The sequence below is a fragment of the Polypterus senegalus genome, chromosome 11 (assembly GCF_016835505.1).
Source record: "Polypterus senegalus isolate Bchr_013 chromosome 11, ASM1683550v1, whole genome shotgun sequence".
NCBI classification, from domain to species: Eukaryota; Metazoa; Chordata; class Cladistia; order Polypteriformes; family Polypteridae; genus Polypterus; species Polypterus senegalus.
The window spans coordinates 114641883-114786061 of NC_053164.1; the positions used below are offsets into that span (position 1 = coordinate 114641883).

Consider the following 144179-nt stretch of genomic DNA (forward strand, 5'->3'; position numbering starts at 1 on the left):
TTCTTGGGCCTTTGTGCTCTCACCACGAGGCCCTCACTTAAACCAAAATAACCAAATACCCAAAAACCTCTGGCAGCGCCCAATGTCCCCTGTGCTCAAATGCTCAGTTCTCACAAGTCCCGATTCTCCAATGCTAAACACCTTCCCTATAATCCACAACGGTGTCCAGTTGCAGCAATCCAGTAATGGTATCCTTCCAACCAGCCAATCACTGTTGCTGCTCCACACCGCCGTCGTCTCTCCTCCGTCACATGACGGACCCTATGGCAAAGAGCCAAAAGAAAAACCCTCAGACCCGGTTTTCCCCCCTCCTCAACCATAAGGCCAGTGCACACACTCTCAACTAGCTATTAGCCACTTCCCTTTAGGCTGACTGGGGATATGAGTCGCTCTCTTTCCATTCTGGTCCACCCTCCGTCCATTCCGTCAGCCTGGTTCCACTCCCAATCTCTATCGGCGTCACCCAATCAGCCTCCGTGTTCTCAATCAGGTACCTGGACACAAAGAGAAAAAGGGACAAACATTCCATGGCCACTGCCCCTGCCAGCGATGCTGCTTTTCCCTCCGGACTTGGACCACCACACCATAGTCCACGCTCTTCGGGTCCTGACGACATCGCCCTTGCAGCCAGCAGCAAACCACTTCACAAAAAGTCCAAACGGTTAGTCCCTTCTCAGCAGTTCAGGACACCTTTCTCCCAAGCAAGCACCCCAAACAAACAGCAGCGGCCATCTTAAATCCTGTCTCAACCCCGCCCCAACTACCTTGTTAGTGATTGTCCAGCGAATCAATCGCATTAGGGGCGGGTTCACACAAGACCTGCATTGCTGTCCAAGGCGCTGCCAGGGTAAAATAAATTAAAGCAACATACACAAAATAAAGAAAAAGAAAAAAAAAAAAATGATGCTCCTCACAACGGGACACAATACTAATAGCTGAAAGTTGGGACAGTAAAATGTTATGGTTAACTGTATCAAACGCTGAGCTTAAGTCACGAAGAACTAGAATAGCAGCCATCCCAGAATCTGTTGTTATAAGTAAGTCATTGGCTACCTTAAGTAAAGCAGTTTCAGTGCTTTGTAGGGCTCTGAATCCTGATTGAAAAGGCTCAAGCAGGTTATGCATATTTAAATAATCATTGAGATGAGCAGCAACAACCTTTTCTAAGATCTTAGTCATAAACGGAAGATTAGAAATTGGGTGATGAAATTTTAGCTGTAAGGGATCTAAGCCGTTTTTTTTAAAACAGGGGTTACAGCAGCAGTTTTTAAATCACTTGGAGCAACACAGGTGCGGAAACTACAATTGATAAAGTGAGAAATGGGGTCAGAAAGTTTGTCAGTGCAAGCCTTAATCTGTAAAATAGGAGCAGGATCTAGGTGGCAGGTAGATTGATTAAGATATTACTTCAGCAATATAAGTTGGTGTAGTGAGGTTAAATTTAGATAAATAAACTACAGATTTAGAAGTATAATCAGTTGATAGAGATGAGGAATGGTTAGTAGAGAAACTTTGATATATGGTCATCATTTCTGACTGAAAATAGTCCAAAAATAGATTACAGTGCTCAACAGAGAAATAAGGATTTTTAACAGCAGGTTGACAAAAGTCTGTTAACTGTATTAAAAAGAGATCTGGGGCGACAAGTACCAAGTCAATAAGAGTGGAATAGTACTTTGAATGTGCCGCCGATAAGGCACATCTGTATTCCTTCAGGTGTTCAGTGTAAGCCAGGGCGTAAACAACCAGACAGGTCTTCTTCCAGAGTCTTTCCAAGTGGTACCCAGATTGTTTCATGGTACCCAATTCTGCTGTAAACCATGGAGATGACCGTGTAGTAGGAACAGCCAAGGATTTAATAGGTGCATGATCCAAATTTGTGACAATGTGGAATTATATAGAGATAAAATCTGTATAGGGCAAGACAACCCAGAAACATCATGGAGACAGGAAGCACCAACAGACATAGAGAAGGATAACTGATCAATGTTCTTGATATTAAGATAGGTTATTTTTGATTTTATATAGCTTTAGATAGGAGATACCAATAACAATACCGGATGTACAGACATTCTGCAGACCAGTGGAACATACAAAATCCAGAATATGGCCCTTAGCATGGGTTGAAAAACCAACATGCTGCACAAAACTGAAACAATCCACAAACAACAACAACTGAAACAATCCATCTGCTCACAAGCAGATGGACAGTCAGAATCCACATGAATATTAAGGTCACCAAGTAAAATAACATCAGTAGACATGTCACAGACAAGAGAGAGTATTTCATAAAGTTCAGAGAAAAAATCCAGCTGAAGCTTAGGAGGTCTGTAGATTAATATAAAGTGCAGCAAACCCTTTCCAGTGATTTTAACAACCAGGTATTCAAAAGACGTAATGTTTTGAAAATCCACAGTGGTTGCTTTAAGAAAATCACGCTGAACCACTACCAATCCACCACCTCGGCCCGTCAGATGGGGTTTATTCAGGTAACTGTAACGCGGGGGTAAGCAGATTTAGTTTTAAGTAATCACCTGGATTTATCCACGTTTCTACAAGGAACATGTCCAGGTTTTTAGAAGTTGATAAGTCGTTAAGGAAAGTAGTTTTATTACTTACTGATCTGCAGTTCAGGAGCGCACAGTGGAGAGTTACGTCAGATTGTAATCTTTGGTTACTCCAGTCCGGCATTTGCGGCAGGTGTCTCAGCCAGTTCGTCTGCCTAGTCCATCGTCTTGTGGATTGTCTTTTTGAGATAACAGGTCTAACAGAGCAAATCATGGAAATAGTGTCAGTGGATGCAGAGGTGCTATTAAAATGATACGAGAGGAGCAGTGTAAATACCGCAGATGAGCAATGCCAAGTTCCATGCATAAGCCGTAAGTCACCGTATCTAGTCCGGAGTGCATACGGTAACTGCATAATTGTGTTGTAGAGTAGGTAATCATCTTCAACAAAAGCAGTAACAGCTACCACCACATTAGCCAGGACCCATAAACTAACTCCAATTAAGCAGTAAATAAAGTCAGCTAAGAAAGTCTTAATCCTAGTCAACTAAGAAAGTAAAGACTTACTCACCAACCATGCTGGCTCAGGGAGAGTACAGGGCTTTTGGAATAAAATTTTACAAAAGGACCAGTGTGAATCCAGTGATTATCCGTCCAAAAAAACATAAAAAGCATGAGTAAGGCAGAGGATGTAGTAACAGTAACAAAAGCAAAACAGAGCAAAAAGATATTGGTGAGAAGCGGCAGCCAGATTGCGCACAGTGTACTTTCATCCAGAACCGGAGTGTAAGGTGAAAGGCATTCCAAGATAAAGGATGGAGCAAGATTACTTAAGGCTTTGTAAACCATAAGCAGTATTTTAACCCTTTAACCGGCAACTCCCTAAATATTCCCCATGCCGGGCGAAATCTACTTTTTTACATTTATTCAAGCAGTATTTACCACTAAATGTTGTGCAAGTTCTAGAAATGGGCAAATGCGTAATAAAACACAAAAATGTACATTTTCTCAGGATTCTGGATTTAGTGTCTACTCCAAAACGGAACAGTCAAAAGCTATCGAAGTATTTCGGTCAATCACAGTTTCATTCCCAGTATTTGAGTTTGCTGTGCCACTGGCCAAAGCAGGGAACTGCACAAAGTCCTGGATTGCTGGGACACTTTGAGCAGAAGGTCTTGACGTCTCTACGCTGACCCTTCTTTGAACATACACGACAGCGTGCCTGTGGCTTGGTCCAAGTTGTTGTTGGTTTGAGTTTGTCTGGAAAGTGACGTTCTGTGAGCCTCACCACTGCTCCTACTCTATCTGCATGTTGTTCCTCACCAGAGAAAATGAAGTCTGCAATGACGTCATGTTCAACCTGCAGAAATGTATTTGTGCCTCCATTTTTATGGTACAGAATGTGAGCATTCAGCATTGCCATTTGGAGCAGATGAACTGATAACTTTTTATACCACTTCATAGTTTTTCTTGCAGCCGAATAGGGTTCCAATACTTGGTCCTGCTTGTCAACAGCACCCATGTTGCTGTTATATTCAATGATGCATTGTGGCTTGTAACGGACATCAGTAGGTGATGGGCATCCTCTTCTGCGGGGAGCCTCCTGCACAGACTCATTGTGCTGAGTTGTTAGCATGTGAACATCTTTCTTGTCTCGAAATTTCAGGCACAGCAATGGGCCACTGCGGTATGCAATGTGCTGACCCGGTGCTGGCGCTGAATTGCGAACTTCTGGAGGGACTCTGTTAGAACGAATTGTGCCACATGCTGTAGTTTTACGATGATGAAGGTAATGGAACAGCCTACAACTGGAGTACCAGTTATCCATCCAAATGGTGTACCCATTGTCCAATAGTGGTAGGGCAAAGTACACGACAATTTTCTCTGAAAGTCCAAAGCCCTTACATTCGTCTGGCAACACTGCTGAAATACTACTCATAGGATCCTCTTTGCCAGTGTATACACAAAATCTATAAATGTAACCTGAATTCTCAGCTAAGCAAAATATCTTGATACCAAACTGTGCCCTTTTCAATGGTAGATACTGTCGAAACTGTAAGCGGCCCTTCCACAACAATAAACTTTCATCAACTGCAACTGACAGGCCTGGTACGTAGGGCAACTGAAATGTTTCAAATAAATGGTCAATCAAAGGACGTAGCTTGAACAAGCGGTCACGGTTTGGATCTTTCTTATCTGGCTCATTGCTATTGTCATTCAAATGAAAGAATTTCAGTAGCAAAGAGAATCGGTTACGTTTCATGATAGCTGCAAAAATAGGTGTTGCATACATAGGATCTGTAGACCAGTACATCTCAATATCTGGTTTTCTGATTATTCCCATCAACATCAAAATCCCAATGAATTTTTTCATTTCGTTTTCGTCAATGTCTACCCAAGCATGAACACGGGAATGTGGAGGTAAATTGGGATTTTTCTCAATAAACTGTGTTGCATACAGATTTGTTTGATGAACAAAATGTCTTATCAAGTCAGGTGACACAAACAGCTCATAAAACTGCTTAACAGTGTAATTGTTTACATCAACAGTAAACCCACACGTTGCCTCAAACGGATACAGAAATGGGAGTTCACCACGGGCAGCAGTCCAGTTGAGATGTTGCGGATACACCCACTCATCGCTATCATCTGATGCGTCGTTATTCACAGTATCATGTAGCGCACGTTGCTGATCATCATTGTCTCTAAAATTTTCTTCAGAACTGCTAAAATCGTGATCACTATTGTCCAAAATCGCCTGCAAAACCTCACTTGAAGTCAGGTTACATTTTACCATATTCACAACTTTCACTTCCGACTCACAAAGTAAAGAATGGTTATTTCCGGCCAATACAACCATAGAGTTGTCGAAATACTGTACAATGTAGTAATAATACCCACGCCAAACCGTTAGTTATACTACGCGCCAGGCATTCACATAACCATAAGCAAATGTGCCGGAGTAAGGCATCAGCAATAATACTACGATGCCGGATATATCCGGCAGAGTGTGGTTAAGAGGTTAAAGTCACTGTAGTTGTGATAGTGTTGCATGCTTTGTGTTTCAGTGGAAGAAGAAATGACTTCTGAGACTACATTAAAGAGTGCCTGTCTCCTGAAATAGAAATTGAATTTGTGTTTCATAGTATTCAGTAAAGATACATATAAATTTTAAGAAAGCTGACAGGTTCACCATTATATCAGGGATTGCAAAATTAGGATCATCTTTATTCAGTTTTTTTCATGCCTCACACTAGAGCACACATTATAGTTGGCATAGGATCCCTTACACAGCTTCTTCTTCCAGCTCTCGCAGGAAGATCATTACTTAATTATCAGTTGAGATCTATGTATTAAAGTAATTGTTTATTTTAAAAAATAATAATTTAGTGTTTTATAAAACATGGTGATTGCACTTTTGGAAGGTTACATTTGTTTTTATTTAATAATCTTTAATATAATAGAATATATTAAGAAATGTTATAGGTAAAATGTTTATAATTTTAATTACATTTTTGATATATTAAATTGATAACTAAAAGTTTACTGAATGTCCATTGTGAGCGCTGAAAACAATGGAAGAGCTTAAACCCAATTAAAAAAAATAATTTCTTTATTCTTAATTCTTGGTGAGTAGAGAGAATGTGAGACTACCTCTTCCCAACTCAGTCAACTGATTTGGGTTTTAGCAGAATCTCCAAAGTAAACGTTCTCTCTTTTATATCCTAGAAAAGAAAAAAACCCTAGCAGTTCATTCTGAGGTTATACATAGCTTAAGGTTAAATCTTAATTTATGACATACTAGAATGTCCTAAAACATGAAACAAACAGCCATTTGCATTCCTAAGGAATACACCCTTTAATTATACACACTTAGAATCAATTTAAACAATCTTATAGTACATAAAGATCTTATATTCTTCACAGGGTCTTCTGATAGTATCAGAGGTCAGCCTTTCCTCATAAAGGCATGCAAGTAATAATGTTTAATTTTTTCTTTCTCAGTTCCCCCCTTTTGCACAAAAAATGTGCACATGTGAATGATCAGACCCAATCATCGGGAACAATATCATCATATTCAGAAGAGGGAGAAAGTTCCGAAGCAAAGGGTTGTAATCAGGGTTTTGGGAATTGTCAGCATGAAGAAAATAGGCTTTTGTGAGAGAGGTGTCAATAAGCCTCTGAAGAAGGCCACAAATACAGGGGATGAGGCAGCAACCACAAATAACCATGATTGCAAGGGAAATGAGGACAGTGGTGAAAATAGTTTTACACCATCCGGCCCAAATTCCGAACCACCGTTCAAATAGTTCATCAAGGGGATTGGAGATACCAGAATTTTCTGCAAGTTCTACAGAAAGGGCAGTAAGACCAGCAAGTGCACGAGATACTGAGCCATCAGGAGCAGTGTTATTAGGGATGAAGGTACAGCAATTGTCCCCAAACATGGCACATACACGCCTTTCTCAGCTAAAAGCATATCAAGTGCTATCCGGTTTTGCCAGGTCATGAGAGAAGTTTTGTCTAGTTGTTCATGGATGCCCTCGATGGATTCATGAGTAAAATTTAGAAATCGCTGTTGATTATAATAAAGATAATTTATCCAATCGACATTTGTATTTATTGTTGACCACCAGAATATAATTGATTCAAATCCAGCGGCCACTTGATCACGTGCTTTGTATTGGTTTGGAACTCCTCTGGGGATTCCAATACCATCTATATATACATTAGAATCAAACATTTCAAGGGTAGAACGATGTTTCCGGGATTTACCTGGACGAACTGACTCAGAAGAGTGAAGAGGTAAGAGGTAGAAAGGCATAAGTAATTGGATTAAGGGCAACGGCCACTCCAGTCAGGGGAAGGATTGAGAGTAACATGTTCTTTTACACATCCACCATATATCGCACGTGGGGAATTATGGGAGGAAAACCAGGAATGAGAAAGATTTTCATGAGTGCTTGAGCCGAGGGACACATTATAGGTCTGATGACACCATTCAGGTGGTAGTTTACCAACGAAGTTCAAGGAATCAGGGCGTTTCAAAAACAAGTATAATTGGCCTTGTATGAACGGTACATTGGCGGGTCATAGGGGAAAAGGAGGAATAGATGGTGTAGAGATGTACATAAGGGGTCCTTAGGGGGAGTCGGGGAGGAAAATAGCTGCAACACACAACAGAGACCTGCAGGGTGCAATAGGTCTGTTAAGGGAAAGGGGTAGTGGCCAGATATGGTCGGGCCATAGCACAGGCATAACAATTTGATTGGTTCACCTGTTTAGCAGAGTAAATTACCCACTGAAGCCATCGGTTCTGGTCCCCATATCCAGTCTCAACTGCGAAAGTAGAGGACAAGGAGGTAATATTTAAATACTGCACAGGGTGCGATGGAGAGTCATCAGGAAGGACAGTGGTAGGGAAAGTTAGGAGTGACAGAATCGGTGTTGGTGCTGTGACTCGAATAATAAATTTCCAAGAGGATCTTTTCCAGAGACATCTGCCCCTAATATGTAAATACCCCATCATAAGGTGACGGATCTTTTAAAGTGATAATTAACGGTTACAATTATCATGTAAACATGTTCTGCTAGTATGTCCCTTAATGATAGAGAACCTTGTCTTGAGATCATGTTGCTGAGCCTTCCAGGGCTGATAACCCCAGTCATAGGTACCTGTATTGGCAAATACCCACTGCCATTTTCACAATTACTGCCATAATGAGTGGAGTCAGTAGTCACACACACATATTTTTCAGCCCTAGTCCATTGTTCATGGCTGCCGGTTCCACAAGGAGCAACAGTACAAAAGTCAATCTGGAGTGAGGTAGTCTTCCCTACTTGGAAAGTTAGTGTGGGAAGGTCCCCATAAGTTCGCTGTCCCATGTTCAAGGGGACAAGAAGTTATTAATAATAGAACTAAGAATGCCATTCTTTGCAATGTGAGATGTGGATCCAGGCAGGAAGTCCTTCGACTTTAACAGCGTGAGGTGTAGATAATAGCACCTGGAATGGTCCCCTCCAGCGAGGTTGATGCCAATGTTTCCTTCGGGTGTCTCTGACCAGTATCCAGGTTCCAAGGGGGATCTTGAACTCCGTTGGTGGGGGACCAGTCCGCCAAGCCTTGTTAACTTGTTCGTGGACTTCCTTCAGGGAGGCTCGGAGACCTGCAAGACTAGAGAGAAGATCATTGTCCACAGTATGCAGAGTAACATTTCCGATAACCTTAAAATTTCAAATGGTGATAGTCCCAACAGCCGATGTGTTCTTCCTCTCAACCCCATCAAGGCCAGGGGTAGAGCATCTGGCCAGGTTAAGTTTGTCTGCTCACAGATTTTTGCCAATTTTGATTTTAGGGTACCATTGCATCTTTCTACAATACCTCCACTTTGGGGATGGTATTTGCAGTAATGATGCACATTTATCTGGAGCCAAGTAGTCAGCTCATTTATTACAGAATTCACAAAATGGGTTCCATTATCGGTCTGCAGTTTCTGTGGTATTCCCCATCTTGGAATAATTTCTTTTATTAGAGCTTTAGCCACAGTTTTGGCATCTGCATGTTTAGAAGGGAAAGCTTCCACCCATTGGGAGAACACATCGACAATTACCAAGCAATAACGGTAGCCTTTAGACGGTGTTAACTCAATGAAATCCATTTGGAGGTGTTCAAAGGGACCCATTGGGTTAGAAGTGACGGCGGGGCTTACCTGAGTACCTTTACCTACATTAAACCTTTGGCATAGTGCACATCGTCGGCAGAATTGTTCAGCATATGTAGAAAACCCTGTGGTTTCCCAATGCCGCTGACATCCTGAGTCATAGCACCTTTCCTGCATGATCCAGGCCATGTGCGATTTTTGCCATTCCTGGAAAAGAAGCTTTTGGGAGGAAAGGTTTGTTAGTTTGCTTATGGATCCAGACCCCAGCAGAGAGGATCCTTCGGGACCACTTTATCCTTTCTCGGTCAGTGGCAGCTCTGTAAAGAAATAATTTGATTATCAGGGTCTTTGTCATCTTCCTGTTGGAATAAAGAGACTGGTGTAATATTATAAGCGGCCTGTTTAGCAAAATGGTCAGCCAGTTCATTTCCTTGGCTGACTGGGTTTTGTTTCCCAGTATGGGCTTGGCATTTAACTATTGCAGTTTTGATGGTTCTGTTATAGCTTGAGAAGGGATTCCACTAATTTCTGGTGTTGTATGGGCTTACCAGTACTGGTTTTGAATCCCTTAATTTCCATAATGCCCCATGATCATGGCAAACTCCAAAGGCATATCTGGAATCTGTGTAAATGGTTATGACCTTCCCTTTGGACAACTGACAAGCTCGGGTGAGAGCTATTAACTCAGCTGCTTGTGCACTTAAGTTTGAAGAGATTCGATTTGCTTCAAGTAAGTGATCTCCTTTGACCACTGCATAACTGGTGGAGAGTGTCCCATCGTCCAATCTCAAGGAACAACCGTCCACATAAAGTACTTCTCCTGTTTCTAGTGGAGTTTCCTGGAGATCTGGCCTGGGTTTCAGGACCTTTGTGATTTCTTTATGGCAGTTGTGTGGTTCCCCCTCTCCCTCAGTGGGAAGTAGGGTAGCGGATTCAGAGTTGAGCATCTTTCAATAGTAACATTTGACAGGGTACAGAGTACATTTTGATAATGGATTGCCCTTGCAGTAGTGAGGTGTGAGGTTTTGGCCTGGACTAAAATGGAGTGAACAGCGTGAGGCACTTTCACTGTCAGGGGACTCATGAGCACAATATCCGTGCTTGCCAGCACAGCCTCCGTTGTTGCTGCAACTGCTCTAAGACAAGTCGGAAGTCCTGTAGCCACTGGATCTAGTTTTTTTGAAAAATAAGCTACTGGCCTCTGTTTTTCTCCATGGAGCTGTGTTAATACTGCATTCATATATCCCCCCTTTTCGTCCACGAAGAGAGTGAATGGACGAGAATAGTCAGGGAGTCCTAAAGCAGGCAGAAAATAATGCACTTTTAAATCACACAGAGCCTTCTCAGCCTGCTCATTCCACTGTACACGACCTGTAAGAGGAAGGTCGACAGTGTTAGCTAGAATTTGTAAGGGCTGTGCTCTTTCGGAAAAATTTAGGATCCAATGTCAACATAACCAAGAATGCCCAATATAGACATTACCTGTTGCTTTGTGACCGGTCTGGGAAGATTTTGGATGGTGGTTATGCGGTCTTTTGACAGAGCTCTGGTACCACAAGTGATGTCATGCCCCAAGTACTTGACAGTGGTTTTAATTAGCTGCAGCTTTGCTTTAGAGACTTTGTGGCCATTTTCCAAGATATCTTAATAATAATTCCGTATCTTGCACGCATGCTTCCTCTGTTTCACTACAGAGCAATAAGTCAATCAACGTACTGTATTAATACACTTCCCCTGTTAGGCCAGAAGCCTTCCAGGTTTTGAGCAAGCGCCTGTCCGTATATACAAGGAGCTTCCGTATAACCTTGTGGCATAACGGTCCAGGTCCAGCGGCGATTTTGAAAAGTAAAAGCAAACCAGAATTGAATCAGCGTGCACAGGAATAGAAAAGAAAGCATCTGCAAGGTCAATAACGGAGAAATAACATGCAGAAGGAGGGATAGTAGACAGAATAGTGGAAGGATTAGGTACGATCGGTGCTCTAGGAAAGATAGCAGAATTGACTTGTCTGAGGTCTTGGACGAAGCGCCAAGATCCATCCGCTTTCTTTATTGGCAGAATGGGAGAGTTAACAGGAGAATACTGAATAGGAATTATAGCTCCCCGTTCAACTAAGTCTTTGTGTACAGCAGCAATTCCGAGTTCAGCCTCGGGAGAAAGAGGATATTGTGCATGACGAGGCTGGCAGGATGACTTTGGGAAGACCACTAAAGGTTCACAATTTGCGATCCTGCCAAAATCGTTTTTTCCCTGAGACCACAGAATGTCAGGAATTGTAGATAGCCAAGGGAAAGAGTCTCTTTGCAAGGAATACAGAGAAGGAGACGGGTGACAGAGGGAACGAACAACTGGCAGGTCGATTTGGATTATCACCTTAGTAACCAGGTGATCAAGGGTGACAAAAATTCCTGGTGCAATGTATGTCCAATCAGTCCTATTTTGACATTGTTCAACCCAGTCCCCAATTTCTACCCAACGAGCAGTGTTAGATTTTGCCAGGGAAACATGGGGGACTGCACCTTCTAAATAGAAAGTGTTTTGTAAGTGTGTAAGGTGAACTGAAGCAGCAGCTTTAGTGGGAGAGATGAAAATACAAGGGATGTGAAGACTCTCTGGACAAGGGGCTGAGGAGAGAAAAGATTCAAACCAAGGGATATCAACTTCAGTGTGGAAATATTGGGCAGTACAGTGAAGAGTGTCAGGGACTTGGAGGTGGGGAAAATTACAGGACGGGAAAGCATGGAGGGCATTAAGAAGGAGTATTTGTGGGGAAATGTTTAGGGTCCAGGCAGCAAAAGAAGGTCGAGGGGGTTGGAGAGTTTGGCACAGGAGCTTAGGAATGGAGCAATAGAATCCTTGTTCAGATAAGGAGATTGAAACAGACAGTTTAGTCATGAGATCTCTTCCCAATAAGTTAACTGGACACAGATGATTTAACAGGAATCGATGTGTCAAAATTGAACTATCAGTGGACAGTTGAACTTGAAGAGGCTTGGATACTGATAAAGTATGAGGTTGTCCTGAGGCAGTGAGGACCTTCACAGTGTCTTTCGAGGCAGGGACCTCCAACAACGATAAAGTTGAGCGGTAGCTCCAGTGTCCCAAGGAAAACAGTTTCCTTACCATTTACTATCAAAGTTAGTAAAGGGTCTGCATCAGCATGATGGTGAGCAAGGGAAACTGGAAAAATGGCTGGGGTCCCTGCTAATTCCTATGACCAGGGAATATCACTGGGTTCCTGGAGTGGAAGTGGTGGAGGTGAACGCTTGTTTGGGCAATTACGTCTGAAATGGCCAGCTTCAACGCAGTTGTAGCAGGTGTAAGGTGTGTGAAACTGTTCTGATGATTTAGGTATCTGGGTGAACTAGTCAGTAGGCATGGAGGGTTGGAGTCTTCTTCCTTTCCACTTCCTCTCCATCTGAAGGAGTTGCCACGACCACGACCTTGAAATCCTCTGCCCCTACCCGTTCCCCCGTGTAATATTGAAGCTGTGCCGCTATCAATTTAGTTTTGTATCATATTCTTTTTGTTTAGATTGTCTCTCAGCATGCTCAGCATGGCGTTTCACTTCCTCAAAAGTAGCACTTTCCCAGCCTATGCAAGACGTTCTGACTTTATTCTGTATGTCGCCTCTTAAACCCGAGATGAAAGGGGGAACGTCAGTGCGGCTTCGATCTTCTTTCTCTCGCAAACCAGAATGATTAGCCATCAGGTCTTGAATTCTATGGGCCCATTCATCAACCGTCTCATCTTTCCACTGCTTGGCAGCTGATATAAGTGACCAATCTGTTCCCTTTTTGTATTTTCCTGCAATTGCGGTCTTTAATAATTCCCATTGTTCTAAAAATTGGGGCTCCTGATTATCACGATTCAAGGACTCATCCCATCTCCAAGCATTTCCATCCCTCTGGTTCCATGATTCACTGTTGCCCAGGTGGTGCCTAGCTTTCGGCACAGCACCTGCGTCCACTCCGCAGCATTTGGTTTATACATGTCATCAAGCTGCTGACGTGATTCAACAAATTTTAAGCCGCCGACTCCCTTTGGATCTGGCAGTTCTGACACCACATCTTTTAATTCTTTGATGTCCCAATTTCAATGTATCATAACAGTGGTGGGATTATTAGCTCCCGCGTTGATTGGGGTTGTGCCTGGGGTTTGGGACTTGTATTAAGGACATGAAAATTGGCTCCAGAATTCTGCGGCTTTAGGGAAATAAAGCTGCATCCCAATTGGGGTTTTGGTGTGATTGTAATGTTGGCTTCTTGTATGGCTAGAAATAGGGTATTGGAGTGAAGCATGTGGCTGGGATTTAGTATTGTCTCCAAGCCGGGCGCCTCGGTCTTCGTCATCCGGGTCTGAATGAGAAGACGAGTCATAGTGAAGCTGTGAATCTGCTCCGGGTAAATCATCGGCTACTAGGAGGAAGAGGTGGTAGGGGTTGATAAGGAGGTGGGGTGTGAATGAATAGGTAAAGGGGATTCTTTTTATACAATTTCTTTCACCTATTGTCTGGCTCTGTCTCTGTCTTATTCTTTTGTAATGCTAGCAACATCTCTTCTTTTTCTTTTGGTCTTAATTTCAGCAGAAAGCGTCTCATTTCGCTTCGCATGCCTCAATTGCTCGATCTTTAATTACTAGTTCCCATCTATCAAACATATCCATCCTATAGGGACCCATTTTCCAGCAGCTTTGCATGTTTCTACAGAGGATTTTTCTAATTTCTTGTATTTCGAAAATATCCCCAGTTCCCTCAACTGGCCATCTACCACTGCTTTGTTTATTCCATTTTTTACACGCTTTTTAAAGTCTAGCCCTGTTGTCTTTTCCACTAATTTTCTAGGTGATCCTCCCTTCGGACCCGTACTGGGGTTTGGTAAGTCTTCCGAAAACAATCCTTCCAACAAAGACTTTTGAGTTCCTAAAGGGATCTTGACTGGTTTACTATTTGTTTTTCCCATTTTGGATAGCACTAATACCACAAAGTATAAGGTTACAGCCCCTGCGTTTTCTGCCTCCAGTCCCTTCCGTTTCCCGGATCACTATCTGCTGCTTCGTGGTTTTAGCGGACTAACAGTTTTATTGACCACTGAGTCTGGGGTTTTGACAGTTCAGTGCCAACCCCTTTTCAGTCGTCTAACAGCTAGTTATCGCTTATGGTGTCCATAACTGATTAACCCGTTGGAGAAGGAATATGACCAGACTATAGAGGCAAAAGAGTCTCGCCCTCCCGCAACAGTGCTTTGTTGTCCCGCCCGTGAGGTGTTTTCCCTTTTATCTATTCTTCCCACTCCCTGCCTTTTATTTATTTTTCGGAGTCGGTATAAGACTCCGTCCCATTTCAGAAAGCGTGCTAACTAAGCCTTCTCAACACCTCACTTATTCGGCGCCCAGATCAAAAAGTGCTCCTTTTCTAGTTTTCTGTTCTTCCACCCTCCTTTCCTTTAATATTTCTTTCAATTCCAAGGGGCGTACTCACTAACTATTCTGGCACTTTTTATTTCCGTCCGGAAGCGCCTTAATCGGCTAAGTCTATCTTTCCCAGTTAAGAAAATCCCAGGTACTCACCAAGAATTTTCCTCCCATCTGGAAGTTCCCAGTTCACTCGACTTCAGCAAAAATCAGAGGAGGACAAGGGCTCTTCAAGCGGAACACGGCAGAGGCAGGCCAGTCCTAACTTTTTGCGGATCTGGTCCTACCGATGTGCCGGAATCGGTCCTTTCACTGGTCCTCTGGACGATCGCGCTCAAGGAGTCACTTGGCCGTCTCTGCCCCACGTTGGGGCCAAAAACTGTGAGGCTGAAGTCGGAAAACAACGGAAGAACTTAAACCCAATTAAAAAAATAATTTCTTTATTCTTAATTCTTGGTGAGTAGAGAGAATGTGAGACTACCTCTTCCCAACTCAGTGAACTGATTTGAGTTTTAGCAGAATCTCTAAAGTAAACCCGTTCTCTCTTTTATATCCTAGAAAAGAAAAAAAAAAAACCCTAGCAGTTCATTCTGAGGTTATACATAGGTTATACATAAGTTTTAATCTTAATTTATGACATACTGGAATGTCCTAAAACATGAAACAAACTGAATTTTGCATTCCTAAGGAATACACCCTTCTAATTATACACACTTAGAATCAATTTAAACATTCTTATAGTCCATAAAGATTTTACATTCTTCACAGGGTCTTCTGATAGTATCAGAGGTCAGCCTTTCCTCATAAAGAAATGCAAGCTAATAATGTTTTAATTTTTTTCTTTCTCACCATCCATCCATCCATTATCCAACCCACTATATCCTAACTACAAGGTCATGGGGGTCTGCTGGAGCTAATCCCAACCCACACAGGGCACAAGGCAGGAAACAAACCCTGGGCAGGGCGCCAACCCACCACATTTACTGAATGTTTTATTTCTATTTTTTTAATGTTCCTTTTTTGCTTTTGTCCTTCATTCTTGTTTTTGTGATTTTTATCTGACTGCTTCATTTATAAGATCATGTATCTGCTGTTGACGTTTAGTTTTGTGGGCCAAAGAAGCAGCAAGCTATGGAGGAGAGATACTAAGGTAGACATCAGGCAATAGTAGGGAGATCCTCACTAACTACCTCAGTGAGTCTACCTTTTGAGACAGTGGTCCTTGTGTTTAGGGCTTAGAGGGTACTAAAATGACGGTGAATGGTGAATGGTGCATTGAATTGATAAGAACTTAAGATATTTGACAAACAAGAAGAGACCATTCAGTCCTTCAAGCTTCTATGTTTAGTTAAGCTTTCCCAATATCCAATTCTGATAGTTCTTAAAATTTACAGAGTGAATATTTAAAGTAAATCGTACATTTCATTTTTTGCTATGACTTCTGTTCTGTTGGTTCATCTAGGTCTGCACTTCAGCCTTAGTTTACTGCCAGTCATGTTTAACACAGCTGTGCACCACATTGCCATCCAGCCTTTGTCTTGGCATTGCTTGCAGGAAAGGCGACTTGAAGGGCATGCACTGTGCATGCTCCTACTTCTGTGGGCATTTCTGGTCTGGCTGTGCCCAACACATATCCAAAACATGAGACCAGACTGATGAAAATGTTTCCTGTCAAGAGATGATTTTCATTAATTTTGTGAAAGTTTAAACATATCTCAGACAGTGGTATTCAGATTGTAGCTGTGAAAGAAAAAATGATTAACTGTTTGCAAGTTACTAAGGGTTAAAAGCTGTTTTTGCTATAACGGCATGTTATTCATACAGGTATCTGTCATAAGACAGGTTGCAGTAAGCTGACCTAGGACAACTTCTTTATTTAGAATGCGTCTGTTAGACACAGGAAAGATGATTATTCCTTCTTTAGGGCCCCTTTTGCAATGTACACAAAATAGAAATGGTTAGCTGATGCACGCAATGTAAAATGAAATGATTAGATAAACATATTGTGCTTATTTATAAGTGGGGGGGGGAGAGGAGGAAAAGTATTAAAAGTCAAGTGAAACAGGGGAACTTTGCTCTTCAGCCTTGCAACGTGTAATTCATGTACTCATCTGTGACTAAATAAAGACTGATTGATTGAACTATTCCAGTCTTCCTTGGAGATCTCCTTCCACATAGCTCATCTGTGGCTGTTTGAGTTCAGAATGTTTTTTCCCATATCTAATTCTAATTTAGTAAATAATTGAAGTAAGGTACTCCTTAATTATTGGCTGCGTTGCTGGTTACAACATCAGATATAGTATTCTGTTATTGTAATGTGAAATTTTGCATACATGTTGATAAATATTTTGTATGTCTATATTTGTAATTTAGACAAAGCAATGTAATATTAGTGTTACATTATTGATAATAACAGCAATGGTTTGATGGTTTAGGAACCCCTTCCCCCCTTTTAGGGTAATTTTACAACAGGGTTGGGGGGAAGTGCCTCAAACAAGTTTGGTAAATGTTTCTCAGCTAAAGTCTCTCAGTCAACCTCTACAGGAAAGTCAGGCTGCTTAACTGCCAAGCTTTACCTTAACGCATGGTTTGGAGGGCAGGTGTGAAAGTGTTTTATTCCCCCATTGGTCTGAAGTATGGCTGTTTGGAATTGGCTTGTATCAGAACCCTTTAAGTACCACAATGCCTTATTGGCTCTAGGGGTTGGACAGAAAACCTATACATTTCTTTGCTTTACCTCACCCTCTCTCTCTCTTACCAAACTGATGAAAGACCATCTCACACCATGAACTGAAAAGGAAAACACAATGAAGAGCACAGCTCGGCCAGCCATATTGAGACAGGCATGCAGCCTGTTCTGAAGAGAGCTGACCACAAATGAACTTGAGACATTTTTAAGTAACTAACAAGTCTGTGTGCCACCTGAAAACTACACATCACCATTTATCAGATTGTATGGCTGTCAATATTCAAATGTACTTTGCATATTGTTATTATTTATGAATATTATCAGTAATACATTGTTTAAATTGTAACTTAACTCCTGCTTGTCTTTTACTACACTTAATTGCTTGAGGTTATACATGTAGAAGGGAAGGTGGGGAGAAGTTATAAAGTACAATTCCTTATAAACAGTGGTAAGTCTATGAGATTTAAGGCATTCTGACAAAGGCTACACATTAATAATACAAAAGGGGAAGGTAGGACAAATGCTGTCTAGCAAATTATGGAAAGAAATGCCTCTTTGACTTCAACCCTCTGTTTTACAATTTTTTCTATTTAGCTGAAAGCAAAAACAAATATGTATAGGAAAAGGAGCATCTGGTTTTCAGGGAGGAGTGTGAAGAAGAGTTTTTATTGATACCTAGTGGAAGTAGTAAATCTATCACTACAACGTGACAGTTCTGTGCCTCAGTGCAATAGATCCAGTTTGACAAGACATTTAACCATCCCTCATAGCAATTTTGCTGGCAACTTTCCTATTGATTGGAAACTTAGAAACGGCAAATTTAGGAGGCAGAACAAGAAAAAGAAATGTGTTGGAATAAGTGAGGAAAACTACAACTACCTCATATCAAATTTTGCATGAATTTTTAAAATGGATGAAACTATAGTACACAGAGGTTGCAAGAGGGCAAAGGGTTGCTTAGTTGTGGTGTGCTGCTTTTTCCCTCACAAAAGGGACTGGTAACAGAAATGAAAAAACCCTGCAAGTGTCGATTTTCAGTGTAGGTGGAGGGGTATTAAATGAACCTAGACTTATAATAGCAGAGAGTATTAAACAGAGGAGCTTGTCACTGCTGAGTTTATTAGCCTGGTAATGTACAAATGCCAGCATAAAAATACTTGTCCTAAAGTTTTTTAGAACAAGTGTATCAGTATCTGATCAGGTAGATCGCGTTGCATTAAAAAAAAAAAGTTTTTTTTAAACATTAATCTATCATATATCCTCCCTATGGCATTTGCCACTTGATTGACATACAGGGCGGCCAGTCTGAGATCTCTTTTCTTCTAACACACAGGTCATCCCACATGCACCCATACAATCAGATTGTGATTCAGACTATGAATGCCATCAATGTAATTACACCGATCTACATGCTTTTAAATAAACAAACCACACGCCGTGGCTTCGCCTCTGACACTGACGTGCAGGGAGTGTGTATGCCTGATGAGCCCAGAATTAGGGCAAAACACGTGTTGCGTACTCTTTGCATTATTTGACAGTAAAACTTTGCAACATTCTATGGTCTGCCTCTTACAACTGAACAGGGCACCGTGGCAGAAGTTTGCCGACACAAGCGTTACCTGGTAGGTAACCACCCATACAATCAGATTGGGATTCAGACTACGAATGCCATGAATGTAATTACCCCGTTCTACATGCTGTCAAATAAACGAACCACACGCTGTGGCGCAACGTAAAGGATGAAACACGTGTCGCGTACTCTTTGCATTATTTGACAGTAAAACTATGCAATATACAGTATATACACACATATATATATATACAATTTTTAATGTAGGCAGATTATTTCGACCTGATCATTTTAAAAGTAGCTCACAAGCCGAAAAAGTGTGGGCACCCCTGATCTGGATACATGTATTTATATGACAGCATGAACTGCTTGTAGATAAGGTTAGTCTTTTATTGGTGTCAACATATTACAGTAGTTTTATTAAAAATAAGTGTTGGTCGTTCTAAAACCATTCACATGTGAGATGCCCGTGCACTGTGTCATCAACCGGGAGCCTGGGATTCCCGGGAATGACATGCAGGATTCCCAAATTCCGGGGAATGGATTCCCTAGTAAGAAGTAAAGATACATTGAGCAGTACAGGAGTGATTTCGGGTAAAGTATATTTTAAAGGCAGTTTCCGCGACAGTCACGTGGACAAATAAATAAAACTTCTCTGTCAGTCTGTAAGCCTGGCGGTGAATGGCTTAGCGCTGGAGTCCAGAGAGGAGGGCTGGGAGAGGGCGACGCAGGGCGCACTTCTATGGGATAGATCGGCGTGTTTGTGTTTACTTCTTTTCAATATCAGTAAAGTAACTCACACAAATAATAACAATTCATAAAGACGATATAAAAATGGCGTCCACAAACTAAGTGATTAGTTCCTGTATTATAATATGTTCTGTGGTCATACGTAATTTCCGTTTCAAATGCGAAAAAAATTTAATATATATAGATCATAAAGCCAATGCTAAGCCTCCACAAGACCATCTAAATTAAACCCGCCTACTCAGAAATTATCCTAAAAAAAAGATTAAATCAATAAAAGTGGATTAATTAATTATTGCACACAAACCACCAAGTTCAAAAAAATATATGCCCGAAATAGTTAAGGGTAAAGTAAAGTTTCTCAGAGAAAAAGTCAGAAGTCAGGGAAAGGCAGTGCTTCACCTTAGGTAATGCAGTTGGGGAAAATGCAACAAGGTATAGTTATTTTGGCTTGTCACTTTACAAATATGATTATTGGACAATTGAATGTGGTAATTATTGAGTTAACAAATAAAACATGTGAGCTTTTAACTCAGTTAAAAACACAAACATGTCTGACTGTATTATAATATCATTTTGACACTCTCCATGTCTGGCAGTGAAAATCTTGAATTTTGTGCTGTAGGTGCAAAGGTGTACACTGAGCAGCCTTTAAAGATCATACTCAAATAATTTCCCTTCCTTTAATGAGTACACTGAGGAAAAGATTTCTGAACCACAGCAATTGTTTCAGCAGAAAGATGTTGAGTGCTGTCCTTATAATGTCTGACAGAACTCTTCAATTTCTTCATCCTAGACACATTTGTCCTGAAGCGACTACTGTATTCCCTTGGATGTGTGCATCAAGTCATTGTCATTTGAAAGGTAAACCTTTCCCCCTGTTGTGATGTGGGATTTTGCATATAACTTCATAAATGTTTTGTATGTCTTTATTTATAATTTAGGCAAACCAATGTAATTTAGTTATACTTTGGTGAGAGGCATTCTTGTTTATATGTTTTACGACTTTTCTTTGTAATTTTACGACAGGATTTGGGGGATGTATCTTAAACCAGTTTGATGAGGATTTCTTTGCTAAAGTCTTTTCCCCCATCCCCCACACAAAGCCAGGTTAGTGTAATATATGGCCTTGGGGGGGGCAGGAGATAAGATGTTCTATTTCACCCATTGGTCTGAGGTATGGCTGTTTGGAATTGTCTTGTCTCAGAGGCCTTCAAGTACCATGATATCCTATTCGCTGTAGGGAGTTGGACAGAAAACCTATAAATTTGCTTGCTCAACCACATTCTCTCTGACTGACCCACATATGATGAAGAAGCATTTCTATCTTGGTAGAGTAGTACTAGGTTGTTGTACCGTGTTAGCCATTACAAATGTAGAGAAAAGCCAAGCAAAATGACACCTTCTATTGGCTAACTAAAAAGATTACAATATGCAAGCTTTCGAGGCAACTCAGGCCCCTTCTTCAGGCAAGATGTAATCAATTGAAGTCTTAAACAATCAGGTCTCAATGACTATACAAACATGATATTTCAGTTTTTTATTTTTAACACACTTTGTAATTTGTAAAAACCTGTTTTTCCGTGGGTGGCGCAGTGGTAGCGCTGCTGCCTCGCAGTAAGGAGACCTGGGTTTGCTTCCCGGCTCCTCCCTGTGTGGAGTTTGCATGTTCTCCCTGTGTCTGTGTGGGTTTCCTCCAGGTGCTCTGGTTTCCTCCTGCAGTCCAAAGACATGCAGGTTAGGTGGATTGGCGATTCTAAATTGTCCCTAGTGTGTGCTTGGTGTATTGGGCTGGCACCCTGCCTGGGGTTTGTTCCTGCCTTGTTGGCTGGGATTGGCTCCAGCAGACCCCTATGACCCTGTTTTAGGATGTAGCGGGTTGGATAATGACTGACTGTTTTTCCCTTTTGAAACTTTAATGTAGTGTGCCGACAAATAATTAAAAAATGTGTTCGATCAATTTTAGAATACAGCATGTGGAAAGAGTAAATCTGTGTGAATACCTTCTGAATGCAGTGTATGTTTTATGTTTAAATGGACCAGAGGTGTTTCTTGTCAACTTCTATATTTCATAACATGTATGAGAAGACTCTTTTTTACAAGAATAGATATCAAAACACATCATCACATTCTGAGACAGGATGAAACCAAACCACGGTTAATCTCTGAAGCAGGGGGTGCAAGTCAGGGAAAAACTCTGGAGAAGTGGCCACTCAGTCATAGGCATCAAAAGATGCCTTAAAAATTACAATAACAGATAAAAATATTGTACTATCAATAGGTGTTTGGAACACACATAAAAACAGAACCCTTCACACTTAAAGTCTTAATGCTCCATTAAAAAGTTGCTAATTTTCTTTACACACATCACAGTGAAGCACAACCATCCTCTATTAAGTTTTGCTGTTTCTCAGTCACACTTTATGCTGAAGATTCTGACTAAATATGAAGACGCTGGTAGAAGTCTATAGTGAATATGGTAAATGAATACCATCGATTCACTGGAACTGCTTAATCCCATTCAGGGCATTAGCAACTTGAGAAAACCTTACAGCACTGGACAAATGGCAGCAATAAGCCATGAATGGTTCATCCATACAAGCAAGCAAGTGAAAAGATAAAAGGAAGGACTGGACATCTTTCTTATGCTATAGCAGTGACACCTGACAACATTTGGAACCAGTTGAGGAGATCAGAGGCACTTACCAGATAGTTAATGAAAGTGCAGCTCCTAAGTGACATGTAACACATTAAACACTCTAAAACTGTGGTTGCAAGTTGGATGTTGGAGCAGTAGCATAACAAAAGGAGATGTCAAAACTTCTAATAACATAATTAGCAGGACTGGCTTTGTTCTAGCTTGGACTGTCTGGAGGCAGTAGCAGACAGAAGGATGTTGTTGACTAAGCTGCTGGGTATTGTCAACAATGGGTCACACCTGCTATATGACATGCTGGTAAACCTGTGAAGTACCTTCATCACAAAGTGAATTTTAATTTAGATACTTTTTAACACATTATCTAGTTAGCATTTGCATTTTCTGCCATTTTACTAGGTACATATTTGCTTTATTTATTCACAGCACTGTTTGGCTTGAATGCATTTTGGCTGCTCTAATATTGCAGCTTCCTTTAGGGATCAATAAAGTATCTAGTTATCCATATATGAATGGCTTGAAGTGATGAGTAAAACAAGTTACTAAAATGTATTTTGGCTCTGCATTCATTATTTGAAGAAGCGGTATAGGACATGCACAAAAGGCATGAAATAAAAACAGAATAAAGTGGAAAGATATGAAACTAAACTTAGAAAGCACAACATAAAGCATAATGAATTGATAAGCTTCAATATTACCTAAGCCAAAAAAGAAATCTGAATTGACCCAAAAACAAAATATAAAAAATCAACACACTGTGAGACCACAGACACTGGAACTGGCCACCAGGAAGTCTTGAACATCCATAGTCGAGAGGTTTTAAGGTCATTGTGAGCTGAGTGAGAGGTGGAAGTAAATATATAATTCCTCCTATGCTCTCCCAAGTAATAAGAAATTAAGAAGTAATTCAACAAAAGTATAAATTTAGATAACACAGACAGCTTAAAAATACTATTTCTGAAAAATATTCCGGTTGTTAACGTAGTGGCCTAATATGTGTCTGCCTGCAACCGGTAGCTTCAACTGATAACTTCTTTATCACTCCTTTTCCTTGTCTATGAATTGTAATCTTTATGGGTTTGCCAATAAAAAAAGCAATTGCCATGCTAATAAAGCAATTTTAATATGTGAATCAAAAATGTCTAATATGCTTAATATGGTGGCGCAGTGCTTATCTCTTCTTCCATACAGATGTAGGAGTTTGGCACATTTTACCTTTATGTAGATGTTTTATCAGGTGTTCTGTTAATCCTTCCCCATTTCAACTATAATTTTTTTAGTCTTAATTGGTCTGGTTTGAGTAGGTTTACGCGCTCAAGGTTTGTGTTTGCCGCTGTCTGGGTAGACTGTGGATTCTTGTCATCTTGTAATAGACAAGGAAGGGAGAAAAAAATGGATGGAAGAATTGATTGTATTGTGTGAAAGTTAAGACTTTGAATCAGCAGTATATCTGAGGGAAGATGCCCTGTCTAATTCAATTCAGTTCTTTTAATTTCACATTTTCTGGGTCATTGTTATTTGGTTGATATGATTGTTTAATTGTAATTCATATCACTAAAAGAAACTGAAATGTTTTCAAAGGACTGTTCAGTCTCAGTGAGTGACAGGCTTTACAGAGGCATCCAGTTTTACAACTTTATTAATTTTTTTCCAGCATTTTTCTCATTTACTTTGTAAATCATATGTAGATGAGGGGAGTTTTTATTTAACACCTTGCACAGCATTACACAGAGAGAGACAGGAGAGAGAGAAGGGCGAGAAAGTTCCCAAAAGCACTCTTAACACAGACAGTAGCTTCTATTCAGAAATGGCACGTATAGAAACTGTTTACTTGAGGAAAAACGTCAACCTTCTCGGATCATTGTGCATTATTGTAGGCTCAATAGTAGGAAGTGGGATTTTCATTGCTCCAAAAGGTATCCTGAGAAACTCCGGTAATGTGGGCCTGTCTCTTATCATCTGGTTGGCCACAGGAATTCTTTCTACTTTTGGTAAGTAAAGGAACACTCTTCTCTGGAAAGCTTGGGTTAAGTTTCATCAGCAGACAGAAAATACAGCAAATCTGTATGATTTAAAAAACTATTTTCAAAATTATTAGAAATGAGCTATAGATTTTACTTTGTATTCAGTCAATGAAAACAGCAACCTAGATGAAAGAAACCAATAAGGATTTTTTTAAGCTTACAAAACATTATTGCTAGTGCCACCATTTTCCATTTTATTTTGATAGGGATATTGATGTTGGCAACAATGTACATAACTAGTCATGTGAATTGTTGATGATGGAACACGGGACATCATCACATCGCCATTATGAAAGGTGACAGTATGCTCAGACTGGCATTTAAACTTTGGATCATCTAAACTAAAATCTATTTTTATGAGAGAAGAGAGGGAAAGAATGACAGATGAACTTAGGAATTTGGGCTTTGCTTTTTGAAAGTGAGTTTTGGCTTTTGTTTTGTACTTTTACACTTAGTTTATTGTGTTTTCTTTGGCACTTTATCCCCTGGCCCATTTCTGACAACTGTTATTCGTTTTCCATAGGGAAAGCCCTTCTTTTTCTAGTTGATATTATAAAAAAATTCTCAGCAATGTCAGGAAAGGTCTAGGCCCTTAAGCCCTTCCTTCCTTTCACGTGTTTTTTGTCCCTGTCCCTCATGTCTAAGGCTGTTAAATGGCAAGGTTTTCCATCTAGCGGTTGCATGATGGAGAAGTTGGGAATATAAACAGAAGAGATGTGGATAATGGCTTAACCTGAGCACTTGCAGCCAAGCCTTTACAATGGCCCCTCTTGAGAGGAGCAGTTGATTTTGTATATTTGTTTAGAGTTAAAGTGTGTTTTTTCAGATTTTTGGCTTTGTTCTTCTGAATTTTGAGTTTTGCTTTTCTATTTCCTTTCTGTATTGATTTCTGTTTTAGAAATTTTGATCCATATTTTGACTATTGTTTATAAATTTATCTTTGGATATATTTAAATAAATATTCTGAAGTCATTCTGCAAGGTGAAAGCTAACAAGTAGTAAATCATCCTATAGCCTATGAAAAGTTAAATGGAAAAAATAATAACAATAAAATAATAATAATAATAGTAAAAAACTAAACATTTTTGTTCCAATTCAAGAAAATTTCTCACATGAATATTACTAAAAGAGAAAAGTTTACATTTACTTATTTGAGTTGCTATTCCTAGATAACAAAATCTAACAACTATTATCAGTTAGACAGAAGTTTGGCAAACAAAAGACTCTTCAAATGCTTCTTAAACACATTGAGGGAGTCAGAATTTAGAATAGAATTGGGTTGCTCTTTCCACCAGCCAGGAGTAAAACATTAAACGAGTTTGGACTGAGATTTGATACCATGCAGAGGTTGCACCCTTAGACTCCGTTCAACTGCAGACCAGTATGCTTGAGAAGAAGCACAGGACTTCAGAAGAGTCATCATATATTTAGGTACACAACCACAGAATACTCTGTAATAATAATAATAATAATAATAATAATAATAATAATAATAATAATAATAATAATACATTTTATTTATATAGCGCCTTTCCCATGCTCAAGGCACTTCACAGAGTCTTAGAAAAAAAACCAAAACACAGCGTATATGTAACATTGAATACAAATATTTTAGGCAAGTCACCTTTATCCAAGGCAGCTTATTTATGATACAATTGGTCAAGTGACTTGGTCATGGTCACATGGTATCAATAGCAGGATTTGGACCCACACCCTCAGGGGTGGAAGACCAGAACGTTAACCACTACACCACACTGCCTCAAAACAAACATATTGCTAATAGAAAATATAATTATCATTCTAAACAGGGAATAGATCCCTTAGGTATATCACTGCCAGTGTAAATCCTTAGTTTAGGCTTTAGGAAAGAAATAAATTCTTTATAACGGGTGTGGCATTAGGTTGTGATCAATTTTGAAAAACAGTGTGAATGATTACTTTACTTAGTTCATGGCAACAGATAAGGAATAGTGTCGTCTTGAAAGTTTAATTAATGCAGTTTATTTACTTTGTCTTACATAAAATTATGTTTTAATGGTATTTTTCAAATGAGCTTATATAAAAACAATATATTTTTCTCAATAAGTTCTCAAATAGTTCAACATCCCAAATTTCATTTGTAAACTGAGTAAAAGAATCACATAGCTATTGCAAAAAAATGTATGCAGTATTTGTATATTTATATTGGTGACAGGGTAAATCTTAATAAATAAATTAGCAAAAAAGTTTGAAATGCTACTGATTGACTTCATACTGAATTGTCAAGGGCTCCACCCTACAGCCTGTCTCACCCTTTTGACATTTTCTGATGTTCTTACAGTTCTAAATCAGTTCAACAAACACATCCTACACACTACAAATAGGTTGAGACTCATGGAACCAATTTAAAACTGGGTTATGAGAAGCAATTCTTTGTAGGCTTGACACAATAGATCTAACGAAAAATTGTCCTTGCTCCTCTGTTACAGATTTGAATTTGTAATGTTGAACACACGATAAGGCACTGACTAGTTGTTCATGGTTACTGAAACTGCATCTAACATTTTGCCACAGAAGTATACTCTATTGTCCCCTCCCTCACCCTCAACACCCTGATAACGACTACATCCTTGGGCGTGCCCACAATTTTAGTTTCGACATTTCAATCAATCACTTAACACATGTCTGTGTCATTCTTTTCTTTCCCCGCTTCTATATAAGAGGCATTCACGTCAGTAAATGTGTAACTGGTAATGAGAGGAGAGGTGATATCATGAGGAATATTTATTGTATTTTCATGCCGTAGAAACTAAGGCACTCTGTCACGCATCAATGACATTGTTTTCCATACTACTGTAATATATAGTATGCTAAACAGATCGTTGTAAATCACCTATTGACAATATTTTCTTCATGTTCACCATCCCACAGTTCTTTTGGTGGGTGTTGTTGATCACCAGCTTCTACCAACTGCCAAAGTATAAAAAGCTAAGAATGCATCTTTATACAGCCTGTGGAGGATATCATCTGTGAATTTCCTTATACAGAATTTATTAGTTCTTCCTATTAATGATATGATTGATATTAGTCTGATCTTTGAGGGATGAAATGACACACAGACACAAGCATCTGTTTAATGGTACTATAAAGTACTGTTTATTATCTCTTTAAGAAAGGATACTAATCAACTCCCCCTGTTTGGCCACAGGAGACACTGCTATACATCTTCAAGGGGATCACTGTCTGACATGTTCATTGCACCTCCTTTAAGCTCCCTTCAGTGTACATGGCTGTGTCCTTCCCCAGTGAGTCTCATCTGACCCTGTGGAGTCCCACACAGGGGCAGGTCTAGTATGAAACTAATGAAGTTTAAGCTTCAGGGCCCCTAATCCAGTGGGGTACCAGAAGACTTTTGTTGCTGGTTGCAAAGGGGCCCCCATAACAATTTAAGCTTCAGGGCACCAAAAATGTAGATGCACCACAAGTTCCATCTGCCTGTTCTCTTACAAGTTAGATCACTATAAAATTTTAATTTTAGAGTGTCCTTACATTTTCACTTATTTTCTCAGAAGATGCTTTTTTCCTATGTGACTGACAAAAGAGGTCAACATAATCGAGTAAACATCAGTCTGGGGGAATACTTGGAAGCAAGTGTTACATAACAAGGTTCCAAAATTGATCATCACAGGCAAAGATCTCAGAACAAAAAATAACTGAGTTACAATTCTAGATTATAAAATCTTACAGCTATTATCAGTTAGACAGATGTTTGGCAAACAAAAGACTATTCAAATTTTTCTTAAACACATTGAGGGAGTCAGAATTTAGAATTGAGTTGGGCTGCTCGTTTCACCAGCCAGGAGCAAAACATCAAATGTTTGGACTGAGATTTAATACCATGCAGAGGTTGCACCATTAGATGTCGTTCAACAGCAGATCAGTGTGGTTGAGAAGAAGCACAGGACCTCAGAAGAGTCATCATATATTTAGGTACACACCCATTGAATACTCTGTAGGCAAGCTTAAAGGTGTTGGACTTAATATGTTCTGATACAGGAAGCCAGAGGAGTGACATATCCTGAGTATATCAAGCACTCTGTTCTATAGAAGGAGGGAAGAAGTCTTGGTTCAAGAGAGCACATTCTAGTGTTTTGAAAAGACTTAAGATAGATCGAGAATTGGTATCCTGAGATGAAGAGGTCATCTCTACAGCCTGTCTCACCCTTTTGACATTTTCTGTTTGAGCAATGTAGGAAAAGTGCCTGTGCAGAGTGAGGTTTTGATAACGTGTGTAATTGCAGAAATGAGTAAGAGAGAGATATCCTGGAGGACATGTGAGAAGATGGGCTTAGGTGGACAGGTAGTGTGGTGACTAAAGAGGAGATTGTAAACATCAGTGGTGGAGAGAGGAGAAAAAGAGAAGGTTGTGGTGTGTTCAGGAGCAGGCTGGTTGGAGGTAGTGATGAGAATTGACTTCCTATGACAGGTTCCTTTTCCTGAAAAAATTCATCAACAGTGAAAAAGGTTGAGGGTCAAGGTGGTGGAGGGTTGTGGAGAAAAGTGAAAGCAAAGACTAAGCCACAATGTTTTAAAGGGTCATTATTGTCCTTGTTGGATTTCAGTTTTGATAACTTTAAGCAGAGTGCAGCTTCTTTCTGTTCCTGTATTTAATTTATAAAGGAAGGATGGAGGTTACCAAACATTGGCAACTGTGTTTTAGTATTAAAAATTGTTAAAAATTCACCTTTGTTCCTCATTGCATATTTTTCTGCCTTAGTCTGCCAGTTTCTAACACTGTTTAAAACGAATTTACGTAAAACAAGTTAATCAAAACTAAAAATCTTATACCGTTGGAGGACTGGACCTGAGAGAGAGAGAGAGACGCTGTGTAGGCTCTTGTCGGTGGAATGGGTGAAAAAGACAGCTCTCAGTCCTGGTATGTGGGTATGGAACAGTCTCAATCTTAGCATGGATCTGCTCAAAGAGGTGTTTAGGTGAGAGTGAGTTGTTCCCTTGGAGTAAAAATGAGCAGTGGAAGAGACACTGAAGAGGAGAACAGAGGTGGGAAAGACAGGAGAGCAAGTGATGAAACATGGCTAAGCATGGTGAGCTGGGTTCGGCCACTGTGTAACCAAGTGTTAATTTAAGTCCCACTTTTTACACATTTTTTTGCTTTTTTGTTACTTTACATACCACCTGACAGCTGTTTGTGTAGTACACAGATTGAGGACTGTTGCTCTTGTGTATAGCTACATTGATATTCAACTACTTTTAAACAACAACTGAAGCAGATTTCAGTTACCTATATGTTTATTTAAAAATAAGTCAATTTAAATACAATCTTTAAAACTGGAATAGAATTTTTCTCTAATGTTAACCTCACTAGGGTCATGGTCCTCAATTTAATAAACGCTCTACCTTTGAAAATGAATCACGTAAGTTAACTTTGACCGTCTTACTTTAAGTACTGTGGCAGTAGGGGGCGCTAGTGCTCCCTTGAACCCTCAGGGATGACTCCAAACCCTTTTATTGTTTTTCACCGTGCACAAAGCACCTTCCACACTACTCATAAACTACTTTAAACAAACTCCAACACAATAAACACTCCTCCTCGCCCAGACACTTGCTCCTCTACCTCCCAGCTCAGCTCAGTGTGTGGACTGAGGCACCGTCCTTTTATAGCCCCTGACCCGGAGGTGTTTCTGTCCCATCAGTCCATAGTTCCTAATTCCTTCCGGGTCAGGGCAATCAGTCCTTTTATTCAACCCGGGAGCACGACATTTCTTCCCGTCATGTGACCGTGACGTACTCTCGGGTCATACGGCATCACAGGGCACATAAGCCCCCCAACAGCGACTCCTGGTGGTCCCCAAGGTATCCAGCAAGGCTGTGTATAAACACTACAAAGTCCATAAGGCCCTGCTGGACCTCGGGGCACGATCCACCTGTCGGGAGAGCTCCTCCTGACGGCCTGGGGATGCGGACCGGCATGGGAAGCCGGCAGTCCTCCACAGTACATATCAGGAAATGACAGCATTTACAGATGTACTTATGTATGCTTGTACTCTATAGGCTTTTGTAAGTAAATCAAATTTAGGCCAGATGGAAGTAGCTGGGTAGATTTGGAAGACAGAATGAATAAAATGTTCTAAAACAGCAGAGTGACTGCAGTAGGAAGGAAAGTACTGACTTCATAAGTTGTTGTTTTTGGTGACCTGTATGATATCATATCACACTGTTCTGAGTACAGTTTAAATTAATCAAACTTAAATACTCTCAAGAGCATTTTCAGGAATGTTTATTATATAAAAAATCAATCTATGCTTGTAGCTGTCAATTAAAATAAATCTTATAATAAGGTACTCTATATTCCAGCTTTAGGAGTAAAGGAATATTTGAACTAGTTAAATTTTTATTGTTGTAATCTGAGATTTTGACCAGATTGGCTAATGCTTGTATTCTGAGTGTGGTGGATTTGTGTTTTTCTGCATACACTCTGCTTTTCCATATTTATTCTTTCACAATTTTATTCATTGTATTTTTATTAATAATTTAAGATTTACAAGCCATGCTCTACATAAAATTGACTCAATACATCTACTATAGAAACATCTCATAAATAACATCAAAAATAGCTCATAAGACAGAAGCCACACTGGTGCAAAGTGCTTCTGTGTTCTCACAAAAGTTAGTTTGAGTCTATTATTGTCACAAGACAATTTATAGTTTTGGCAAGTTCTGCTACCTGCTGTTTCATGACTCATCTCTCAAGAGTAAACAATTGATAATATTTTGTTTAGTTTAAAAGATGATTGTAAAAATTGCCATATTTAGATCATTTAAAATAAACCACTGTTGAAAATTCCAAGAAGTAATAAAATCATGAATCCTTTAAAATAATTAGATTTTTGCAGTAAAATTATATTGTATTTTTTTTATTCTAGAATCTCAGAAGACAGATATTGGCCATTATTAACCCATCTGTTTTACTAACCTGCTAATCACCCATTTAAGTATTGTGGGGGCTTTGGTATTGATTTTTTGTTAAATGTTGTCACAAATGTAAAAACATTACAATGTAAAAAATGTTAATATAATTGACAGAGAAAATTAGAAGAAACCAGTCAATAAAGCACATTTGCTTGGTTAATAGTTTATATGCCCCAAAATGATACAGCAATTTCTTTTTTGAAAATGATTAGCGTATGTGCTTCAACAACATGACCTATTAGTTTGTTTTATATTTGTGAATATTTTTACCTTTCATTTACAGTTATGTCCTATGCTTGGTTTCTAGGAGCGCTCTGCTTTGCTGAGTTAGGCACATGCATTAAGAAGTCTGGTGCACATTACATTTATATTCTGGAAACCTTGGGACCCATGCCAGCATTTCTTCGTCTCTGGGCACAATTTATTCTTATTCGGTAAGTTTTTTGTGAGTTGAGCATGAAGATAATATATTCTTTATTGTTTATTCCTAATGATTAAGATTTGGCAAGTTCTAATTTCAAGAAAGACCAATAAACTGATATCTTCATCAACACAAAGGATTAGATTGTATCTGTGGAGAAAGGGTGCTGGTACTCCATCTATGGAGAGGAATGATCGATGCTTACCACCTGATTTATATCTGGGGTACGAAATGAATAAATAATACTCCGTACTCTCATTAACATTTAGAAAACGAGCTCTTTATGTTGTATTTTTACTGTACATGAGAAAACTAGTGTGAGTGATTGTTGACATTGGCAAAGTGATTAGTAAAATAAAATTTGTAATTTGGTGTAATCACACCTTGTATTTTTTCTTTTAGAAGATTGCTTGTGAGGATTCCTCAGACATATTTTTTTTCATGTGGATATATGCTGACATATACTACAAAGCAAAACAGAACACTTGTAATTTGTTCTGTAACTATTACTCAACGATAAAGAGTTTTTCACCATTAGAATCTCATCTATAAAAAAAAATTATAATGCTCACTGGAACAGATACTTTGAACCTCTCAGTCATTCTTCAGAATTGTCTTTGAAATACAGTGGAACCTTGGGTCACGACCGTAATTCATTCCAAAACTCTGGTCGTAACCCGATTTGGTCGTGACCCATAGTAATTTCCCCCATAGGATTGTATGTAAATACAATTAAAACTAGAATTACCAGAGCCAACGAAAACAATTGTAGATCCGTCCCACCTTAAAACACTTCGCACCTCTCCGTCAGTGTCTTTTGTCCTCTAAATGTGTGGATAAGCAGCAAACAGTCTACTATCACATCCCCCACAGGCGCACAGTTTTCTCTGCTCAAGTCTGTTTACCTGCGTGTCAGCTGCTTGGAGTTGTATAGAGTGAGAAGTCAAGCAAAATGACACCTTTTATAAATATTATATCGTTATTTGGAACACTTGAATTTCATTTGTGTTCCATGTCTACATATATCTATGTGCACACATCATTAAAAAAGAAATGTTTTTCATGTTTTAGTCATAATTGACAAAATGTAGACATGAAGCATATAATGTGTGAAGCCTGAAGTCCAAATATCAAAGAAACACTTTCACAAAAGTTACAAATATAACAGAACAAATGTGCTTTTATTCAAAAATATAACTGCAGAAAAACAACCCGTGTTAGAGTGCAATATTGACACGCATTTGCTAGGAGCGCTTCGCTGGTGCAATGTTATCAGTTCTTGACTGGTAATTTAAACTTTACGGGTTTGATCCCAGACAAGTCTGTTTTAAGAAGTGAGCTACACGTATTCTTACTATTTTAGAATAAAAACATACATTTGATTCCAGTCTGTAACAGCCGGTGTAATTTATGATACTTTCAAAGGTTATCTTTTTTTTTTATTCTCTCATCATTAAAGTGTTGGTGACAAAATCATTTCCATTGCTGAGTCTCTGTTTGCAGTAGGAGGAACATAAACATGAAATAACTCATTTCCCTGGGCAAATAACGTGGATTAATTCCAACTGCCAGAATTCTAATGTCTGAATGAAATACTGTAGTTGTATTCCCCTTTTACACCGTTGCTCATTTACATTTACATAGATCCATAAAGCACTGGGTCTCTTTCTGCTTGAATATTGTGAAATCAGTCCTGCATCAAAATAGTGCTGAATTCTTTAATATAAAGTGTCAATCACATATTTCTAATGAGAACAATGTTACTTCTGTAGCAGTCTGGGATTTAGCTACTGTAAATAAATGCATTGCAGCTTGTTAGTCTAAGGGGAATGCAGTCACTTTGTGTAATAATGCAGCAGTTTTGTTTCTTATCTCCCAGTTGCTGTATGAACTTTGAACACTTTATGAATAGTTACTGTGCAAAGAAGAGGAATTAAGAAAAGAGATTTAGAAGAAAAGCTGCATTGTCTTCCTTCCTAACATTAAATCATTTGTTGTCCTTTGAACAATCTAGGCCTGCTTCCACATCCGTGGTGGCTTTGGCATTTGGCCGGTACATTGTTGAACCTTTCTACAGCCCCTGCTCAGCACCCAAATTACTTGTTAAAATTGTCAGCATAATTGGAGTCTGTAAGTAGTCATTTGCATCTTTATAAAAAATTAATACTAAAAAATATCTGTTATAATATCTTATTATTTTTATGTACAATTATGTTGTAAAAACACAAATGACAAAAGAGAAGGAGTTTGTGCTCTATTTGCACACTTCATTTATTGCCCTGAACTCAACAGAAATGTAAGAAAATTATTAAAGCAGTCTTTGTGGTTATAGTTGCTCCAGAGAGCTGTTAGTCCTGAAAAAGTACTACATCAGAGTCAGATCTCTGTCCTTGTCCACAGTAGGTCTCAGAAGACAACTCATTAGTATTCGACCCATCATGCTCTTAACCTAACACCTTAATGACCTTCTTAATAGCTTTTGCACACCATGTAGATGTGGACAATGACAAGTGAACAACAACTCTAAAATCCTTCTTATAATATGTAGTAATTTGCTCCAACATTTTTGCTTCCTACTTGCAACACTTTACATTTATTTATATTAAATTTCATCTGAGTAAATCTCTCCAAATCTGAAATTTGTCCAGATCCTTCTGAGAAGATTTTGTTGACTCTCGGGTATCTTACTGTACATTTCACATACCAGTAGTTTAGTGTCATTGGCAAACCTAAGCATCTCATTAGTTACCTTTTTATGTAGATAAATTATATAATTTAAAAGAATATTGGCTCTTTGCAGTAGCACCCTTCTTCTACTGTATTAGATAAGTTATCCATTAAAGTACACACACACAAAAACATCACTTCTCCTGAAATTAATGGAAGATGAAAGCAGTTATATAAAAATAAGACTGAATTGACTGAACTAATGTTATCTGTATATTATTATTTTGAAAGAACAATGTTATCAACCAAGTTTTTTTTTTTTGATAATTATTGGGTACAATTCTATTGGGTATACGTTATAAATGTTTAAGAAAATTACAGTTAGTCAATGGCCCTGTAACACTAACATACATCAATCAATGCAGTTTTTTTCATAATTAAACTGGTATCTGCTGTGCCTCAAAACTATCAAGCCACCATAAGCTTATTTAGACTATATTTTTAACTACATGGCATTACAAAGTACTGTTAAAATGCACATATTTATCGTAGTCTAGTAACACATATAATTACATTCTCTTATCACTGTCATTTTTGAATAAGTCTCATTGTTACAAAAATATTTAGTAAATAAAAACCTCTTAACTGATTATTGGTTGAAGCAAGTAAAAACATTTTAAAATGTTCCAGCTTTCATATCAGGTAACTTAATCAGTGTATGCAACAAAATGTTAAGCCATGTGCACCTTTTCAAACTTTTTTAGTTTTGTGGTGCCCAGCAGTATTAATTTCTTAAAGTGAGTACATAGTGACATCCTTTATGTCACCCATCACGCCAACATGATTGACAAAAGATTAGGTAACTAAGAACTGTATTTGTTGCCCACGAAAATAATAGAGAAAATGATCGCACACCTGAGGCAAAATTAAATTCAAAATGGAGATTCACTGACATTACCCCAAACTGCAAGAAATAAATCCACACAATATCAACATTCTGATGGAAAAACACAGAGAAAAAGAATTCAGAATGTTTTGACATTCTATCCTGTCAATGTTTGGTTTGCTTCTGTAGTAGCTTGATGGTGAGAGAAAGTGTTTTAATGAGTAACCACTAGAAGACAAGACATAGTCAAATTCATTACCACCTGTTGGATATAGGATCTTTGCCCCTGCCATTTTATTTCTCACATTTACTTAATCATTTCTTCCTTTCTTCATTTTTACCTAGCATTTGCTGTGGCTGTGAATTGCTGGAGTGTCACCTGCACCACACGATTACAGATAGTACTTACCACTGTGAAGATGGGGGCCTTGGTTTTAATTATCGTGCCAGGAATGATCAAGCTTGCCTCAGGTAAAATAAACATGTTCTTTGCTGTTTTTAGCTCCTGTGATATAAAGTTTTTGCATAGCTGGCAGCAAGCATTGACTGTCCATGCCAAGATTCACAAATGTGTGACTCCAAATGACTCCATAAGCTTCCATGAGAATTGTCTTGGCAGAGGCTTTGACTAAGAGCTTAGCTTGCTTGCTGTGAGCGCTGCCATATGTACTAAGGAAGGGAGAATGAGAAGGTGTAGTTAGCTGTACTAAATACATTTTTATTGGAAAATGAACAAGCAGATAGTCAGAACATGTATGCAGTCCAACCTTGGCCATAGACTTGGAGAGAAAATGGAATCAGATGATATATGGATGTATCAAATATCAAGGCATAACCAAGAATAAAGCATTTTAGTAAACAAAGCCCAAGAGATGTATCCAGAACCATTGTCAAAATATGGAGTGAAGTAGCTACATGTAACCAGAGACAAAATGTTAGGAGAAAATAGTACTTTAGAGTCAGAAAAAAAATGTAACCAGAAAACTCAGAACTAAATATCAGAATAACACTGTCTTTTTCTTTTAAATCCAAGCTTGGTCAATAAAGATCTTTAAATTGTCATTGTAGTGATATAACACGTCACACATTTCCAGTTGTTCAACCAAGTAATGGCACAGCAACCATCAACAAAAATTATGCAACCAAAAGGAAAATAAGAAAGTGCTATGGGAGAAGGTGATTCATCAAAAACACCTAGAAACACAATTTAATATTACCACTAGATGTGCTGGCCTCAGAATCCCTAAAAACAATATTGAAATAATATTTAGAGACCAAAGAGCAGTTGAAAAACATTTAAATCATAAGCCAGATCATGCCATGCCTAATTTCCATCTATGAAATTTACTAAAAGGGGAGCATGAACGTGATCTTCATGAACCCAAAAATGGTCTTCAGGGCTGTAGCCCCACCAATAAAGCAAATATCCAGTTCACATGCCATGGTTATCAGTCCAAATATCCTTTGGATCATATATTCCTTTTTTCCCTCAAGATGAAATCAAAGAGTGATACTGTAGGTCAAGGCTTGTAGTAAGAAATACAATAAACAATTCTTAATTGTAAAATGTGAAACGTTGTTGAAATGTCTTAAGGACCAGTTTAACTTGGCATCAAAACCTAACAATCATCTTTAAATAAATATCCGTAATTCCTATTTGCTGTCCACATCAGCATACTTTGAATTAAACCAGTCTTTAACAATGGCAATGTAGTCAAAGACTGGAGTTAGAGTCATGTTGTTATATTGATCGTTTAACGCTGCTTGCTTTGTCTTAGTGTCCTACTACAAAAGCTTCTTAACACCACTCAAAAAAAAAAACAACACAGACATTATTATGCAAAGGATATTGCCTACAGTGGTCTGTATCCTCATGCATGCACATGCTTTGGACATCCTTCAATGTCTGTTCAGTTGTTGTCAGTTTATTGCACATTATGCACATCCTTAATCTGGCCATCATAGAACATCCGGAGAACACATATACATGAACGATGATACCAACCACTCCAGGTAATACCTCTTGCAAAATAACACAGTAATTACTGTGAAATAATACATTACTTTTGTGAAATAACACAATATATTTTTATTAGAGGTGGGAATAAGCTTCCATATCCAACACTGCTAGAGTTGAAGTTTCAAACAAAGAATTTATTTTGATCTTGTTGCTATTAAAAATGGCATAATTCTCTATAAACTGAAAAAAAAAACTCCTCTACCTTCTCTCATATGATAGACCGGATCAAATATGTTTGTGTTTTTAATGCTTCTCTTAAATATAAGAATTTCTGCGGTCCTCTGTTGCTGAATCTTTCAATACTAATGATCAGTGTCTGAACTCACGCAATACATGTTGTCAATGATAGACTTTTAAATGAAACAAAACAGAATTATTTTTAATTATTGTAGTGTATTGCGAGACATGGACGCTATCCATTGACCTGAGATGAAGACTGGACTCCTGTGTGTCTCTCCGGAAAATCCTTGAGTACCATTGGTTTGACTCTGTGTCGAATAAGCAGTTGCTCATGGAGTCCCCAATGAGGCACATTACCTGCATTGTGAGTAAGCGTCAGTTATGGCATTACGGCCATGTGGTGTTTTTCCCTGAGGGTGATCCAGCTTGTAAGATCCTCATTGTTGGGGACCCGAGTGGCTGGCCCAGGCCAAGAGGACGCCCACGTAACACCAGGCTGCAGCAGATAGAGGGTCATTTCCGGAGGGTGGGACTGAACTGTGTGTCTGCCTGCTTGGAGGGTTGCCAACCGGGATCGTGAGTTGTTTTGTCGTGTAGTGGGTGCGGCAATGCACTGTACCAGTGCATTCTCCCCAACTTGACTTGTCTTGTAGCGTATATTTTTTTTTTGCCCTCATCAATGTTTATAAGAACTCTGTGCCCATGGATCCCAATGCTAAAAGCTTTGCTTCGTTATGCTGCTGGTTAGTGGACTGTTTTATAGGAAAGTTTGAGTTCTGGGTCAATGCCCATATGGCCTCTACTGTAAGAACCCAAAACATTTCCCCATTTGCCTCCCCTATTAAGTCACCATGTCCTAAATTCCTAAGAGATTTCTCAGCTTTAGAAAAATGTGTGCTTTAAGTAATCATGTAATAACAATTGTTCAGCCTCCATATGAAAAGGATAAAATATACATGTATGTATGCAACTATGTTATTTCACTGATCTCTCCACCTTCCAGTCTGTTGCTAGAATATTTACTCATGTCTGCATTTTTATCATTGCAGGGCAAACCGAAAATTTTCACGGTGCTTTTGACACCAGTTCCTTGACACTGGACAGGCTGCCATTGGCTTTTTATGCAGGATTATATGCCTATGCAGGATCGTAGGTGTCTTTTTACACTTTCTTTTCTCACTCTCTCTCTCTCTGTTACTTTTTCCTGCATAATTCATGCTGCTACATTTTTTCTTGTCCCATTTTCTTAATTAATTTGATGCATAATAGAACTAAACTAAAGATGAAACACATTTCCAATTCATAGAAAAAATAAATAGAGTAAAAGTCAAAATTCAGGATTTGGTGAACCCAAAAACTGTTGCAGCCTAATTTTTATAAGTACTGTAGTATGAAAAATGGTAATATATTTTAAATCCAGGAATTTACATGAGTTGTTACAATGTTTGTGAGAAGTTTAATGCTGTCCTTGTGTCTCGGTGGCTTTTCTACTGGTTGTCCACATTCTTCTCGTATTCCAGACATGTTCTACAATTTATAAAAACTATATACACAAAGCACAAACTAATAAGAAACAGTCCCAAAACACAAGGAAAGACATTCCTAACAGTGAAAAACACTACACACTGTGGCCAAAAGTGAAAATTCCAAAATCACACACTAACATAGCAAAATTGTAAACCCCAATAAGCACTTCATACACACTGTGCACCAATGAAGAAAACTTTTGCTTCAAATAGAAATACGTTGCACAAAATAATGAGAGCCGCAAGAAAAAGATAAGTCATGTCATTTAAGTACAGATAAGTTTTATTTTGCAAAGCGTCGCCATAAATTAATCTTTTACTGGAAGAAAAATGCCTTTGCTCACACCACATAAAATGAGTTTTGAGAAAAAAAAAATAATGATAATCGTACTTGGATATTCTTTTGAAAAACAAAATCCAGAGCACACTGCAACCAGAACTCAGCCGTTATCCTGGCGATCATTAGAGTTCGACCAACAGTTTTCATTTACATCACACTAGATGTGTTCCCTGGCCAAACAGTGGGGATAGTAATGCTTGGAGTGGAGGATCCATCCTTAACAAGCCTTAGGTGTGATGTCATCACAGAATGCCCGTGTGGCTTTAAAGAAGACAAGCTTATTCATAAGGGATTTGGTCATATATCTTCCATCTCCAACTTGAGAAATATTCTTCAGTAGGGTTGAGGAATGATACCTTTTTGTCACATTGAATTCAGCCTCGTCAACATAAATATATTCTACTGGCTCAGCACTGGCATCAAGTTCCTGGATTCTCTGAAAGGAGATAAAAACATGTCACTGTGGAACAGCACATATACAACAAGTTGAACATACACATTGAATGGAATATTCACTTGTCAATAGGCATGCCGCAAATCTTTCACACGATCAGCATTTCTCCTAAATGGCACACTATATATTTGCTTCATTCTCTCTCTACCTTTATTTTGAATATGATCAGTAGTTTATATGGAAACACTCCCGGTAATGTTGAATATGGAATTGTCTTCCATGATGTGTGTTTGAATTTCCCAGAGTCTGAAGACCTTACTTGCCAGTACCATATTTATGATTTTATACTATAATCGCATTGTGCATGGAAAATGTGCTATATAAATAAAATGTATTACAGTTTTTGCCCGTTGCTTGAACACGTTCTGCAAAACTTGGCTCTTCATGTCAACACACAAGTAAATAAGAAACAACACTGGGAAATAAACCATTCACATCTACATTGAAACTCTGCTATCAAAACCTAACAATCCTTTGTCCTCTGGCCATTGGACCTTACTCTTATTCTATGTTAATTAATGTTGACTTATTTTCTTTTCTTACTGTGTCTTATTTTTCTATTCTTCATTATGTAAAGCACTTTGAACTACTGTTTGTATGAAAATGTGCTATAGAAATAAATGTTGTTGTTATTGTTGTTGTCAAAATGTCATTCTAATGACATAATGATACCCACTTGCATCATATGAATACACTTTCAAATCAGCAGCAACACACTAGTCTAATTTATATAAAACACTGCAGGCTTTTGTTTGCACTGTTTTTATTCAGTTCCACAGAAGGCACGTTTTCACAACACCCAAAAAAAGAAATACTAAATACTGTACATTACAGTTGTGTACTTTACAGTACAGTAAATTCAGTTAAAGCAAAAATAAAACAAACAATACACTACTGTAAACACAGAAAAACATAATTGTGCGTAAGTGGGCTTATGGATCCTGCCATCTGTTGGGGTCTGGCCACAGGATCGCATCAACATCACAAGCAATGTCTTCTCTCGCTAAGCATCGGGGAAAATATCCCCTTGTGTGCAGAATCCATCCATGGATTGACCTTACCTCAATGTCTCCGCAGGCCTGTGCCAAGGCCTGGAGAAGGGGCATGCGGGCATGTGGCTGGCGGTCATATACGTGAGAACCTCACACCAAACATAAACGAACCTGTGCCAAAAAGATGCCAGGCGTCCAGCTCTAAAATGACATATGAGCAAAGACAACTGAATGATTTGATTTGTTATTGCTGAAAGGAACACATTTTATTTATATTTCCAGGTTTTGTTATGCAGCATGTTCATATTTGAATTTGTATAATTTTGACAGGATATATTTTTATGGAGAGCAAAATCTTTTGGGATATTTAAAATCTAAGTTTATTTTTATATAAAATTACATAAGAGTAAAGAAATTTGAATGTTTGTTCTTTTAATGTTTACTTTATTTCTAACTTGTATAATTTAGACAGGATATATTTTTATGGAGAGCAAAATATTATAAGTTGTTTAAGGTTTGAGTTGATTTATTCAGGAATAATATTCCTGTCTGTTTTACCATTCCTACCAAAGATATTTCTGTCGACTAAATAAAAATTCCTTCTATTTAAAATTTAAATAGAACTTGAACAAATACGATAGTTCATAATATCCACGCAGACTTGCACGTAAGAGCGGAGTTATCCATTTTAACAAGCAGCGTATTGCACTGATCTGAAATAGCTGTGTGTGTATATATGTAGATATGTATGTATATGTATATATATGTTTATATATGTGTGTGTGCATGTATATATATATATGTATTTGTGTGTATATATGTGTGTGTGTATATATATTTGTGTATATGTATAGATATGTATATATATATGTTTGTGTGTGTGTAAATATATATATATATATATATATATATATGACAACAACACTCATCACTCACAACAGTGACAAAACAATTACATTGACAATCATGTTACGTTATTTTCAAAATGTTTGCTTTTCTTTTTCATTGCTTCTTTAACACACTACTTCTCCGCTGCGAAGCGCGGGTATTTTGCTAGTTCTCTATAAACTGAAAAAAAACTTCTCTACCTTCTCTCATATGATAGACCGGATCAAATATGTTTGTTTTTTTAATACTTCTCTTAACACTAGAATTACCAGAGCCTACGAAAAAACTTGTAGATCCGTCCCACCTTAAATCGCTTCTTAAATCCGTTCGCACCTATCCGCCAACGTCTTTTGGCCTCTAAATGTGCCGATAAATACAAGCTGCAAGCAGCAGGCTATTCCATTCCCCCACCGACTTAGAATGTGCACGAACTTCTCCCAGCTCATGTCTTGATTGATTATCTGCGATTGAAGTGGAGTTTTTGAGTGAAAATAATAGATTGTTATTTGGAACACACGCATTTCATGTGTGTTCCATTTGTACAGTAATCTGTGTAAACACATTTTAAAAACAGAAACGTTTTCACATTCTAGTAGTAAATGACAAAATGTAAGCATAAACTATATAATGTATGAAGCCTGAAGTCCAAATATCAAAGAAACACTTTCACAAAAGGTACAAATATAACAGAACAAGTGTGCTTTTTTCAAAACTATAACTGCAGAAATGAAAGTCGTCTTAGCATGCTACGTCGACACATATTTACTGTGGCACAGCAGTATCAGCTGCTAATTGGGAATCTAAAGGTCACGAGTTCAATCCTGCACGACTCCGGTTTGAGAAGTGAACTGCTCTTATTCTTACTATTTTAGAATAAAAACATACATTTGATTTCAGTCTGTAACAACAGGTGTAATTTATGATACTTGTAAAGGTTAGTTTTTTTTTTTTTTTTATTAGATTTATTATCTCACATTCATGAGCCCAAACGCCCCCCCGCATTTGAGACTGCTGTTTTCACATAGACGCGCTATAACAGAGGTAAACTCAGATCATGATGACCCTTCTACATAGGAGCAAAAATTTACATCGCACTTTTGCCATCACTGTACTTTATATATATATATAGGAAGCTCTGCATTTTATTTGTGACTTTACGCTGTAGGAAGTAAGTAAATAAATAAAGGTAAATAGGTAAATAACATTCAAAAGTAATGCTCCGATCTAGAACACAAGTGACTTTACACGCTAGTGTTTAGATCTGGACGGTGTATGTGCCCCATAAAAAAGTCTAACTGCTTTCTCGTACCATTGCTTGTGTACTAAAGTGTCAGCAGGCATTTTTCGTGGCATTACATGTATTTTTTGAGCATGCCCTCTGTACACTACTTGTGACTTTAAGCTGTAGAAAGTAAGTAAATAAATAAATGTTAATAGTGTCTTAAAATGATTTCTTCAACATATCACATATATTTGTCTCTTTCTTTTTTTAAAATGTGCGTTGATCACCGCCGGCATGTTGTAGCACACAGCAACTGGCCACCTGCATGAAATCAAATGTATGTTTTTATTCTAAGATAGTAAGAATAAGAGCATTTCAATTCTCAAAACGGAATTGTGTGAGACAGTTTACTGTAGAAACAGAACACACATGAAATGCGTGTGTTCCAAATAACAATTATTTCCACTCTAAAACTCCACTTCACTCCCAGATAATCAAACAAGGCATGAGCTGGGAGAAGTTTGTGCACATTCTAAGTCGATGGGGGGATGGAATAGCCTGCTGCTTGCAGATTGTCTTTATTGGCACATTTAGAGGACAAAAGACGCTGGCGAATAGGTGCGAACGGATTTAAGAAGCGATTTAAGGTGTGACGGATCTACGAGTTTTTTCGTAGGCTCTGGTATTTCTAGTGTTAAACATATGAATTGCTGCGGTCCTCTGTTGCTGAATCTTTCAATACTACTGATCAGTGTCTGAACTCACGCAATACATGTTGTCAATGATAGACTTTTAAATAAGATAAAACAAACTTTTTTTTAATCATATTGTATTGTATTGTATTGCGATACATGGACTCTATCCAGTGACCTGAGATGAAGACTGGACTCCTTTGGTACTGTGTCTCTCCAGAAAATCCTTGGGTACCGTTGGTTTGACTTTGTGGCGAATGAGCGGTTGCCCATGGAGTCCCAAACGAGGCACATTACCTGCATTGTGAGGGAGTGTCAGTTATGGCATTACGGCCATGTGGTGCGTTTCCCCAAGGGTGATCCAGCTCGTAAGATCTTCATTGTTGGGGACCCGAGTGGCTGGACCAGGCCAAGGGGACGCCCACGTAACACCTGGCAGCAGCAGATAGAGGGTCATTTAAAGAGGGTGGGACTGGACTGCGTGTCTGCCTGGGCGATTGCCAACCGGGATCCTGAGTTGTTTCATTGTGTATTGGGTGCAGCAACATACTGTACCAGTGCATGCTCCCCAACTTGACTTGACTTGTAGCGTATGATTTTTTTGCCCTCATCAATGTTTATAAGAACTCTGTGCCCAGGGTACCCAATGCTAAAAGCTTTGCTTCGTTATGCTGCTGGTTAGTAGATTGTTTTGTAGGAAAGTTCAAGTTCTGGGTCAATGCTCATATGGCCTCTACTGTAAGAACCCAAAACATTTCCCCATTTGCCTCCCCTATTAAGTCACCATGTCTTAAACTCCTGAGATATTTCTCTGCTTTAGATAAAAGTGTGCTTTAAGTAATCATGTAATAACAATTGTTCAGCCTCCATATGAAAAGGATAAAAAAATACATGTATGTATGCAAAAATGTTATTTCACTGATCTCTCCACCTTCCAGTCTGTTGCTAGAATATTTAATCATGTCTGCATTTTTATCTTTGCAGGGCAAACAGAAAATTTTCACGGTGCTTTTGACACCAGTTCCTTGACACTGGACAGGCTGCCATTGGCTTTTTATGCAGGATTATATGCCTATGCAGGATCGTAGGTGTCTTTTTACACTTTCTTTTTTTCACTCTTTTTCTCTGTTTCTTTTTCCTGCATAATCCATGCTGCTAAATTTTTTCTTGACCCATTTTCTTAATTAATTTGATGCTTAGATCAAACTAAAGATGAAACACATTTCCAATTCATAGAAAAAATAAATACAGTAAAAGTCAAAATTTAGGATTTGTTGAACCCAAAAACTGTTCCAGCCTAATTTTTATAAGTAGTATGAAAAATGGTAATACATTTTAAATCCAGGAATTTACATGAGTTGTTACAATGTTTGTGAGAAGTTTAATGCTGTTCTTGTGTCTCAGTGGCTTTTCTACTGGTAGTCCACATTCTTCTTGTATTCCAAACATGTTCTTGTTAGATCTCTTGATTAAACTGAAAATGTTCTTGTTTTGCATTAGATGCTGCCATGTTAGACTCTTACTAACCTGGACACTGCAATTAAAAAATAAGTTCAAGTGATCTTAGGTTTGTGAACAAATGTGAAAAAGTGTGGTTCCTGGGAGGCACACACCTTTTTTCACTTTTATCAACATATACTCTCCCAAAATTACTGTTGTTGTTATTTGATTTAACATTCAGAATATGGCTATAATTAAAAGAACCAACAGTGTAACTTCTAGCTTGGCAGAAAAATCCCTGCATAAAGGCAATCTAGACACTACTCTGAATTCTGCACAAGAGAGGCAGCTGCAGTTTTTTTATTATATGATGGTAAAAAAAGAGGCTGATAAGGCTGCAATGGATGTTGATAATTTCACAATTTCAGGGGTTTCCCTTTGTACTGCCAAACAGTTTTCTCCTCTCCCCATAAGGCAATCTTTCTCCTATCAAAACTATGGCAGTCCACAATAGTATCAACTTTAAAGAATAAGTGCCTGTGCGTCTTTCTGTGTGTTCATCCAGTTGCTGTGTGTCTGTCATTCCAAAACATGGCACATGACAAACATGTAATGTCAATAGTAGGCACATCACTAACATTTGTAAAGATGCATTTTACTACTACAAATATTTGTGATGCACCATCTGTTGAAATGACAACTTTGATGCATTTTATTACTACATGCATTATAAAATATTATAAAACATTAACATATATATCAAGACACACACACACACATATTACCAGTTAAAAGTCTGGAAATACTCATACACCAGGATGGAGGCATTACAGGTAGAGTTACAAAGAAACTGGGCAAAAGAACACCGACATTGGACTGAAGGTGCATGGAAAAGCATAATATGGTCAACATTGTGGAGTTATCTTTTCTCTGTTGCACATGACACTGGTTTTTGGAGTGCATGTAAGGAAAAAGCCAACTAAGGACCTGTAAGGGCTTTTATTTCTCAAACTACAGACTCTGATGTTCTTGTCCTCTTGTGTAATTGTGCATATGGGCCTCCCAATTCTTTTTGTTCCAGTTTGCCCTTTTCTCTTGAAGTAATAGATAAATTTATGTGCAATCTCCAGTTTCTTGGCAATCATTCACATGGAATATCCATTATTCTGCAGAAGCAAATCAACAGACTGACGTTTCTTGGGAAAGGTGTTTTATTGGCCAGTGTTATAATCCAGCTAAGTAGTTGTGAAGATCCCACTAAGTTATAACTCAAATGCTGGTGATAGAGAATGAAGGGATACAGTTGAGATGTAGATCTCACAAAAGGAGTTCAACTTTGTGTTCAGCTAAGGCAGTTAGCTGAAATCCATGCATTTATGATTGGCAATGAGCTTATTTAGGCATTTCAACAGTGTTAGCAGCTGCACTGAGCTCTAAGTTAAGGGAGAAGAAGAATCAAATATCAGCAGTAAGTTGTTGAAATTCACAGAATTTTTTTTTTATTTTATTAATTGTATTTCAATCCATACACTGCAATCAAGTTTTTACAAAAAAAAATTGAGTTAAGAACAGATCGATCCCCACCCCTGAGAGAGAGAGCAAGCCAAACGGCGTGAAATTTAAGGCTTGTAAAAGGCTTTTGGATGTTAATTATTTTTATCCTTATGGCTGTGATGTTTTGCTTTGCATGGTTGTGACCACGCCTGGGGTTTGTTCCTGCCTTGCACCCTGTGTTGGTTGATTTTGGCTCCAGCAGACCCCCATGACCCTGTGTTAGTATATTACAGGTTGTGAACGGCACCCGGGCACAGACAGGCGGACATGTTGTTATCAAACCACCACACGTTTATTATACAAATTATTTACAATTAATTGGTCACTCAGACCCCCAAATAATGGTCACAAAGACCCAGTCACGTGCACAAACCCCAAAACAGTCACTCAGTCCTGGCCACAATGCCTTCTTCTCGGGCCGCCTCCACAACTCCTCTTGCCTCGTCCTTCTTCCACCCGACTCTAGCCCCGAATGAATGGAGACGGCCCCTTTTATGGAGGACCCGGATGAGCCCCAGGTGTTCCCGGCAATCGTCTGGCCACGCCCAAGTGTGGCGGAAGTGCCGGCTGTCCTCCCGGCTGCTCTCCGGGCGCCGTCATAAATCTTCCCCCCAGCACTTCCTGGTGTGGCGGGAGGGCTGGGGAAACAAGTCCCAAGGCATTGGGGCCTCCTGGCGGTGACCACGGGCCCCTACAGGGAAGGGCTTCCATGCCCTCGACCCGTGGCCCCAAAGCAACCCGGAAGGCAAACCCACGTGGTCCAGGCAGGGCTCTGACCCTCTTCCGGTCCCTCCTGGCGTCCCGGCCGGGTCATGGCCCCTGGCATCCCTGACAAGGTTGGACAATGACTGACTGACTGACTGGTTGTGACCATGTTATTCTCAGTTACATTATAGTAACCCATTATAGTTTCATAAACTTCTCTATTTTTCTGCATCTCCCTTTAGTGTAGTGGATATTGAAATGCAAGAAATTATTGGTGCTACCTTTGTTTTGCAGTTTTGTATTTTGACAATTATTTTTTCATTTTACATCCAGGTTTTTAACTTCTTTACTGTCTCTGATAACACATTGCTTGTTTGTGTCTTAATTCCATTGCTCTGGTTGCATTCTTCCTATTCTGCCCCTGGGTAATCATAAAACCTGCAAGACGTTCTCCACAGTATCTTACATGGCATGTATCCTAGATCTAAAAGCAAACTTTGATCTTACTATTACATGGTAACATAATTATGCTTTATTTTAACAGTTCGGTCTTGAATTATGTCACAGAAGAAGTCGTCAATTCCAAAAGGTATTGAGATTTTGTTTCTTATATGCAAAACTGATCTTAGAAAGAGGTTGCAATATGGATATGAGTAATAGTACACAACAAATCTCTTTTTCTCAGACAGCACAAAAAATAAGTTAATGGTGGTCTATTTATCAATAATGAATGACCATGCCTAATGTTAGTTGATCAGCATGGCTTGCATGATAATAACAATCATAAAAATGACATGTGACAAAACTGAATATCAGGCAAATTAAAAACCTACAGGGTACCGATTTCATGTAAAATCTTTCTGTTATGGTATGCAGTGGATATTACCCTAGGATTTTATATTTTGTTTATTCAGTTTTTGGTTCTTTTTTCTAACATTTGTTTTATTCCTGTTGATTGTTCTATATTTATTAAATCACCCCATTTAGTTTATTTTGTTAATTTATTTATGTATTTGGTTAATTATGTTGTGAAATGCTTTATTATACTTGATGTGTGCAAAGGCAAGACAGTATCTTCTTTGTGCCTTTCATCCTAACAACACCCAGATTTCAATGCCATTCTATGAAACACCAACCCTGAAAGCCACTGAAAGGCCCTGATTGTAGTTGTGGCTGTAATGTGACATCCTGTTCCAGTCCTTAGTATTAACAGATAACACTACAAAAAATATAATTAATGCCAACAGGCAGAATGCACCCTTACATGACATGACACTTCAATCACTCTAATATGTGAAGCTCTTCTCATACATTATACTTTCATTTTTTCATTATTATTACTGCTATTATTATTATATGTAAAAATAATAATTTCAAAATTAACCTCTTTATTTCCTGTCAGTGTTTTTTCTGTCTTCTGATTTAATCAAAACCCAATAGAGAGAAAATGACTGAAGCCTCGACCTCTTTTTTGCTAGAAAACAGGCGTGCACATTTGACAAAGGTGATGAAATTAATAACTAAACAAAGATCATTATTATTAAATCAAGTAATAAAACATGTCATTAATGCTACATGGGTAACATTTTGTGGAGCTCAAATGGAATGACCCTGCTATGAAGAAGAGACATCCTCACACTCAGAAGCTTAGTGTGTTTCATGTTCTGATGGTGCTATCCTTTTTCTCAACTGACTAAAATGGTTGGTTCACAATCTGTGCAAAGTGTGAACTCAATACACATCCCCAGAAACCTCTAGTGAGAAACTTCAAAAGGATAACCACCTATCCAAAGAGAACTGAATTAAGCAGCATTTATTTGTAACCTAAGTTAAACCTGGTAAAGGTATATCCAAAAGCATTACTATGTTTGCTGGCAGTTTAATATTGTGGAACAGTCACGTATGAGAATTTGTTCTCTGGTGTGGATTTATTTTCTCTTAAAATTCCCATCAAAAGTGCAATGAATAATTTGCAACAGACAGCTTGCATATTTTCAACAATACATCTACTACACTTCTCTTGAGGTCTACACATCCTGCCATATCAGAGGGTATCAGCTGTGATACCCCAGTAGTGGGAATGTGGTGCAAGACTACACTTTAGATATCTTGTGGTTCTTCAACCAAATAGGATCAAAGGGAGAGATGAGACACAGACAAAAATGTTAAGGAAAACAATGCTGCAATTTATTAATATTGCTGTACAAAGAAATTAATCATGTGTAATGAGGGCCTTTTTGCACTGTTCTTCAGCAATGGACACATTTAAAAATAAATGGGAAGGACAAAGACAAAACAGTGAATATTTATAGTATTTAGAATGCATTTAAAAAAGAAACTATAAAGTAGAAAAATTCACACACAAACAACAAAGACAATCTTCCTCAGTTCATCAAGATACTTGAAAAATCGCTCTGGTGGTCAATTGACAAGCCCTGTTGCTAAGAAACTCTGTTTATATTGGCTTCAAGATCAGCCAGCCAATCACTGACCTCGTCTACCCCGGTTTATATAATCGAGGCAGACACAAGCACATTCACGCCATACACTCAGGCAAACCTTCAGTTTAAATAAGCACTCCCTTGTGCATTCACATATGGTTTCCCACGAGCCGAGAGCGGCATGCAGAGCTCCTCATGCATGCTGATACCTTTCCTTACTGTAGGTTGGTGGGGAGCATGCGCTGATTACAGCATGTTGTCGCATACACCACAGAGCGAACCACCCAGATTGAAATCTGAGTGCAGCCGTGCAACAGATGACACCTTAGCACCACACTGGAAAAGTGTGATTTTTTTACAGTGGCTGGAGTGCCAATCCTGCCACCAACCCCGTGTTTTCCCTGTAAATTGGAGGACCTGCTTACAGGGCTGGATGCAGATTAAGGCCATACACAGGATGGAGCAATTGCAGATAAAGGGCCCTTCTCAGGGGCCATTGGAGTAGAGTCACTTCTGGCATTTATGGCATTCGAACCAGCAACCTTCCGATTGCCGGCACAGATCCTGGCCTCAGAGCCACTACTTCACCCTTACCTTTCTTTATATAGCTGTTTGTTACTGTTTTACTGATGACAGCTCTCAGTTTACAGAATCTCCTAAAGTAAGTCAAAGTCGACTCTACTTTTGGAAGAGTTCCACAGTCCATTCCCACAGTGGTGGTCAGCTGCGAAGAAGGAGTTTGTGCAGGTTTTTACTTACTCCCCGCGTTTTCATAAACACCATACCTTGCAAAACGGTTTCATCAAAACAGCACCACACACTAGCAGCAGCCCCATTCCCCCATTAAACACACACTTTAAACAAGTTTAAAAGTAAGTGTTTGTCTTGTCTATTTTCTTTAACAGCTAAAATGTGCACACAAAGTTACTTCTCCTCATAAAACAGGAATATCTGAAGTGCATGTTACCACATAGGCTCACACTAAATTTATTCTAACAATGGCCTGTCTACTCTGCAAAACTCAGGGTTCAAAACTATCTGGCAATCTCAGCCACATTTGATACTGTATGCATACCTGACACAGACATCACCACACCATACACAATTTTTAAACACTGTTTTTTAATTTGTCTTCAGCACTTTCAAACAATTTTACTTCTTGTTTCTCTCAGTAAATATCAGACCCTATTACTTAAATTTAAATCTATTTATCTTTATCAATCAATTTTCCACTGTAGTCAGCTCTGATTGCTTTACTCTAAGTTCAAACTGAACATAGTCAGACTACAACACAGCACTCTCATGAAATTAAAGATGACTGTTTTTTCTTAAGTTACAGTTTTGTCTTAGTGTTGTATAATTTTTTGTATTGTTTTCTGAGATTTTGAATATGAAGATATTCATATTTTTACTTTTGCTTCTGAAATAATAAATATGATTGATTATTATTTTAATTTATGCTGCATTGACTTTATTGGTGTGCAATCTTGTTTCTCAGTTGTCAGGGCATGATGATAGGTTATTAGGGGGCAGTTACAAGAAGATGAACTTCTATAATGTCGTTAGGGTGATGGTAAGCAGTGCAACATCTCATAGAGTTTGTTCAAGTTTCTTAACAAACAAAAGAAAAATTATTGCAGCTCTATTCTTTTGTGATCTTTTTTCCATTGAAGAACTCTGCATGTTTTTTTTTTACTATGATTTTTAGTTTGTGTTCCCAGTTCACGTTTTAATGAATACTGTCTTGCTGATTTTGACCCTTGCCTGTTTTAACTTCACTTTGATCTTTATCTCCTGGTCCATTCATTTTTTTTCCTGCAATCAACAAGACAGTACAAGGTTGTTTCCCACTTTGTTCTCATTGCATCCAATATAGACCAATGTACAAGAGTGTGAAATTACTTTGAAGCTTGGATTAATTATAAATAAGAGAAATATTTAATTTACTCTAGAGTTTGAGCAGATTTGGTACTTAATGTTTTGATGTTGTTAAGTCATTTAGCTTGTTCTCTTCTGTTTGTTGCTTGCTGGCATGGTTCCACCCTTTGTTTTGTTTTTTGTTTCTTTTTCATTTTGGTTTGCTACTTTTTTTTCCTTTTATTGTTTTTTTTTAATTGTTACATGTTTGTGAATCACCTTTTTGTTTTATTATATTTCCCCTGTTTTCAGTCAATTATGTCACTAATTCTTTTTGATCATGGTGGGTCAAGGCTATTTATTATCCAACAGTCCCCAGGTGCTTCACAGCTTTACAGCACCACGGGACTTTAAAAGCTGCACACTTTTCAGCGTGGCTTTAGAGCAGCATTAGCTGGTTAGTATTCTTCTCATTGTGGTTGATGTTTTTGTGGAATTCTGACCCTTTTGTGTTCATTTTATGTCTTTTTCAACTTTTGCTTTCTCTTTCCCCGCTACAGATTGTGAATTTTGGTGCTGTTTAAATCAGGTCCTTGTTGACGGATTTATTTCATTATTTGATAGGCTGTTTCTGATGTGAAAATTGAGTATTTTTTTCTTTTTTGAATTTTTGCACTCTTTATAGATTTGTTTTTTGTGTTTTGGTTTAATTTGACTAATTTCTTGGTTAATTGCTTTTTAATCAAATATTTAAAGAAATACTCCATCCAAAAATAAATACATTTCTAAATATTGCTTACCCCATGTGCTTTACAGTGATGGCCAAGATAAATTTTTTTCTCGTGAAGAATGACAGAGAGTAGTTGGAAGACTTCTCACTACATCCAAGTCCTCAGCTCATATCACCCCTATTTTAGCATCATTACATTGGCTGACAACTAGTTATAGGGTCCAGTTTAAAATCCTACTCTGAATGGTCTGGTTGTGGTATATGTGAATCTGTAGATCTTCTGACCACTGCTTACTTGTTATTCCTCCCACTAGATTAAAAACTAAAGGGGATAAAGCCTCTCCATTATGGCTCCCAAACTCTGGATCTGTCTCCTCCTTGATATCAGAGCATCTAATTCTGTAATTACATTTAACACTCGATTAAAAACATATTATTTTAGACATATTCTTGTTAGGTTGCTTTTAGATCCTTCTATTATGTATTTCATTGATTTATTTATTTTTGATGCAACTTTATATGAAATATTGTATTTTTTATTTTACTTTTATTATTCTTTTTGACATTGTGAAGCACTTAATGTACATCACTTGAAAAGTGCTCTATAAATAAATGAAATGAAAAAAAATCATATAATGTAATTTAACAGCCACCATTACTGGACAACAGCAAATGGCATTAAAAAATGTAAATGGAGAAAGGGGAAAAATTCTCATGTCAAATAATCCATATGTCCTTGATCCATTTGAATGCACAAAATATGCAGAAAGTATGTATTTTTGCTGAAATATTAAAATTTACTTTTGAAAAAAGCAGCATGCTTTGTAAACAGTACAATGCATTTCCACAATTTTGCTTTTGAAATGAAGACAGGACTATTGACCAATGCATGAAGGGTGAGAGGCAATACTTCTGTGAATGTGTATTCCTTCACAAGAGCATTTTCTGGAAGTGGTATATTTAAAAATATTTTAGTAAAAAACTAAAAATACTTGTTTGGGACATTGTGAGCAAATGAATTGATAACCTTGCATGTAGAATTTGCAACACAAGTTCCATGACAATTTTTCATGGACATCTATAAGCCTTTCTACTTTCTTTCTGAATGAAAAATGAGATTACATCATTTCTCAACTGTCACTATAAACCACATGGGTAAGCAACAGTGAAACAAAATGTAATTTTTGTTGGAGTGTTCCTTTAAGTTTTGTATACACATGATCTGGGTTTTAGACAATTTTCTTACTCCTTGTGCTGGTGAATCTTTACACCCTCTGCAATAAGTATTTATTGTAACTGGATTAATATAAGGTAAATATTTGTTTTTATTTTTTGTTTTCTTTAGAAACCTCCCTTTGTCGATCATATTATCCATGGTAACAGTGACAATTGCTTATCTTCTGACAAATATTTCTTATTACATGGTGATGACATCTCAAGAGGTTCTGGAATCCAATGCTGTGGCTGTGGTTTGTGAATTCACTTTTAATAACTATGAACAGATAAATATTAGAATGACTTTAAAGGTCTGCCTGGTGAGACAATGATTAGCACTGCTGCATCACAACCTCAGTAGGCAGGGGTAGTAGTCCTCTCCCATTTAAGATTATGGTTATTCGAAACCAGCCTGGTACAACTAAGTGTGGGTGTGCTCATAAGAGTGCTCTGTGGTGGACTGACCCCATGGCCAGTGTTAGTTGCTGCTTTCCAAACAGCGCTGGCAGAATGAACTCTAGCATCCCCAGCCTAGAAACTGAATGAGACCGGGTCAGTGAACTGATGGATGGATACATTTATAGAATAAACTTACCAAATGACTATAGAAAACATCCCCATAGGTTAAATGTTTGAATGAAGGAAAATTAAAATTAATAAAATCAAAGTACATATATTTAATTAATTAGCAGTAGTTGTAGCCCAATACATTGTGGTGTAGAATGAATACTGATTTTGAGTCTGCATTGCTCCACATATGTTTCTGATAATGGTAATGCTTCCACTGCCCTGCTATTACTTTATGGTCAAGAAACGTGGGAATGTCAAAAGTGGATGAACTATGGTCCTTTGTGAGTGATGAGGTGTATTCCAGGGAGACAATTTTTCAACTGCTTCTAACAAAACAGATTTTCAAAAATAATGGATTTTTTCAGAATGTTTCAAAATGCTCTTTTCAAACTAATAAAATATATGTTATATAGGTTTGTTCACTGGCTTATGTTTGTTTTCCTTTTTTGTGCTTTCATTGTTTATTTTAATTTTTTATGTTATTGTACTTCTTTGTTTGTTGATGATATTGTCCTATTTATTAATTATTTTGTGTATGTATTGCACTATGTTCTTTTGTGCTCCTTTTGTTTTGTGAGTGGAACCTCAAGAGACAGGCCTGATGTCACCACTGAAGGACCATCTTCTGCCTTTATCTTCAAAATTCAGAGCAGGTCCTTCTGTGTTCATTGCTGCTTGTAGTGTGCTTCATTTTCTGTGAGTACTGATTTTTCTGGATCTTGAATTATTGTTTTGTGTTCTTGGATTTTGTTCATGTTTTACAAATCTGGATTTGTTTGCCTTGGATGGCCTTTTAGGCAAATCCTTTTGCCTTATTTAGCCTTTTCTGCCATTTTTGCTCTTCTTTTGTATATAAAAATAAATTCTTATTTTAAAAAGATTCTTTGTGGACTCAATTCTCAACCCAAATGTTTTTTTCTTTCACTTGAGATGTATTTTAATACATTTTGGGACATTTTAAAGTTATTTTAGTAATTTATTTCATTGATTGCATGTCTTCCAAGGTAGTTTCAATACCCGTTTCTTGCACAGAGTCTTCTCCCCTTTTATGAGTGACTGTGTAAGTACTACATGTACAAAATAGTAAATTAGTAAAGGAGAAAGGACTAAACACTAAGGAAAAATAACGGCAAGACCGCGTCAGCTGCGGAGTTCAGCAGAGCTCAGCCCGGAGTGAAATGAAGTGAATTGGAGGGGAGATGATCACGTGACTCCCCCACCCGCCTTAACTCTCAATCCCTCCACAAACACACAAACACAGTCTCTCGGATCCCAACTCTCCTTTATATATAGATTTGTGGACCCCTGGACTGGCCTGAAGCCTGCATGTGGAATTGGATAGATGAGCCTGTCTTAGGTGAAACTTTTTCTAAGCAGGCTAGAAAGGACCCTGGCATGTTATATCAGTGTTTTTTGAAGCCTCACAACATTTTGCTATTTTGGGTATTGCTCAATCACAACAATATTTTTGAATGATACACTACTGGTCAAAAGTTTTAGAACACCTGTTTTTACAGTTTTTTTTTCAAATTTAACACTAGAATTCCTGAAGGCTATGAAAAGGTTGTAATGTTGGGCCACCTTAAATTCCCTCGCACGTCTTCATCAGCGTCTTTGTTTTGCAAATGTGTAGATCAGCACAAGCAGCAAGCAGCCTGCCCACCACCACGCAGTTAAAGTCAGTTGCAAAATTCTCGAAAGCTCAAGTCCGTTTATGTGGGTGTGAATTGTATGCTGACGTGAAGTGTAAATAGTCCAAATATCAAATAAACACTTTCAAAAAAGGTGTAACAAAACAAATAAACACTTTTAAAAAAGGTGTAACAAAACAAGTGCGCTTTTATTCAAGAATATAACCAAAGAAAAAGAAATCATTCAATTTACATGTTGCTGTCAATGAGTAAAAACTCAAGCCCACATATCAATTGACAGAAGGTTGACTGTCTGCCTGGGTGGTGCAGAGGTAAGAGCTGCTGCTTCATAAGCAAAAGGTTATGGATTAGAGCCTGGGTTTTCCCATTTTGAGTAGTTATCTGCTATTATTATTATTATTACTATTATATAATAAAAACATACATTTGATTTGAGTCTGTAACACCTGGTGTAAATTTTTGCTACTTGTAAATGATATTGCTGAAGGGATATAAGCAGACACACAAACACTGGTGAATCATGTCTTCTTGATATCTTATTGTCACCTGAATTTTTTGTTATTCAGTTTTATTCTTAAATAAAAGCACACTTGTTTTGTTATAAAATTACAAAAGTGTTTACCAACCTCCCTTCACCACTGTTGTTCATCACTGGATTCAAGGATTATCATGACAGGCACCAATGATCTTATGTCTACTGCTCTGCACAGCTGCCCCAGCAATGGAATCACAGAACATGGCCCATTTTGGTTCAATGTTCCCACCTGCCTCCCTTAGAATGCAATAAAAATTGTCCAGAGGTGAGAGCTGAAGATCTTTCGAATGGGGGCATCTGCCAAATGTTCTCAGCGCACCCTCTCTATACGTTTGGGTCTGCCTTGTCTGTCCTGCATCTTCAACCGCCATCTGATCCAACTCAGAAACAGCTAATGAGCTGTTGGCAGCTCACCCCCTCTCTTCACCCAGTGTCCAAGACATACTTCATAGGTCTAATGACCTATGCTCGGGTTCAGATCGGGTAGGCCATTTTGCCCTATCACACCCTTCCAGGTTTCACTGTCATTACCCAAATGAGTCTTAAATTCCCCCAGTACACCAATAGAGTCCCCAGTGGCAGCACCTTCCAGCACTTCTCCCAAGGTCTCTAGCCAGTGCTTTTCTCCTGAAGTGACCAGGAGGTGATCCTCTTGTTCACCATGGTAATTTCCAATGTAAGCTGGGGTGCTATAAGTAAGCCCACAGCATCCTGCAGCCTCTCACTCTAGACAATTCCAGAGTGGTATAAACTCTAGCTCCACTCAAGGAATTTGCTTCCAGAACCCATGCTGTGCATTGAGGTGAGACAAATTATGTTTAGACGGCACTACTCTACCACCCACACTAGGTTGGGTTCCTTCCCCATCAGAGAGGTCATATTCCATGTCACTGGAGTCAATTTCGGTAGCAGTTGATTGGTTCACCAAGGCACTTATCTTCGACTGCTGCCTAAATCACAGGATAGCTTATGACCCTCCTGCTTATCAGTATTTTATATTTAATTTTAAAAGTAATGCCTACTAATCCAATGTAAGCATCTTACCCAAATACTGGTCTTTAATTGATATAGTTCAATCTAGGGTAATATTGTAATGGTGATAGAATTTTAGGTGTTTACTGCCTTCATTTTACTTATATAAATAGTAAATTTGGTCTGATTCTGACCATTTTTTAATAATACTAAATGATTAACATGTAACATACATAAATGCTGGATACATTCTAATAAAAAATGACCAAATTTAGGTTAATTATTTTTACATTCACCCAAAACATAAACATTTGCAAATAACAGTTGCTTAGTTAGGCTAGGGGTCCAGTTAAAAAAGACAGAACTTGTTTGGAACCTGAAACCACAAGGGGTCCACAGAGCTATGTTTGAGAACCACTGGACAAGATTAATGTGAATTGTGTATTAAATTTAAAATCTAAAGTAACATAAGCGCAATGTGTCCTTTTTCCAAGCCTGTTAAAATCAGTTCTAATTTCTGATAAGATAATTAGGCCCTAATGAATTCTATGAATAGAACTGCATACCCTTTAAATCCATCACTGATTCCACCCACATTAGGTATGTACAATGTTATTTTTGGTCCTCAATAAGATTGAGTTTAAACTGTTAATTTAGTTGTTTATTGAATTTTATTGTCATTATGTTTCAGAACATGAACCTTTAAATTGTTTGTGTTGTTGCAGGTCACATTAGTGTGAAGAACGACATCACATGAGCAGTACGTATAACATTATCATATTGCAGCTCTTTAACAGTTAGATGTCAGCACTTTGGATCCAAACACTACTACACTGTGTGCTTGGTTTAGGAAAGAAAAATATCAGAAGGTTTCGGAAACTCTCACATGTTTTGTTTATTTGATTTTCCCAATCATTTTGAAACTTTGACAATCATTATTTCGCTTGTCATTTCTTTTGAAATTTGACTGTTTCTGGTCATTTTCTGTTGGAATCTTCCCATGTTTGTACTTTGGTTCCTGGCCAAAAACACTCAGTGTTTTCCTATAGAACACAAATTATCAATGCATTCATAAAAAAAAAACTCTGACACTTAATTTCTTCAAATACTAGAACTATGTTTCTGAAAACAGAGTCAGCAGAATTTTTAGCTGCTTAGACAAAAATACAGGAAAGAATGTAAGAACAGCACAGAAATATGACATTCAGTGCTTTAGTTATGCCCCTTAGGTATTATTTCCTTTTAATTATCTGAACTACTGCTATTTTTAATTGCTTTGATAAATTATCAGCATCTCTAAACCTGGAAAGTAATCAGAGCGAGGTTACTTAGTGTCATTTAAAAGGTCAAAAATGAGTTAAATACACATAATAATACAAAAATCAGACCACAACTGGTGAGGTCATTACTAAAACAGACATAATGGTGGAGGCAAGAATAGGGGAGGGGCCACAGGTGGAGTCCTGGCCAGACCATAATAGTAGCATGCAGTATGTCAGCAATCAGTACTCTGAATGCCACAGACCCTTTTCAGGAATGTGCCTGGACACCCTCCTTCTCCTTCTCTTTCTCTTTCTTCTCCTTTTCCTTCTCCTTACGTAATCCGGGATTTATGCGGAGCACATTAAAACTGAAAGCTTTAGAGCTGGACCAAGCAGAGAATTTGTCTGCCTTAAGTCTTATTACATCAGATTAGATTAAATGTTTTTTCCCTAAGTGCATTTTTCAGTGCAAAATTCTTATAAATGTTTTTTTTTACTTCTATTTGACATTATTTTTAAAGTACACTCAAACAAATGTTTAAATATCTTTTTGTTTTAAATGTGCTCTAACATTTTTACAGTTTTCATTGTAAGCCCTTCTATTACAATTCTTCCAACTTGTTAGCTTTTCATATTTCCAGCTAAGGCAATTAGAACATTTCACCAATGATATCAAATTCAAACAGAAAGTGCCTTTAAGAATATAAACAGTTATACCAACAGGTATGTAGTAAGTAAGTTTTAAATGTGCTCTAACATTTTTACAGTTTTTTCTCATGCTTTTCATATTTTCAATTGTTTTTCTCATAAAAATGTGGTGATTTTTTACAAAAGATTTTCTAATATTACTATGGCAGAAGGAACAGAGAATGAGGTCATAAGTGGTTTGATGATTTTGTCAGAAGTTCACCTTTCTTTATGACTAAGGGCACATTTCTATTCTTCACAAGTCATTTGCACTGGTAATTCATTATAAATCAGAAACAATGCACACTTCAGTTCAGTGTTTCTAGAAGAGAGTATTTCCAACATTTATTTAATTTTCAGGCTTCATATTAATTTTTATCCAATCATTTTCCAAGGGGAAAATATGATAAATATGTTTTACATTACAAAAGAGTTTAAAAAAAATCAGAAAATGGTGCAGATTAGATCAGAAGGTATTGTATTAATTTGCATTGTACACAAATTAGCTCGAAACACAATAGCATCTCTTCTTTCCAAAGGATGTCTTCATGTTAGGGAAGTTGCCTTGTGTCAATTACAATCTTTCTGGTTTCCCCATTTATTAAAACATTAATTTATAGAGTATTATTTGTTTGTGTAATTAAATTAACCTCTTTTAAAGGATGCAGATGGTAAGTTGTTGTTTAGATTTGTTGCATTTCAAAGCTGTGCCATGCTGTCAATAATGAAGAAATCACATCAGACAATGAAAGAAAGAGAAGACAGAGGTAGGCAGTCATAAATAAGGGTGACTGCCAGTTTTGAAGGATGATAGGATGAAGGGATTGCAACTGTTAGCTACGAGGTTAACAAGTGAGTATATAAACTGAAATCTGCTCTCTCACAACTGACATTGGGATCTAGCGGCTATTAATCGTATTCAAATATGACTTTATAATTAAATCCATCCATCAACCAATTATCCACACATTTCTTGTTCAGTTCAAGGTCACATTGGGTTTCTGCTTATCCTGGCAACACTGATTTCAAGACAGAAATCATCCCTTATTATATCAGGCTTTCAAAGGCTCCAAACTGGCTCAGTTTATGACAATTAATCTAAAATTGATCTCACTGAGATGTCTGAAGGAGAACCGAGTACCAGCAGAAGAACCCACTCTAACATTAGTAGAACATGCAAACCTCAAACCGTCAGTGACCAGGCTGGTTTTGAACTCAGGACTCTGGAGATATGGAACAGTTGCACCATAGTATTTTTTTATTGTTTTAGTTCTTTCCTTATGTAATCTTTTTCAGACCTTTGCTGACAGAGCACTCCAAGGGTTCTCCTCTGTCATTCCAGTCCTTGTTGCTGTGTCCTGTTTTGGATCTCTGATCGGAGGCTGCTTTGCTACTCCCAGGTAAAAATATTAGTTTTCAGCCCATTTTTACTAGGAGTGAAGGAAATGTAATTTAAAGACGCCAGTTTGATGTTTAAATCTAAGGTAGCTTTTATGAAATGGCACTGCTAATAAAGAAGCTAAGAACTAAGAATAACTTTGCTTTAAAAGAAGATCTGAGTATGCAAAGGAGTATTTCCAAAATATTTCTATATAACTAAGGTTCAAAGGGGTAAAATAATTCCACAATTTTCAAGTGAAGAAATATTATTTCTATTACTCTGAATAGTATTAACAGGGTTATGAAAAAGATAAATTGATTTTATACTGAAGATGAGTGCAGAGTTCGAAAATTTGCCCTTAGTGGTCCATAAGGTTTAAGAGAAAAATTGAAGTGAAACTGTTTTAGTCTTTTAAAGAAAAATATTTAGCAGACATACATCTTGTTTAAGCAAGAAGTTATCTGCAAATAAGTGAATTGACTCAGTATAGCACCTTGAAGGCAATTTTCTATCCTCTGATTTTTAAATGCTTGTTTAGAGAAGACAATTAAAACTCAACTTGTGGAGAGGAGTCCCTCTTTCACTTTTTTAGGAAAGAGATGCCTTCTCTCCATCATACTTCTTCCCAATAGTAGTCACCTAATTGCTTTATGTGTAATGAAATAATCTGTCACCATTAAACTCTTTTGGTGAAAATATATTCAGCATCTTCCTTAAAGCCATCTTCCTGAGGTAGCTGTTCTTCTATTAACTTTAGCTTTTAGCAAACATTTGTGTTTTTCTAGTTCAGTGATCAGAATTTGTTTAAGTTGGTTTATTCTAAATATAGTGCACAGACTTACATTACTACAAATGTTTGTCACTAAATTTAATTTCAAATAAAGGGAGGGAGCGAGGGAGGTAGGGGGCGTGGGGGGCATTGAGTCCAATTGGGGCATGTTCCGTGCCTCTATTGTTGAGGTGGTTGACCGGGGCTGAGGTCATAAGGTGGTCGGCGCCTGTTGTGGCGGCAATCCCCGAACCCGTAGGTGGACACCGGCAGTGAGGGATTAAGCTGAAGAAGGAGTCCTACAGGACCCTTTTGTCCTGTGGGACTCTGGAGGCAGCTGATAGGTACCAGAAGGCCAAACGGAATGTGGCTTCAGTGGTTGCTGAGGCAAAATTTGGGCATGGGTGGAATTTGGGGAGGCCATGGAGAATGACTTTCGGACGGCTTTGAGGAGATTCTGGTCCACCATCCTGTGTCTCAGGAGGGGGAAGCAGTGCAGTGTCAAGACTGTATTTGGTGGGGATGGTGTTCTGCTGAACTTGACTCGGAACGTTGTGGGTCGGTGGGGGGAGTACTTTGAAGACCTCCTCAATCACACTAACATACCTTCCAATGAGGAATCAGAGCCTGGGGACTCTAAGGTGGGCTCCCCCATCTCTGGCATTGAGGTCACTGAGGTGGTCAAAAAACTCCTTGGTGGCAGGGCCCCGGGGGTGGATGAGATACGCCCGGAGTTCCTCAAGGCTCTGGATGTTGTAGGGCTGTCCTGGATGACACGCCTCTGCAACATCCCATGGACATCGGGGACAGTGCCTCTGGATTGGAAGACTGGGGTGGTGGTCCCTCTCTTTAAGAAGGGTGACCGGAGGGTGTGTTCCAACTACAGATGGATCACACTCTTCAGCCTCCCTGGAAAAGTCTATTCGGGGGTCCTGGAGAGGAGGGTCCATCAGATAGTCGAACCTTGGATTCAGAAGGAATAGTGTTGTTTTGTCCTGGTTGCGGAACAGTGGACCAGCTCTACACCCTTAGCAGGGTCCTGGAGGATGCATGGGAGTTTGCCCAACCAGTCTAAATGCGTTTTGTGGACTTGAAAAAGGCGTTCAACCTTGTCCCTCTGGAAATTGTGTGGGGGGTGTTCCGGGAGTATGGGGTACCGGACCCCCTGATAAGGGCTGTTCGGTCCCTGTACAACCGGTGTCAAAGCTTGGTCCGCATTGCCGGCAGTAAATCAAACCCGTTTCCAGTAAGAGTTGGACTCCGCCAGGGCTGCCCTATTTCACCGATTCTGTTCCTAACTTTTATGGACAGAATTTCTAGGTGCAGCCAGGGCATTAAGGGGGTCCGGTTAGGTGGATTCAGGATTGGGTAACTGCTTTTTGCAGATGATGTTGTCCTGTTTACTTCATCAGACCGTGATTTTCAGCTCTCTCTGGGTCGGTTCGCAGCTGGAATGGGAATCAGCACCTCCAAATCTGAGACCATGGTCCTCGGCCAGAAAAAGGTGGAGTGTGTTCTCAAGGTTTGGAAGCGAGATCTTGCCCCAAGTCTAGGAGTTAAAGTATCTTGAGGTCTTTGTCACGAGTGAGAAAAGAATGGAGCGGGAGATCGACAGGCGGATCGGTACGGCGTCCGCAGTGATGCGGGCTCTGCATTGGTCTGTCGTGGTGAAAAAGGAGCTGAGCCGTAAGGTAAAGCTCTCAGTTTACCAGTCAATCTATGTTCCTACCCTCACCTATGGTCATGAGCTATGGGTAGTGACAGAAAGAACGAGATCGCGAGTACAATCGGCTGAAATGAGTTTCCTCCGCAGGGTGTCTGGGCTTTCCCTTAAAGATAGGGTGAGAAGCTCAGTCATCCGGAAGGGGCTCAGAGTAGAGCCATTGCTCCTCCGCATCAAGAGGAGTCAGATGAGGTGGCTCGGGCATCTGATCAGAATGCCTCCTGGACGCCTCCCTAGTGAGGTGTTCCAGGCACATCTAACCGGGAGGAGGCCCCGGGGAAGACCCAGGACACACTGGAAGGACTATGTCTCCCGGTTGGCCTGGGAATGCCTCGGGTTTCCCCTGGAAGAGCTAGAAGAAGTGGCCGGGGAGAGGGAAGTGTGTGCATCTCTGCGCAAGCTGCTGCCCCTACGACCCGATCTCGGATAAATGGAAGAGGATGGATGGATAGATAAAGTAGAAAATGGTATGCAACATATGCAGTGCAGACAAATATATTGTAGATATATACAGTGGTGTGAAATACTATTTGCCCCCTTCCTGATTTCTTATTCTTTTGCATGTTTGTCACACAAAATGTTTCTGATCGTCAAACACATTTAACCATTAGTCAAATATAACACAAGTAAACACAAAATGCAGTTTTTAAATGATGGTTTTTATTATTTAGGGAGAAAAAAAAATCCAAACCTACATGGCCCTGTGTGAAAAAGTAATTGCCTCCTGAACCTAATAACTGGTTGGGCCACCCTTAGCAGCAATAACTGCAATCAAGCGTTTGCGAAAACTTGCAATGAGTCTTTTACAGCGCTCTGGAGGAATTTTGGCCCACTCATCTTTGCAGAATTGTTGTAATTCAGCTTTATTTGAGGGTTTTCTAACATGAACCGCCTTTTTAAGGTCATGCCATAGCATCTCAATTGGATTCAGGTCAGGACTTTGACTAGGCCACTCCAAAGTCTTCATTTTGTTTTTCTTCAGCCATTCAGAGGTGGATTTGCTGGTGTGTTTTGGGTCATTGTCCTGTTGCAGCACCCAAGATCGCTTCAGCTTGAGTTGACGAACAGATGGCCGGACATTCTCCTTCAGGATTTTTTGGTAGACAGTACAATTCATGGTTCCATCTATCACAGCAAGTCTTCCAGGTCCTGAAGCAGCAAAACAACCCCAGACCATCACACTACCACCACCATATTTTACTGTTGGTATGATGTTCTTTTTCTTAAATGCTGTGTTCCTTTTACGCCAGATGTAACGGGACATTTGCCTTCCAAAAAGTTCAACTTTTGTCTCATCAGTCCACAAGGTATTTTCCCAAAAGTCTTGGCAATCACTGAGATGTTTCTTAGTAAAATTGAGACGAGCCCTAATGTTCTTTTTGCTTAACAGTGGTTTGCGTCTTGGAAATCTGCCATGCAGGCCGTTTTTGCCCAGTCTCTTTCTTATGGTGGAGTCGTGAACAATGACCTTAATTGAGGCAAGTGAGGCCTGCAGTTCTTTAGACGTTGTCCTGTGGTCTTTGTGACCTCTCGGATGAGTTGTCTCTGCGCTCTTGGGGTAATTTTGGTCGGCCGGCCACTCCTGGGAAGGTTCACCACTGTTCCATGTTTTTGCCATTTGTGGATAATGGCTCTCACTGTGGTTTGCTGGAGTCCCAAAGCTTTAGAAATGGCTTTATAACCTTTACCAGACTGATAGATCTCAATTATTTCTGTTCTCATTTGTTCCTGAATTTCTTTGGATCTTGGCATGATGTCTAGCTTTTGAGGTGCTTTTGGTCTACTTCTCTGTGTCAGGCAGCTCCTATTTAAGTGATTTCTTGATTGAAACAGGTGTGGTAGTAATCAGGACTGGGGGTGGCTATGGAAATTGAACTCAGGTGTGATACACCACAGTTAGGTTATTTTTTAACAAGGGGGCAATTACTTTTTCACACAGGTCCATGTAGGTTTGGATTTTTTTTCTCCCTAAGTAATAAAAAACATCATTTAAAAACTGCATTTTGTGTTAAATCAGGCAGCGGGCAAACAGTTTTTCACACCACTGTAAGTATAAACTTTTTATGTTTATGATCCTCAAACTTTTGCTCTCTTTCAATGTATTCATAGATCTGAAAGACTCAGAGTAAACAGTGTCATGTAAGATACATTTATTTGAGGTAAAAAGGCTAAGGCCAGTTGACAACAGAGGAAAGAAATTCAATTCCCATTTACATGAGTTTCAGGAGCTCATTGATGACTGTGAAAAAGCAAAGTCAAATTATATGTGATGTAACTGGGAACAAATAAAGTTTTATCTATCTATCTATCTATGAAGTATTTCTAAATGATGGGACTCCTCCACTACTTTTTTATTTTGCTTTTTCAATATGTAGTAGCAATGTCTCATGAATTTTAAGACCATTTTATTTTAATTTATTATTTTTATCCCTATTGTTCATGTTTCTGATTTATTTTGGCAAACCCCACATGAGTTTTGTTCAAAATTCATAATACCTTTTTCTTGTAAGTTTTACTCAAGTTCTTATTTGATATACTTTATGCAGGATGCTGTTCTCTGGCTCCAGGGAAGGACAGTGGCCTGTTCTCTTTTCTATGATTCACATTCGAAGGCACACCCCTCTGCCAGCAGTGCTTCTGATGGTAACCAATGACTTACTTATAATGTTGATGGCTGTTACCACTGACCAAAGGTTTCATCTTCTCTCTAATTACAGTAAATGTAATATACAGTATATTATCAGCCTGCTTTTTGCTAGAACATATACCTCTCATTGAAAGTAACCTTGCTTTATTTAGTTAACATTTTCCTTTGTGGCAACAAAACTAATTTTAGCTCTAGGTCAAGTGCTAATTTTTTCCTAAAGACCTCATACAAATTCCTATTACATTCATTTTTATTCACGCACTGCTTTATATCATAAGATATATGCTGTATGTAGAATTAATGGTCTTACTCTACCACGCAGTACCCTTTGATGGTCTTCATGATCTTCGCTGGTGAGCTCTTTGGACTGATAAATTTTTATAGCTTTTCTCGATGGATGTTTACAGGTCTGACTACTTTGGGCCTCATAGTCCATCGATACCAACACCCAGATCTTCCACGGCCTTTTAAGGTACTTATTTTATTTTTCTCTCTATACAGTTTTGTTTCCAATGCCTATAATTACAAGCAGAGTAGGAATACATTTAATGTTGAATACTCTTTTCTTTCCCTGAGATCAGGTTAAGGCAATGTATATTCCTTTGATTATAGCTAGAAATGTCATTTTCACCATTTGCATTCTAGTTGATTTTAATCTATTAATGCTCAGGCATAACACAATAGCCTGGCAATTACTCTGACTGAACTCTTGCGGTTATAAAATGATTATTTAAATAGGTGAGAAATATGTTATTTATGTTTATAACATGAAGATTTTTATCCTTAAGCAAAACAATTAAAATAAGTAAACCAATTTTACCACATTTTTTATAACTTAACATTTTGTATTATTATATAATAAAACCAATATTACAAATCTTCAATGTGAAGTTTTCTTTGTAAATGTGTCTTCATCATGGGGCCAAAATATGCTCCTCAAAAAATATTTATTTTAAGGAAAAAAAAATATTTTTTTGCCGAGTAGATGAAAAATCACAAGGTAGAACCTGTAGAAGTGATCAGTGCAAAAAGTTATACCTTGTCAAGTTTATTTTCTAATCATTAATTTTCTACAGAAGCAAATTCCTATTAAAGCAGGAAACAGTTCAATGTGCAAATCCTGAATGAAGCATCAGTCCATTTAAGGCCCCACTCATACACACACCTACTAATAATTGACTACTTTAGGGTTATCAGTTGACTTGTCATATGTTTCTTTTCCCACTCTAGCAAACACTGTTGCACTCTTATTTATAAGTGAGTTATCAAGGTTTTCTCAAACTGGTTCCTATAAATATTAAAGCAGAAGATTGAGCAATAGTTCAGATGAATTCTTTTCAGGATACTGCTAATATTTCTCTCTCTCTTATTGCACAGGTACATCTATTAATCCCTGCTGTTTACACAGTTGTATGTTTTTTCATTGTGGGGATGTCCCTCTACTCTGATCCAGTCAACACAGGAATCGGTTTTGCCCTCACGCTGACTGGTATCCCAGTTTATTTCCTTATGGTTCAGAAGCAGAGACTGCCTTTATGCTTCATCAGAGCTTATCGTAAGTAGCCAACAGGGTTTATTTTTGGACTTCTGTCTTTTGTAATTTCATTTCACCTCCTGGTACAGCCATAAAAATCACAGTCCTTACCAAAACTGTGCATCAGTCCTGCCTGAGGTTGCAACAATTTAATAAGATGTCATAAATAACAGCCACTGTTCTGTAGACAGTGCAGCGTTTCAGAATTACCACTGTTACCATGCTATTTTGGATGAGTTGGTTGAATTCACTGCCCAGATACTGAGTGTGTGGCATTTGCCTGTTCTCCCTATGTTGTCATGAGTTGTCTCTAAGAACTTTTGTTTCTTCCTACATCACCATAACATTTTTAAGCAGCTCTAAATTGACAGAATGTGTGTGATAAACTTGTATCCTGTTCAGGGGTCTGCCAAAAGTGTGAAAATGTGATAAACTGGCATCCCTTCCACAGTTATTTCCTGCCCTGTGCCATATTCTACCAATGTAGACTGTGTCCCACAGTAAGCCTGAAATGAAAAAAATACGGGTTAAGCAAATGAATAGATATTGTCACAGGAGGCTTAGGGACAGACCCAGCCGGGATGCCTGGAAGGACCGGGAGGCGGCTTATATGTCCCCGGGCCATGAAGGGGCAACCGCCCTGGATCTTGAGGGGACCATGGGAGAGGAGCAAGTAAGCTCAAGCCCATTGGGGTCTATAGCCACTGCCAGCCTCAGAGAGCCTGGGAAACATTCACATCCGCCACACCAGGGAAGATGGAGGAAGATCCTTCCAGGGATGCCCGGAGTGCTTCCGGGTGCAAGAGCAGCACTTCCGCCACACCAGGAAGTGCTGCTGGAAGGATATCATCAGGCACCTGGAGTACATCCAGGTGGGAATAAAAGGGGCTGCCTCCCTTCAATCAGTGAGTTAGAGTCAGGAGTGGGAGCAGGACAAAGCTCCCGAGACGAGAGACTCGTGGAAAGGGTGATTGAAGCTGGGGGCACTGTGTGTTGTGTGGGGCTTTATTAAGTACAATAAACGTTTGTTTGGACAAAGTGCTGGTGTTAGCCTGATGGTTTTCAGACCTGAGCTCACAATATGTAGGTGTGTGAAGCTCTATTTTTAATGTGTTTACAAAGATATGATAATTTATCTGTTTTTTTAATATAAACTCAAAAAGTGAGTTCTTTGTGTTAACTTACATTTATTTTCCTTATACTCAGGGGCATTACAGTCCAACAGTTGCAGAAATATTGAACAATACAAGGCATGTTCCAAGTATGTAGTGCAGCATACACAGATCAATAAGCATAACAAGGAAAAAAACAATAAATGTAATAATGACAAGTTAATTCCAAATGTAAACATTAAACAATGTTCATTTTCTAATAAATCAGATTATAATATATGACTGATTTAACTGTAAAATAAGTACTCAGTATTGCTCACCAGTAGTAGCAGCAAAGAACCAAAAAAAAGACGAAAATTATAGTGAGTGTTAGAAAAATAAAGTTGGAGATGCAAGTGAAGTTAGTAGTGTAAACAGTGCAAGTACTTTGCATGATGGGGGTTTAAGTCACATCAGCACAAGTCAAACAGATCAGTGTACACTATGTGTATAAGCAGCATAACTGACTGCAAAATAAAATGTGTGTCAGTTTGGTGTTATCTAAGACACTGTATATGGTGGGGATGGTGCGCTGCTGAACTCGACTCGGAACTCGATTCTTTGATATTGATTTATTGATAGCAATGAAACATAAAGTTCATTGTGGGGGTGTGAGTGGCCTGTAGTGACAAGAGATTTTTTGTACAGTAACTTTGTAGTGTTAGCTAAAATGACTTTATTGTATGTTCCACACTGATATGTAGACAATGGTTAAATGCTGCAAGATTGCTGAAGTATTTTTAAAAGTGTGTAAAAACCTGAAATATGATACTTTTTTATTAAGTTGGTGCTCAGTATGGAATGTTATATATGCTTTTAAAATACATATGTGTTGCTTCAGCAAATTATTTCCATCAATAGTAACTTCTTTTGGCAATACTTTATATTAAGGGGCCCACAGATGTATGTCACACCCCATCATTACTCTTTTTTGCCTCTCCTTACACTTATCAAACTTATTCACCCTGGTATGACTGGCACCATTGCCTTCTTATTGGGAGTGTTCTCTTTCCCTCAGAGCTACCTGAGAAATAACTTGGTTCCCAGCCCCCAGCGGTAGAATAGAGCAAAAATTAATTTTATTCTTAAGCATTATTTAAATTGCAATACCATTAACAAAAGAAAAAATAAAGAATATGTTTAATTCCATGCCATACAACCTGTTAGTGTTAAATGTTCAGTTTTTCTAAAGTTTTTCTTTAGAGGTTAGCAGTAAATCAGAGCATTCTTGAATCCCTCCTCCTTCTTCTTTCTCTTTAATCAGCACTTTTGCTGACCTTATTAAGCTAATGCAGGTGTGATATACTCATCCTGTCCCTAAAACAAGTTTTCCTGTCTCTGAAAAGTCCTCTCAGAACTCATACGCTAGGTGTAGCAGGTTACAACGAGACGTGCTGGTGTAACTTAGAAACACGGGTTATAAGGAGTGGTCTTGTGCCACCATAACTTGCAATTTGTGGCAGATGCATACCTTCATTTCTCACTTCAAATAATTCCCACAGAAGCATTCCTAAAACTGTAGACATACAATGCTAAAGAACGTTTTATACTTTGAAGCCATCAATGGGCGTCCAGCCACCCTAACCCGGACACACAGAGGCAGGACACAGGTTCAACACAACACCTGGTTTATTTACACTAAAGTGTGCACAAAACACCAACACACCAAACACACAATCAAATTTTACTTTTTTAAGGTTACTTCAAAGTTTATATTGTAAAATAAGCTGATATGCAAAAAGCCCCCTGACCTACACTAATTATACAAACTCAAAATCACAAAAAATTGTTAATAAACAACTCACCAACTTCTCGCTTCCACTTCAGATTTTCAGCTGTAGTCTGCACTAAATGTTCATTACAATACTAGCACAAAATTACATAAAACTAGAGCAAAAAAAGTGAAAATATGCGAGCTATTACTACTTGTGATGGTCAGTTCTGCCCAGTGACCAGTCCCAGCAGCCCAGCCAGTAGTGTAGCCCAGTGGTCCACAACCTTTTTGACACCAAGGACCGCTTTACTAGAAGTAAATTTTTCCAGGGACTGGTGGGTTGTTGGAGGTTGGAGGTTGTGGGGTGATTATGGGTGGGTTTGTAGAGCAGTTTTATACACAATTTACATTACATTTCTATTATTATTAAGTTATAATTTAGTAATAGAAATTATACAGCTTACCATAATGCAGAATCAGAGACAGCCCTGAGCTTGTTTTCCTGTAACCAGACGATCCCATCTGGGGACGATGGAAGACAGTGACACGCGAAGTGTGTTGCTTATGTTCAGTCTACTCCGTAATCTCTTTTTGGTTGCTGTCACTGCAAAAAACATGCATCACAAAGATAGGATGTTGGAAATGGAAGCAGCTTCATTAGCTTCTTTTGCATTATTTGAATCTTCTCCTGTCTACAAGTTATGCTGATGAGAATTTTTCTCAGCATTTCCTTGCGATAATACACTTTCAGGATGCGAATGATGCCATATCAAATGGCTGGAGCACTGCCGTGCAATTGGGTGGGAGGAATTCAATGCAAACATTATCTAAATGCGGAAGGATGTTGTGGGCAGCACAGTTATCAATCAGAAGCCAAATCGTCCTTTTCTTCTTCTTTATATTGTGAGATTCTGAAGTCTTTTGGAATCTGGGACCCCCAAATGGGAATGATATGCTGAAGTGCGTCTCGAAGCGCTGTTGCCATGTCTGTGTGAGATTGTTTGTCCGGGTCCCAAGAGAGTTTAAAAACCTTATATTTTCTTGAATGAGTGCTGCATTAATAGGAATGTTTCTTGAACGAGCATCACTGAACCACATAAAAATGGCTTTTTCGGTGTCTTCAAATGCAGCAGTTCGCATACGTTTGCAACTCGAGATTTTTCTTCTTTTTTGCATATAACAAAGTCATATGCATTGCATTTGTCATTCCAACAGATTGCACATCACAAACATTAACACTGTTATTGTTTTTTCATGTCTGCCGTTTCTATAGAAGGATGACAATGAGTTAAATTCAGTTGGATGTTTTTCAAATGTTGACGAGCAATAAGGAAAAGGTATCACTGAAAACCACAGAAAACAAAAACAGCATAAAAACAGTACAAGGAAAGTTCGAAGAAAGAACATTTACAATGTTTGTGATTGGGGATCGTTGTGCAAATGTGCACAACTGAGCTGCGACCACAGAGGATGATTCATTCAAGCATTTCAAGGTCACTTCATTGTAAAAAAAGTATCTGCTGTTGAATGTACTTCGTAGTAATGGGATTTCTATAGACTCGTGTCATATGGGGAAACTGTGAGAAACATAAAAATACTTCATTGTAATACTCTCTGACGGCCGTCTCTCTCCTCTCTCTCTGTGCCTCTGCAAAGCCCCGCCCGCCTAGCGTTCAGTAAAGGGGGCAGCCTTTTCGCTGTAGCCCTTCACTGAGTGAATCTCCGTTGCTGTAAGTTCTCTCGTGGCCCGGTAGTGGGCCGCAAAACGCAGCCTAGCAATTCAGTTGCGACGTCACGGCTGAACTATACTAGCAGATGACGTTTCCGGTACTGTAATGCCATGGGAAAACATGCTTTTGTCAGAAGGCAGAAGTAAGAAAAGTCGGTAAGTAACGCCGAAGATGCAGAATGATTCAATCACAAATGATAGTAATCATTTTGTACAAGTTTAGTGCTAACTAGGATCTGTTATGTGGGCTGCGTGTTTGACATGCCTGCTCTATAGGGCTCTGCAGCTACCCCTGGCAGCCCCCACGGAACCCAATAGAGCTTCACCAAACTCCAGCTCCCAATATGCCCTGCAGGAATCCATGGTGCCATAGCCACCCAGGAGGGCTGACCTCTAGTGTCCCAGGGGAGGTATTGCCTCACCAATGCCCTCTCCCCTGGTCCTTCCACTCTGTTGGCATCCTGGGCAGGTAGTGGCCGTGGCCGCCCATCACAACACTTTTTAGTTAACTAATTACCAGAATTTCTTAATCTAATACAAAAGCATTAACAGATAAGGAACATTTTGTAGTAACTGAGTAACATAATAAGCTGTTTTAAACAGAAAAGGAATAAAGTGTCTTTAAAAAGTTCACTTTCTAGACATTACAGGAAAAGCTCTGCTCCTTCTTCCCACAAGAATTATGCTATAAATAATGTAATAAGAAACATTTAACAGACCTTACTGATTTAATTAAACAAAAAACAAGGCAAATTACCAGTCGTCTTAGAGGTGCATGCGAACATGTATAGGTAAAAGTCTTTGTTTTAACAGTCCCTAATCAGACATGGCAATGAACTCATTTCAAGAGAGCAAACAGAGAAGCAGTAGTTTGTGGGTCAATGGCTTTTCGCCTCTGTTGATGATATGTTTGACATGTTAGTTTTATTATTTTACAGACACCCTCACTAAGAAGCTTCAGATTTTCCTGGAAGTGATGCCACAGGAGGTGCAGACCTACTAAATCTTCGGCTGATTAAAGCTTTACCTTCAGAAATTCATTTGGACTTTAAATAATACTGTATGTGTGCCTAACATACAACAAGATTTTATTTTAGCTGGAAAGCAATGTGTTATGGGTTAAAGACCATCACCATGAAGAAATAAAATAAACAACATTTATCTGATTAAGTTGTTTAAGGAGTGGCTGATGTTCTGTGTTTTATTTATTGAAAAACATCATTGAAAACTTTAGCTCAAAATTATTTTACATGAATATACATTTTTACCATATAATAGGCCAAATGTTCAAATATTTCATTTTTTTAAAATTACTAACTAGAGTATTGAACAATATGGCAAAATGTGGTGTATTTTCTACTTATACAGACTAATGCAATGCAATATAACAAACAAATTAACTCACAATAAATCTATTGATTTATACTGGGTACATTAAAATAGCTTTATTGAATATTTTGGCCAGGTACCTTTGTTATTATTAGGTAGAGGACAGTAAATTAATGACAATCCAATCATTTATTTCCCAGCAAATTGCTAATGTAACAGCAACTTGGGACAAGACATGGGTGTTGGTTCCCTTTTGGTTACAGAATAACCTAGCACACATTTTTAAATAAATTAGACCACTTAAAAAGCACACAATATATTTAAATTATTATACAAAATCAAACAATTATTTTATTAATAAAGCAAACATTTTCATCTGTATTATTTTCAGTTATGTTACAAAGACATTTCCATATTTGGAATCCTAAAATTTTTTTTAAAGTTTTTGAATTTAAAGTGGACTCTGTATTATGTTGAAAACTTAATGTAGTTAAGTCCTTTTTTTTGAAAAATGTACTGTTCTGTATGATTAATTTTTGGTATTCTTTAGCTAAAGTTCTGGTAACAAAAGATTGCTCTACAGTGACAGTGATATTCCGTGTTTATTATTACAAAACATAGAAAATACTATACTATTAAATGGTAAAATTAGAAACACAGATTTTTAAAATGGTCTGCAGTAACTTCTGGATTTATCACAACACTGAGCTGTTTTATTCCATCCATCCATCAATTATCCAACCCGCTATATCCTAACTACAGGGTCACGGGGGTCTGCTGGAGCCAATCCCAGCACAGGGCTCAAGACAGGAAACAAACCCCGGGTAGGGTGTCAGCCCACCGCAGACAGTATAATATATAAAAAAGTATTAAAAGTATAAATACTATTAAAACATTTATTGATCTACAGATATTGCCATTTGATCTGTTCATAAATGTTCAATATTTAATGTAAAATTCCTTTAATAAATGATAAAAATTCTTGTACTGTCAGTCATATTTGTGATGTGATGAATCAGTTAATGACAGTGTGCTGCAAAATTTCCAGTCTTGGGCAGTCTTTGGGTTTTTTTTTTATACAAGTATTATCAAGCTTGGGTCGCAGAGTTGCATGAGAGACAGGAAGGTGTGTCCATGTTTCCAAGGAAAATACAGATATTTTATTTCCATATAAAGAAGACAGGTACAGTCTCAAGACCTCATTCAAAATAGAAGCTGTTACTTTAGCACTCAAGGACACAAGATAGCAGCTGCAACAAAATGTCCTGTTTTACCTACTATCTTCAGATTAGAGGAACACCAGCAACTCAGGCACACCACTGTGGCAGACCAGGGGCCTCATGTATAAACGGTGCGTACGTGCAAAAATGTTGCATATGCCTGTTTCCACGCTCACATCGCGATGTATAAAAACTAAACTTGGCCTAAAGCCACACATATTTTCACTCAATCCTTGGCGTACGCAATTTCTCTGCTTGGTTTTGCAAACTGACGGCACCCAGCGTCAAAGCAGTGCTATTGTTCCAATATGGTTTCCCATTCTTTTTTAGATCCACATCCCTGACGCAGCTTTATGAAATACACTGAAATTAACCGCATTTCGTTTATTAGTTTAAGGCATCCATCTGATTGTAATTAACCTGTAACAATATAATGGTCCACGGAATGGCCAAACTATTCCAAATACCATAGATGCTTTAGCGTTGTTACTCTCACTGCACCATTCAGAGTATTTATCCCACTGTATCTGAGTGTGGAACTCTACAGCAACTGATCGGAAAAAGAATTACCGGTATACAGCGACAAGCACATGCTGCCTCAGCCATGCGCACAGTCTATTTGAACTACGCCCATACAGTATGGCAAACACTTCAGAGCCTTTTCTGTAGGGACCTTGTGGTTCAGAAACAGTTTCATCCCAAGAACTATAAGGGCACTCAATCAGTTCATCAAGTGTTCCTGGTAGAACTGTTTCTACTTATAAGTACAATTACCTCACTGTAAACTTACGATACAGTTATAATATTGCACAACCTGAGCCACTTTATAAAGCGCGTATTTACATATGATGATGACTGGCTTCTAACTAGTTTAGATTTCCAAATTTGGAACTCTAGATATCATTTTTAAGATGAAATACAGCAAAGTATGTTTATTACATTATACAGATACAATTTTAACATAATTTAAATAATCTATATCATTAATAACTAAACATGTGAGGACACGGTGTCAGAGCGCTAGCGACGACAAAAGTAAGGACAGGAATTGGAGGTTTACATAGTACGTTTGAAAGAGACAGTACTGCTGCAATAAATTATTTAATTGAAGGTTGCACACAGCGCAGCAAGCATCTTGCAAGAGACTGGAACAATCTCTGGACAGGGCTCCATTTCATCACCATCATTCCGCCACTGTGTTCCCATGTTTAATACATGCTTTAATTCCTATCATGATGAAAATGATATCAAATATAAGTCTTAGTATTTAAATTGTTCGGCGAGCTGTGATATCATGAATGTAATGTATTCTGTGTCCTGTCAGAGGAAGAGAAAGCCTGTTTAAGAAGCACGTAGTGATTCACACACATTGAGCACATAGAAGAACACATACAAAACAAAGCATTTAATGTGCGACTTCAGTTACGTTTGAATTTGAGAAACTAGTAAATTAAACGATTTTAAGGTAAAGTTTACGACATTCTACTTTAATGACAAAATAAACTATGTGATTTACAGTGGGATGCAAAAGTTTGGGCAACCTTGTTAATAGTCATTATCTTCCTGTATAAATCGTTAGTTGTTACGATAAAAAATGTCAGTTAAATATATCATATAGGTGACACACACAGTGATATTTGAGAAGTGAGGTGCATAAATTTGGGCACCACAAAAAAGAAATGAAACAAATATTTACTGATCCGCCTTTTGCAGAAATTACAGCCTCTAAACGCTTCCTGTAGGTTCCAATGAGAGTCTGGATTGTGATTGAAGGTATTTTGGACCATTCCTCTTTACAAAACATCTCTACTTCATTCAGGTTTGATGGCTTCCGAGCATGGACAGCTCTCTTTAACTCACACCACAGATTTTCAATTATATTCAGGTCTGGGGACTGAGATGGCCATTCCAGAACGTTGTACTTGTTCCTCTGCATGAATGCCTTAGTGGATTTTAAGCAGTGTTTCTGGTCGTTGTCTTGTTGAAAGTTTCAGCCCCGGCGCAGCTTCAGCTTTGTCACCGATTCCTGGACATTGGTCTCCAGAATCTGCTGATACTGAGTGGAATCCATGCGTCCCTCAACTTTGACAAGATTCCCAGTCCCTGCACTGGCCACACAGCCCCACAGCATGATGGAACCACCACCATATTTTACTGTAGGTAGCAGGTGTTTTTCTTGAAATGCTGTGTTCTTTTTCCTCCATGCATAACGCCCCTTGTTATGCCCAAATAACTCAATTTTAGTTTCATCAGTCCACAGCACCTTATTTCAAAATTAAGCTGGCTTGTCTAAATGTGCTTGAGCATACCTCAAGCGGCTCTGTTTGTGCTGTGGGCGGAGAAAAGGCTTCCTCTGCATCACTCTCGCATACAGCATCTCCTCGTGTAAAGTGCGCCGAATGGTTGAACGATGCACAGTGACTCCATCTGCTGCAAGATGATGTTGTAGGTCTTTGGTGCTGGTCTGTGGGTTGACTCTGACTGTTCTCACCATTCGTCGCTTCTGTCTATCCGAAATCTTTCTTGGTTTCCCACCTCGAGCCTTAACTTGAATTGAGCCTGTGGTCTTCCATTTCCTCAATATGTTCCTAACTGTGGAAACAGACAGCTTAAATCTCTGGGACAGCTTTCTGTATCCTTCCCCTAAACCATGATGGTGAACAATCTTTGTCTTCAGGTCATTTGAGAGTTGTTTTGTGACCCCCATATTGCTACTCTTCAGAGAAAATTAAAGGAGGAGCGAAACTTACAATTGACCCCCTTAAATACTCTTTCTCATTATAGGATTCACCTGTGTATGTAGGTCAGGGGTCACTGAGCTTACCAAGCCAATTTGAGTTCCAATAATTAGTTCTAAAAGTTTTGGAATCAATAAAATGACAACGGTGCCCAAATTTATGCACCTGCCTGATTTTTTTTTGAACAATTATTGCACACTTTCTGTAAATCCAATAAACTTAATTTCACTTCTCAAATATCACTGTGTGTCTCTCCTATATGATATATTTAACTGACATTTTTTATCGTAACAACCAACGATTTATACAGGAAAATAATGACTATTAACAAGGTTGTCCAAACTTTTGCATCCCACTGTAAGTGTAAATTTCAAGATTAAAGTTGGCATTTCACTTTTTTCCCCACTGTGTCTGTTTTTTTTTTTTTCTCTGTACCCTAATAAGGCTCATCTAGGATCGAACCTGTGAAGTTTAGATTTCCAGTCAACAGTTGATACCGTTGCACCACCAAAGCAGTTGTAGTAAATGTGTGTCAATGTTGCACCCTAATGCGGGTTGTTTTTCTGCAGTTATATTCTAGAATAGAAGTGCACTTGTTCTGTTATATTTGTACCTTTTGTGAAAGTGTTTCTTTGATATTTAGAATTCAAGCTTCACAGATTATACACTTCATGTGTACATTTTGTCAATTATTACTAAAATATGAAAAACGTTTCTGTTTTAACGATGTGTTTACATAGATCGTTGTATACACAGAACACACATGAAATGCATGTGTTCCTAATAACGATATACTGTAGTATTTATATAAGGTGTCATTTTGCTTGACTTCTCACTCTATACAACTCTAAGCCACTGACACGCAGGTAAACAGACTTGTTTCAACACATTTAAAATTTATATGTTACTTACATCCTGCCTTAAGAAGGGGCCTGAGTTGCCTCGAAAGCTTGCATATTGTAATCTTTTTAGTTAGCCAATAAAAGGGGTCATTTTACTTGACTTTTTACTATGTTACTTACATAAAAGCCAGATTGAATGTTATTTACTACACGGCTGTTTTCAAATAAAGACGCGCTATAACAGAGGTGAACTCAGATCGGAGAAAACAGAAGCCCTCCCCATAAAAAATGAACACTCACATATAACAACAATGCAGCTGCACCAGGCGTAAAGGCGAAAGTCGGCGTCATCCTGCCAATTACCGGTCCTTCAAAGAAACAGCATGGTTTCTGTTTTCTGATCTTTCTAAAAGATCTTCTTGTTGCTTCTAACCTGTGTCTAGAGCGCCTGTGTGTTGGATTTAAAGGGCCAATAGTGCCACCTAGCGTCCACTCTTTGACAACATCTATCAAGGTATGCACTGTATTTATTTTGTTTCAATCTCTTCATTATTACCAGAGTAACATATAATAACTCTAGGACTCGCCCATTAGAATCTCCCTGTACATTATAAGCAGAAGAAACAAAACCACATAAGAGTGAATAATAAAATAAGTACCTTAAAAGGCCGTGGAAAATCTGGATTCTGAAGTCGATGGATCATAAGTAGTCAGGCCAATAAACAGCCAACGAGGAAAACTGTAAAAATGCATCAGTCCGAAGAGTTCACCAACCAAGATCATGAAGACCATGATAGGGTACTGTGAGGAAGTGAATAAGACCATTAATTATACTACATACAGCACATCTTTTATTTTATACAACAGATTTTTGACAGGGTCTTTTGGATAAAATTAGTTCTCGACTAAAATTATCTCTTTAGCCACAAAAGAAAATGTGATCTAAATTGAGCAAAGCTACTTTAACTGAGATACTGCAATTAGTTAAATATAAATATCTGTTCTTTAGGAAAAAGGCTGATCATACTGTATATTACATTTGCTGTAACTAGTGAGCAGTGGAAATGGCCACCAATATCATAAAAAATCAATACAAGTACTGCTGGCAGAGGCATGTGCCTTCGAAAGTGAATCATAGCGATGAGAATAGGTAAGTGTCCTTCTCTGGAGCCAGAAAACAGCGTCCTGCATAATCAAAAGGGCGAAAGGTAGAAATAAGAATATGATTAAGCTATAAAAGAAAAAGACATCAACAAAACTGTAAAAGTAAGTGTGGGGTAAACAAAAAAAAATCAGAATTATAAACAGAAGAGATAAAATTAATTCAGCCGCAAGTCTTAATATATAATGAATATTTTTCCTACTTATTAAAAAACAATAAAGGGGTGCTGGTGTCCCATTATCTTTAGGAATACAATGTTTAATTTGGGCAGAGTCATGAACTCGGTGTTTACTGTGTGTCAATGTCACATGTTAAGGCAGCTTTTTGTTTCTGCAGTTATATTTTTGAATAAAAGCGCAATTGTTGTGTTATATTTGTACCTTTTGTGAAAATTTTTCTTTGCTATTTGGAATTCAGGCTTCATACATTATGTAGTTTATGCCTTCATTTTGTCATCTACTACTAGAATATAAAAAACGTTTCTGTTTTAACAATGTGTTTACACAGATTACTGTAGAAATGGAACAGACATGAAATGCATGTGTTCCAAATAACGATCTATTATTTCCACTTTAAAACTTCACTTCTCTCCCAGATACTCAATCAAGGCATGAGCTGGGAGAAGTTCGTGCACGTTCTAAATTGGTGGGGGGATGGAATAGCCAGCAGCTCCTAGTTACTCTTTATCAGCACATTTAGAGGACAAAGGACGCTGGAGGAGAGGTGTGAAGGGATTTAAAAAGCGATTTAAGGTGGGACGGATTTACGAGTTTTTTCGTAGGCTCTGGTAATTCTAGTGTTAAGTAATGGTTTAATGACTGACACTTTTAGTGCATCAGGTACTGTGCCATGCAATAATTACCTATTGATCATGTTTAGAATAGGCGCTGCAAGAACATCCATTGCACTTTTTATTAGTTTTGTTGGCACTGGATCTAGGGAACAAGTAGTGGACTTCATTTTAGAAATTAAAGTTAAGACTTCCTGCTCAGTTACAGGATTAAAATTACTAAAGTGCTGAACGCAATGTGAGACAGGGGCTGCTAAGCTAGTATTTGGTTTGTACTGCGATGTAGAGATCTGGGATCTTATATTTTTAATTTTCTCATTGAAGACGTTCATAAAGTCTGTACTGCTAATATCAGTTGGTATTTTGCACTGTTGATCTGAATTCCCATTTGTCAATTTAGCCACTGTTCTAAACAGTACCCAAGGATTTTTATTATTGCTATTTATCAATGTAGAATAGTATTCTGAGCGAGCTTTAAAGAGGGCTTTTTTACATTTATTAACACTCTCTGTCCATGCAATGTGAAAGACATGTAGCTTTGTTGTTCTCCATTTGCGCTCCAGTTTTTGACACTCTAATTTAAGAGCTCAAGTGTTTTCATTAAATCAGGGAGAGTTTCTATGTGCTTTGATCACTTTTGTTTTAAGGAGAGCCACTGTGTCCAGAGCACCTCTCAAGCTCACATTATATGTATAATATGTTAGCTGATCTAAATGGTTTTCCAAAATTACATTCGAGTTACTCAAGGTATCTATAAATTTTGAAGCAGAATTACAATCTAGATGTCGCACTGTCTTTGTTTTAATCTGTGAGTGCATTGGCAAGGGCAGGACTAACTCAATTGTAATTAAGTAGTGATCAGAAATAACTTCATTATATGGAGTAAAATTTTAATTTTGAATTTCAACTTTGTAAGTTATAATTAAATCTAATGTGTGGTTATGATTATGAGTTGGACCTTTGACAATCTGACAAAATCCTACTGAATTTAACAAATAAGTAAAACATTTGCTTATAGTGTCAGTTTCCACATCAATTTGTACATTAAAATCCCCCATCAGTATTACGTGATCATATAGCCAAATCAGATCGAAGGTTGCTAAATTCAGTCAAGAACAATGAATATGGCCCTGGTGGTCTGCAGACTAGCACTATAATTGTGTTGGAATCTGTTTTAATATTTAAAATGAATGCCTCACTCTCAAGGGTGGGGATCGATCTGTTCTTAGCATAATTCTTTTTTTTTTGTAAAAACTTGATTGCTATGTATTGATTGTAATAAAATTAATAAATAAATAAATAAATAAAAAAATAAAAAAATAAAATGAATGCCTCAAAGGATGTAAAGTTGCCTAAATTTTTAGAAGTGATTTGCATTTTGTTACAATGAATTACTCCAAGGCCTCCTCCTTGACCAGAATCTCTAGACTTATGAAGGAACGAGGATCCCCTCCAGTTAGGATGAAGACCATCTCTTCTGAAAAATCCAGGCCTTTCCCAAAAATCATCCCAATTATTCACATACACTATGCTTTTATTTGCACACCAGGTTTCTAGCCAGCAGTGAAGGGAATGCAATCTGCTATAAATCACATCACATATAATCTTGGTAAGGGGCCAGATACATTTAAATTCCGCATTTTCTTTTAGCTTTGATGCATAGAGAGACGAAGTTCCGCTTTAATACCCCAGATTGCTGTAAATAAATATCATTAGTGCCGACATGCAGCAATAAGGTAGATACTTCATCGTTGACAACATGGTCCAATGCGGCCTCTATGCCAGAAATCTTGGCCCCTGTGAGGCATTTAACATTAACTGCTGGTTTAATATAGTTTGGAATTCTAACATTCCGCACTATGGAATCGCCAGTTATGAGCAATTTCTTTTTCTCAGTTTCCACAGGCGAGCTGTCGAGTGCTAAGAATCTGTTCTGGATCCGAATTGGTGACCTGGGTGCTGGGGGGCTAAATTTTGGATTCTTAGACCCCCATCTTACTGTTACCCACATACCCTATGGCTGAATTTGTGCTGCTGATTTCGGCCACGCACTGACTACAGTGGGACCAGGAGAGACTGAATCCGAATAATAAGTAGCTGAATTGTCTAAGCAAACTGAGTCGATCCAATTTTCGGTTTGCCTAATTACTATCAGATTCCTAACGCGGTCTTCCAATTCGCATATTTTCCCGACCAACTCTAAATTAACTAAACACTTTTGGCAGGTGAAGCTATCTACACTGTCGGCCAGAAAACTGGGAATTGTACATGCTGCTAGACACACAACATATAAATGTGCCCTCAACGTGCAGAGAGTAGATAGAATTTATGTTAAGTGTTGAAGTCATCTTCTGCGTTTTTATAGGTGCTTCGGTGCTTTCAGCTGAATGACTAAGAGACCGTCGGCTTTAAGTTTCTACCACCCGCTGAGCGATCGACTTTAATTTCTCACTGCTAGTTATTTCTACTGGTCAGCTGCCAGCTTTACCTCAGATGAACTTGCTCGGGTATTTGTGAAGGGCTACGTGCCGGTGGGAAACGCTGCCGCTCTGTGCTGTGCTTCCGCTCGCTGTATGTACAGACATTTAATTTTTTAAATTTTAAAACATATTTACAGAAATATATACAAATCTATACTTTTATTATAGTGTACTAGGTGCAGGTTGGTGATTATACAACACGATTTTTTACATTTTAGGGTAAGGCTGTTATGTCAGAAAATATGGAGAAAGTCTAATGGTCAGAATACTTTATGAATGCACTGTATGCTCATTTCCTAACAAAGATGTGGTCATAAGTGGGTCCTGCAACATCTACTGTTTATATATTCTTTGCCATTGTAATGCAGATGAAATATGGTATTTTCAGTCATTGGTCAACATCTGCATAACTCTTGGCAGTCTTGTTTCCACTATTATCCAGTTTGCAACTTATTTTAATAACAATGGTCATGCAAATTTTGGGAACTGCTTTACTTAAGGACTAAAAAGGCATCCAAATTTCTATCTAGCAAAGTGTGAGATAGAATAACCTTTGTATTACATTAATTCAGGGTCAACCAAACAAGATGAAAATTAAAGGCGAGATCAGACACACAAATTTTAGCATCAGCCAAAAATGAAATCAAAAAGAATGCAGCAAGTTAAAACTCTAAAAATCAGCTCAAGGTAGCTAAAAACTTCCTAGCACATAATCTGTTTAAGCATCTGTGTATTTTACTCTTTTCTGTGTTATTTTTATCTGTGAAATGCTGCTGCACTTTCTTAATAGATTGGGAAGAAACTTGTAACACAGTACCAGAATGTATCCTTCACTAGGTTATTACCTGTTAGTTACATTTACACCAATACCATAGTACATTAGCTGACTTTGTCCTGTCTATTAAATTGTAATTTAATAATTCTCAGACTTTGGACTCATCATTGGAGACTTGTCTTATGATATTGTACAGTATATAAGGACACTACTCTTCTACTAGTTACTGTATATATCAGTTTGCATTGATTTATTAGTTTTTTCTTTGTTACTTATTCATTAATATTCTTACATTCTTTCTTTTATTGTAACTTTCTCATTGAGATCTTGTAAAGCACTTTGAGCTACATTGTTTGTATGAAAATATGCTATATAAGTAAATGCTGTTGTTAACCATCTTTAGAAAGGCAAACCTGTGGTTTACTTGGGTCTCTCTTTTGCTTTTGTCCTTGTTATTCCTCAGCAAAGTTGGACTAATGGCAACCTTGTCTCAACTCCAATACAGATGAGTATTCCATCCTTCCAGTTCTGTACAGTTGCCCTCTGGAGTAAAGGGACTGCTTCAATCTCTGTTGTGGTCACACCATTTCAACTCTCTGTTCTGGCTGTGACCAGCAAAATTATGGCCAGGTTAAGCTGTAGCATGGTAAGAGAAGAACAGTTAGCTCTCAATGAAATTGTGAAATAAAACTTAACACTTGAAATGTCCTTGAATAAAGTTCTGAAACTTTCAGATCATTTTTTTTTATTAAATAACTGAAATTCAAGTTGAGACAACAGACATTATGTAGTTATGTATGAGAGCTGACATTTTCATACATATTTCATACATTCAGTAATATCATTTTTTCAGAAGTTTAATTTTCAGTCACGGTTTATCTGAGGCTCATATATTTGTATACAAATACTTGCAGATAAGTACAGTAACTTGATGATTTACATTTAAACAAATTCCTCAAAATTAAAACAGAACAAATGATTGCACCAACTACAACATTAATATGGTAAAATAAATACCTTTTGATAATTTACAAAAGGTACCACATAAATGTTTCTCAGTTTATATTGTATTTGTAAACCTGTTTACTTTTTACTATTTAAATGTTTCTGATTTTCTAAAACATTAAAGTTGATTGTACAGGTTTGTAATTACAGGTAACTATCATGCCCTGAAGAAACAAAATCTTTGTTTTGTTAGCATCTCTGAGTGGTACAGCTACATACACTTAAGTAAGGTCTTGGCAAAGAACATGTTTTATTTTTTAACAATTGTTGGGGAGTGATATATTTAATAAGAATTAATGTTCACATCCCAGTCCTTCCTGTGTGAAGTTTGCATGTTCTCCCTGTGGCCACATGAGTTTCCACCAGGTGCTCCAGTTTCTTCCCACAGCCCAAAGACGTGCCGGTTAGGGTAATTGGTGATGTTAAATTGGCCTCTGATATGTATGTGTGTGTATGTTCACCCTGTGATGGATTAATGACCCATCTGTGAATTGCTGCACAGCTACCCTGTGACCCTTAGGATGAAGCAGTTTTATAAAATGGATGGATGGATGGATGGATTCTCACAAAAGTAAGATGCAGTAAATCAAAATCTGAACCTGATATACTAACCAATATGAAAAAAATGATATTATAAATTGAGAAAAGGTATTTTTGAATAAATAAGGTATAAATAAATGGAGATTGTTTATATAAATACATTATACAGGCTTATTAACATGTTAGGAGACAATAGGAAGAAAGTCACTTTTGATATAGAAATAGTTAAGGCCGTGATGAACACAATTAATGTAGACTGATGAACATGAGTATTTAGCCAAGAACCCTCACCATAGGTCAGATGTACATATCTTTGTTAGCTGCTTGAGGCAGGGAATTAGAAAGGCTGTAATATCACCAGAGCTTTCAAATCTAACTGATGAGAAACTATGTTAAAGCATTTGGTGAAACTCGTTAAAACACTTCAGATTATGAAACAAAACGAAAGTCATCAAAAATAGCAGATATTAGTAGAGCATTCTAAATCAGCATTAGTCAGGAATCAAACTGGTTCCCAAACATTATGTGGTGGCCATCTTACCTGCTTTACCTCATACCTCAGTGATCTGGTGATCTCAATGCTGTAGCCACCAAAATTAAATCTTTGCTTCTTTTCTTAAGCTGATGAAATTCTTCAGCTGTACAGAATCACCATATTGGATTATCTGCAGTTTGATGTCTGCCAAAATAGCAGCCAGTCGCTTGAATCCTCTCTCTGAAAGTAGAACAATAAGAAAAAAAACGTGTTTCCCCCAACTTGATTGGATCTCACCTTTCATGTAAGATTTTTTTTTTATGGAGTATGCAAAGTAAGAGAATATCTGTGCATTTCAGAGCTTTGATTTTGGATAGAGACATCCTGAAATTACAAGCCAATAAATCTTTGTCATGTAACTATTCAAACAAAGTTTAACATCCATTAGGACTTTGCCAGCAGCACTGTGCACAAACTCAGAAGAAAAAACAAATTCCACAAAACGAATAAGAGAAAGTCAGCGTTGAGTGTCAGTGTGCTTTTCTTTCCAAAATGGTGTGAGGAGTGACTGAAATCAGAGTGTGAAATTCTGCCGATAACAGCACTGGTGCTTCGGCAGGAGATTTGCTTAATTTAGAAAGCAAGGCATGACCATTTAATGAAGCCCCCAAATTGGACTAGATGGAATGGGATTCTTATCTTTTATGGACATCCCTGGCTCTTACGCTAGAATTATCCCATCACAGTTACTCTCACTAACACTCCTTTACAACAGTTTGATTGAAGGCTGCCAGCAAGCCTAACCTAAAATGCATGTGTTTGGGATATGAGAGAAAGCTGAGGACTGTACAAGCAAATAGATGCCAGGCCAGATATTGAACATGGGCTCCAGACAGCTATCCAGGCAACCTCTGCTCTGCTGGCTTATCAATATGTCATCTATCAAAACTTCCTTATTAATCCCACTCTGTCCAACTCAGAGTTATGGGATCCAGGATTTATCCTTGCAGCATGGATTTTGTGCCTCCACCAGGGCGACAGTCCATTGCAAATATATGAGCACATATATGAACACACCCATGTTAAATCAGTTTTGAGTCACCAACCAACCCATGATCTCTGCCTCTGGAGTCATGGAGGAAAGCCAGAGTAAAAAATTAGAACAATCACAGACACACAGCAGACATGCAAATTCCATAAACAAACAATTTCCGGAATGAGATATGAACACATAACTCTAGAGCTGTAAAGCTGCAGTGCAAACCACTGTGATGCTAATATTAATATTTAACATATCACATCAGTGTTTATAATCTGTTCTAAAGTGTGATAAAAACTCCCTTATGACTTTATATGTCTACTAATGCTATGCACGCTGAAGTTGCTAATACTCTTTGTTGACTGTTTTTGTGGAAGGTACACTACTTTACCTGTCTCTAGTTCAATTCAAGTTTATTGTTCTAAGTGGGAAATTTCATTTTTCAAAAGATTTTTACAGAAAGACCAGGAACTTAAGTCATCAAGCATAAACTTTGTACAAATAAATAAAGTAACTCAATAATCATAATACTTAAAAAAAGCACCACAGTAAAAATACTATTATATGAAAATTACACCCAAAATGAAAACTTAACTGATGACTAAGATTTAAGTCGGTAGATATTTATTAAACCAACTTATTTACAATATTATTAGCAGTTGGAATAAGGAAGTATTGAACTTGTTTCTTTTTATCCTCAGGACCTGTGACCTGTGTGGTGTATGGCCGGACGTTCATCCAGGCCAATACCCCCAAGCCACCAGTTGGAGCTCTCCCTGCAGCATGGAGGTGCCCCGAAGACCAGCAGGGCATCATGGACATTGAGGTCTTTATATACAGGCCTGCTGGATACCATGGGGGCCACTAGGAGACGCTGCAGGGAGGAATGACGTTTACTTGCCTTACGCCCCGGAAGTACATCCGAGTCACTTGGACAAGGGGAATGACATGCTTCCGGGGTGATGTAAAGGAATCTTTGATCTGACCCGGAAGTGATAGGAGATCACATGAACTGGGGATAGGAACACTTCTGGGTCAGGGAATATTAAAGGACTGTGGGAGCTCCCAGACGGCGAGCTGAGCTGGGTGGAAGGGTGGCAATGCGGCTGGGAGTGGTGAATTGGTTTATTGTGATTAGTGTGATTTATTTAATGAGTATTGTGGAGAGGAGGGTGCTTTGTGCACTGTGCAAAATTAATAAAATGTACTTTTATCTAGTGTCTGGCATATTGGACAAGGGTCCAAAGGAGCGACAGCACCCCCTATCTGTCACACCTGATGTCAACAACTGGAATTGTGAATATTGTAATATAGTTCTTTCTGACAGGATACACTCTGCAATAGCTGCTTATAAATCAAGTCAATCCGATTTGATTGTTGGAACCTTGTGATTTTACTGCTCTACTTTACAATTGCATTTATGTCATTTTTGTTGCTAACAGTAAGATCTTCAAACCAAGCAAGCAGAACTTAAGTTAAGGCACTCAATTCAAAATGTAGAGAAAATTTACTTCATCTAGAATTCACATTAAAAAAGACTCAAACTTCTTAGACACTATAGCCACTGTTGTCATTTTTTGAAGACCGCATCTGTATTTTGATTAAAAGTCAGTTATGGGCCTTTGATTGTCCCAAGATAAAATGTCTGCTACTTAGACTTTGATGATTGTTTCTTGTGGGCAAATGATTTTTCCTTTAAAATAAACTGTTAGTTCTTTAGTTTTGTAATATCAAGTTGTGTACATCACAGCATTCAACAAAATCTTTTACCACTGGGCCAAGACTTAACCAGGCTTACAATCACTGAGTCATTTACAAATTTTAGGATTAATTTAGTTTTTTGCATCAACTGTTAGTGTAAATAATGTAAAAAAGAGATGAAATAATACACATTTGAATGTAGTCTGTCAATTAGAGCAACAGGCCAAGCCATTAAACCACTAACTTTCAGTCTTTGAAATCTGTCTGTTAAAAAGTTAGTCAGCTACACTGAGGCACCACCACATAGAAAATGTTATGTGTTTACAACTTATCCATCCGGTCTGCTTGTGCAGGCAAAGAAGATAACCGATACATATTGTTTTAGAATAGACCGGTGATTGACAGAAGCACCCTTGATGGCTGGACTTCTGGTTTCAGATTTAATTTGCATAAATCGCTTTCCAAAAGGAGTAGGAGGACAACAATAAGAGGGAAAAGACTGGCAACCTAGCTAAATAGATCAGCAGCTGCATTGGCAATGTACAAGGAAATACACCTAAAAAGACGTGTTTAAATAGGTGAAGAGCAGCATTTGTCTCCAGGGATGTGAATCCTGTGAATCCTGCATTGGTCATAGTTATGACCAGCAGACCCAGGTGAGCTTGTTGAAGTTCTTTTTTTATTATGATGCAATACTGACTGTGGAAACATTTTTACATTTAAACATTTAGATTCTTTCGTTGTTCAGCTTCTACAATTCGTCCATTCAAACATAATAAGACAGGTTGAACTCTGGGCTATTGAGTGAACATTGGGAGGGCAGGGCTGTGTATTTCACTGTATATATTTTTATTCACACTAGTAGGGGTTATTGTGTGTTTAGGACAAAAGAGATCTTTGCTGTTTTCATCTTTGTGTCTTTCTTTTTTAAACATTTTTTTCTGGCTTTGCTAAAATTGCCTTGTGTATGTCTTTTATACCTACACTGTAAATATACATTTGACTGTTTAAAGTCAATTATATCGAAAGGAGATGTATGGCGGGGCTGTTGATTGGGTGATACTGGCCTATCCTTTTATTAGCGACCTTATGCTTTAGGAAGGTGAGCAGTAGTAATCGGTCAAGTCTGAGCATATTGATTCTGATTTGCAACAATCCTACCAACTTGCAGTGGTGACACTCCAACTCTCCAATTTGCTCACATTGTAAGGCACTCCCTGAAGTCACGTGAACACGAAAACCTTAAATACCATCTTTTGCAATACTTTCATAAACGTAATCCTGTACTTTCTGTTTCAGCTTGTTAAAAAGACTGACTGATTTCTCCATAAGTATAAGATAATTTAATGGAACACCACGTTTTGTACATTTGTCTGCAAACTCAAGCAATATACTTTCCATTTTATCCATTACTGGACGCCGAAGAAAAGAGACCACTTTACTACTAGCAGAAAAACAGTAACTTCAGAAGCATTCAAGATTATTTCTCTCTGTGTGTAAATAGTACAAATGGTGATTGCATCTTCACTGCAAGCACAATGTCTTTATTTCACTCACCATAATTGAGATACCTAATTATATCCCATTTTACGCTAAGCATAGCAACAAGCTCTCTTATGCTTTTCTGATACCTTAGAACACATCTTGCTAACAGATGAAGATACTGTAAAGTACAGATGTTCACAAACACAGTTTAACACTATGGCAGGTAGATGATGAGATGCTGAGTGTACTTTGGATTAAGGAGCTTGGCATGCACCCCAGCTTAAATTTACACATCTGTACACCATGTTGTCATCTAGCATTTGGCTCAGGATTTCTTGCAGGAAAAGTGATATGAAGGTTGTGTGCTGTCTAGTCTCTTACCTCTGTGGATGTATCTGGTCTGCCTGTTCCCAGAGCACAACCATAAACAGAGACCAAGATGTATAAGTTTGAACTGAAGTGGACCCTGTCTGGCAAAGACTGAGAAAAAAAAACTGTTCTGTCAAGAAATTACTTTCATTTATTTGTGAAAGTTTAATTATATCTAAGACAGCTGTATTTAGACTGTTGTCTATCTGTGGGTACATGAGGCTGTTTGATTTTAAAATGTAGGTATTCACTTACTGATTTGGTAAATTATAGTGGCAAAGTTTTCCTTACTTGGCAAATTATGAAAACAAGCTCATGTTGGAAGTGTTTATACTACTATTTAGGTGAAAGCAAGGACAAATATATATAGAGAGAGGACCATTGTTTTTTAGGGTGGAGTGGAAAGAAGATCTTTTCTTCATATCTAATAGGGATAGTAAATGTATCACAACAATGTAGCAGTTCTACGCCTCAGTGCAAGAGATCCAGTTTAATAAGATATCTAACATTCCATCATGCCAATTTTGCTGGCATTTTTCTATTGGTTGGATTTTAGAAAAGGAAACAAAGAAACATGTTGGAATAAATTACAATGACCACGTGTTAAGTTTGTAAGGATTTATAAATTGTATGAAACTACTGTATATAGAGGTTGTGCTTATTTTTTTTCCACAAAAATGACTTGGCAATAGAAATTAAAATAACACTTCAAGTGTTAGATTTCATTATAGGTAGAAGGACATTAAAAATACCTAGACATGTAGTGGAGAGTCTAAGATAGAGTAGTTCTCAACTGCTGAATGTATTAGCCTCATAATGGACAAATGCATGTATATGAATAATACTCTTCACTAATTTATATGTATATGAGCCATTAGTAGCTACTTTGACATCCTGAGGGTTTTTTTTTTTTTTTTAATTTTATTAATTTTATTGTAATCATTCCATACAAAAATACATCAATTTAAAAAAAATAGGATGAAAACAAATTGACTCCCCCACAAAGAAAGAAAGTATGGTCAACGGAGTAAAACTTAAAGCTTGTAAATATTGATTAGTTTAAAAGGGCAATAGAGATGAATGGAAAAGAAAAAGAAATGCGGAAAGAATTGCTTCCTCGGTTCCTGAAGAGCTTATTCTAAAATATTATTGATTAAATCCTGCCAGGTTTTGAAAAAATTCTGTACCAATTCTCTAACTGAGAATTTGATTTTTTCCAATTTCAAATAGTATAAAACATTGGTTTCCCACTGACTTAAAAGAGGAGAGTTAGTATTCTTCCAGTTTAGCAAAATAAGTCTGCGTGCCAGAAGTGTAGTGAATGCAATCACAGTTTGTTTGTCCTTCTAAACTTTAAGCCCATCTGGAAGAACACCAAACACAGCTGTTAATGGGTTAGGAGGGATTGATACACCAAGGCTGTCTGAAAGGCACTTAAAAATTTTTGTCCAAAATGATGTTAATTTGGTACAGGCCCAAAACATGTGACCCAGTGAAGCTGGGACTTGATTGCAGCGTTCGCAGGTTGGATCTTGACCTGGGAACATTTTGGACAGTTTTAAGCTAGACCGATGTGCTCTCTATATATAATTTTGAGTTTAATAATTGTATGCTTTGCGCATATGGAGCTTGAGTGAAATCTCTGCATTTCTACCTTCCACTCCTTTTCTGATATATTGATTAAGAGATCTTTTTCCCATTGTCCTCTTTGAAAGGGAGGGACTGTAAAATAATTTTATATAATGCAGAGATAGTGTCTAAGTCCTTGAAATTAAGCAATATTTTTTCCATCATGGAGGAGGATACAAGATGAAGAAAATCGGGCAGGTTCTGTTTAACAAAGTTCCTAATCTGAAGATAGTGAAAGAAATGTGTAGCTGGAAAGTTAAATTTGGATTTTAATTGTTCATAGGATGCAAAGATGTCTATATGAAGATCTCTAAACAATTTAATCCCAGATCTTTTCCAGATATTAAAAACTCCATATGTTTGCGAGGGATGAAAAAGGTGGTTCTGTTGCAGAAGTGCCACAAATAAAAGATTCTACGTCTTAAAATGCTTTCTACATTGGTTCCATATTCTGAGTGAGTGAAGCACAATTAGATTATTAGTATATTCTCCATAATTTACATTTGTTGGGGCACAGACCAGGGAATATAAAGAAGCACTGCAGGATTTTAGTTCTATTGTGGACCAGGGGCCTCATATATAACGGCGTGCGTAGAACTCGCACTATAACATGGCGTAAGCACAAAAGCCGAAATGTGCTTACGCACAGAAAAATCCAGATGCAGGAATCTGTGCGTACTCCAACTTCCACGTTCTTCTGCTACATAAATCCCAATCAGCGTGAAAAGTAACGCTCGTGCATGCGCTTTATGTAACGCCCCAACTCCTCCCAGAATTACGCCTCTTTGAATATGCAAATCAATATTAATCGCCCTTAAGCTCAGCCTTCTGTGAAAAGACAATAGGAAAAGCACAGGGGAAAATATAAGAATTTCAGCAAATACCAAGTGGAGGCAAAGGAAAAACATACTATTTGTTCAAATAAACCATGGTATAATCAACAAAAGGAAGTTGATCGAGTGACATAGTGTGTTGGAGAAACTTGAAAGCTCACATTCACAAAATCGCACAGTGCCGGAAATAAAAAAGAAGTCACATATCAAAGTCGCCGTGAAAAGCCGAGTTGTAAGCCCACTGTCTGAGTGTCATATGAAAGCTTATTAGGGTACAGAGAAAAAAAAGGCACACAGTGGGGAAAAGCACGAAATGTCAACTTTAATCTCGACATTTCCACTTTAATCACGTAGTTTATTTTGTCATTAAAGTAGAACATCATAAACTTCATCTTAAAATCGTTTAATTAACCAGTTTCTCAAATCACATCGTAATTAAAGTAGCACGTTAAATGCTCTGTTTTGTATTTGATCTTCTATGTACCTATGTGTGTGAATCACTACTTGCTTCTTAAACCGGCTCTCTTCCTCCAACTGGACACAGAATCCATTACATTTGTGATATTACAGCTCTCTGAATAATTAAAATACTGAGATGTATATGTGATATCATTTTCATGATGATAGGAGTTAAAGCACGTTATTAAACATGGGTTTCAATTCGATGAAATAATTTATTGCAGCAGTACTCGGGGGCGGCTCTAGGCTTGTGGTGGCACTGGGCAGAGGAAGAATCGGTGGCCCCTTAGCCGCCAATATCAGTAAGGTAGCTTATGCACGGTGGATGGCCACGTCCGTTGCAGACACTGCATAGCCGCTTCGTGCTCATGACACAAGCATTTAACTTTTGACGAAATTTGTTGCTGCGTTTTTAGCTGTGTTATTTTCTCTTTCTGTTTTATATTCAATATATATTGGCGTAGCCGTCACTGCAGTCAGTGCTTTTCTTTCCTCAAGTAACCGATCGCCACACAATCAGCTCTGTAATAGACGTTAAGCCATCTGTAAGCTTAGCGCCGATTCTACAAAACGTTTAAGGAACATTGAAATATCTTCGTAGTACATGTTTAATTATTCTATCCTTAACGACACTCACAGTGAAGAATATAGATTATTTAAATGAAGTTAAAGTTTTATCTGTATAATTTAATAAAAATATTTTGCTGCATTTCACCTTAAAAATGATATTGTCATCATATGTAAATACGCGCTTTATAAAATGGCTCAGGTTGTGCGATATTATAACTATAGTGCAAGTTTACAGTGGGGTGATTGGTGCAATTGATTGAGTGCATTTAAAGTTCTTGGGATGAAACTGTTTCTGAACCGCGAGGTCTGTACAGGAAAGGCTTTAAAACGTTTTGCAGTGGCTGAGACAGCATGTCCATTAAACTGTATACCGATAATTCTCTTTCCGATCAGCTGCTGCTGTGATTCACACTCAGATACAGTGATATAAATACTCCGAGTGGTGCAGTGAGAGTAATATGGAAAAAGATGATCCGCTGTGGCAACTCCTAACGGGAGGAGCTGAAAGAAGAAGAAGAAGAAGAAGGAGAAGTGAGAGTAACAACACTAAAGCAGTTATGGTATTTGGAATACTATGGCTGTTCCCTGGACCATTATATTGTTACAAGTTAATTACAATCAGATGCGTTACACTAATAAACAATATGCGGTTAGTTTCAGTGTATTTATAAAGCCGCGTTAGGAAAATAATGAGTAACCACACAGGAACAGTATCATTGCCTTGACGCTGGGTGCCGCCAGTCTGCAAAACCGAGTGGAGAACTTGCGTACGACAAGGCATGAGGTACCGTGGAAAAGTGCATGGCTTTACGCCAAGTGTAGGTTTTATACATCGGGATTTGAACGTGGAAAAGTTCTTACGCAACATTTCTGTGCGTACGCACCGTTTATACATGAGGCCCCAGGCCTGTGTATGTTGTTCTATTTGTGTCCAGGTTTTTATAGCTTGTATGTTTGCTGCCCAGTAATTAAATTGAAAGTTAGGTAGAGCCATGCCAACCTTCAGCCTTAGGTCTTTGTCGGGTCGCTCTTTGGATACGTGGATGTTTTGAGTTCCAAATAAATGAGGTTATTGTTAAATCTAATTACTTACAAAATGATTTATTGATGTATATTGGAATGTTTTGAAATAAAAAAAGAATTTTAGGAAGAATATTCATCTTAACAACGTTATTTCACGTTATTCCAGCTAAAGTGAGATGAAGGGTTGATCATTTATGCAAGTCTTGCTTAATTTTTTCCATACAGACGGCAACATTTTGTTGATAAACAGCTATATGTTTACTTGTGATATTTACCCCTAGGTATTTAAACTGATCTGCAATGATAAAAGGTAGGGCCTCCAATCTAATATTATATGCTTGAGAATTCACTGGAATTGTACACTTTTATTCAAATTAATTCTGAGACCATAAATCTTTAGAAATTCTGTGAGTGCTGTTAAGTCTGCAGGCACAGAATTTTGTGGGTCTGATATATACTGTACCATGTCATCTGCATATAGAGAAATTTTCTGTTCCAGTCCCTCTATGATAATCCCCTTTATCTGATAAGCATTTCGACAGTGAACCGCTAGTGGTTCAATGGCGATTTCAAATAGCAGTGGTGACAAGGGGCATCCTTGTCTGGTACCACGTTCTAGTTTAAAGTAGTCTGAACAAATGTTGTTAATACAAACTGAAGCTTCTAGATTGGTATACAGTAGTTTGATCCATGCACAAATGTTCGGGCCAAACCCAAACTTCTCTAATGTAGTGAAAAGTTATTTCCATTTAATCATGTCAAATTCTTTTTCTGTATCCAATGATAATAATATTTCTGGGTTTTTGACTTTACTGGTGAGTATATTACATTACACATGCGTCGAAGATTGGAAGATAAGTTTGAGGTAGAATTTGATTGTCTCTTGCTTCTGTAAATGTTGCTAATAAGAGGGGAGCTAGCTGAGTGGAGAATTTCCTATTAAATTCTACAGGGTAGCCATCAGGGCCTGCTGCTTTCCCGCCTTGAAGTGACTTTATAGCATCTAGTAATTCTGATAGAGCCAAAGGTTTATTCAGTTCCTCTGCAGTAATATTTGTGGTATCGTTAATGTATCCAGAAACGTATTAGATTATGTGTTGTCTTCTTTAAACTCAGTAGAATATAAGGATTTATAGTAGTCTCTAAATGTGTACATTATGTTTTTATGGTCAATGATTTCATCTCCGTTCGTGTTGGTGATTACTGGGATTGCATTGCGAACTTCTTGCTTATGGATTTGTTGAGCTAAAAGCTTATTAGCTTTCTCTCCGTGTTCACAGTAATGATGTATTGATTTATAAATTAGTTGTTCAGTTTCTTAAGTTGTCAAGAGGTTGAGTTCTGAATACAGAGCCTGCCTTTTCCTATGTAGAGCCTCGCTTGGACACCTGGCATGCTTTTCATCTATTTTAGTAATTTCGCTTCATAGCTCTGATACTTTCTTGGTTTCTAATTTATTCCTGTGGGAATGATATTAAATAATCTGTCCTCTTAAGAAGGCCTTAAGAGATTCCCAGAGTAATCCTGCAGACACCTCTGAGGATCTATTTGTCTCTAGAAAGAAGCTGATTTGTTTGGGTATACATTCTTTACAGTTCTCATCTGCTAATAGAAGCGGGTTAAGACGCCATCTGCGAGGTGAGTGTATGGGGCATAATGACTTTAGTTCCAAGATCAGAGGTGCATGGTAGGAAATAACAATAGCGTTGTACTTGCAAGATTTAATTGTAGGCAAGAAATTATAATCTATAAAGAAATAATCAATTATTGAGTAGCAGTGATGTACTGGTGAGTAGAATGAATATGTTCTTGAGTTTGGGTTTAGAAACCTCCAGGGGTCTGATAAGTTGTGGTCAGTTACAAACTGTGTAATTGTCTTAGCTGTGTTAGATGTCCTGAGGATTTACACAACTTGATAACACAAAAGAAAATCTCACTGACATTTGCATGCAAGCACTCTTACTCCACTATGACATAGTGAAATGCTTCACAGTGGCTCAAAGTTAGTATTATTTACTTATGCAGAAAGTAAGCATACAAAACCAAGTCAGCTGCAAATGGTATTGGCAAATGGTGATTTTCATAAGCCTGGCATGATATTTACTATGACATTACATGACTGGCTAAGTAACAGTTTGCTAATCAGTTACTAAGAAGATTAATGACCAAGATTAGATTTGTAGGCTTTTTCCTTCCACACTACACATCCTTCTGACCCTAAGCATTTCACTTCTCTCTTTGCACTGCCAGGCATTCTTTCTCCAGGGAGAATCTTCCAAAAACTTCAAAACTCTCCGGAGGAATTATCTTAGTGTTCTACTTGTAACCTTTCTTTGTGCTGTGTACCTTGGCAGGCCAAGATTCACAGGACCATCAAAAGGCATCGATGATTTATTTTACTTATTCTTTGTCAAGGTCAGAAAACCAATGCTAACCCCCAAGAGACCATCCAGATTTTACCCAATCACTCAAAAACTGATCTCATAAAAATGAAACCGATAAAGATGGATTAATTAATTATTGTGCAGAAATCACCAAAACACAAAAAAGATATAACTACAGCATAACAGATGTAGGATCATAGTTTTCAGGGAAAAAATCAGATGTCTGGAAGAAGTAGAGATTCACCTCAGATAATGCAGTAGAAGAAAATATAGCAAGGCATGGTTATTGTGGTTTAAAAATATGAATATTGGATAATTGAAATGTGATAATTGAGCTAATGGGTAAAACAATTAGTCTTTTAATTTAGTTAAAAATGCAAACATGGATAATTGTTCTATGATACCATTTTGATTGTCTCCTTGTATGACACTAAAGTATGGGACCAAAATCCCAATTTAAAAATCAAATGGTAAATTTTATAAAATTGTACTGTAGGTTAAAAGGAATACCCTGAGTTGCTTTTAATGGGCAATACTTAAATAATTCCCCTTCTTTTAATAAGTACGCTGTGGAAGAGAGCTCTGAATCACAGGACTCTTTTGCAGCAGGAGGATGTTGAGTCCTGTCATTATAATGTCTGACAGAACTCTTCACTTTCCTGATACTGAATCCTCTAATACAACTGAGTCAACTTAGCTAAACCAGTATAACCTAATTCTACATTTTTCTATGACTATTATTATTAGTGCCTTAAATGATTAAGTGGGCTTTAACATGGCTATGATACCCTTTGGCACTGTGACAATGCATCTCCTGTGGAGATTCGACATACCTCCTTCTCACTCAGGGTAAGTGTGTATGTTTTCTCAATAGCTGTTTAAACACAAAGGCAAGGCTATTAACCGCTATACTGTAACAGGTCACTGTCACTTTTCGTGGTGTGCTGAACCACAGTGGCCAGCTTGAGAAATGTGTTCAGGATTTCTAAGCTTATTCTATTCAATAATGTTGGAAGCAGCTTTGTTCATCAGGACTTTCAAAGCTGCATATATTTTTCCATATCCTTCCCCACTTCTGTGCCTTGCCACAGTCTATCATGGAGTTAAAAGACAGTTTCTTTGACCTCATACCTTGGTTTATCATCTGACAAGCACTGTCAGCTATGTGTGTCTTTCCAAATAATGCTGAATCAACTGAAAGACTTTAATGAAGTTGAATGGTCAATTTAAACAAGATGGACCAGAAGTCAATTTCGAGTGTTATAGCAACAAGTCTCAATAATCTATACTAATAAAAGGCAAAGCCCTCACTGACTGACTGACTCACTGACTGACTGACTGACTCACTCACTCACTCACTCATTACTAATTCTCCAACTTCCCTTGTAGGTAGAAGGCTGAAATTTGGCAGGCTCATTCCTTACAGCTTACTTACAAAAGTTAAGCAGGTTTCATTTTGAAATTCTATGCGTAACGGTCATAACAGTCGACAAAATCCGCCATATTGAACTTTCTTATTTATGGCCCCATCTTCACGAAATTCGATAGGTGGCTTCCCAGTGCTAACCGAAATCGATGTACAGTACATACTTATTTTGGTGGTATGACACCACTGTCAGCCACCATATTGAACTTTCCAACGTCACTAATTCTCCAACTTCCTGTGTAGGTAGAAGGCTGAAATTTGGCAGGCTCATTCCTTACAGCTTACTTACAAAAGTTAAGCATGTTTCATTTTGAAATTTCTACACGTAATGGTCATAATGGTCGACAACCTCCGCCATGTTGAACTTTCTTATTTATAGCCCTATCTTCATGAAATTTGGTAGGCGGCTTCCCTGAGGAAACCGAAGCCGATGTACGTGCTTAGTTTGGTGGTATGATGCCACTGTCGGCCACAATATTGAACTTTCCAATGGTCTTTGTAACTTATGGGCCCATCTTAAAGAAATGTGGTATGCGGGTTCCCAACGCTAACTAAATCCTACTTGCTTACATATATACATCCATGGCCTGCAGCTAGGTTGCCGTGTGAGGCGGCGTTGGGTCCCCCATCCCCACGCCTCCCACGTTGTTGACTGCCTGCCTATATAAGGCTGTCCGTCGCTCCGGTCTCTTCATTCCCTTCCTTGCTTCGCCACGGGATTGACATCTCCCTGCTGATAACTGCAGCCTTTTTATTTAATCCACGGCTTCTCTGCTATTTTATTGCTCGTTTATTACGATTATAGTTATTGTGTAGGTATTTTAGACTTACTTTACATTGTTCAGGTACCCAGGTACAGGAGATAATTATACTACACGGGAGCACTATAACAGTGAAATGCTTAAGCCCTTCACCTATGGTTCTGCATGTGAGTTGATGGCTGTCGCTGAATTGTTCGGTTGTCGCTTTCAAGTGTACCAAAATGGCCAAATATTTTACACCTTTGGACAACCGCCAATGCCACTTAAACATCTTAGATTCACAGGTGACGATTTGAGTAGTAGACACTTTGATGTTTATTAATTTTAAACTCGCAAAAGCTGGATGCGAAGTTATCGATGAAACCGTTTGCACGCTTACAATGCTTGACAGATGCCGAATGTCACTTCAACACAACAAGTCCTGCAAATACTGTCCTAATTGAAACAAACCATGAAACTCAAACCGATTATGACAGCAGCAATCCAAGCATGTGAAAGATTGCTTTTCACATGGCCAACTGTACGTTGCATGCTCAAGAGTAAGCTCAGCGCACAGCTTGGTCATATTACAACCAGAGGGCCGAACTGACAACATGGTATACAAAGAGATCCTTAACAAATAATTACTTGTATATTTTTCCTGTTTAAAAAGTTTTACTTTTCTTCTTAATAAAAATTTTAAGGCAGTACTTCGCCGCTGCGAAGTGTGGATATTTTGCTAGTTATATACTGTATAAACTTAAATATTTCAATTTGTTATTTTTAACACATTTACAAAAATTTTAAAAACCTGTTTTTGCTTTTTGAATGTGGAGTATTGCATGCAGATTGATGTTTTAAAATGTTTTGAATGCATTTTAGAATACAATATATTTTAAAAATGTGAAGCTGTTTGAGTACTTTATGTTCAAATTTGACTGAGGTGTTACCTGTTAACTTCTACAACACTGAAGAAGATTCTTCAGCAAGAATATATACCATAACATACCATGATATTCTCATCTTCTCAGACCTGGTTAATCCCATTCAGGGTCGCTAGGAAGCCATGGTTTATCTTAGCAGCACTAGATATAAGGCAAGAAACAACCCCGGAAAATATGCCAGCCCATCACAGACAAAAAAAATATCCTGGAGAAATTACAATAACAGCTGCGGTGGGCTGGTGCTCTGCCTGGGGATTTGTTCTTGCCTTGTGCCCTATGTTGGATGGGGTTGGCTCCAGCAGACCCCCGTGACCCTGTGTTAGGATATAGCGGGTTGGATACTGACTGACTGAATTACAATAACAGACCAAAATGTATCTATTAAAAATATGCCAGCTTCCTGTACACAAATCACGAAGAAGCACAGTCAACCTCTGTTATGTTACTGTTTTTGCTGTTTCAGGGTCACACTTTATGCTGAAGATTTTGCGCATAAAGTAAGAACCTCATAATAGACTACAGTAGAGATTCCCTTTCAAAGACGGAAAAGTATAAAAGCAGACAGGAGGCAAGAAAGTTGCCATGAAAATAATGACAGAGTCTGAGAAGAAGCTTTAAAGGAATGTGCTCATGAGAGGAAGTGCCGCTGAAGAAAAATTCAGATGCATGTGAATACAGAGAAATGGTGCTGGAGCTACATGTATGGTAACAAATAGCAAATATTTTTAAACATGACAGGTAGTATGGCTAGCCATAGAACAAAATAGTTATTTTAAATAAATACTAAGGCAAGAGACATTTAGTTGATCTCACGATATTCACACTAGTGACACATAATATTTCCTGCATAGTAACCTAAAGTTCCTTTATTTTAAGCACAATGTCAATTGTTTCCCCCTTTTGACACCCATATTAGTTTTACCATATGTTTTAGTAGAGAGAATAGGGTGCCACATGGTATGGGTCAGAGAAAACCCCAAAAATTACTCATGATAAATGTAATGTCTGCCTTATTATTTTAGTGCTGACTGAGTCTTTGTGTTTAGAAACCTGTATCACATTTTTCACCATTTCACACCATGTTTTTAAAATGGTACATGGTGATAATTTTATTGTTGAAATTCATCCACCAGTTTCATACTACTACTATATCAAATGTCACTTTAAATAAATTTGAGCTAATATATTTAATAAGTGTTTTACATGAAGCACAAAACAGAACATTATGTTACTTCCTAAACAGCAAAGCCTCACATCAATAGGGAAACAGACCTAATCAGATAAATGCTGTTCACAGTGATGGTCTTTATTCCATAAGACATTGTTTTTTTAGGTTAAAAAATCTTGTGGCATGTTTTGTACATGTACAGTACCCTATAAAGCAAAATTAAGATTTGGAGTCAAAGCTTTGATCAGCCCAACATTTAGTAGGTCTGCACCTCCTGTGGCACCACTTCCATGAGAATCTGTAGCTTCGTAGTAAGGGTATCTGTAAAATAATAAAATCAACATGTCAAACTTATCATCAACAGAAGTGAAAGGCCATTCCCCACAGAGCACTGCTTCTCTGTTATTTTGAAATGAGTTGTCTGATTAAGAACTGCTTAAAGTGAAAACTGTAAAAACGAAGACTTTACTTGTAAATATTCACATACACATGTAGGAAAACTGGGTATAGGCACAGTTTCCAACATGTGTTTGCTTAAATAGAAGAGTGACAAGCTATACTTTATGTGAAGTGTTTCTTATAACAATATTTATAAATACTGTAGGAAGAAGGAGTAGCACTTTTCTTATACATTTATAAAGACACTTTATCTTTATTAATGCAACTTTGTATGTTACTTGGTCACTGCAAAATGTGCCTTATTTGTTAATGCTTTTGTATTTGCTTAAGACTTATCTGAATATTGTGATAATTGGTTTAGGTAGAAAGTGTAAAATGCTCTGTGCCACTGTAGGTGTAGAATTTTAGAATTACTACTTTGGGATGATTTTTGACTGTAAGAGATTAGGAAATTCATCTACTACAAAGCACGAGAGCACTTTTTATAACCCCCAATTCTTAGTTACATAAGTATGTCTTGCTATAGCTGCTGCCTTTTATGGTAGATGTGTATAAGCTCTTAAAATACATTTGGGAGACAGGAAACAGTTTTAAAAAATTGACAGGAGGAGCACATTATGCACAGATTAGCTTAATAAAGGCAGTAAAAGAGCTGATCAGACAGAAGAAAGTAGGAGGAGCAAAGTCAACTCAAGAATGCTCTGAGTTACTGTTAGCTATTTTAATAATCCATAAAAATTCAAATTTATAAAAGCCTGCTTTCCTGCTTGAATGTTTGTTCTATTTTAATCGCTGGGGGCTGGAAACCAAATTATTTCTCAGCTAGGTCAATCAGAGGTGAGGGAAAGAGAACAGAGGTGATAGATCCCAGGGATCAACACTATATATGTGGCAGGGGTACTTATAATATTCGCATTATATTCAGTTAATATACCCCTCAAAACAAAATAGTTTTAAAGAGTTAGTTTTTTGTTTGTGTTTCTTTTTAAACACATGTAAATCTGCCTAGAGTAGTGTACAGGTGGTGACATCACTCATGCACAATGCAAACTAGGCAGCTATATAAAATAGGCAGAAGTGGATGAATGCATGAAAGTTCTGTGTATGACTCCTGCAGCTCTGTGATGTCACGCTGGGCTCACAAAATTTCCTGGAGTGGTGGGAAAAAAGGCTAAGTCAGCCACATTGTGAATTTCCATGAAAATATTTGTCAAAGAAGGTCATTGGCGAACGAATTTCGATAATCAACACATTCCAATTTATTACACACACGCTCACACTCTGCCAGTACAAAACAACTAACATAAATGGTTTCATAATGTAGGAAGAAGCAAAGTTCTCATGTTAACATAGAAGGAACATGCTAATGACTGGGTAATAAATTCAAGCAGTGCACTCAAATTAGTGTGGCAGCAGTACTAAATCCATACAACTATACTGTCTACTACACAATGGTCCTTATATATGACATCCTATTAGGCTGTTACAAACTCAAACATGTCTAACACACAATTTTGGCAACTACAGTACTGTGATTTTTACCAGGATATGGATGAAGTTTCCAAATACTGGAATCTGCACCAGAAGAAGAAAATGTACTGTTGGCCACTTACAAAAAGCTCTGATGAAGCATAAAGGCAGTCTCTGCTTCTGAACCACAAGGAAATAAACTGGGACACCAGTCAGTGTGAGGGCAAAACTGATGCCTGTGTTGACTGGATCAGAGTAGAGGGACATTCCCACAATGAAAAAACATACAACTGTAAAAACAGCAGGGACGAATAGATGTACCTGTGCAAAGAGCGAGAGAGAAACATTAGCATTGTCTTGAAAAAAAAATGCCACAGCTAATTTACATTTCAACTGAACTACAAGTGAATCAACCTTCTCCTTTAACAGCTAGTTTGTAAAACAAAAATGAACCAGTTTAAGACAACCTGAAAACAAGTGAGTGCTGCAATGTGTGCCAATTAGGTTTTCCTTGGAGTACTCTAGTTTTGCTTTCAGGTGCAAAAGACACATAAATCAACTAGCAACCCTGAATTGCTCCAGTATAAGTCAATGTGTGTGTGTGTGTGTGTGTGTGTGTGTGAGTGTGTGTGTGTTTGACTGTACAAATATACAAATGTTACACTGACGCTATATCCAGGGCTCCTTCCTACGTTAAACGGTTTGCTGCTAAAACAGGAATTTGCTCCCATGGCTTTGAAAATGATTAAAAAATAAAATGATAGAAAATAAATGTGAAAAACAAAAGTAATTAAAAATACGCATAAATAAAAGGTTAAAACAATGCCCCTGTTTCTTGTTTATTTCTTTAAACTTTCTCCATCTAAGGTATGGTTGGGATAGTGTGCGTGAATGGCCCCTACTTGACCTGGCACCCTGTTTGAAGTTGATTCTTACCTTCTGCCATTTGATGTCTTGTCAAACTATGGCCCTCCAAGAATTAAAAGGGTTTGGGAATGTTGTCTTATGTTAGAATGCTGCTTTATATTATGTAGTTTATACAATGGTGCCAAAAATATTATGTTGCTACAACTCAGAACTTGAAACCTTATTTGATTGTAAGGCCAATTATATTTTTAATATTGTAGCAACCTCTGAAGGAACCAATGGATGCAGGAGTACTTTACTTTGTTAATGCAATGCAGGGTCTACCATTGTTTCCCTCTTGTCAGCCCAAAGTTAAGGTCCCAGACACAACATTAAAATAAGAAAATCACAAGCACTCACTACTCTAGCTAGCAGTGTTTTCCTCCTATATCTCACTATTTGCTCAGCTATCCTCCTGATCTTCCTCATCTTCTTGAGAAACGGCTTTTGTTTTACTGTATGTTGAAGAAAAAAAGTTACATTTAACGTCTCATATTCATACCTGTATGTCTATAAAAAACAAGTTATATCTAACATCTCATTTCCAAATAAAATATTTTTTAAGAAGCACTGTTTTTTGATACAGGTATTGTCACAGAGTTACACAAGAGACTTGAAGATGAGTCCAGGTTTTTAAAGAAAATTCAGGCACTTTATTACCATATAGAGAAGGCAGGTACAGTCTCAAGACTTCATTCAAAACAGGAACTCTTACTTATACACACAAGCACACAAGATAAAAGTTGCGACACAATAATAGTCCTGCTATAGCTCTCATCTTCAGATTAGAAGAACACCAACAGCTTGTAATCATAACTGTGGCAAACCAGGAGAGTGCAAGGAAGAGTAAGTCGAAGCCCAGTGTTAAATGTTCTAAACATCGTGCAACAAGCATGTTGTGTGGTAAGCCTGATCCTGCAGAGGACAACCAATTGTTTTGCCCTTGGTTTACTGTTTACCAGATACAGAAGAGCAGCTATGAAATTGCACAGCCACAGTTAGAGATGGTGAATCACTAGTGACCCTGGTCAAAACAGTATATGTACTTTCCCCGTATTCATTATAACAAAATTTAAGTTATAACAAAATATTTTTATGGTCCCATTAATTCAGTTACAACAGGATTCCACCTGTATTATGCAGCTCAGAAGATATAGCTCTTGAAATAGGTAAATACACCCCAGCATGCTCATCATTCCAGCTGATATCAGGCTAGTCTCTCATACTGGTGCTTTTTTAAATCAAATCTTTATTGAAATTAGAATTAATATCTAAGTGAGTTTAATCAAGACAAGTTAACTTGAATTAAGCAAAACAGACTTTTCCTGCAAAATGCTCAATATGATATTTAATCTCATGAAAGGAAAATATGAGAGATGGTCCCTCAAAATGAGATATTTATACTTGCTAAGATATTCATTTATACACTGAACACCTATATAGGCTTTTATTTTATTTTAATAATCCTGATTTTATACAGGATTTTCATCTATACTCAACAAACAACTGATTTTTTTCCTATAAAATAAACTTTTTTTTCTGGGAATAGTTTTGCCAGTTAATGAACACAAGTTTCCAAAAGTAAATTCACCTTGCGGATTTATTATTTTACTTTTATTATATAATAATTGAAAAAGACACAATAATTAAAATGTATTCTAATTGTTTTACTTATTTAAATTACTTTACTTTGGGATAAAGTAATCTTCATGTTATAAAAATAAGCAATTGAGCACTTCTCACGCAGTTAAATAATTTCACCATCATTAGAGTTCATTCAGAGTATTTGTCAGATTTTTGGGTTATGTCTGCTTATTAATAGGTTAAAACCAACTAGAGCGCAAATGGTGAAAATAACTTTTAACTACAGTATTTCCTGCCTTGTGCCCAATACTTGTTGAGATAGGCTCCAGATTCCTCACAACCCTGCTCTGAATAAGTGGGTTTGGAAGATGGATAGATGGATGAAAGAAATGTACATAACCATTACCTTATTTATGGGAAATAGTGGTATTCAACATTAAATGTATTCCTACTCTGCTTGTGAAGTAATTTATTAGCAGAAGAAACAAAACCATATAGAGCGAATAAGAAAGTAATTACCTTAAAAGGCCGTGGAAGATCTGGATTCTGATATCGATGGATCATAAGGCCCATAGTAGTCAGGCCAATAAACAGCCAACGAGGAAAACTGTAAAAATGCATCAGTCCAAAGAGTTCACCAACCAAGATCATGAAGACCATGACAGGGTACTGCAAGGAAGTGAGTAAGACCATTAATCCTGTATACAGCACATCTTTTATTACATAAAACAGGGCATGACTGAAAAAAAATGAATGTAATGGTGATTTTAGATAAGGTAAAGAGAAAATAAGTTCTTGACTTGGAACTAAAATTATCTCTGTAGCCACAAAGGAAAATGTGAGCTAAATTGAGCACAGCTACTTTAACTGAGATACTGCAATAGTTAAATAGAAATATCTGTTCTTTAGTAAGCAGGCTGATCATACTGCATATTACATTTGCTTTAATTAGTGAGCAGTGGAAATGGACACCGATATCATAAAACAGTCAGCTGTTACCAATATAAGCACTGCTGGCAGAGGAGTGTGCCTTCGAATGTGAATCATAGCAAAGAGAACAGGCCACTGTCCTTCTCTGGAGCCAGAAAACAACATCCTGCATAATGAAATTAGTGAAGAGTAGAAATAAGAACATAATTAAGACAAAAAAAGAAAAAGACATCAACAAAACTATAAGTGTGAGATAGACAAAAAAAATCATAAATATATACAGCAGAGATAAAATTAATACGGCCACAAGTCTTAATATATACTGAATATTTTTGCTATATTTTAAAAAACAAAAAGGGTGCTGGTGTTCCATTATGTTTAGGAATACAGTGTCTACGCAGAGATCTTTTTACACCGTTTTTAATTTGGCCTATTATATAAAATATATCAACATAAAATCATTACCTTGGTGTCCACTGTTTACAGAGCTTCCCAACTCAGCAGTCATACACAACACTTAACACAAGAAGGAATGAGAATCTGGTGTCAGTGCTAATTATTTTTGCATATGATTTGGGGCATAAGAAATTTGACAAGGTACTGAGTCACTGAGGTTCATTTGGTTGCCTAATGGCTATGATTCTGTCATATATCCAGATACATTCTAAAACTTGCTAAACAGATCTCATTTGCAAGTTGGGAATCCAGTATTGGACAAGGCACCTTTTCGTTGGAGGCTCATTCATGCATACACCAACAGAAAGTGAATTTTGAATCTTTAATTAACTTAACATTAATGTCACTAGCATGTGGGAAGAAAACCAACATAGATATGGTGCAGAACATAGAGACTCCACATGTACATTGACTGGGCATGTGATTCAAACACAGCACGCTGGATCCATGAGTAAAAATGAGGGCAACAGATTAAGCAAAGACTTTTAAGTCAATATACCTATTTTATATGTCTGAATTCAGATTTGATCAATTTAGATGAGAAACTCATAACCTCTAGAACACATGGGAAACAGGGTTCCCAAAAATAGTGGTAATTATTGTGATTGGCTGGTATTAGGGTTTTCTTTTTGTTTCATTTTTCATGGTCCTGTCTTAGAAAGTGGTGTCATTTATACATTGACCAAGGTTTTTCAATAGTGGAAGGGAGACAATGAAAAAACTGGTGACAGAGTCAACATGAGGCCATCAAATGATTTTGCAATGTCATGTACAATACCGTACTACAGTAAGTCAGAGGACAATGAGGCGGGACTGGGAGGCCTACATTACATATAATTATGCTATACCTTTTCAAAATCATTAATGACCCTTTAAGATGTGTATTAAGTGTGAATTTAACATTCCTTTCTTCCTTTCTTGTTGTCAAGTGGCTTTAGCCTTGATAAACCTCATATCAATTTATCTGACATGACACCTGTCTACTCTAAGTCCTTCATATCTATTAGTTCATTGAAAGAGGGCAAAAAATATAGGATCTCAAAGATTAAAAGCTCGTAATTCTATATACAACATTTTTCTATGTACTGGATACATTGAATAACATTTTTTATTTTATTAGATATTATGTTTAGTGTGAAATATATATAGGAATTTCAGTCTTTGCACTAAATTTACAGTAAACCATACTTAAACAAATTCTGATTACGGAACTAGATAAACACAAATGGCTAAAGTTAGAAGGACAGCTACCTTAGGAAGATGCAAGACATTAAATATTACCAAAAGAGTTTAATGGTGGAATATTATCTGGTTAAACATATGGCAATTTGGTGACTACTATTATGCAGAAGTATGATGGAGATTAGGCCTTTCCATCCTAAAAGACACTAGTAAAAAAGGGGCTCCACTTGTCTCAATAAAGCATTAGTTGTCTTCTCTAAACAAGCATTTAAAAACCAGAGAATCAAAGCTTTTGTTTGCTTTAGAGAGTAACCTTACCTACAGGCAGATAATTTCATGCTACTCTCCTTTTTTTGTTTACAAGACTAAAGATATTCTTTTGCAGTTGTTTACTTTAACTTTTAGCAAACTTGTACACCGCTAATGGCAAATATGTAGAATTCTACACACATCTTCGTCAGTTTCATAACCTATTAAATCTTATTCCGAGTCATGGAAATAAAAAGCCTTCAGTTGAATGCCTTGGAATTATCTTACCCCTTTGTACCTATAAAATGTTCAGTTTCATAGGGGTACAATCTAAGCAACAATGGTGAATTTAATTACACATTATTATTATATGATAAATTTACCCCAGGTTATACATACAAATACTTAAATTACATCCCTACTCCATCTACAGTGGTGCTTGAAAGTTTGTGAACCCTTTAGAATTTTCTATATTTCTGCATAAATATGACATAAAACATCATCAGATTTTCACTCAAGTCCTAAAAGTAGATAAAGAGAAACCAGTTAGACAAATGAGACAAAAACTATTATACTTGGTCATTTATTTATTAAAGAAAATGATTGAATATTACATATTTGTGAGTGGCAAAAGAATGTGAACCTTTGCTTTCAGTATCTGGTGTGACTTCCCTTTGCAGCAATAACTGCAACTAAACATTTCAGGTAAGTTTTGATCATTCCTGCACACTGGCTTGGATTTTAGCCCATTCCTCCATACAGAACAGCTTCAACTCTGGGATGTTAGTGGGTTTCCTCATATTAACTGCTCGCTTCAGGTCCTTCCACAACATTTCGATTGGATTAAGGTCAGGACTTTGACTTGGCCATTCCAAAACATTCACTTTATTCTTCTTTAACCATTCTTTGGTAGAACGACTTGTGTGCTTAGGGTCGTTGTCTTGCTGCATGACCCACCTTCTCTTGAGATTCAGTTCATGGACAGATGTCCTGACATTTTCCTTTAGAATTCATTTTTCCATCAATAAAGGCAAGCCGCCCTGGCCCAGATGCAGCAAAAAATGCCCAAACCATGATACTACCACCACCATGTTTCACAGATGGGATAAGGTTCTTATGCTGGAATGCAGTGTTTTCCTTTCTCCAAACATAACGCTATTCATTTAAATCAAAAAGTTCTATTTTGGTCTCATCTGTCCACAAAACATTCTTCCAATAGCCTTCTGGTTTGTCCACGTGATCTTTAGCAAACTGCAGATGAGCAGCAATGTTTTTTTTGGAGAGCAGTGGCTTTCTCCTTGCAGCCTTGCCATGCGCACCATTGTTGTTCAGTGTTCTCCTGATGGTGGACTCATGAACATGAACATTAGCCAATGTGAGAGAGGCCTTCAGTTGCTTAGACGTTACCCTGGGGTCCTTTGTGACCTCGTTGACTATTACACGCCTTGCTCTTGGAGTCATCTTTGTTGGTCGACCACTCCTGGGGAAGGTAACAATGGTCTTGAATTTCCTCCATTTGTACACAATCTGTCTGACTGTGGATTGGTGGGGTCCACACTCTTTAGAGATGGTTTTGTAACCTTTTCCAGCCTGATGAGCATCAACAGCTCTTTTTCTGAGGTCCTCAGAAATTTCATTTGTTTGTGCCATGATACACTTCCACAATGTGTTGTGAAGAGCAGACTTTGATAGATCCCTGTTCTTTAAATAACACAGGGTGCCCGCTCACACCTGATTGTCATCCCATTGATTGAAAACACCTGACTCTAATTTCACCTTCAAACTAACTGCTAATCCTAGAGGTTCACATACTTTTGCCACTCACAAACATGCAATATTCAATCATTTTCCACAATAAATAAATGACCAAGTATAATATTTTTGTCTCATTTGTTTAACTGGTTTCTCTTTATCTACTTTTAGGACTTGAGTGAAAATCTGATGATGTTTTATGTCATATTTATGCAGAAATATAGAAAATTCTAAAGGGTTCACAAACTTTCAAGCACCACTGTAGTAAAAATGAGTGATGGTTTGAAAAAAATATTTTTACCTTGGACTAGCAAAGCAGCCTCCCATCAGAGATCCCAAACAGGATGCAGCAACAAGGATAGGAATGACAGAGGAGAAGCCTTGGAGTGCCCTGTCAGCAAAAGTCTGAAAAAGATTACATGAGGAAAGAACTAAAGCAATGGAAATTTGTCAAATACTGTAGCGCGGCTGTTCCATATTTATAGAGTCCTGAGCTCAAAGCTTTTGCATGTTCTGCTAGCATCAGACTAGATTTCTTCTGTAGGTACTCTGTTCTTCCTAAAACATCTCAGTAAGATATGGTTTAGGTAATTGTTAAAAATGTACCAAATTTCTGGTCTTTGAAACCCTTGTGCAACAAAAGTTGATTTCTGTCTTTAATCCATCATTGCCAGAATAAACACAGACACCCCACTGCTATCTGCACATTCCCTGTCCTTGAACTTTAACTTGCTTCACATATATGTCTGAAACTTTGTAGGGATTCTGCCCCTACTAAACTTTATTGTAAAGATCCTCTCCACTTAAAAACTCTTTTTTACCTTAACTGTTGGCAAACAACAAATCTACAAAGTATTTTGCCAACCAACACTGATCCGACTGCCAGACCATGACAGAACACTCTTATGAGCACACTCACACTCACACTCAGTCTTACCAGGCCAGTTTAGAGTAAACAGTAAATCTGAAATGTGAGAAGAGGAGGAGAGAAAAAACACAGAATACAGGGTGGAACCTGCTTGTTATAGCCAGGCACTGACAAAGCTGGGATTCACATCCTGACTTCTGAAGTTGTGATGTGGCTGTACTAATCACCACCATACACTGTGCCATCATACAGACCTTTTAGAGACCTTCTAATTAAAAAATATTTATTACATATTCATTCATATTTATTAAAAAATGTATCCACAAACCACAGCCACAGCATTCGATTCCAGAACATCCTGAGATGTCATCAACGTGTAATAAGAAATGTTTGTCAGAAGATAAGCAACTATCACTGTTAGCATGGACAGTATGATCGACAAAGGGATGTTTCTGAAAAAAAACAAAACACACACACACACAAATAATCAACCAAATTTATCCTTTTATCACTCCAGTCATATTGAATACTAGCAATATTTGCAGAGAGCATAATGATTCGTCAACACAAGGAGTGCAAACTCTGTCTAAAGCACAACTCATGTCCAAAAAAAAGCTTAAATATTTGATTAAAAACAATTAACCAATACATCATTAAATTCAAATACCAATATAAATAAATAACTACAAAGATTACAAAAGAAAAAAAAAATCAAATTCCACACAGAATTCCTAAATTCCTTAATAAGGACCTCATTTAAACAATGTGAAATTTCACAATCAAAATCGGGGAAACAGAAAGCAAGAAGTCAAGTAGACTTCAAAGGAAAATGATCAACAGAGCACCAAAACCTAAATAGCTAACACAAGCTAGGGTACCACCCCGGCTCCAGTTTAAAATGCTTCTTTTTGATTTGTTTGTGTTAATTTCATTATTGTGCATTGTTTTTCAGTATGTGTTTTAATATTTCTCTGTTAATTCAATATTTGCCTAATTATGTAATGTCTTTTAATTTTATTTGATTTAGTTATTATGTAGTATCAATGTGTGTCTCAAGAGACTGAGTAAGGAATGTCTGGGCTTGCAAGTGTTCTGGATAAAAATCAAGATTCTGGACTTTAATGGCCTCTTGGACACAACCATCTGCAGTGTGTCTGTCTGTGGTGAGACCTCATTGAGAGGTTTACTTACCTCGGCAGCAACATTTATCTCTCTGGTGACTTCTTCTATGAAGTCAGTAGATGGATTGGGAGAGCATGGGGGGTCATGAGGTTGCTGGAAAGGGGCGTGTGGCACTGCTAATATCTCTGCAAAAAGATGAAGGTCCAAGTCTTTAGAGTCCTGGTTGTGAGACATGGACGCTATCCAGTGACCTGAGACGAAAATGTGTTTGGTTATGTGTCTCTTCAGAGAATCCTTGGCTACTGCTAGCTTGACTTTGTGTCGGAGGGGTTGCTCACAGAGTCCCAAATGAGGGACATTGCCTGCATTGTGAGGGAGTGTCAGTTACAGCACCACGGTCATGTGGGGTGATTCCCCAAGGGTGATCTGGCTCACAAGAACCTCATTGTCGAGGACTCGAGCGGCTGGACCAGGCCAAGGGGATGCCCATGTAACACTTTGCTGCGGAAGATAGATTGGTCGTTTCTGGAGGGTGGGACTGGACCGTGTGTCTGCCTGAGGGTTTGCCAACCAGGATCCCAAGCTGTTTTAATATGTAGTGGGTGAGGCAACACGCTGTACCAATGCATGCACCACAACCTGACCTGACCTGAATGTGTGTTTTGTGGTGTTCTTATGTTCCGGGCATTTTGTGGGTGGTTCTTCAAGAGACAGGACCATCGGTCAATCATTGTTATTGACAATCCCCAGCCCTTTCAAAGGAATCTTGGAACTGAAGTCTCAGTGGTTCATTTTGAATGTGATGTGGTGTTTGGTGGAATTATAAATATTGTGCACTTTGTGATCTATGATTTTTTTGGTTTGGTTGTTCACTTTTTGTGTCTATGAATTAAGGATACTCTTTTGTACTGTGGTTACCTAGATTGTCTTTAGCAACCTCTTTTTTCTCATTAAAGCCTTTTGTGTATTTTGCTCCTGTTGCTAATAAACATCTTCTTTTATAAAGTTTACTTGAAGCAGAGTTAGAGTTTTCATGGTCCTTCCTCTGGTTAGAGATACTTTAAGTTGTATAAAGGCTTTTGCAATTATTTTGAATTTCAGAACCTAACTTTCCTTCTGAGGTGATGTCAGTCCTGAAGTATCCTGTCTTCTTGTGCCCAGACTTGCCTTAGGGTGAGACTTGTTATGTGGGCTGTTTGGTGCTCCCAGAGAAATAATAACAAATAATTCATCAATGTTCTTATTTTAGAAATAAAAGGAATAAATATGAATACCTCCTTATTGAAAACTTCTGAAAACACAAAATACAGAAAGAGTATATAGAGCTGAGAAAAAAAACAAATGTCAAGAAAAACTAATCATGCAAGTGTTTGAATTTCATGACAGCACTGTGTTATATTCTAACTACTGTATATTCAGTTTGACTTTAGTGTAAAGTATGGAATTTTGAGTTAATATATATGATCTTTTACAAATGGTTCTAAGTAAATACTTAAATGAAGTTGTAACAATTAATTATTAAACATAAGTAAAAGGAGTGAATGTAACTTGTGGGTTAACTAAATGTAGCTTAAAGCTGAAACATGTGAGATCTGCCTCATCTTAGAGAAAAGTACCAGCATTATTTTCCATGGGTCAGAAAGAGGTAAATAAGTAATGAACAACCCTCTAGAAAGTGATGGTAAACTAATGAGAAAGACCAAACACCCCCTCCTATGAAGCAGTGCTAAGAGCAATAGAAGAATCTGCAGAATACCCTACGCACAAGGCAGCATTCAGATTAACCTCTTAACGCGCACACGTACCGGTCCCGGGACATAACAGCGGTTCAAAAACGTTACAGTAATGTGTGCATGCCCATCTGCCATGCATCTCGACACCCTACCCATCAAATGAAACCTCAAAGTCTCGTCTTTCCGATGATATAAACCATTTTGACACACAACAACCACAGCACTGACACTAAAGCCTTTTTTACAGAGAAATACATACTTTTAAGAGTTGACCTTCCCTACCTTTGAAGACCCCCTGCAAGTGAAACATCAATATTTCCGAGCAGTATTGATCCCATTGTGTCCGTAAGGCTCCAGCGAATATAATCCAGTAAAACAATTTAGGTCCAAAACACACGATATATTCTCAAAGGGACAAAAACTCCAGAAAACGTTTCATAACTTGAGACCACCTAAGTAATTTTTTTTCACTTATATTGCTCATATTAGACGTAATTTGTTTCTGTCGGCGATAACCATGCTACCGCATGAAACACGGAAGTGTTAGCTTTGAAAGACACCTAAGTTGGCCAATTACGACGGGTCTGGGGTTGACTGGCACCTCGTATAGCCAACCAGTGTCACAGAAAGCTTGCAGGGTGACGTATAGCTCTGAACTCTGGTAGAATCTACCAGTTTGATTGGACACTGTGACTGACACTCAAAACTTACAGCCAATGAGCAGCCGAGCATTTTGATATGTAACTTGCCATACTAACTTGTAAACAAAACGATCGAGCTGCGTGAAGGTGGCATTTGTGCCAGTCTGCAGAGTTGGTGCGTGGTTGTTTATTGTGATTTCGCCAAGTTTTTTCGCAGTTTAAATATGAATAAAAGTAGAAGTTTAAACGTAAATAAACGCTTGATTAAATAATAGATGCATGTACGCGTTGCAAAAGTATTCAACCGCACAGGCGTATAATGGAGAGAGCGACGTGCCACGCCTTGTGCTTTCTGCTTGCTAGTGATTGCTGCCATCAAGTGGCACATGGAAAAACGCTGAGCTGTGTTGTAACAGTTTGTAAAAGAAATATATATAGTTTGTGTGCATTTTATAAAAAAAAGTAAAAATAAAAATATAAATATTTTTTGGCCCATAACTTGTATTGACTATTTTACATAGAAATGTGTATTTTTATTGTTTTATTATGGAACATGAATTTCCATAACTAATAGAGTGACACTGTGTGTAGATATAGATTCCTTTAGGTGTAAGCTTTCAGTAGAGCCCTCATTGATATATGTGGGTTGAAGCATTCAAAGTTATTACACTTTTTCCATATGTTCCAAAATGTGGATAATGGTCCCTCTAAAAAGCCCCTGGGCATGCCCACATAAAAACTGGTGTAAAAAATGTCATTTTTACAGGTATTCTTTTCAAATTTGAAATTTGAGTAGTCAACAAGTTATTCTGTTGGTACATAGTGTGTTTCTGTCCCCACCTACCTACTGCAGCTTTATTTTCCTTTATTTTCATAAAAAAACTTAGGCGAGAACAAAAAAATTCGTTTTTTTTGTGAGTTCTAATGTGCATAACTTTTGATCAGTCACACCTACAATGATTCTGACTACTAAGGGTGAAACTAGAGAATGTTACCTTTACAAAGAGACCAAACATGTGTTTATACTCCAGATAGTTCAATAACAGCAATGATTCTAATTTGGAGAGGTCGAATTACAAGCGATTTAGCAAAAATGACCCCGAATGATAAGGGGAATCAAAAACTGTAAAAAGTTACTTGTGGCTTTATTTGGTTGAATAAAAGTGGTAAAGTTTTGCATATTAAGAGTCAGATGATGTGATGCATTAGCTGAGGTAATGGTAATAGTAAAACATAAAAATGAGACATTTATGCATGATCTATGTAATTAAAAAAACATTCTGCATCCTCCTCTGGGCTCCGTGACTGCCCTCTTTGAAGACAGTGGAAATTTTGTTTTCCACAAGAAAAGCACACTGGCTTGAAAGTGGAACAGTGATTAATAAAGATAAGTTGATTTAAATTTAATTAATGGGGACTGTAATATAATGACAGAAACAAAGTGCTGAAGAGAAAACAAAAGTACTATGAACTGTCAAAAATGGGATGGGAACTTAAAAAAATTCTTTCTACATTAATTAAACTTTTACTTACTTAATTAAAAGTTAACCAAATAAAAAGTTTAACAGACCAAATCCAAAAATGTGAAAATAAAGTGAGATCACAACGAACAGAAAATTACAGGAACAAAAGCCAAAAATCAAAATGCAAGACTAAGAAAATAATGTAAAAAAAAAAAACTGAATACACCATTAAAGAGTAGGGATAGGTTGATTTATATGAATGTATCAACACCATTTTGATTATTTGAACAGCAGATGTTTTTAAATTCCACTTGAAGGTGTGATTCCAATGCTCATATCATTAGATAGGTAAGTTTCTGTGTGCTATTTTATCACTAACACTCTCACAGTCAGATAACTAATTTGTCAGTTTTTCAGACAGGGCTTTCAATTGGCTCAGTTGGCAAAAGTGTTGGCCTTTTGCATTTTGCATGGAGTGCAGATCCAAGTTTACCCCCCTGAAGTCCCTTCGGTGTGATCTACAAAAGGAGCACTTTACAAGTGAAGAGAATCTGAGTAGATAGCGTTTATTTATAAGCTAAGTTGACAAACAATTTTAAGGGATACTATTTACACCATAAATGTTTTTCTGTTGCTTCCTATCATTTATTATCCTTGATATTATCGTTAATATTAATGGAATGTTACCTTAAGTAAAGGAATATCTGACTGAAGATTTCAAAGACTTTCATGGCTAACAAGTAACAATAGTTAGATCATGGGTTTTGGGGTTTGAATTTAAGTTTATACTAAGCTTATCAGGTCAAATTTGTTCTTGCTTTGTGCAACATGATTGTTTGTGGTTAGGGGGAATCAGTAAATGTGTTAGTGAGTTTGATTGTGCTTGTGTAACAGGAAGATATATTAGGCATACAGAGAGGAGAACTATACTTTTTATTTAAGAAAATGAAGTATTGTGCTGTGCTAAGGTTAAGATGACTTATTTTTTTGCCAATCACCTCTTTAAAATATGTATTCACAAGGAAAATGAAATCTAAGCAAGTGGAAAAGTATTTATATAATGTCATTAACTCTTGTTTTCCTTGTTGTAAAAATTATTGACTTTTCGAATTTGCCTTTACAATTATTTTGCCTGCTTTAAGAAATCTTGTCAAGCAAATTTTGCTTGACCCATTGGCAGATTTTTTTGATAAATAAAAGCAAAACATCTCTTATTTAAAGTTTTTTCATCTAATTTTTGCATATGCATATTTTGCAGTGTGAATGTTGTTGGCAAAGTCAGATACTTTCTAAAAGTTGGTACAGATGTGTTTACCCAGTTGCTCTTTGTTGGCGTAACTAAAGCAAATCTTCATGCTGACCCATGTATAAATCAGTGAATTATCTTTTCAGCACTATAATGGTATCTGCAGTGGGACTGCTCACCTTAAGTGTCTTACTAATACAGAAGTTTGTAGAAGATACTGCTGCTGCTAATAATAATGGTGATGGGGCTGAAGCTGATGCTGATAGCTGTGGTTCTGTTTGAACAATGTTTCTATTTAATTAAACAGTAAAATGTATACACATTTTGATTTAAATCTAACTGTAGATATTTAAACCTATAATATTAGTGATTAATATTTACTACCAGATGCCATGCCTATTGTGTGGTGATGACTGTGCCAGGTACACATATCTGATGTATGTGGGACTGCCAGACCCAAGAGATTTGATACTTGAGTTCATCAGCATAGGTTGGCCATCGTTAGGATAAATTTAGCATGAGCTGCTACAGTGGGATTATTTCCCTCTGTAAGGACAGGATATGCATTATTGCAAATGTACAAGTGGTCTTTCACAAATTATTCATTGCACTTTTGATGGGAAAACAAACACCAGGGAATGAGGTCTTTTGCATGATTGTTCCATAGTTTCTCTCAAAATTATTTGTGGGCTTAGATTAAAAATAACTGCTGCTTAATAGGGTTCTCTTTGGTTAGTTGGCTGTCCCTTTGAATATCATCCACAGGGGTTCCTTGGGTTGTGAACACTTTGTGCAGAGTGCAAATCAACCACTTTAATAAGCTGAACCAAAGGACAGCACCATCAGAACATGGAACACATAAAGCTACTATGTGTGAGGATGTCTCCTCTTCATGACAGGGTCACTCTATTTGAGCTCCATAAAATTTAACTCATACAACATGTTGATAAATGAAATAATTCATGATGTGTTTAATGGACACCAGGCATGGTCCAGAAATCTGTCTGGGATGGATCAAGGTGCCTTACCTGGCCAGGAAGCCTTTTTAATGGAAGGACAGGGGAGACCAATCACATTGACATTTTGATCCCCCAATAGAATAGGTGGTAGGCTTCCTGGTCTACATTGCCTGCATAGATACCCGCCGGGCACTCTAGGAATTGCAGTTCCATTAGACAGCCTTGCAGAGCTCCATGGGTGCTGTTCCCAATTTAACCTCCTTAGCATTACACCCGAGCTTCAATCGGTCTGTAAAAACAGTGCTAAAGGTGTTAGTTCTGCACGTTAATCGGGCAACTGTATAGAGACATCCTGAGTAAACATGATGCTTGTGTCAATCGCACATTTGCAGTGTGCTGTTCAAAAGCTGTTCAGTTTGGAAAGAAAATCCGCAAGGAACCACACAACTATTGTTCTGACTGTGACTGTATGTATTTCATTGTGCTTCAAGATACACCAAACAAACCACACATTTTGACATTATATGCAGTATTATTATTATTATTGTTGTTGTTATTTGTATCATTATTATACTTTCTACACTTCTGACTTTGTACTTTTACTGTTTTGTTTTTAGAGTTTTGCATGCTTTACAGAAGAAAGATGAGATTTAATAAATATGTCATTTTCAAGCCAAAATTTTTTTTTGAGAAAAAATGTAACGCTAAGGAGGTTAAGGAACTTCCACCTGACCTGGAAGTGCTTTGAACCTTTAGTGTGGTAACACCAGAAGTACTCTCAAGTCTGGCATAAAGGAAGGGACTTGATCTCATCCAGGCAAATTGGATTTGGGCGAGGAATTGGACAACACTCACCTGGAGGAGAGGAAGGAGAGGAAGAAAGAACAACAGAATAGGAGGAATTGTGCCTGTGCATTACCTGTGAAGGTGTTTGTTAAAATAAATCAACTTTTTAATCATTGTTTGAACTGGAACTTGTATTTTTGGTTTTTTTTTTGTGGGGTTTGGGAGCTCAGTGGCACCCCATACAGGTCACACTTCAATTAATAATAATAATAATGTTCTTTGTTCATTTATAGGTTCCATCGCTTTTTTTTCAAATGTGAATGCCTATTATGTGGCAAAGGAGATGGTTAAGACTTCAGTCATTTTCTTTCTATTGGGTTTTGATTAAGTAAGAATAAAGAAAAAATACTGACAGGAATTACAGAGGTTAATTTAGAAATTATTATTATAAATCCATGCATCACTAAGGATTCTGGGTACCCAAACTCAGAAGCTGTAAAAGCAATCTTAAAAAAATGACAGTCAGTACGATTAATAACAACAGTGACTATAACAATACAAAGAAAAAGTGTGTAATATATGAGAAGAGCCTCACACATTAGGGTCAATGAGGTGTCTGTTGGAATTACTTATATTTTTATTGTTTTACTTGTTATTACTAAGGACTGGAAACAGACATTGCATTACAGTCACAACAAGAATCAGGGTTTCTGTTTCACAGGCTGTCAGGGTGTGTAATGTTAGTATCTAATTAAAGCACCTGAATCCTGTAATCTAATTAGGGGTCTTGTCTCTGCATCATCAAATACAATAAAACAGTTAATAACATAATTAACAGTGTAAATAATTAAATAAACAAAAGAAACTAGAAGATTTTTAATAATTATTGAAAAAATAACAGAAATAAAGCTAAATCAGGAAATGCCAGAAAAAAAAGAACTAAAAAGAAATTGCAAAAGAAACAAACCACAACATCCTAGGGTGAGACCCACTGCAAACCATAGCAGAACAATTTTACATAAACTTTTAATTTGCAGCATATGATCCAATTACTGGGCTGGTGCCCTGCCTGGGATTTGTTTCCTGCCTTGCACCATGTGTTGGCTGGGATTGGCTCCAGCAGACCCCTGTGACCCTGTAGTTAGGATATAGCGGGTTGAATAACGGATGGATGATCCAATTATAACATTGAGTTATACAAAGTAATTTGGAAGAGTGTGCAAAACTGACTAGTACACAAAATTTAGTGATTTGAGCATGCAAGCTGTGCTAATCAACTAAAATTAGGCATTGCCCTTTTATTATTGACTAATTAGGCCACCTTTATTTTTAATTTGTTTTGTACTCATGGGCTCATCACAAATTCTTCCTAAGATCAGTTTGGCTCATAAGAGACAAAATCTCCATACCTTTTGGGATTGACAATTTCTTCTGTGGCAAAATTCAAAACAAACCTATTAAAATAAAGCAGAATTCTTTTAATTTCTTTAATTCTGGTACAGTGTAATAGTAAGATCAAAGCTTGCCTTCAGATCTAAGGTGGTGGGCAGACAACCTACAGTAAGTCTACCTAAGAAAGCTGCAGTTGTAACGGCAGACTCACTCTCTGTAACCAGCAGCTACACCACCAAGACTCGTGGCCTGGAAAGCTGAGGACGTTAGACCCGACAAGTCGTACTTTTTCCAAATTAATTTCCCCAATCGATGATCAAAAATAAGATAAAAAACAAACAATATGCAAAATACTAAAGTGAGTATATATTAATAAAGAAAGAAATGAACAAACTCCAAACAATATATATCACATCCAAACAGCACCGACATAACACTCAACACCAAAATTGACCAGTAGATTGTAATAATAAAAAGGTGCCGCAAAAAGTTAATATGCAACACAAACCCTCCCTTGACCCACAATGAACATGAAATTAATGAGTCAAAAAGAAAACACGAAATGCATGATTAAATGGAAAATGTATAATGTGTGTGAACCTGGTTCACCTGGAAAAAGTGTCCTACAGTAATTATACGGATGAAAATGATGGCTTGCTGCTCTCCCCAAATGACAAGAAGCAGTCTCACCGTGCTTATCCTCGGTATATCAGTGTAGTCCAGAACCCCTGGGTTTTGCTTTGGAAAAGTAAAGTTGTCAGGCGTTGAAAGTGTCAAGTAGGAAAAGATGTAAATGATCTGGATTGCTGCTTTCTCCTCGCTCTGCAATGAATAGACGGTATGGTAGAACAGGATTTCTTTTTTTTTTATGAGGGACTACGGTTCCACGGTGTTATTCTTCCCCCTTTGTTTCCCAGGGGAGCACATTTACATAGACACACAGACCATGTAAACAGGACAACGCTACGAAAGACATGACTCAGCACAAAATACACTTATGATGACATTAATCATGTAGTACCGCTACACAGTTAATCCTGAATTCAGTAGCAAGAATCCTAGTTGGTAAAGGAAAATCTGAGCACATCTCATCAGTTTTAGCATTGTTATATTGGTTACTTGTGTCTTTTCAAATTGACTTTAAACTACTAATGGTATATAAAGCCTTAAATAATTTAATAATAATTTTGCTTCTTCCTATATTTTGGAGTGGGGAAAGGATCTTTCACTTAACATCTCAGAAAAGCAGAGGATGCAGGCAGCCATGCATGGAATACACTTTAGCTCCAGATGTACAAAATATACAATCATTCAATTTAAAATCTTTTAGTTGATCACAGTGATCACATTTAAATTGTCCAAAATGTATCCAAGCCAAGATTCAACCTGTGAACATCTCACTGGGGCAAATGTTTTAGAAGTGCACCAAGTTAACATCATTCTGGACAAAAATATTAGAATGCCCATCAGATAGCCTTGGTGTCACAATCACTCCTTACCCACTAAAAGCTGTGTTTGGTTTACTTTCAGATGGGTATAACGTGCAGCAGGACAAATTGATTGCAATTGCCTTTACTTCACTACAAGCACATAGGTTTATCTTGCACAACTGGAAGAATCCCAGCCCACCTGTTAAAAGACAGTAGGTATCTAATGTTATATACTATTTGAAACAAAAAGAAAAATAGAGGATCTGTTCAAAACTTTTTGTTAAATATGGTAAGATCTAATTAAAAAAATGTTAGAATAAGTGCACATTCCCCTTTCTTTGTTATTTTTAAACATTGACTCTTGCTGTTGGGTATCCTCTCTTTCTCTTGGGTGGGGGTTGAATACAAGTTTGCTAAATTAGACTTGATTATACGGTATATTATTTTCTTTGTTGTATAAGTCAGACTTGATTGTATGCATTTTTTTTTTGTTTAAATAAAATAAATTTTTAAAAAAACCCTCCTAACAACTCATTTTTTAAATTTGACTGTCTTGTAACTGTGGTTTAGTTCTACTCTTAATAAACTAGATATGCACAGAATTATCATACTCTTCTGCAATCTTTATTAATCTTTATTTTTCTTGTGTGATATTTGAATGTTTGAATGAAAGTGAATACCCCAAACTGCCACAAGACCCACTGTGTTGAATTATCTAAGACAAACCCTTAAAAAAACAATAAGGAACTACTTAAGAACATTTATGTTAGGTAGGATTATTAGGCAATGAATGATGTGGAGGCAGCGCTTCAATTCAAACACACAATAGATAGATAGATAGATAGATAGATAGATAGATAGATAGATAGATAGATAGATAGATAGATAGATAGATAGATAGATAGATAGATAGATAAATAGATAGATAGATAGATAGATAGATAGAAAGTTGTCCACCTGACTCCTTAATGTACCTTCCAGAAGCGTTAAATCTATCTATCTATCTATCTATCTATCTATCTATCTATCTATCTATCTATCTATCTATCTATCTATCTATCTATCTATCTATCTATCTATCTATCTATCTATCTATCGAATTAATCCTGCTGATAACTTTGTACAGGTTGAGGTAGGTTGGCTATTTTTTCACTAGGAATCTTAAAGCTACTTGTGCCAACCCTTTGTATTCAAGAAAGAACTTACCAGAGGAAATTAAGCAAGCCAAAGAAATACATTTACAGAGATAAAGAACACCTACCATCCTGCATAGGCATATAATCCTGCATAAAATGCCAACGGTAACTTGTCCAGTGTCAAGGAACTGGTGTCAAAGGCTTTGTGGAAATTTTCAGTGTGCCCTGCAAAGATAAAAATACAAACAAATCAAGCATTCTAGCTGTAGACTAGAAGGTGGAGAAATTAGTGATATCAAAGTATAGCAGAGATCAGTGACATCAAATTGTTGCATACACACATGTATATTTCATCCTTTGTAAATGGAGGCTGAAGTACTGTTAGTACATGATTAGGTAAAGCTCACATTTCCCTAAAGTAGAAAAATCTACCAGAAATTTTTAAACAGGTGAGAAATCAAAAAGTTTTCAGTCTGAGCTGAAAGGAACATTTTATGGTGTTGATCTTGTGAGTGTCCAAATTATTGCTCTCATTTACTAATACAGTAAAGTCTCGTTTATCCGACCTTCGCTTATCCAACATTCTGTATTATCCGACGTCCCACCGCAAAAAAAAAAAACAACGCATCAATCGGCAACAAGAACTGCAAGTTGCGAGCGTAAGTGGGGTCTATTTTTTTGTTTGCTAACTTCATTTTTTGGCGTGTGTGCATGGTGTCTCTCTCTCTCGCGGCGTGCTTGTGTGTGTGTGTGCGTGCGTGCGACTCTCTCGTGCGCGCGCATGTGTGTGTGTGCATGCGTCTCTCTCTCGCGTGCGTGTGTGTGCGTGCGTGCGTCTCTCTTTCTCTCACGCGCGTGTGTGTGCATGCGTGTCTCTTTCTCTCACGCTGTCTGTATTTCTCTCACACTACATAGGGAATGCACAGGGAGAGACTGAACACGTGCGGAAATCATTGGCGCGCACAAACCGAAAGGGAAACTGGCTTGTTCCTATACCGAGTGTGTGGTCGTGAACAGAGGCAAAAGTTTGGCAAACTTTTTGGTCATAACCCGATTTGTATGTGTTCAGAGACGTTCATGAACCAGGCCACTGTATGAGGTTCATAATGTGTAAAATTATAACATAGTTTGATGTTTAATAGGCTTTTTCTTAAAACCTCCCATTATCCTACATTTTCGCTTATCCGACGTTCTGCCGGCCATTTTATGTCAGATAAGCGAGACTCTATATGTATATTGCTTTTTGTGATTTCTAGTGTATGTGTTTAGTTTCAAAACCAATTCAATACAGAAGATGAGAAGCACAAAATCAAGCTTCATGCTATCATTGAATTTCTCACTCTAGAGAACACTACATCTTTTGAGAGTCATTCTCACCTGTATGATGTGGAGAGAAGCCTGGACCAACATCAAATGGTAGCTCAAGTTTCACCACTATACAATAACATTATAAATGCAATCTTGTAAACTCAAAAAACACCTTTGTTTTTAGCGCTGGGCTGCCCAATATACCTCTCCTGTCACAGATACCTAGGCTATGGAGTCATTTATTAGGAAGTCCTGGTAAGTGCAGAAGGATGAGACTAACTAGAACATTCAAGCCAGTCTATAAGGCAAGTAGATGAATACTGCAGACACTTTATATGATAATAGTCTCCAACATGCAGTAATTATAAGACTGTTGAAATAATTGAGTATTTTTTTGTCTTTCGATACTGGAGAACTTAATAGGAGAAACAGGTAGTGAAAATTTTTCGGCTCTTACAGTAGATGCCATATGGGAATTTGAGATAGATCTTAGATTTTCCTATAAAGTAATCTACAGTGCATCCGGAAAGTAATCACAGCGCATCACTTTTTCCACATTTTATTATGTTACAGCCTTATTCCAAAATGGATTAAATTAATTTTTTTCTTCAGAATTCTACACAAAACACCCCATAATGACAACGTGAAAAAAGTTTACTTGAGGTTTTTGCAAATTTATTAAAAATAAAATAACTGAGAAATCACATGTACATAAGTATTTACATCCTTTGCTCAATACTTTGTCGATGACACCTTTGGCAGCAATTACAGCCTCAAGTCTTTTTGAATATGAGGCCACAAGCTTGGCACACCTATCCTTGGCCAGTTTCACCCATTCCTCTTTGCAACACCTCTCAAGCTCCATCAGATAGGATGGGAAGCGTCAGTGCACAGCCATTTTAAGATCCCTCCAGAGATGTTCAATCGGATTCAAGTATGGGCTCTGGCTGGGCCACTCAAGGACATTCACAGAGTTGTCCTGAAGCCACTCCTTTGATATCCTGGCTGTGTGCTTAGGGCCGTTGTCCTGCTGAAAAATGAACTGTCGCCCCAGTCTGAGGTCAAGAGCTCTCTGGAGCAGGTTTTCATCCAGGATGTCTCTGTACATTGCTGCAGTCATCTTTCCCTTTATCCTGACTAGTCTCCCAGTCCCTGCCATTGAAAAACATCCCCACAGCATGATGCTACCATCACCATGCTTCACTGTAGGAATGGTTTTGGCCTGGTGATGAGCGGTGCCTGGTTTCCTCCAAACATGATGCCTGGCATTCACACCAAAGAGTTCTAACTTTGTCTCATGAGACCAGAGAGTTTTGTTTCTCATGGTCTGAGAGTCCTTCAAGTGCCTTTTGGCAAACTCCAGACGGGCTGCCATGTGTCTTCTGCTAAGGAGAGGCTTCCGTCTGGCCACTCTACCATACAGACCCGATTGGTGGATTGGTGCAGAGATGGTTGTCCTTCTGGAAGGTTCTCCTCTCTCCACAGAGGACCTCTGGAGCTCTGACAGAGTGACCATCGAGTTCTTGGTCACCTCCCTGACTAAGTCCCTTCTCCCTCGATCGCTCAGTTTAGATGGCCGGCCAACTCTAGGAAGAGTCCTGGTGGTTTCGAACTTCTTCCACTTACGGATGATGGAGGCCACTGTGCTCACTGGGACCTTGAAAGCAGCAGAAATTTTCCTGTAACCTTCCCCAGATTTGTGCCTTGAGACAATCCTGTCTTGGAGGTCTACAGACAATTCCTTTGACTTCATGCTTGGTTTGTGCTCTGACATGAACTGTCAACTGTGGGACCTTATATAGACAGGTGTGTGCCTTTCCAAATCGTGTCCAATCAACTGAATTTACCACAGGTGGACTCCAATTAAGCTGCAGAAACATCTCAAGTATGATCAGGGGAAACAGGATGCACCTGAGCTCAATTATGAGCTTCATGGCAAAGGCTGTGAATACTGATGTACATGTGATTTCTCAATTTTTTTATTTTTAATAAATTTGCAAAAACCTCAAGTAAACTTTTTTCACATTGTCATTATGGGGTGTTGTGCGTAGAATTCTGAGGAAAAAAATGAATTTAATCCATTTTGGAATAAGGCTGTAACATAACAAAATGTGGGAAAAGTGATGCGCTGTGAATACTTTCAGAATTGGCCCCCATGGCCATGGAGTTCTTATGAACAATGACAGGACAACAAAAATTATAGGCTACAATATAATTAATAATAATTCTATTTGTCTTAATTACTATTATGTCTCATTTAAAAGCCCATCATTGACAACATGTATTCCTTGAGTTCACACACTGCTATTAGTATTGAAAGATTCAGCAGCTGAGGACCACAGTAATTCTTATATGTAAATGAAGGATTAATCACTGATATGTTGAGGAGCCTCCTCTACTATACACGAGAGAGCAGAAGTTTTAAACATTTGTTGAATAGCTTTGTAGACTACTTTGGAGCTTTTGTTTTCTTTTTAATTTGCAGAATATTATGCTATTCATAATAATGACAAGATCAAATTAAAACTTGTAATAATAATAATAATTCTCTAATTGGAATAGTATAGAACACACAGATAAGGCAAAATAAAAATAAACGATCATCATAACAACATGACTGTACCTCCAAGTTTTGACGGCATTGCTATTGCTGAAGTGGGCAGTGAACAGGAATTATATATATTTGTTTAAAGATAATTATACTTTGGTGTCCCATTATTTTGGCCTGATATTTGAAACACCAGTATATATTCTGATTCTAACTTGTCTCTAAATTGCCATTACCCTGAACAAACCATACAAAAAGTTAATTGTAAAGAACAGACTGACTTGATGTCCTAACTATCTGCTTGCCCATCAGCCTAATAATAATGTATTTAGTACACCTAGCTATTCCCGTTATCCCTTTCTTAGTACATGGCAGCACTTAAAGCAAACTGAACTCTTAGTCAAAGCTTCTGCCAACCTCATGTTCATGCAAGCTTCTCGTGTTCGCACATATTTTTGGATACAAGAATGAAGGATCACTGCCTGTTGGTTGTACAAAAGATGTAGATTATAAGAGTTAAATCCTCAAACAAAACATTTCAGTTACCTGAAGATAGCTTGATCATTCCTGGCACAATAATTAAAACCAAGGCACCTATCTTGACAATGGTAAGTGCTATCTGCAATCGTGTGGACCAGTTCACACTCCAGCAGTTCAGAGCCACAACAAATGCTAGGCAAAGATGAAGAAAGACAAAAGTGGTTAAATAAATGAAAGAAATAAAATGTTTGGGACAAAGATACAGTATCCATCAGGGGGTTAATAAATTTGATGAAGTCCCATCTTCTTTCTCATTAAAATACTTTCTCTAACCATCCTGGTAGTACAGAACCAAACTGAACATCACAAAAGTATGCCAGAACATTCTGAATTATTTTTTACTATGCATTTTCCTAATTTGGGCGACATCAATGATTGCTATTTTGAGTCAAAACATTTCTTATGCATTTTTTTATTATGGACAACTGATATTTAGGGGTTTTCAACCATTTTATTTAATTTGACAAAGTTTACAGTTTATTTTGGTTTGGCCCATTCTTTTGTTGACATGACATGAGAGACATGTTACATGACCGTAATCATTGCATTTGGGATGTTAGTAGCAGTGATGATGTAAATATGCCACCCGTTTCATACTCAAAACTCTAAAACTTCAGTGTTGTTAGTTTCTTTTTCAAGTCAGATACTGTACATGCTAAGGTGTGTTTTGGTTTTGAACTCTTTCTGTCCTGACTCTGATTCCCAGTTTTGCCCTTCTGTATTGTTTGCCTGAATACCATTTCATCTTTCTAGTTGTGACCTGGCCTGCATTTTTACTACTATTCTTGTCTCACATATTACCTCCAGGTTGAATCTCTCACTCACACTAGTCCTTGAGATGCTGTCTCACAGCACATAGCCCCTTTGTTATGATTTACGTTCACTTTAAATGTTATTCCATATTTTTGGTATTATTTGGAATTTTCTAACTTTTATCTAAGATTGTTAAGGCAATGAATCCAATTTCTTTTTATAGTTAATGTTGTCTAGGTAAAGTCTTCATGTGATGAAATCTTGCATTCCTACCCAATGTCATTTTGTGCTTACTTTTGTTATTATTTCTTACATAGTGCCATGTGTGATATATTTCTTCATAGGTCAAATAGTGCAAAGGCCACTGTCATATACTTCCGAGCTGTCAGAGATTGCGATCACAAACAATTAAAAAAAAATTATGCATGTGAACCATTGGTTAGTTAAATATTTAAGTACTGTACATTGACTTTGTGCTTAAGATTAAGTTTTGGGTACAAATACAAGTAGCTTAATGTGAAAGAATAATATTAGTTTATTGTCAGGATCTTCTTTTTTCCTTTTGGATTATCATTCATGGCTGTTGTTTTGAATTTTGATTATTTCCTGACTACAATTCTGTGTTGTCCTTTGAAAGCCCTATTTTGTACCAGTGTGAAATAATTGTCCTACAGACTTCTCCCTTAACATTATGGACATAGTAATAATTTGGCCAATGGGGTACATGTATTATTTTTATAGACTTTCAAAATGTTTTTGATAAAGTACCCAATGAGAGGCTAGGAGTCAAATTAAAACAAGTGGGAGTCCAATGCAAAAAGAGTAAGTCGGTGGGAATATTGGCACAGAATACAGAGGATTTTGGTGAGAGGAACATTTTCTAAATAAGGTGATGTTAAAAGTGGTGTCCTTTAGGAATCAGAGTGAGGCCAATGATATTTTTAATTTACATACATTATCTACAAAAAAATATAACTAACAGGATTATTAACTTTGCCAAAACACTTAACTATATGAAATGTTAGATGCCCTAAAGTCAAAATAATCTTTCATGAAGGATCTGGACAAATTTCAGAATTGTCCAGATGTGTGCAGTTGAAATGTAATGTAAGTAAATGTAAAGTGTTGTGTGTAGGAAGTAAAAATGTTATAGTAGATTAGTACACATTATGAAAAGGATTTATTTGTAGGTGTAAATATGTAATTCTCCATGTGTTGAGTTACCAGCATAATGGGTTGAGTATAAACCAAGAGAGGTTACTCCTGTTATATATTAGTACACTGTAAGTGTTCATTTCAGTTCAGCTATTGATGCCTGATTGTGGGTTGATGCATAGTGGTATGATTGGTAATGCCTTACAGTTTTTGCTAATGGATGCTGTTCAGTAAAGAGCAAACGGCACACTGTCTGCTCATCTATTCTTATCGATAACTATGATAGTGTACTGCATTACGAATCCATGACAATTCTTAAATTATATAACACACTAATGAGTTTTCTTCTGGAACTGTGCACTTTTGATCTCTGTATTAGAGAAGGTCCAGAGAAGCAGGCAGATTCCAGGAATATGGTGAATGAGCTATGAATGGAGATTCAAAGAGGTGATTTTTTTCAGTTTAAGCACCTGAGGTTAAGAGGAGAAATGAGAGAAATGTTCAAAATTATGAAATTTTGGATTTCAGTTGTTATTTCAAAATGGATTAATCAAGAAGAACATGATGGCACAGACAGAAACTAGTTTTATTACATTTTCTCGCAAAAGTTAGAAATAAATTAGAGTAGAGTAGGTAGAGTGGTAGACATTAGTGCTTTGGTGACATTAAAAAGTCAAATGCGTTAAATTTAGCAAAAGTTAAATAATGATTAACAGGTTATGTGGGCCTGAATGGTCTATTCTTGTCAAAATTGCTGTTATGTTCTGTTACCCTCTTATATCTTTATCTAAAAAAGCAAAGTCTTGTTCTCGTTATTGCAAACTTAACTTTGGTTTTTAAAAGCAGTTTAGGTTGGTGCTCACTATTAACAGATAACTAAACCGACGATATTTTTAGTTCATCATATATCATTTGATCACATGATCAGTTTTGTATGTAGTTGACACTTGGATTAAAGCAGGTATGATATAAGACCACAGGAAAGTCAAATGGCTACTTACAGACTCCCATTATGCTGACCATTTTAACGAGTACTTCAGGCACTGGACATGGGCTGAAGAAAGGTTCAACTATGTACCGGCCAAATGCCAAAGCCACGACAGATGAGGCAGCAGGCCTAGATTGTTCACAAAACAACAAATACATAAATGTTAGGGAGAGAGGCAATGCAGCTTTTCTTCTAAATCTTTTCTTAATTTTTGTCATTTTGATTTCAACTGAGATAAATTCTTAACTGGGACGGCACGGTGGCGCAGTGGGTAGCGCTGCTGGCTCACAGGTTCGCTTCCTGGGTCCTCCCTGTGTGGAGTTTGCATGTTCTCCCCGTGTCTGCGTGGGTTTCCTCCCACAGTCCAAAGACATGCAGGTTATGTGCATTTGTGATTCTAAATTGTCCTTGGTGTGTGTGTGTGCCCTGCGGTGGGCTGGCACCCTGCCCGGGGTTTGTTTACTGCCTTGCGCCCTCTGTTGGCTGGGATTGGCTCCAGCAGACCCCCGTGACCCTGTAGCTAGGATATAGCGGGTTGGATAATGGATGGATAGATAAATTCTTAACTGCACAGCACATGTCTGCAAATTGCTCAATGATAATGCAATAACTGGCAGATCAGAAACAAAAATGCTGCATTCTTACACATAGAGAGCACACTTCCTCATAAAGCTCTACAGTCTACAAGGCATTTATTAACAGGTAATTCCCAACTTGATACAGAATATATGAAAGCACATTTAAGTAACATTTTTATTGTCAGAAATATACAGATGTGTTTGGTTGACACTTTATACCAAACAGTTCGGTAAATTGCCACACACGGTGTACAGTAGGCGTAGGAAAATATACAGTGTATTGAAGGAAGGGATATCGCTGCTAACTAATTTTATACTTGGTTTTCAGTTTAAATCCAAAATGGATCAAAAGCAAAACTGATCTGTTACAAAGTCTCAGACATTATGAAAATAGTTGTAGGGAATTTATGTAAATCAGTGAACACCAAAGTCAAGAAAATTTTCAAAATCCCATTCATGAAATACATGCATGACTAGCTATGAGAAAATAAATCATTTTGATCTTGCAACATTTATATGCCAATAACATAAAGGTGCCATATATGGTCTGGAAATTCCTTCACACTGACCTTTTGTTACAAAAAACAGAAAAAAAAATAAGTGCACTGCATGAAATCATCACCCACAATGCATTGTAAGTCAGGAAGCATATTTTATTTGGTACCACTGTCTTGCATAATCAAAAATATCTCATGATCTCTTATCAACCCCACTTAACTAAGTTCAGCCTAACCTGGCAGCACTACATGCAATGCAACATAAGCACAAATTAAAATGATTTGGTAACAATAAACTACTTCTGCTCTTTAAATATTCCTTTTCAAAAACTAAGTTTAAGATTTTAAAATAAAAATGTTTTTGCCATTTAAAAACAGTAATTACAATGAACTTTGTTTTACACATTTTTATACATTCCCTGGACACTTTTTTAGGTTAACAAGAGCATCCCGGAGTTATAAAGCCCAGGAGTTATAAAGTGAAATGTGACCTGGACAGAAACTCATGAAGAACACTGGACCACTGGTGACTGAACAGTTGCCAGGAATGTTAACTTTCTAAGAAAAAAAGATTGGGCCTGAGGAATGTTAGACTAATGATAGAAGATTTCTGAAGTTACAGTGTCAAGCTACCAAAAGGCCAGAATTAATGAGGACTGCCCTAGAGAATATGACACTCTTGAGGTTGTGACAGGCAGCAAGGAGGCAGTGAAGAGCAGAAGAAATGTTGTGGTACCACCCCAGAATTAAAATGTAAATATTTAAAAATAAGGCAAAATGACGTGTGCAAGGCACAACACAAAGGATGCTGAAACTAAGTCAGCCACAGGTCAACTCTTTGTCTTTTGTTCTAATAGTTGTATTGTACTTGGGCTCTAATCAGTTCTGAAATGCCACCTTTATGGATTGCTACTTTTAAGATAAAGTGACTGAAAGAGGAAGGGCTTGTTCCAGGTGTCATGGACAGGTGTGCGTTCCCTCATTGGATGTGGAAAAATTAGAGGATACCAGTAGCAACAATACCCCATTTACCCCAAGTGGTAGTGTTTACCTCAGTTGAGTCTGTCAGGGGACCCCCCCCAGAAGCGCATGTGTGACAAGGTACTTGAAAGCTTATAGATACAAGGAGACATGAGCTATAGAAGGAACTCCAGCTTGTTTTCCCTGTTTCAAAAACAGAGCTACCCGATCCACTGTAAGACCAGAAGACCTACTGAATCAGTACAGAATAAGGACGCAACTGTTGAAGGAAAAGTGGTCAGGTTAGAAACAGTGTCTGCGAGGAAGAAAGGAGGTCAAAAGGGTACGATTGATGTGGTGCTTTATGAAAGGCATGTGTACACAGCATCCTACTTGAAAGACAAGGTTTAGGACTAATTCAGGACACACCTGCATTGAGAGAGGAAGAGGGATTTATTTGCTTTTCTTTGAATGTAGAACATCACCCCCTTTTTCATTCTGAGTGCCACTTACTATTACATCAGCTGGCATATGAATTAATCTAAAAAATATACACATTTTTATGTATATACACAGGTAAAACAGGTTTACTAAAAAAAAAGTTTTTTCTTCTGACAGACTTTAATAAGTCCCAGGCCCAGTCTCACTAGGTGGCCTAAGTGAACTAGCAGATCTACTGATCTTGTTGCCATTTGGCATTTCTGGTGTACTCCGACAGATTTGGCGCCCATGGTTTTACTGATACGTAATAAATAGAGGAGTATCTGCGCTTTTATTATACTATGCTTTATCCATGGCTATAGATAACTACTGGATTAAGGAGGGAAATAATAACAATAATGTTTAGAGCTTTAGGAGAGGCAGATAAAGGCTCAATAAGGGTTACAGGATTTAGGTAAGCACAAAAGAATGAGTTTAGGTGCATTATTGGAATATGCAAAGTGAAGCTCTGCATGCTTGGATTGGAACCAAATTACTGGTGGTACTCTTGTTTATGGTTATGCACTGACATTCAATCAAAGAGTTTAAGATTTCAGAAGAAGTGCCAGTACTTAATGGTACTGTAACCAAATGTGCCAGTAAGAAACATAGATTGTTTTGATAGAATGTCAGTCGATAGAAGTGCAGGGATGCAGTGGTGAAAATTTCTGAAGAAGTGCTTGTACTCTGTGTTGAAACTGGAAATGGTAACTACTGAAAAAAGTGCTGAAATTTTTGTTTTTGAATGAGAGTAAATGGCCAAGAGTATACAGTATTTTTGGTATTACAGGTGTTCTATGGGAAGAATGAAAAACAATAGTTGTCTTTTGATTAAAACCTTTTAAAGACTGGAAGTGGCAAAAGGAGAAATGAAGTACCTTTGGGATTTAATTGGGGTGAGAGTAGATACACACTGAGAGTCCAGTTAAATAGCCTTCCAAAAATAGATATCCAGTGCATACATTTATTTAATTAAATTCTATCTTGCTTTTATTTAAAGCCACAAGGTCTTTTGGGCAATCTCTATGGTCTTATTAATGAAGATGAAGAATTATTGGAAGCTTTCTGTGGATGTAATTGTAACAATGTAATTCATAAAAATGTACTCCTTCTTCCCAAAAATAAAAAACTGCTAATGTCAATAAAACAAACTATTTAATATTTTACCCTTGACTTGGCAAGCAGAAACTGACAATTATAAGTTGATCTAAAAATAGAGCGAAAAAAATGACATGTATTAAAGCTATGTTACCTGGTTTTGCCTGGGAAATTTCATAAGACAATGGGCCTCACTTATAGTGCTATTGGTTAATCGGATGCATCAGAAGTACTATGTAACTAAGTACTTTTCTGTATACAAAATTTGTAGAGTTTTTGCCAAAGGCTAATATCAATAGCCAGTAGTGTAATGTAATGGTTAAGGCTTTGAACATAGGACTTCAAACCCTAAGGGTGTAAGTTCAGGTATCATCTTGGGTGGCCATGAACGACTGGTTCAGCAGTCTTATTATGACATTATGGAACAGGCCACTGCGGACTATACCCAACTTAAGACCAAGGTACTGCTGAGGTATGAGATAAGTCTGGATCAGCAGGCAAGGGCGTGTAGGGAGTGGAAATCTGACCCAGATCGGCCAGCTCCAGGCTTTTGTTTCATAGGGCAGAGTTGAGCGTTGGTTAAAACCTGGGGGAAATGGGGCTAAGTTGTCAATGTCTTTGCTTGTGACTTCCTCCTAAACGCCCTCCATGACTTTCTTGCCCTGCCAGTCCGGTGACTTGAAATCAAATCTTTAGACAGCCTCATAGCAGCCCTCAAACATCACCACAATTTGAATGCTCAGAACAGCCTGTTGATCACCAATAGCCTCGGATGGGATGCATCGATATATCTAAACCTATCCAGTTCAAGATGGAACCATTGGTGGACACAAGTAGAAATCCACACCATAAACCACAGGCGCTGTTACAAGTGCGCGGAGGTGGGCCAATAAATTGCAGCTGGGCATGAGGAAAAAGGTATTGTTTTGCTGCCAATCCCTTGTCCCTTCCCTACACTGGGGTGGTTGTAATTAACAGGCATAAAGTCACGGCAATGATGGTTTCCGGCAGTAGCATTTCCATTATCACTTCTTGTTTCATGCTCCTGCAACAATAGGAAACAGGTATGATCAGTCTGACATGCATTCACGGGGGAATCCGTTGGCCCACCTCTTGTATAATCGCCTATTAGGGGGTAATTTATATGATCAGGATGGCTATTATGCAAGATCCATCCTACCCTGTAATACTGGGGGCTAGACTGGTCCCAAAGCAAAAGCAGAGAAGCATGAAACACTCCAGAAAAAACATTGGACCTTATTATACATGGTGAAAAACTGTCTTGAGCGGTCTCTATGTTGTGTTCCCAACTAAGTAATCAAGGAGATGTGGTTATTCAGTATGACGTATGTGGAGAGGTGTTGACTCTTTCAGATGCCTCTACTTAGGCGGAAGTCAGGCTTTCACAGCCCGTTGTCACACCTATTGAGGTTGCAACTTATCCTCTAAGTTACATTTTCAATTTATGAACAATCCGGCTTTCTTTAAAGCGGAAATTCCTTCTAGCAGTGGAATGATGATTCCCTAAAGTTTGGCAAAGAATGTGATTGCTCTGGTTGATGGACAACACACGTCTCATCCCATGCTACCCAGTCCACACTTTGTATTAAATAATGATTTGTTGTATCATGTAGCGGGACAAGAGGGCAAGGTGAGGATGCTGCTGGTATTTCCCTGCACCTGCCAGCAGCAGGTCTGTAAACAAGATAACACCCACCAGCAAGGCACCTATTTTGGTGCTGAGAAGACATTAAAGTGGATTAAACTCTGTTATTGGCAGCAGATTCCTCAGGAGGACTGTGCGCCTCTGATTTGAGTGCCATTCATCAATATTATACTTGAGTGTATTGGGGTCAATATTATTATATGCTCATGCTGGTGGATTATACTACCTGATACACTGAGGCGATCCCCTTGACAGTTGTCAATTACAAAAATATTGTATGGAAACTGGTAGCGGTCTTTGAGCATGTCAGCATTTCTAAAGAAGTCTTAAAAGATCTGGGAACATCCTTCATCTCACCTTGGAGACATTCTAAGAGGTTGCCAGATTACTCAAAATCAGGCACATGAACACCTCAGTGCATCATCATCAAACTGACGGTCTAGTAGAGTGGTTCAAGCAAATGCTCAACCAGACGCTATGCATGGTGGTCAGTGAAGATGGGAGGAACTGGGATCAGCCGCTCCCCCTCATCCTATTTGCTTACCAGGTGGTCCCACAAGCCTCTACAGGGTTCTCCCCTTTCAAGCTGTTGTATGGACAACATAGGGAGTTTTTTGACATTCTTTAAGAAGGTTGGGAAGATAAGGCACTCCCTTTCACAAATTTTTTGAATATATTGTACAATTACATGATAGATTTTTAAGAATTTGACCTATATTAAATAGAAATTTGGGGCATACACAATCAGCACAGGCCCACTATTATGATCATGGCAAGACGCTCTGTGAGTTCCATCTTGGAGACTGTCATGGTACTCATTCCCACCTCCCATTCTAAATTATTGGCCCATTGGCAGGGTCCAAATGAAATTAAGGAAAGAAATGAACAGATGGATTATTTGGTGAAAGAATCAAATCGCTGACCTCCCAAACAAGTATAACTTTAGCAATCTGTTGAAACCATGGAAGGATAGGGAACCCAATCCCTACTCTGATGTTTTGTTTTGGTAGAGATCTACATTACTCTGCTTTTCCCTTTTGTATTCTTTATTGTGTAGACTATATCAGAATGCATCTAGTCCCATAGACATACCACTTTTTATAAGTTATTGTACTTTAAAACTTCTCTCCACGTTCCTTGTTCCTTTCTACATTAATAAACTCAGACGATTACATAGAGTAAATGGACAAGCTGGAGTTAACCTCCAACTTTAAGCAATGTATTATTGATAATATTCATAAAATAAAAACAATAAGCAAAGTACATGTGAATATTGCCACCCATACAACCTGATAAATGCTAGATGTGTAGTTTCAGGTGGCACACAGACTTTCTTCAGAACATAATTGAGTGCGTTTATAATTCTTGGGATGAAACTGTTTTTGAACCGCAAGGTCTGTACAGGAAAGGCTTTGAAATGTTTTGCCGTGGCTGAGGCAGCGTGTGCTTGATGCTGTATACCGATAATTCTCTTTCCGATCAGCTGCTGCTGTGATTCCCCACTCAGATACAGTGATAAAAATACTCCGGGTGATGCAGTGAGAGTAATATGGAAAAAGACAATCCGCTGTGGCAATCCCTAAAGGGAGCAGCTGAAAGAAGAAGAAGGTGCAGTGAGAGTATCAGCACCTTTACTCCACAGACACAATCAAAAGTTTTATGTTGAAGGTAAAACAGTCCATTAGTCTTTCTAGAATGTAGAACTTGACAAACCTTAATTATTAAGACTAGAAAATACAGAATGTATTACTTGCACTCTCATCTCACAGACACTTACCGGACCATGATAAACTCTACCCAGAGACGAAGAAATGCAGGCAAGGGTCCTAAGGTTTCCAGAAGATAAATGTAATGTCCACCGGACTTCTTAATGCTTGTGCCTAACTCAGCATAGCACAGGGCTCCTAGGAATCAATAAAAGACCTCAAGTGAAAGGGAACAAACTTCATTGTAGCTGTGTCTTTTCTGAGATCTCAAATTTGAGCTGCTACTCAGTTGATAAGACAGGTTCAGGATGAGTCAGATGCATACAAAAGAAATTTCTCAGTCCAATAAAGTTCATTTTAAAAGCGTGTAGTGAAAATTCAAAGCAAAACAGTTCACACAAAAATAGAGAAAATAGTTGTTACACACGCAGAATGAAAGGCAAAAAGGAAAAAATGTTTCTTCTACAAACTTAGCTTTTTAAACTTCAGCTGCTTTCTATACTTAAAGGTTGTGTTATTTCTCTATGGCAAACTTATATATGTTTTACTTAATACATTCAGTACGTTCTCTACGTACAGCACATTCAATATGATCAAAACAATTTGTTACAGGATACGGTGCATTCAGTAGGGCACTGTTTAAAACTGTGTGCCCTGCATGACTTACCTACTGCAAAGCAGATTATAAATTGGGACTACTACAATTTAAAGTTTAGCTTGTGGGGGTTATAATAGAATGTCCCAAAGACTAGTCATTAATATATAGGCCAACATTTTAACATAACAAGAAAATACTTCAGGCTTTATGTTTACTGCAATGTTTACATTGTAATGTTATTACATTTTAGTGTATAACAAAACAAACAAAGACGAAAGCCACTAGAACATTGAAATGAAGGATCAGTTAGTAAATGTGTGGATTAATAATGTCGAATATCTGTTTTCTGAGGTTCTGGAAGCAAAAAAGAAATGCAATTTCACTGCAAAAATCAAATCATTTTAGACTATATGATTTTATTATTCTTTAGAATGGTCAACAGCAGTTTCGATTTATAGCAATGTTTAGAATGATCTCAATTATTCACCCTCAAGGGATGAGCATTAAAAACTTGGGAGCAGAGATGGCTAATAGTGTAAAATAATTTATCCCTACAAATAAGGTGAATAAAATTCTAAATGAGAAAAATGATAAGAACCCAAATCTGTCTCTATTCTAAATAATAAGTAGGATTTTCAGAAAACTCAAATCCACCACACTCAGAATAACAGTTATCTGGTCAGAAACTCACATAACTAAAATAAAAATTAACAAGTTCAAATATTCCTAAAAAGGTTTATTTAAATTGAAAGCTACAGGCATAACTTATCATTTTTGTATTATGATCTTTGGAGTGTTTACACAATGTTTCTACACCCGACCGCGTCCACCATGAAAAACCATGCGAAAGGAACAACGAAGCCCCACCTCGCTACTACCGTGGTCGGGTGTCTTTGTGGATTATATATAGAAAAGCAGCCACAACTACACAGAGCAATGAAAAGTCTAAGTGAGTCACAAGTGGATCTGGCCTGTGCAAAGACGACAACGACTCAAGTGCCGAGTTGGAGGTGGGCACATGAGCAGGCAGTGCATACTGAACGAGAAATTCAGTCACGGACGATTGTGTGTTGGTTTGTTCTGTGCATTGTTACAATGTTGCTTTTCTTGCTGATTTATTACATTACCGATTTTTCAAATGTTAATTTTCTCCCTGTGCTTAAAAATCATTAAAAAACCGGCTTGATTATGCAGTGTATGGTACGCCGCGGGTTGGCTAGTTTTACATATTCTTATACATTATTATTACTTATAATATTATTACTTTTATCATAATTTTTATTATTGGTAGTAGTAGAATATTTTTTTTTTGTATCACATGATACTGTAGCCACAGTGATACTGTTGGCTATATCAAGTAGCAAACTTTTATTGGACCTTTATAATTATTATTATTACTAATTAGGCCTTCATTTAGAAAGGAAATAAATGAATAGGCATATCATTGCTGTTAAATATCATTCAGGGAGGGGTATGTTGAAAGGTTTGGAGGATGAAGGCCCAAGAAGAAGATTCTTCTTAGGGCCTCCGTTTGGCTAGAGGAGACCCTGCAATGCAGCCTACATACAGCATATTCATCATGTCCTGTTGTTCCTGTTACAGGATGCTATCGCATGTGTTTAATCTTTTGTCCTAGTTTTGAGAAAAGCACAAAAAACAAAAACATTTTAAGCTGCATCACGATTCCCTGTCTTGAACAATTCTGAATCAATGCACAAAATTTCACAATTTTTCATAAATTGGCTTATGAATCAATTGGAAAATATATACTGTACAAAACATTTCAAATAAACAATGTATTGTGCAAACATTTAACACATGTGGGACCTCAATGCTATCAAATTTTACTGAACTGAATGACTTATTATTGCATATTTTATGATGAACTGCTACCCCAACGGGAATTCCTTCATAAGCGCCAAGCCCTAAGTTTGCGTTGACTGCTTTAAGAAAATGGAATATTGATTTCATATTAACCTGTATACTAATGTCGGTTACATTATTCCAAGATATTGTATATATTTTTCAAATAATGCTACAAAAGAGAAGTCATCAAACAATGTTTCATTTATAATATCCATGCATGAATCTGTTTTGTTAATCAGTTTATCCTGAGCAGGGTCATGGGGAAGCTAAAGGCAGGAACAAAGCCTGGAAAAGGTGCTCAACAATTGTGGATGAACACACACGCACAAATACACACACAGATACACACACATGCATGGGCCAACGTAGCACCGCCAATCCACCTAACCTGCATATCTTTGACTGTGGGAAGAAACCAGAGCACCCAGTGGGAACCCACATAAACAAAAGAAAATCATGCAGACTTTAAGAAAGAGAACCCAGGACTTGATCCCCAGTCTTAATTGTTATGATGCAACAGCACTATTACATTTAATATAACTAGGGGGTTCTGCCCCCTGCTCGCTTCGCTCACCAACTCCCAGACGGGCGCTACGTGCTAGCAACTTTGCAAATCTGCCACTCGCACATGGGGAGGCAGATGTACAATTTAAACAGATTATAATTTTCATAGGAATTGTTACATATGCATAATAGAACTATTTTACATTACAGCAAGTAATTAACCATAGTAAAAAATAGTAAAGGGTAATAAATTAAAAGAAAATTATGTTTCATGTTGCGTTATACGTTTTCGTTCTGTTTTGCTTTTAAAATTAACACACAAATACTTTTTAAACTTACACTTTTACTGTAAAACCTCAGTCATTTTTCTTCAATATCGCATTGAATTTTTATTCAGTGTTTGGAATTTGTCACAGGAGGCTGGGGATCAGACCCAGCTGGGAAGCCTGGAAGTACCAGGAGGTGGTCTTTATGTCTTTATGTTGAGGGGACCACAGGGAAGGAGCAAGGAGACTCAAGCTCAATGGAGCCCAGGGAGGTCCCCAAGTGTCGTGGAGCCTGAGAGATTGGCTACACCTGGGAAGGTGGGGGAAGATCCTTCCAGCAACATCCGGAGTGCTTCCAGGTGCAAGGGAAGCACTTCTGCCACACCAGGAAGTGCTGCCAGATGTCATCAGGCACCTGGAGCACATCTGGGTGGGAATGAAAGGGGCCACGTCACTCCAATCAGAGAGCTAAAGTTGGGAGCGGGAGCAGGACTAAGCTCCTGTGAGGAGAGGAAAGGCAGCCCACAGACATTTGGAAGAGAGACCCGTAAGGATAGGGTGATTAGTGCTGGGGGCACTGTGTGCTGTGTGGGACCTATTTATACTTCAATAAACGTGTGTTTGGCAAAGTGCTGGTGTTAGCCTGATGGTGTTCAGACAAGAGCTCATAACTTATATTGTGACAACCCAGAGTATAACTGCCCGTGAGTGAATATCGTTTCTTTCTCTCTATTAAATTAACCAGCTTCTTCTAATGTTTGTCCCTGTGAGTTGTTAATTGTCAAAGTAAAAACTATTCTAACGGGAAACTGCAAATGTTTTAATATGAATGGCATATCAAGATCTCCTTTGGTGTCTAATGTTATCCGTGGAAGACGTACTACATTACCTTTCTTGTTGCCTGTTAAAATTTTACATGTCAGAATTGTTCAACCAATTTTGAATACAACTAATCTTGTCCTATTGCATAGCCCATGACTCAGACATAAATTATGCAATAACATTACGATACATTCTTCTTTCAACAGTAATTCGGCCAGTGGAAGACCGGATGGTGTTAACAGTTGTAGATATTCTATGGGATATTTTAAGTTGATGTTTTCCTCTTCTGCGACATCGCCACCAACTGTTTCAGCATAGTCTATTGATATCCATTTAACCAATTTGCTGTATAAAGACAATTTTCGTGTTAATTCATTTGACTGTGCTAGGATTGTCCGTGTACTCATTTCTTCTATTGATAACCCTTCATCCAAATTCTTCAATAAGATTTGGACATAACAGCTCATCTTTTATTGGGAACTTAAACTGAGGAAAACGTAAAAATTCATTAGAGCTGATAGCACAGGAACTGTGCCTGACAAAATCATTCACACGAATAAGAGGTGAAAGGACCATGGGCATGGGCCTTAACTGTAAATGGTTGAGAAGAGGGTGGGACTTGAAAAAATCTCTTGGCAACAGTCTCGTCTCGCAGGACTTGAAAAAAATCTCTTAGCAAAAGTCTTGTCTCAAGATTTTCTTTAAAAATAGAGAGATATGCAGTATATATAACACTAAAACACAGACAAAATTAAATTATTATTGCAGCATATTTGGAATTAGCTTTTTACTACTATGGTAGACAACATTTGATTTGCAGCTTTCATATTATCAATAAGTATGTTGATTGCATCATTCTTCCGGTGAAACTTTATTGAAGAAGTGTAGTGAATGGCAGGAAACAAAAAATGAAGTTATCAGTTTAGGTATTAAGCAATGGAAGTGGCATAATTCACAGTCTATAAACAAGATTGGGTCAAAACCAAAAGTAAAATCAAACCAATTTGATTTCTGAATAGAAAGGTAGATTCCTTAACCAACTAACATGAACAATCAAAAATAAAAAAAAGTTGTTTTTTTTTATTTTGAACTTTTAAACTTTTATTTTCAATCTCAGATGCAGTATTCAATGTGACACTGGTTCTGTGGACTATGTCCCCTAGTAATGATCCACTGCATCATGGTACCCAAACTGCAAAATAGCAGTCTTTTCTCTTCCTCACAGGCAAATAGAAAAAAGAATCCTGGCCAAAATCCTGAATTCAGTCACCAGTGTTTTCATAAAAGGAGTCTTTTAAATAAGAACACATCATCGAAGGAATGGGACAGAGTCATCTCATGAGATAGAGAAAGGAAAAGACATAAGATCAGCAGCTGACATGAAGAAAGCCACCATTGCTGCCAGTAGCACAAGTGCATAACTAACCTGTTTTGTTATATTCATTAGAATGGGAAGCAAATAAGGCAGTCTTGTTGGTGCTCCAAACATTTACTTATCTCTTATCATCCTTCCACAAAATTGTATATTAATTTCATGTATGCAATCAGTAACAGACAAGTATGATAAGTTAATAGGTCAGAATAATGGGTAAATAAACATGCTAAAAGTTAGTATCTTGAAAAGCTCATGGAAATTTTTGAGAGCAAGACTTGCTACAATTCCAAGGAATGCATAGCTTTGGCTTCTTCTGTGTTAACAAAGCTGTGTAGTTGTTAGGTCAAGCATACAAACATCAAGTGAGCCTAAAGTAAGACTTACTGACAATAATCCAAAAACTGTTTCAGGCCATTGCATATGCAATTGGGGCTAACTTGTGAGTTAAAGTTCATTTTTTAATTCTACAAGATTAGTAGATTATTATCATAAAGTTGTCTGGAGTCTGAAATCAAAGAACCATTCTCCATTCCAGCAAAGAAGGACATTTCCAAGCAGCCATATAACATGCATTACTTTATCTATACTAATAAAAGGCAAAGCCCTCACTCACTCACTCACTCACTCACTCACTCACTCACTCACTCACTCACTCACTCACTCACTCATCACTAATTCTCCAACTTCCCGTGTAGGTAGAAGGCTGAAATTTGGCAGGCTCATTCCTTACAGCTTACTTACAAAAGTTGGGCAGGTTTCATTTTGAAATTCTACGCATAATGGTCATAACTGGAACATATTTTTGTCCATATACTGTAATAGAATGCAGCTCGATAGCCATGGGAGGCGGAGTTTCGTATTAAAATATTTAACCAATCACATTTCAGTCGTCATTTGTTGCCAGGCAGAGAGAATAGACTGAAGCTCGATAGCCGTGGGAGGCGGAATTTCGTATTAAAGCATTTAACCAATCACATTTCCGCCATCATTTGTTGACAGGCAGAGAGGCTTTCACAATCTGTTGTGGAGACACTCTAACACAGAATTCAATCAATTAGATTTTGAGTTTATGTCAGTAGGGCCCTCTAGCAGGCGTACGGCAACTTCACCGTATTCCGACCCATTGATTGGATAGAAGCCGATATGTGGAACTCTCCGAGGCCACTGAAAGCACCGCAAACGCTCCGAGCGAAAGATCGTCGCATGCACTACGACCAACTCCATGGCAGGATTCTGGATAATATTATTTACCAGACACAGACCAGATTTCAAGACCACAAAAACCTGATGTTTGTCACGCTCCTCGAGCTCCAGAAGTTTCGGGAATATAAGAAAAATTTCACGCATGCAGCCTTCTCCACTTTAACACAAGAGCCACGGAGCGCTTTTGATCTGTCTCGGCTAAAAACAGAACTGACTGTAATGTATGCCATGGATGATTTTGCAGGAAAATCTCCCACTGATCTCCTTGACTTCCTTCATCAGAAAAATCTGAATGAGAGCGTGGGGCAGCTGTTCACATTGGTATATTTGGCGGTGAGCATTCCTGTGTACACTGCTTCTGTCTAGCGGACATTTTCTGCCCTAAAACGAATTGAAACTTATGCCAGAAATACCATAGGGCGGGTTCGCCTTTCAGTATTAGCTTCAATGGCGATAGAAAGTGAGGTTTAGATGGAACAGAAGCGCACGGATAATCCGTACGACAGAGTAATTGAACTGTTTTTGAGGAAAGAGAGGACGATGGATTTTGTTTACAAATAATCCGAATTTTTGGTGAGTAAAATGTTGCGATTTTCCTAAATAATATTGCAAGTTTATGAGTTATTATTGATGTTTTTTATGTGTG

The 144179-nt window shown here is 37.8% G+C and overlaps 3 protein-coding genes across 3 annotated transcripts in view; 1 reads left to right on the forward strand and 2 right to left on the reverse strand.

Moving 5' to 3' along the window:
- Positions 1-3591: 3591 nt before the first annotated feature.
- On the reverse strand, positions 3592-5304 carry LOC120538600 (piggyBac transposable element-derived protein 4-like). The gene has a single exon (XM_039767989.1). It carries the CDS (start codon positions 5302-5304, stop codon positions 3592-3594), a length of 1713 nt encoding a protein of 570 aa, XP_039623923.1.
- Positions 5305-33638: 28334 nt separating this feature from the next.
- LOC120539456 (cystine/glutamate transporter-like) lies at positions 33639-72958 on the forward strand. The gene is made up of 10 exons (XM_039769530.1): positions 33639-33787; positions 35556-35681; positions 44509-44608; positions 47768-47812; positions 53597-53720; positions 60441-60544; positions 65564-65660; positions 65987-66136; positions 67042-67219; positions 72731-72958. Exons 2-10 carry the CDS (start codon positions 35630-35632, stop codon positions 72793-72795), a joined length of 915 nt encoding a protein of 304 aa, XP_039625464.1. The 5' UTR covers positions 33639-33787; positions 35556-35629; the 3' UTR covers positions 72796-72958.
- Positions 72959-101015: 28057 nt separating this feature from the next.
- The window catches only part of LOC120538601 (cystine/glutamate transporter-like), a 45151-nt gene continuing 1987 nt past the window's right edge, over positions 101016-144179 (reverse strand). Inside the window, exons 2-12 of the mRNA XM_039767990.1 lie at positions 136971-137097; positions 129928-130043; positions 127025-127150; positions 122748-122847; positions 120074-120118; positions 111043-111166; positions 110148-110251; positions 106277-106373; positions 105797-105946; positions 102931-103108; positions 101016-101239 (exon numbers count right to left, since the gene is read on the reverse strand). Of these exons, the coding sequence (XP_039623924.1) occupies positions 101175-101239; positions 102931-103108; positions 105797-105946; positions 106277-106373; positions 110148-110251; positions 111043-111166; positions 120074-120118; positions 122748-122847; positions 127025-127150; positions 129928-130043; positions 136971-137097 (1232 nt within the window). The 3' untranslated portion in view covers positions 101016-101174. The remainder of the gene's footprint in view (positions 101240-102930; positions 103109-105796; positions 105947-106276; positions 106374-110147; positions 110252-111042; positions 111167-120073; positions 120119-122747; positions 122848-127024; positions 127151-129927; positions 130044-136970; positions 137098-144179) is intronic.

What these genes read in the sequence shown, in the direction of transcription:
- LOC120538600 (XM_039767989.1), bottom strand. Translation starts at nt 5,304, where the DNA reads ATGGTAAAATGTAACCTGACTTCAAGTGAGGTTTTGCAGGCGATTTTG.
- LOC120539456 (XM_039769530.1), top strand. Translation starts at nt 35,630, where the DNA reads ATGGGGGCCTTGGTTTTAATTATCGTGCCAGGAATGATCAAGCTTGCC. An exon ending in GAAGTCGTCAATTCCAAAAG is followed by an intron (nt 47,813 to 53,596) that starts GTATTGAGATTT and finishes TGTTTTCTTTAG; the next exon opens with AAACCTCCCTTTGTCGATCA. An exon ending in ATGCTTCATCAGAGCTTATC is followed by an intron (nt 67,220 to 72,730) that starts GTAAGTAGCCAA and finishes ATTATTTTACAG; the next exon opens with ACACCCTCACTAAGAAGCTT.